At 41.9% G+C, this 144,179-nt stretch overlaps 1 protein-coding gene and 2 pseudogenes across 1 annotated transcript; 1 reads left to right on the top strand and 2 right to left on the bottom strand.

Annotated features, from left to right (window-relative positions):
• Positions 1 to 58,324: 58,324 nt before the first annotated feature.
• Positions 58,325 to 129,676, bottom strand: MSN (moesin). Its single transcript, XM_065914822.1, has 13 exons — positions 129,472 to 129,676; positions 81,793 to 81,876; positions 72,954 to 73,049; positions 71,540 to 71,814; positions 70,146 to 70,229; positions 69,301 to 69,447; positions 67,789 to 67,885; positions 65,959 to 66,122; positions 63,408 to 63,538; positions 62,987 to 63,147; positions 61,695 to 61,787; positions 61,125 to 61,349; positions 58,325 to 60,555 (listed from the first exon to the last, which is right to left on the bottom strand). Exons 1-13 carry the CDS (start codon positions 129,481 to 129,483, stop codon positions 60,391 to 60,393), a joined length of 1,734 nt encoding a protein of 577 aa, XP_065770894.1. The 5' UTR covers positions 129,484 to 129,676; the 3' UTR covers positions 58,325 to 60,390.
• On the top strand, positions 93,818 to 94,331 carry LOC136154797 (prefoldin subunit 4-like; annotated as a pseudogene).
• Positions 129,677 to 137,363: 7,687 nt separating the features above from the next.
• On the bottom strand, positions 137,364 to 141,663 carry LOC136154450 (small ribosomal subunit protein uS9-like; annotated as a pseudogene).
• Between the last annotated feature and the right edge of the window lie 2,516 nt (positions 141,664 to 144,179).

Genomic DNA, 144,179 nt, shown 5'->3' with positions numbered 1-144,179 from the left:
CTCCGAGGGAAAGGCAAATCATATGATGGCGAGAATGGGGTACCAACCAGGAAAAGGGTTAGTAAAGAATTTACAGGGAGATCCTTCTCCTTTACCTAGTCAGCCCAAATTGGACAGAAAAGGGCTAGGATATAAAAATTTTTAATGAGGGCCATTGACGTTTCTCTGCCACCACATGCCACACCTCTAACGTGGCTTACATCTAAACCTGTTTGGGTGGATCAATGGCCTCTAACAAAGGAGAAGCATTTGTATTTACAAGCCTTAGTAGAAGAACAATTTCAAGCAGGACACATAGAAGAGAGTACTAGTCCTTGGAATACTCCAGTTTTTACAGTCCCTAAAAAGTCAGGCAAATGGAGGCTGTGTCATGATCTTCGAGCTATTAATGCAGTTATGCAACCCTTGGGGGTCTTGCAGCCTGGACTCCCATCCCCTTCAGCCGTACCTCAAGATTGGCCAACTGTAGTTCTGTATCTTAAAGATTTTTTTTATACAATCCCCTTAGCCCCACAAGACAAAGAAAAATTTGCATTTTCAGTGTCCAGTGTTAACCAACAAGCTTCTACAAAATGGTACCAGTGGAAAATGTTGCCTCAAGGGATGATGAATAGTCCTATGCTATGCCAACAATACATGGGTAGCGCTCTGGAAGGAGCTCAATCCCTCTTTCTTCAAGCCTATATCATTCACTATATGGACAACATACTCTTAGCTGCCCCAGAGATATCTCTCCTAAATCAACTTTTTCACCAAGTTCAACATGACCTTATATGATGGGGACCACATGTAGCCTCTGAAAAAATTCAAAAAACAACTCCCTTTTCCTATTTAGGTTACCAGGTTTCAGAGCACACCATTACACCCCAAAAAGTATCCATTGGCTATGATAATCTCAAAACATTAAATGATTTTCAAAAGCTTTTAGGAGATCTTAATTGGTTGCCCCCTGCTTTGGGCATTCCTACCAGTTAACTTAAACACCTCTGAATCTTAAAGAGGGCTCAGCCCTTTCCTCCCCTTGGACTCTTACTCCACAAGCTAAAAATGAACTTATCGATATAGCAAATGTTGTCATTCAAAATGCTCAACTTAATCATATTCATTATGATTATCCTATGCTTCACATTGTCTTGGCTTCTCCAGAAGCCTCTGCAGGAGTTTTATTTCAGGGACAGCCTACATTTGACATCATAGAATGATTGCTTCCACATTCTCAGGAGAGCAAGACCCTGATGATGTACATTACCCTTGTGTCTAATTTAATTACGCAGGGAAGAAAACATACTCACCAGTTGACTGACTTTGATCCTCAGACTATTCATGTTCCATTTGACAAAATTCAACGACATCTTTGGAAAACTTGCTTATCATGACAGGTAGCCCTTGCTGATTTTGTGGGCATTTTAGACAATCACCCTCCTGTACATAAATTGTTACAATTTATTTCCCTAACTCCCTTCCTGTGGCCCAGAGTCACCAAGGCCGCACCTATTCCAGGTGCTCCTAACTTATTTTACAGATGACTCTAACAATGGCAAAGCAGGCATTACCGGTCCTGAGGAATGAGAAACTCTAGTTACTCCCTATACCTCAGCTCAGTGGGTGGAACTAGTAGCAGTAATTACAGTACTTGGTTCTAAAGATAAGGCTCCTATTGATATTGTTAGTGACTGCCTATGTTGTTGAATGACCAAGTCTATTGAGACTGCAAAAATTAAATATATTAATTCTGAGGAATTATTCCTCCTATTTCTCCAGCTTCAAAAGGCCATTCATTCCCATTCCTTTCCTTTCTTTATTACATATATTGGAGCTCACTCCCCCATCCCAGGGCCTCTCACCCTTGGAAATTTTCAGGCTGATCTTTTAATGATGCCCATTTTTAAACAGGCTTACCAGTCTCATCAACTTCTTCATCAATCTGCCCATTCCCTTAGACATCAGTTTAACATTACTAAATCCCAAGCAGCACAGATTGTTCAAGCCTGTCCTTCCTGTCAGATCAGTGCTTATCAACCTCCATGACCTGGAGTTAACCCCCATGGGCTTACTCCAAATGAAAGTTGGCAGATGGATGTAACCCATTTTCCTGAGTTTGGACATCTTAGCTACTTCCATGTTTCTATCGATACTTATTCTCACATGCTTTGGACTTCTGCTTATCCTGGTGAAACCACTATTCATGCCTGATGCCATTTATTAGCTGCTTTTATTCATATGGGCATTCCAAATAAACTTAAAACTGACAATGGACCTGTTTACACCAGTAAAGTTTTTAAAGCCTTTTGCTCCCTCTGGTCTATTAGTCACTCTACAGACATCCTTATAATCCAACTGGCCAAGCTATTATTGAACAAGCACATTATGCTCTTAAAAATCAAATTTTAAAACAAAACAGAGGAATAGCAGGGAATCTCCACCTGCATGCCTGCATTTAGCTCTCCTAACCTTAAATTTTTTCACAACAGATGACCAAAAATAAATCCCTTATGAGAAACACCATTCACATACTCATTCAGTGCAGCACCCACAGGTCTGGTGGAAGGCACCAGAAGGTGGTCCATGGGAAGGACCAACCCCCCTACTAACATGCAGACAAGGATATGGTTGTGTCTCAACAGGTCAAGGCCCTCGCTGGATACCAAGCAGGTGCATCAAGCCATACCATGAACCCCCCATTTGTGCCACAGGAGATGTGGGATCCCACGGTTAGCGTGGTGATGGTGACACAGAAAGTCCAGAGGCTATGCCTGGCAGATCTCCCCGAGCGAGAACCACGAACATGCACCCATCAGGCACCTCCTGTGACCAGGGGATGACTGAGGAGCTTCAGTCAGAAGAGCGAAAGGGGCTCCTGCCCACTCAAACATCTAAAACTCCTGAGACCATGATGCTGGTCATGGTGGCATCAGTATCCTGTGTGGCAACTGGGGAAGATGATGATTTGTATTGGGCTTATGTTCCAAACCCTCCATTAGCTAGACCCTTAACTTGGATTGACCCTTCCCATTCAATATGGACCAGCGATTCTCACTGTTGCCCTGATCCTAACAGGGCGCCTCCAGATTTAGGACAAGAAGGAGCCTTATATAATTATTCTGAATTAACCTCCTTTTTGCCACTTTGTATAGGCAATGACTCTAATTGCCTTAATGCCCATACTCAAACTTGGATAAATATTGTGCCCAAACATAATAACCAAACAACTCAAATATACATAATATTGGCTGGAAGTATTATAAAAGGCAGGACTACTTGACCTGTACTCTGTATCCTGGGATCCACCTGTAAGCAACACAAATTATGGGATCCATTTGAACAGGTTCTGCATTGGGAGGACTGTATGGTCCCTCATCCTCATCAGATTCGTATTGCCAATCTCACATTTTATGATTGGGGACCTCATGGTCGAGCCCTAGGATGCAACTCTATAACTTTGAAATGGCAGTCTATGTGTGTGCAAAACAAGACACAAGCATTTGTTCAAAATTCTGGTCCCATTGTTTGGCATGAAGGAGGAATGTCTGCTCCTAAGATACGATATATTGATACTATACTAAAAAGAAAAAAATTGGGTGCTTTACACATACATATATGGAAGATAGCTCTCCCCTTCTATCCAGTATTTCTACTGGCAATTACTCTAAAAACAAGGATAACAACACTCTTAAAGTGACTGAGAGTCAGACCTTAGAAGTCACTGTATGTGCCTTTCACCCACAAGTGTTCTTAGTAGGTAATCCTCATATTAAAAATGAAAATAATATATGGAATGTAACATGTATATTTTGCAGATTGTATCATTGCATAAATCATGCTGCAACATGACACGATTCTGTGCTTATCCTTCAATGCATGCCCGCTGCCTGGCTCCTGGTTAACTTAACTGAAACTTGGGAGACAACACCCGGCATGCATCTAATTATCCAGACACTTGATTCCCTGGTGCATGGCACTAAACACTTTCTAGGAATGTTGATTGCAGGAATTATATCCCTTGTAGTTCTATTCACTGCTACTGCTATTGCAACCACTGCCCTGGTGGAGATCATGCAAACACAACAATTTGTCAATGACTGGGTACAAAATGCTTCCCATATGTGAAATACTCAGTTAAGAATTGACACCCAATTTGAATCTGAGTTAGCTGCAACTAAGAACACACTGCTATGGATGGGAGAACAGATACAGGGCCTACAGTTATACCAACAGCTTGTTTGCCACTGAAATGTTACTCATTATTGTGTCACTCCTCTTAAATATAATCAGACTACACATGACTGGGATTTGGTAAAAAGTCACCTGCTAGGAGCTTGGGGCAATGTGTCACTAGACATTGCCCATCTCCAGGAACAGGTTACTTTTACCAATCAAGCCCACCTTCAGGCCACCCCAGCGTCAGAAGTTCTGACTAAAATTGGAGTTTCTTTCCAAAAACTTAACCCTTTGAATATAATCAAAGGCCCCAGAGGAAGTCTGTGGGGAACTTTAATACTAATGCTTCTTTGTGTTTTACTCCTTATTGTCTGCGGATTCAGCCTCAAATCAATGAGAGAATTCACTGAGACCTGCCCATTATTGACTATCATGGCCTTGCAATCAAAACAAAAAGAGGGAGATGTTGCAGTCTGGTGGAGCAGAGACCAGAACCTGCCCCATGACTCGAGGGTGCAGCAAACTGCACCCTCGTGACTGTCCTAGTAAGCATGCCAAACAAACATCTTGGGGCGGGATGTGCTCTCTGCTCCACTTCACTGCCTTCCCCTGCGTCCATCTCCATGGAAACAAAACAAGATATTCCTGATCAACAGCAGAGACTGCTGTAATCAAACTCACCAGTATAGCAATTCCCTAATGATCTCATGTGATGTCTACCAATAAAAGTGCAGGCTGAAAGAAACCATTTTGTCTTCTTGCCATGGAGAGCAGGAGGGCCACCTGACTCCCCACTTGCCAAATTATATGTGTTTGTCTTTTCATTATGCACTCGCCCCTGTTTCAAGTCTTTCTCACCTGCTGTGCTGGACATGGCACCCAGAGAGGTTAATATGCACGCCTTCATTAAATTGGTATTTAAGGACTAGATAACCTTAGAATCTATGCTTCATAAAGCTCATTCTTAGGTGCTTATATATGGGATGACAGATAGGGAGCATGAGTTCCCATGCCCATACCCAAGGCAGATATCACAAATCAGTGGTGGTACTATTTCCCTCTGAGTCTATACACGGCTTCAGAATCCTTGTCTATACAGCCTTCCAGGTAGTTGATATTCAGTTATCAGAGATGGCAAATGAAGGGAAATCTTTCAGCTGTATATTTAGAGAGAACTCTGCCATTCATGAATGTTTGAACTGAATAGAGGAGACACCAGAAAGGAAACAGTAGATAGTCAAGGACTGGGTACCCTAATGCTGGGGCAAAAGGTAAATATTTCTCCTTCCCTTCTAGGCCATGAGAGCCTGTACAGGATTTCTGAAATGAACCTGTACCACATTTCCTAGAATACCACCCCTTGGACCATTACAGACTCCATTGACCTCACATCTCTAAGTCTAATGCCATAAACAAGAAGTGGCAATTCATCTTAAGGCACAAGAGTGAACTACCTGGTGTACTGGAGAGAAATGAGAGTTGGACCCCTGGTGCCAAGCTCTGCGTGTCCCTTAGGAATACAGAGGCAATATCTGGGTCCTTTTCTCCAGCACCTCCCTCTCTTCTCTCTTTGATGTCCCCAGCTCTGCCCATGTTCCCACAGTGCTCCCCACTCCCCTACCCCAAGTATCCCAATGACGCCACCTACTCCTTCAACTTATTCTGTGGTAGTACCAATCCTTTGTGTCCCGATTGGCTTCTTGCCCACCTTTCTACCCGTAGAACTTAGAAGAAAAGCCTAAAGAAAAGGAAATTCCTCTTATACCAGGCCCTGTGAAAAACCCTAATCTAGCTTTACAAAATTTCATGGTACAATTACCAGAGGAACAGAATTATCACAATCCCCTTGACTTGTATCTGTCTTCATTGTACCCAACTGGCCACCAGCTCAAGTCCATCATGATAAGTCACATTTCATCAAAGCCATACAAGGAATAAAGGAGAAGCAAAATTCTGAGGTTTGGGTGTTTAGGATTAAAGAGTAAGTGTCTGTGGCTGTATCTGTCTTGAATATAAGTCTCAGTGAAGACCCTTCCTCTACTCCTAGTCCAGACACATGGCTCTGAACCATGTCAACCATAGATTTCTCAGAGCTACTAGTGTGGACAGACAGCCACACTCATCATTGCCTGAACTAAGCTTTAGATCCCCAGGTGGCAGAGGGTGGGGATGCTAGACAGTACTAAGGCAGGGGGGAAAGCATGGGCCCAAAGGACATCCATTTATCATTAGCTGTTCCCCTAATGTGTATGGACCTAAGTCCAAGAGATGTGAATTTCACTCAAGCATTTCTTCACAGTATTCCTAACAGTGTTTTGTCCTCAGGAGTCACAGCCAGTGGATGGCAGCCATGAAAGAACATAGAAGAAAGCCTAGTCTCTACAGAGCTAAAGTCATCATTTCAGACTCATGTCTGGGAGTTGGAAATGGGGCTATAAACTGTTCTACAGATGAAAAAATGGAAGAAATTGGGAGAGAAGATCCATTTTCAACATTTTAGATATTTTCCAGCCAAAGTCCTTCATGCATCATGATATTTCTATTTCAAGCTCTGTCCCAATCTGGCTGTGTGCCTTTGAATGAGTGCCTTTCTTCTTCTGAGCTTCAACGTCCTCCATCACTGTACACCAGTAGAGAATGAAGAGATGCTGTGGGTTTTCAGACAAAACTAGTGCTCTATCATGAGCCAAACACTAGGGGGAAGTGCCTTAGCTAGCTGTCTCTCACACCACTCCCCAAAGAGCTCCCAAAAACATACACATAAAACTGAACTTCCTCTTTCCTAGATCATCCTCCACCTTCTAGACTCCATTTCCCACTGACTGGCAAGACTGGTGGGTCAGCTGCCTAAAGGTCACCACATGTTACTTAAATACATCTTTGGCATTCTGAGTCATATTATGGCCAACTCTGAGGAGAACCATATGACAGCCTTCAACTTACCCAACACGCTGTGGTTGCCCAATCCCAAAAGGTCAGAGGAAAAGAGCTAGACCATGGGTAAGCTAAAGAGTCCATGGTTCCTCCTCCCACTGCATCCCACAAGACATCTTTCTTCTCTATTAGAGCCCCACAGACTATGTCATGAAAAGAGCACAAGCTGGCCCTAGGATCAATTCCAGCTTTGTCACCTCACTAGCTGTTGTGAATTCTGGTATATCCTGTGACCTCACTGAGCCTTCATTTCCTCACCTCTAAAATGGAACATATAACAAGACCTATTGGAAGGGGAAAAGATGTCAGATGTAAAAGGACATCTGTTTCTCAAGCTACAAAGCACAGACAAAGTATAAGGACAGGTGTATTTTTGTCTCCCTTACTGCACCATGAATCTCCTGAAGCCAGGGACCTTGTCTTACTCAGACTTTCACTTGGCACCAGACACAAAGCAGGTAATTCTTAATTTTCAACAGATAAAGGAATACATGTTATATAGCAATTTGATGTCTACAGTCACCATCTACAGTGATTTTGGAGCACAAGAAAATCAAGTCTGTCACTGTTTCCAATTTTCCCCCTTCTATTTGCTGTGAAGTGATGGGACTGGATGTCATGATCTTCATTTTTTGAATGTTGAGTTTTAAATCAGCTATTTCACTCTCCTCTTTCACCTTCATCAAGGGGCTCCTTCAGTTCAGTTCAGTCACTCAGTGATGTCTGACTCTTTGCGACCCCATGTACTGCAGTGCGCCAGGCTTCCCTGTCCATCACCAACTCTCAGAGCCTGCTCAAACTTATGTTCATTGAGTCCATGATGCCATCCAACAACCTCATCCTCTGTCATCCCTTTCGCCTCCTGCCTTCAATCTTTCCCAGCATCAGGGTCTTTTCAAATGACTCAGTTCTTCACATCAGGTGGCCAAAGTATTGTAGTTTCAGCTTCAGCATGTCCTTCCAATGAATATTCAGGACTGATTTCCTTTAGGATGGACTGGTTGGATCTCCTTGCAATTCAAGGGATTCTCAAGAGTCTTCTCAAACACCACAGTTCAAAAGCATCAATTCTTCAGTGCTCAGCTTTCTTTATAGTCCAACTCTCACATCCATACATGACTACTGGAAAAACCATAGCTTTGACTAGATGGACCTTTGTTGGCAAAGCAATGTCTCTGCTTTTTAATATGCTGTTTAGGTTGGTCATTGTTTTTCTTCCAAAGAGCAAGTGTTTTTTGTTTTGTTTTGTTTTGTTTTAATTTCATGGCTGTAGTCACCATCTGCAGTGATTTTGGAGCCCAATAAAATAAAGTTTGTCAGTGTTTCCATTGTTTCTCCACCTATTTGCTATGGAGTGATGGGACCAGATGCCATGATCTTAGTTTTCTGAACGTTGAGTTTTAAGCCAGCTTTCTCACTGTCCTCTTTCACTTTCATTAAGGGGCTCTTTAGTTCCTCTTCACTTTCTGCCATAAGGGTGGTGTCATCTTCCTATCTGAGGTTATTGATATTTCTCCTGGCAATCTTTATTCCAGCTTGTGCTTCATCCAGCCCAGCATTTCTCATGATGTACTCTGCATATAAGTTAAATAAGCAGAGTGACAATATACAGCCTTGACATACTCCTTTCCCAATTTGGAGACAGTCTGTTCTATGTCCAGTTCTAACTGTTGCTTCTTGACCTGCATACAGATTTCTTAGGAGGCAGATCAGATAGTCTGGAATTCCCATCTCTCGAAGAATTTTCCACAGTTTGTTGTTATCTACACAATTGCAGGCTTTGGCATAATCAATAAAGCAGAAATAGTTATTTTTTATGAATTATCTTGCTTTTTTGATGATCCAGTGGATGTTGGCAATTTGATCTCTGTTTCCCCTTCCATTTCTAAATACAGCTGAACATCTGGAAGTTCATGGTTTACATACTTTTGAAGCCTGGCTTGGAGAATTTCGAGGATTACTTTGCTAGTGTATGAAATGAGTGCAATTGTGGGGTATTTTGAACTCTTTAGTTATGATTTATATTTATCTAATAATCAGTAGTGGCCACAGGACTGAAAATTGTCTGTTTTCATTTGAATCCCCATAAAGGGCAATGCCAAAGAATGTTCAAACTACCATACAATTACTCTCATTTCACATACTAGTAAGGTTATGCTAAAAATCCTTCAAGCTAGGATTCAGTAGTATGTGAACTGAGAACTTCCAGATGTACAAGTTGGGTTCAGAAAAGACAGAGGACCCAGAGATCAAATTGCCAACATTCATTGAATCATAGAGAAAGCAAGGGAATTCCAGAAAAACATCTGTTTCATTGACTGTGCTAAAGCCTTTGACTGCATAGATCACAACAAACTGTGGAAAATTATTAAAGTGTTGGAAATACCAAACTACCTTACCTGTCTCCTGAGGAGCCTGTATGCGGGTCAAGAAAAAACAGTTAGAACCAGACAGGGAAAAAACTGACTGGCTCCAAATGGAGAAAACAGTGTGTGAGATTGTATATTATTATCCCGCTTATTTAACTTATATGCACGTAACTTATTTAACATCATGTGAAATGCCAGGCTGGATGACTCACAAGCTGGAATCAAGGTTGCTGGGAGAAATATTAACCACCTCAGATACACAGATGATACCATACTAATGCCAGAAATTGAGGAGGAGTAAAGAGCCTCTTGATGAGGGTGAAAGAGGAGAGTGAAAAAGCTGTTTTGAAACTCAACATTCCAAAAAATCTAAAATCATGGCATCCTGTCCCATCACTTTATAGCAAATAGATGGGGAAAATTTGGAAACAGTGACAAATTTTATTTGTTGGGCTGCAAAATCACTGTGGATAGTGACTGCAGACACAAAATTAAAAGACAATTGCTCCTTGGAAGAAAAGCTATGACAAACCTAGACAACATATTTAAAGGCAGTTTATTTTTGTGTGTGTTATTAGAGAATTTTGTGAGTTCATTCTTTCCCATGTAGCTGTCCAGTTTTCCTAGCATTGTTTATTGAAGAGACTGTTTTTTCTCCATTGTATATTCTTGTCTCTTTTGTCATACATTAGTTGACCATAGATGTGTGGGTTTATTTCTGGGCTTTCTATCCTGTTCCATTTATCTATAAGTCTGTATTTGTGCCAATCCTAACTGTTATGATGACTGTAGATTTGAAGTCAGGGAGCCTGATTCCTTCAGTTGCATTTTTCTTTCTCAAAATTCCTTTGGCCACTCAGGGTCTTTTGTGTTTCCATACAAATTTTGAGATTTTTTTGTTCTAGACCTGCAAAAATGTCATTGGTTATTTGGTAGTGATTGCACTGAATCTGTAGATTATCTTGTTTTGAAATTATATGGTCACTTTGAAAATATTACATTTTGAAAATTAGTCTTTTTAAAAAAAAAAAAACTTTTTTATTTTGTATTGGTATATAGCTGATTAACAAATAGCAAACAAACATCTGTCTAGTCAAAGCATGTTTTTTTTTTCAGTAGTCATGTATGGATGTGAGAGTTGGACTATAAAGAAAGCTGAGGGCCACAGAATTGATACTTTTTAACTGTGGTGTTGAAGAACCCTCTTGAGAGTCCCTTGGACAGCAAGGAGATCAAACCAGTCAGTCTTAAAGGAAATCAGTTTTAAATATTCGCTGGAAGGACTGATGCTGAAGCTGAAATTCCAATACTTTGGCTACCTGATGTGAAGAACTGACTCCTTGGAAAAGACCCTGATGCTAGGAAAGATTGAAGGCAGGAGGAGAAGCGGACGACAGAAGATGAGATGGTTGGATGGCATCACAGGCTCAATGAACATGAGTTTGAACAGGCTCTGAGAGTCGGTGATGAACAGGGAAACCTGGCATGCTGCAGTCCATGGGGTCGCAAAGGGTCAGACATGACTGAGTGACTGAACTGAACAAATAACGTTGTGATAGTTTTTAGTTGAGCAGCGAAGGGACTCGGCCATACGTATAGATGTATCCATTCTCCCCTAAACTCCCCTCTCATCCTGGTTGCCACATTACATTGAGCAGAATTCCATGTATTATACAGTAGATCCATGTTGATTATACATTTTAAATGTAGTGATATGTACACATGTCCACCCCAGACTCCCTAAATATCCCCTCCCCATCCTTTTTCCAGGCAACCATAAGCTTGTTTTTTAAGTCTATGAGTCTGTTTCTGTTTTGGAAATAAGTTTATTTGTATCATTTATTTTTCTGTTCCACATATAGGGGATGTCATACAATATTTCTCCTCTATCTGACTTACTTCACTCAGTGTGACACTCTCTAGGTTCATCCATGTTGCTGCAAATGGCATTATTTCATGCTTTTAAAAACTGGGTAGTATTCCACTGTATATATGTACCACTTCTTTTTTATCCAGTCCTCTGTAGATGGACATTTAGATTGCTTCCATATCTTGACTATTGTAAACAGAGCTACAATGAATATTCGGGTGCATGTATTCTTTCAGATCATGTTTTCTCCAGATATATGTCCTGGAGTGGGATTGCTGAATCATATGGTAGCTCTGTTTTTAGTTTTTTAAGGAACCTCCATATTGTTCTCCATAGTGGCTGTACCAATTTACATTCCCACCAAAAGTGTAGAAGGATTCCCTTCTCTCCACACCCTCTCCAGCATGTATTATTTGTGAATTCTTTGCTCATAGCCTTTCTGATGGGTGTGAAGTTATCTCACTGTAGTTCTGATTTGCATTTCCCTAATGATTAGCAATGTTAAACATCCTCTCATGTGCCTATTGCCCATCTATATGTTTTATTTGGAAAAACATCTATTTAGGTCTTCTGCCATTTTTGGAATGGGTTGCTTGTTTGGGTACTGTTGAGCATCATGAGCTGTTTGTAAATTGTGGAGAATAATCCCTTATCAGTCACATCATTTGCAAATATTTTCTCCCAATATCTGACTTCTCTTTTTTGTTTGTTTGTTGTTTCCTTTGCTGTGAAAAAGTTTTTGAGTTTAAGTAGGTCCCATTTATTTATTTTTGTATTTATTTCCATTATTCTGGGAGACAGATTGAAAAATATATTGCTCCAATTTATGTCAGAGATTGTTCTGCCTATGTTTTCCTCTAGGGATTTTATAGTGCCCAGTCTCACATTTAGGCCTTTAATTCATTTTGAACTTACTTTTGTGTGCAGAGTTAAAGAATGATCTAATTTCACTTTTTTACACATACCTGTCCAATTTTTCCAGCACTATTTGTTGAAGAGACTGTCTTTCCAACATTGTCTAGTCTTGCCTCCTTTGTCATAGATTAATTGACCATAGGTGCATGGACTTGTTTCTGTGTTTTCTATTCTGTTACATTGATCTATATTTCTATTTTTGACCCAGTACTACACTGTTTTGATGACTGTAGCTTTGTAGTATACTCTGAAGTTAGGAAGCCTGATTCTTCCAACTTCGCTTTTCTTTCTCAACATTCTTTTGGTTTTTCAAGGTCTTTTGTGTTCCCATATAAATTTTACATTTTTTTTCTAGACTTACCAAAACTGCCACTGGTAATTTGGTAGGGATTGCATTGAATCTGTAGATTATATTATCATTTTGAAGTTATATAGCCACTTTGAAAATATTACATTTTGAAAATTATATAGCAATTTTGAAAATAATTCATTTTATTCAACTCTAAAATGTAGTATATCTTTCTATATGTTTGTGTCATTTTCAGTTTCTTTCATCAGCTTCTTATAGTTTGGGTGGTACAGTTCTTTTCCTCCTTAGGTACATTTATATTCTTAGGTGTTTTATTTTATTTTTTGATGTGTTAGTAAATGGAATTGTTTACTCAGTTTCTCTTTCTGATCTTTTGTTGTTAATGTATAGAATTGGAACAGATTTCTGTGTGTTAATTCTGTGTTCTGCAGCTTTACCAGATTCACTGATGAGCTCTAGAAGTTTTCTGATAGCATCATTAGGATTTTCTATGCATAGTATCGTATAGTATCACGTCATCTGCAAACAGTGACAGTTTTTACTTCTTTACCAATTTGGATTTCTTTTTATCTTTTTCCTCTGATTGTCAGGGCCAGGACTTTCAAAATTATGTTGAATAAAAGTGGTGAGAGTTGACATCCTTGTCTTCTTCTTGATCTTAGAGGAGAAAGCTTTCAGGCTTTCACCATTGATAATGCTGTTTGCTGTGGGTTTGTCATCTATGGCCTTTTTCATGAGGTAGCTTCCCTCTATGCCCATTTTCTGGAGAGATTTTTTTTGTATCATAAATGGGTGTTGAGTTTTGTTAGAAGCTTTTTCGGCATCTATTGAGATGATCATACATTTTTTTACTGTTCAATGTGTTAATTTGCTTTAACACATGGATTGGAAAATCCTTACATCTCTGGAATATGCTGAACTTGATCATGATGTGTAAAATTTTCATTGCTGCATTCTGTTGCTAGTATTTTGCTGAGCATTTTTGTGTTTATGCTCATCAGTGACATTGGCCTGGCCTATAATTTTCTTTTTTTGTGTAGTATCTTTGTCTAGTTTTGGTGTCAGGGTGATGGAGGCCTCTTTGGAAGTGTTTCTTCTTCTGCAATTTTTTGAAATACTTTCATAAGTATAGGTGTCAACTCTTCTCTAAATACTAGGTAGAATACACCTGTGAAGCTATCTCATCCTGGACTTTTGTTATGGGAGAGTTTCTTAATCGTAATTTCAATTTCAATGTCTGTGATTGATCTGTTCATAATTTCCATTTCATCATGGTTCAGTTTTTCTTATTTTTCCATTTCTTCTAGGTTGTCCACCTTATTGACATATAGTTGCTTATAGTAATCTCTTGTGATCCTTTGTATTTCTGTGGTGTCAATTGTAGCTTCTCCTTTTTTGATTCTGATTTCATTGGTTTGAGCCCTCACTCATTTTCTTAAGGAGGCTGGCTAAAGGGTTATCAGTTTTGTTTATCTTCTAAAAGAACCAACTTTTAGTTTCATTGATCTTTGCTATTGTTGTCTTCATTTCTATTTTGCTTATGCTCTAATCTATGATTTCATTCCTTCTGCTAACTTTGGGTTTTGTTCATGATTCTTTCTCTGCGTACTTTAGGGGTAGGGTTAGATTGCTTATTTGGAATCATTTACTTCCTGAAGTAAAATTGCATTGCTATTAACTTCCCTCTTAAAACTTCTTTTGTATTGTCCCATATGTTTTGGATCATTGTGTTTTATTTTCATTTGTTTCTAGGTATTATTTGATTTCCTCTTTGATTTCTTCAGTGATCATTTTGTTGTCTAGTAGCATATTGGTTAGCCTCTATGTGTTTCTGTTATTTACAGCTTTTTTCTTGTAGTTGGTTACTAACCTTATAACAGTGTGGTCGAAAAAGATGCTTGATATGATTTCAATTTTTAAAAATTCACTGAGGCTTGCTTTATCACCCAGCATGTAATCTTCCCTGGAGGATGCTCCTTGTGGACTTGAAAAGAATGCATATTCTGCTACATTTTCATGGAATGCTCTATAAATATCAAGTAAATCCGCCCAGTCTAGTGTGACATTTAAGGCCTGTGTTACCTTGCTGATTTTCTATATGGATGACCTATCCATTGATGTAGTGGGGTATTAAAGCTCCCAACTATAATTGAGAGCCAGCATTTGCCTTATATATTGATGTACTTTTATGTTGGCTGCATTTATATTTGCAATTGTTCTATCTTCTTCTTAGATTAATCCCTTGATCATTAGGTAATGCCCTTCTTTGTTTCAACTGTCTTTACTTTAAATTCTATTGTGTCTAATATGAGTATTGCTACTCCAGTGTTGTTTTGATTTCCATTTGTATGCAATACATTTTCCATCCATTCACTTTCACTCTATATGTGTCCCTAGATCTGAAATGGATCTCTTGTAGACAGCACATATATGGATCTTGTTTTCCTATCCATTGAGCAAATATGTCCTTTGGATGGAGAACTTAATCCATTTACATTATCAATGTATGCTCTTACTGTCATTTTCTTAAGAGTTTTAGATTTGTTTTTGTAGATTTTTTTCTTTCCTTTCTTCTTTTACTCTTTCTTATTGTGATTTGATAACTCTCTGTAGTGTTATGTTTGGATTCCCTTTTATTTTTCTGTGTATGTTTGTTGTATATTTTTGTTTTGCATTTACTATGATGTTTTAATATAGCAGTCCATAAAAATACAATATTGTTTTGAGTTGCCTGTCTCAATCTCAAATGCATTTCCAATATCCTGCATTCATATTCTCCTCTTCTCATGATTGCTAGTTTTTATGTCATATTTGTGTGTGGATGACTTCCTACTTCATTCAATCTTTACCATTACCAGTGAGCTTTCCCATTCATAATTTTCTTCTTTCTAGTTGTGGCCTTTTCTTTTCTGCCTAGAGAATTTCCTTTAGCATTTTTTTTTTTTAATCTGGCTTGATGGTGCAGAATTCTCTTTGCTTTTGATTGTCTATAAAGCTTTTAATCTCTCTGTCGAATCTGAATGGGAGCCTTGCTAGGTAGAATGTGTATGTTTTTCCCCTTCATAACTAAATATATCGTGCTACTTCCTCTGGCCTGCAAAATTTCTGCTGAAAAATCAACTGACAACTTGTTGAGAACTCCCTTGTATGTTATTTGGTGTTTGTACCTTGTTGCTTTTAATATTTTCTCCTTGTTTTAATTTTTGTTAATTTAATTAACATATGCCTTGTCCTGTCTTTCCTCAGGTTTATCCTGTATGGTATTCTCTGTACTTCCAGTACTTGGGTGACTCTTTCTTTTCCCATGTTAGAGAAGTTTTCAGCTATAATCTCTTCAAATATTTTCTCAGGCCCTTTCTCTCTCTCTCTCTTCTCTTTCTGGAAACTTTATAATGTGAATGTTGGAATGTTTAATGTTGTCCCAAAAGACTCTTAATCTTTCTTCATTTCTTATTTGCCTTATTCTGTCCTATGGCAGTGATTTCCACCATTCTGTCTTCCAGTTAACTTATCCATTCTTTTGCCTTCTTTATTCTGCTATTGATTGCTTCTGGTATACCTTTCATTTCAGTTGTATTGTTCATCTCTGCTTTTTGTTTTTTAAATTTTCTAACTCTTCATTAAACATTTCTTGTATCTTCTCAGGCTATACTTCAATTATTTGTCTGAGATGTTGAATCATCTTTACTATCATTACTCTGAATTGTTTTTCAAGTAGATTGCCTATCTCCACTCCTGAGGTTTTATCTTTTTTCTTCATCTGAAACATATTCTTCTGTCATCTCATTTTGTTTAACTTTCTGTGACTTGGGTACTAAATCCTCTTTCCTCTGGTGTCTCCCCACTGGTGGGTTGGGGTTGATCTAAGAGGCCTGTACAAGCTTCTTGGTGGGAGGTACTGGTGCCTGTCCACTTGTGAAGTGAGTTTGGCCTTGTCCCTTTGGTGGGAATAGCCACATCTGGGGGTGTGTTTAGAAGCAGTTGAGGTCTAAGGAAAACTTTAAGCAGTCTGTCTGTTGATATGTGAGGACTATTTCTGCCCCATTAGCTGTTTGGTCTGATGCATCCCAGCACTAGAACCTATGTGTTGTTGAGTAGGGTCAGGCGTTTGTGTCTAAATGGCTGCCTCCAGGACAGCTCATGCCAATGAGTACTCCACAATGCCTCCATCATCAGTGTCTTTGTTCCTGCAGTGAGCCACAGTCACCACCTGCCACCCGAGGGAACCCTCCAAGTGCACCAGGTAAGTCTGGTTCAGGCTCCTATGAAGTCACTGCTTTTCTCTTGGATCAGAGAATACAAGACCTTATGTGTGTCCCTCAAAAGCAAAGTTTCTGTTTCCCCCAGTCCTGTGGCATTCTGGTGATCAAGTCCCGTTGGCCTTCAAAGCCAAATGCTCTTGGGGATCCTCCTCCCAATATCAGACCCCCATACTGGAGACCCTAACGTAGGTCTAAGTATGCTCTCTCCTATGGGAGAACCTCTACAAGGTAATTATTTCCTAGTTTGTGGGTCACCCACCCAGAGGTTACAGGATTTACTGTATCATGAATGTACTCCCTCCAGCCATCTTGCTGTGGTTTCTTCTTCTTCTTCTTCTTCTTCTTTTTATCATTCTAAAACATTTGACAAAACATATTCATTCATTTACTCACCTGTTTATCCATCCGCTTACTCAGTGTATTTAATTATGTCAATAAATATTTGTTAATCATCTACTATGTGTTTGGTGCTTTCTTTCATAAGTATGGCACAATGAAAGTACTTGAATCTTTCTTTGGTAAATCACAATCTTTCAGCACCTAATGCCGACCATCCTGGGGCTTCATTTCTTAGTTGTAGATACTAAAGGACTTAGGAGAAGACCTCAGAATTTATCTTGGAAGTTGTCTTCTGATTTGAATAAACCCCCACATGACATAAAATTCTTTTGTCGGGATTTTGCTTCCCCTTAACAAAGGGACTCGTTGTGGCTTCTTCCTTTTCTTTGGAAGTAGAATATTTTTGGGTAAGTTATAGTCTTTTCTGGCAATGGTTGTTCAGCATTTAGTTGTGATTTTGGTGTTTTTGTGAGAAGAGATGAGCTCAAGTCCTACTCTACCATCTTATCCTCAGACTTCAGTAGATACTCCTATGTTAAAAATATGTGACTTCTGGAATCCCCCACTAGGCAAATTTTCTCTGAAACTTTTAAAACAAGTATCTTGTGGATGATGTGTGCAGCCACCACATGCTGGGTGAACCCTGGTTCCATGGTTCCAGAAGTCTCACTCTGAAACATTCCTTTTCCTCCTGAGCATTACCAAAGTGCTGCTTCTCACAGAACTGGGTTCCAGAGTATGCTGAGCCCAGGCACTGGCTCCTTGGGCAACTTTTGTCAACGCAGTGCCCCAGGATTATGGTGAGATGAGGCTGGGAGTGCAGCATGTTGGACGGTAAGTGCCGCATTCTGCCAAACCTGGACAACTCAACTGGAAGACCTATGTGTCCATTTTCTTATCAGTCAAATAAGAATAATAAGAGTGTTTGAAACATCACTCTTTGCTGAAAAGAAAAAAATCTCTGACCTTTATTTTTCCTGGTATGCAATGCCTCCAGGCTGATAGGCTTGGATTTGGTCTGGTAGGAAGCAAGGAATTCTAGATCTTTGAATAGTCCTTCACAGTGGGGGGCTCTCCTACAGGCCCATCCTCTTACCACTGGCCTTGCTCTCAGGTTATACAACTTATTCAGTTCTTGATTGAAGATGCTTCTAAGATCTTTGGAGAGGATATCCTTGCATTGTTACTGAGAACCCAGGCTGAAAGTACCAAATGTGTTGAATATATTCCAGGTAAGAAGAATATAGGGGTGAGAGAACTTTGTCTTTAAAGTGCAGTGTGCTAGAAAAAGTGTCACACTTGGAGCCAGGAGAGCATAACTGAGTTCTAATTCCAGCTGTGCCACTTTGTGATCTTCAGAAAGTCCCTTCTTTTCTCTGAGACTTTGCTTTTCACATTTGGGCAATTAGGAAAAACCATACCAACTGCCACTCAAAATGAGACTGAATAGTTAATTGATGTATAAAGGTAATGCTTGCCTTAGAGAAAACATATTAGCCCCATTTATACTAGCTGTGTTTCTTTCTTCAGAAGAAAGTGGTGAGAAGTGGTATGATCCAGGTAAACTAAGGCACAGCTTTATAAAGGTCTCTAGCGCAAGACGCAGAGAGATTAAAAAAAAAAAAAAAACCCTATGTGTTTTCCACTGGGTACCACCAGCAGTAGCTGAAGGAGTAGTGGAGATATGGTATTAGCAGCTGGTGCTTGGCCCTGGTGCCTCAAGAATGGCTTTCACTGATACTTATGGTTAAAGTGGTACTGGGAGCAGGACAAGTTAAGGAACTCATCTTCTTTCACATAGATGGGCTCATACAGACACACACTAAGGCAAATGCAAATATCACAGGGTGAGGTCCTGAGCCACTAACTCCCATGACCATCTGACCCATGTCTAATATTAGGTTTGCAAACTTGCTTTCTCAACTCACCATCTCCCTTTGTGTTCTACATATTTACAATATGATGTCTACTCTTGATTCTTTGCCCTGATGGACAGCTTTTACCTTCCTTCCTGGCACATTATTCAGAACATGGCCTGGTTTTGAATCTCAGCTCTGAAACTTCTTAGCTATGCTAATTTGAGCCTTAGCATACTTGTCTAAGGCAAGGGGAGAATGAGATTTGTGCTAAGGTGTGGGTAAGGGTTTTTAATGGAATGAATATAAAGTATCTAGTGCAATGCTAGGCCACTGGAAAGGGCTTAGTAAAATGAGAGTTCTCTCCTTTCACTCTGCCTCCCTTTAAGAGATGACCCTGAGTAAAGAGAGAAGGGATATATTTTTTTGGTGGCATCCAACAGTCTCTTGCTTATGGTTGTTCAGCAGCAAGTTGCAATTTTGGAGTTTTTTCAGGAGAAGATGAGTGCACATCCTTCTGCTCCACCATCTGTTGAATCCCCCCCCCCAAAAAAAGATACTCGACATCCAAGGTCAAAGGAGAAGCCCCAGCATGATGACATGAGTGGCAAAATCGATTTAGAATCAAACCCCATATGTGCCAGAGATGCTCAGAGGGCTCAATAAAAACCTTGTGCACACCAGGAACCAGAGACCCCACAGAGTGAGTCAGACCTGTGTTTGAGTCTCCTGTGGAGGTATAGGTCAACATTGGTCTGCCTTAGTGACAGGGGCTCTGGGTGCAACTACTTGGGTCACACAGCCTGTGGCATAAGCCCTCTTGGAGGAAGCCCCATTAACCCCACTATAGGGCCACCGAGCAAATGACCCACAAAATGCAAAACAATTATACCAAAGAAGTTCTTACACTGTTAAGAAAATTCTAGGGCCCACAACAGATTTCCCAATGTGGAGGTTCAGCAAAGGGACTGAGAAGCTCCAGAGAATTTGACTTTGGAGGCCAGTGGAAGTTAATTACAGAACTTACACAGGACTGGGGAAACAGACTCTTGGAGGGCATTTAAAAAAAAAAAAAAAAAAACCTTGCATACCAGGATCCAGGAGAAAGGAGCAGTGACCCCACAAGAAACTAACCCAGACTTGGCTGTGAGTATCCAGGAGTCTCCAGCCAAGGCATGGGTCTGCAATGGGCTGCTGCAGCATTGGGGGCACTGAGTGTGGCAGTGTGTGCATGGGGCCTTTTGAAGGAGGTCGCCATTATCTTCATTAACTCCACCATAGTCTGGTCTCAGGTCAAACAACAGGGTGGGAACACAGCCCTGCCCATCAACAGAAAATTGGATTAAAGATTTACTGAGCATGGCCCTGCCCATCAGAACAAGACACAGTTTCCCCTTAGTCAGTCTCTCCCATCAGTAAGCATCCATAAGCCTCTGATCCTTATCCATCAGAGGGCACACAGAATGAAAATGACAGCCACATAAAACTATTCAAACTGATCACATGGACCACAGCCTTGTTTGGCTCAATGAAACTATGAGCCATGCCATGTAGGTCCACCCAAGATGGATGGGTCATGGTGGAGAGTTCTGACAAAATGTGGTCCACTGGAGAAGGGAATGGCAAACCACTTCAGTATTCTTGCCTTGAGAACCCCATGAAAAGGCAAAAAGATTGAACACTGAAAGATGAACTCCCAAGGTCAGTAGGTGCCCAATATACTGCTGGAGAAGAGTGGAGAGATAACTCCAGAAAGAATGAAGAGATGTAGCCAAAACAAAAACAACACCCAGTTGTGCATGTGACTGGTGATGGAAGTAAAGTCCAATACTATAAAGAACAATATTGCATAGGAACTTGGAATATTAGGTCCATGAATCAAGGTAGATCATAAGCAGTCAAATAGGAAATGGCAAGAGTGAGCATCAATATTTTAGGAATCAGTGAACTAAAATGGACGGGAATGGGTGAGTTTTATTCAGATGAGCATTATATCTACTACTGTGGGGGGAAAATCCCTTAGAAGAAGCGGAATACCCTTCATAGTCAACAATATAATCTGAAATGCAGTACGTGGGTGCAATCTCAAAAATAACAGAATGATCTCTCTTCATTTCCAAGACAAACCATTCAATATCATAGTAATACAAGTCTATGCCCGAACCGGTAATGCTGAAGTTAAATGGTTCTATGAAGACATACAAAACCTTCTAGAACTAACACCCCCCAAAAAGATGTTCTTTTCATTACTGGGACTGGAAAGCAAAAGTAGGAATTCACGAAATACCTGGAGTTACAGGCAAATTTGGCCTTGGAGTACAAAATGAAGCAGGGCAAAGGATAATAGAGTTTTGCCAAGAGAACACACTGGTCATAGCAAACACCCTCTTCCAACAACACAAGAGAAGACTCTACACATGGACATCACCAGATAGTCAATACTGAAATCGGATTGATCATATTCTTTGCACCCAAAGATAGAGAAGTTATATGCAGTCAGCAAAAACAAGACGAGGAGCTGACTGTGGCTCAGATTATGAACTCCTTATTGCAAAATTCAGACCTAAATTGAAGAACATAGGGAAAATCACTAGACCATTCAGGTATGACATAAATCAAATACCTTACAATTATACAGTGGCAGTGACAGATTCAAGGGATTAGAACTGACAGAGAGAGTGCCTGAAGAGCTATGGATGGAGGTTCATAACATTGTACAAGAGGCAGTGATCAAGACCAACCCCAAGGAAAAGAAATGCAGAGAGGCAAAATGGTTGTCTGAAGTGGCCTTACAAATAGCTCAGAAAAGAAGAGAAGTGAAAGACAAAGGAGTAAAGGAAAATATATATCCAACTGAATGCAGAGTTCCAAAGAAGAGCAAGGAGAGATAAGGAAACCTTTCCCAGTGATAAATGCAAAGAAATAGAGGAAAACAATAGAATGGGGAAGACTAGAGATATCTTCAAGAAAATTAGAAATACCAAGAGAACATTTCATGAAAACATGGGCACAATAAAGGACAGAAATGGTATGGACCTAACAGAAGCAGAAGCATTTAAGAAGAGGTGGCAAGAATACATGTAAGGACTATACAAAGGAGATCTTAATAACCTGGATAACCAGGATGGTGTGATCACTCACCTAGAGCTAGACGCTTGGAATGTATCAGTGGGTCTTAGGAAGCATCACTACAAGCAAAGGTAGTGGAGGTGATGGACTTCCAGTTGAGCTATTTCAAATCCTAAAAGATGATGCTGTGAAAGTGCTGCACTCAATATGTCAGCAAATTTGGAAAACTCAGCAGTGGCCAAAGGACTGCAAGCAGTCAGTTTTCATTCCATTCCCAAAAAGGGCAATGCCAAAGAATGTTCAAAGTACTGCACAATTGCCTTCATCTCACACACTAGCAAAGTAATGCTTGAAATTCTCCAAGCCAGGATTAAACAGTATGTGAACTGTGAACTTCCAGATGTTCAAACTGGTTTTAGAAAAGGCAGAGGAATCAGAGATCAAATTGCCAGCATCTGCTGAATCATCAAAAAAGCAAGAGAACTCCAGAAAAATGTCTATTTCTGCTTTACTTGTTACACCAAAGCTTTTGACTGTGGAGACTACAGCAAACTGCAGAAAATTCTTCAAGACATGGAAATACCAGACCATCTTACCTGCCTCCTGAGAAACCTGTATGCAGGTCAGGAAGCAACAGTTAGAACTAGACATGGAACAATAGACTGGTTCCAAATAGGAAAAGGAGTACATCAAGGCTGTATATTGTCACTCTGCTTATTTAACATATGCAGATTACATCATGAGAAATGCTGGACTAGATGAAGCACAAGCCGGAATCAAGATTGCCTGGAGAAATATCAATAACCTCAGCTATGAAGATGGCACAACCCTTATGGCAGAAAGTGAAGAGGAACTAACGAGCCTCTAGATGAAAATGAAAGAGGAAAGTGACAATGCTGGTATAAGCCTCAACATTCAGAAAACTAAGATCATGGCATCCTGTACCATCATTTCATGGCAAATATATTGGGAAACAATGGAAACAATGACAGATTTTATTTTGGGGGGCTTCAAAATCACTGCAGATGGTGACTGCAGTCATAAAATTAAAAGATATTTGCTCCTTGGAAGAAGAGCTATGACCAACCTAGACAGCATATTAAAAAGCAGAGACATCACTTTGCCAACAAAAAGGTCCTTCTAGTCAAGGCTATGGTTTTTCCAGTAGTCATGTATGGATGTGAGAGTTGGACTATAAATAAAGCTGAGCACCAAAGAATTGATGCTTTTGAACTGTGGTGTTGGAGAAGATGCTTGAGAATCCCTTGAACTGCAAGGAGATCCAACCAGTCCATCCTAAAGGAAATCAGTCCTGAATATTCATTGGAAGTACATGCTGAAGCTGAAACTCCAATACTTTGGTCACCTAATGTGAAAAACTGACTCGTTTGATAAGACCCTGATGCTGGGAAAGATTGAAGGTGGGAGGAGAAGGGGATGACAGAGGATGAGATGGTTGGATGCCATCACGGACTCGGTGGACATGAGTTTGAGCAGGTTCTGAGAGCTGGTGTTGGACAGGGATGCATGGTGTCCTGCAGTCCATGGGGTCACAAAGAGTCAAGCATGACTGAGCATTTGAACTGAACTGAACTGAAAGAGAAAAGGAGTACTTATAAGTTGGGATTCTGAGCCCTCATCCCCACTTCTGTTATTATCTCCTCTGTGTATTCTACCTTTGCGGAAGATTAAACAAAGGCTAGGACTAGTTTAAGAAAAGAGACATACACGGCTTTGTAACAAATGATGCCCTGCAAGGAATTAAAGCCTATACCTCAGCAATCTACTTTTCCAGAAAACCTCCAAGCTGGAAGGTTTACAGTTCCTAGTTGACCCTCCCCAAGTTACAGCTGGATCTCACATAAGGCAGATTTCTGCCTGAAATCACACAGAAAATCAATGGCAGAGCCAGTTCCAAGCCCAGAAATTACCATTCCATAACCTCCCTGTTCATGTCCCATAGCTTCCTGGGAAAAGATAACCCTCTTCCTTATGATGTTGATATTCCTTACCCATTCCATCCTTTCAAAGACCTGGACCATATCTTGTCTTAAGATGTATGGAATGCACTTGGGAGGGCATGCAGAGACAGAAAAAGTAATGGTACCTGGAGGTTTATTTACCAATCTGGACAGGATTTAAACCTACTTTAATCTAATCCTCCCCACTGTGTCACTGAGCCTAGAAAACCTGGTCCTAGAAAAATCTTGTGGTCTGCTCCACCAGCTCTAATGCCACTCTCACCTGCAGTCCACAGCTTCCATATGGTTGTTGCTGTGACTGTCACTGTAGTATCACAAACTCCTATGCAAGGGTCTAAAACCCTAACCTTTTCCAGAAAGTAGACCTCGCTACATCTCTGTGGACATCAGAGAGGTGTCAACACTCTCTGCTTGCATCTCCCAAATACTTCTCTGCTGGCTTATATTCTTTTACCTTCTTTATTAGTTCCCAAGAGAGCACTTTTTCCCAATGATTGGAGCCACATTACTTCATCCCTCTGGCTGTGTTGATCCTGCTCTTTGACTTGGACATGTACACCTGGCTTCATGCCTTATCCCCTTAATACTGCCAAGTGTGACATCTGAGAGGAGGCTCTGGCCACTATCATCCTCAGGACATGTCTGTTTATGAATCTGGAACTATATCAACAGGGAGTTGAAGATAGCAGCAATGGTGACAGAGAGAAGACCACAGCAGACTAGTCGATGCTAAGTATGCAAGAATATCCACTAAGAAGAGGCAATTATAGAACTAAAGAATGCCCTGAAATAAGCCTCTATAAACTGGTCACCTGACCAGAGTTGATTTTCCACCCCTCAAGCCAAGAAAACTTCCAGAAAGAAGAATAAAACTCCACTTGAAAATACCTGCAGCATGAATCAAAAGTGGACTGCTTGAAATGGATACCCAGGTAAAAGAAGCAGTTAACCACACTTATAGCATATGCTACCTGAACCCTGGGAAAGAGAAGCTTGGGACCAAGTCTCAGACTCCCTGAAAAAACAAATACTTGTTCATAAATGGTGTTCTATGGGGAGGACAGGCTTATGGAAGATACCATTCCTACATTAGACCTATAAGCTTCTGAGAAAATAGCATCCTGAGCGATTCTTAATGGTATTTTTCATACCATTGTCCACAGAAACAGGGTCAAGAGTGCCTCCAGTATGTGTGTCTTTTCTTATTTATGTCAATCCTTGCTCCCATCCCTGTCATGAAGAGCCAGTTGACACTTGATCCAGTCTAGCATGAGTGAGATCATAAGATATGAAGTGGACAAAATTTTTCATGGAACCTGAGGATCTTATCAAGGAAATTATCATCTTATAAGAAAGAGAAGGAGAATCATGGAAGATTCAGAGGTGATAGAGGGAAGAGGTGATAGAGTAAACAGGTCAGGAGCAGCAATACACTGGTATATGTTTCAATTGGGATGCTGCCTCCACTGGGATTTTTGCCCTAGAACTAAACCTTTCGGATATTTTAGAAGCTGCTGATATCTTACTGTTTCCTCTTTTTAGTTTCTGGGTTAGGATCAGATAATGCCAGCTAACGGGCTTTTTCCATAACAAAATTTCATACAGAAAGGGTGCTTGGTCTCTCTAGGGGAACTTGAACTTGACAAGATGGGGCAGGATAAAGACTTAACTTCTATTCAACTTGTAGAAGGGGAGGACATATGGATGTGTGTAGAAGCCAGAAGGAGCTACTAAGGAATTGGGTAAACAAAAGAGATGATAGAAGAGGTGATGCAAGAGACACACTTATAGTGGGAGAAGTAGCAGAAGAACAAACATAAGAACCATTGAATCTCCTTCTTCTAAAACCTTCCCATAAGGGGTACCATGGACCAAACCAAGTATGAGAGTACAAAGAAGAGGAATTGAGGAATCCAACTCTTTCACAGGAGCAAGGAGGCCAAACTATTGAGATATGGGATATTAGGTAAAATGTCAGTAGTTGGCAGGATAGCCAAAGAGAAGGTAGAAAGAACTGAATAGATTGAGAAAGTTTAGGAGACACATTATTCCCACATACCTCAGAATAATGAGTAGATGAACAAAATAGGCCAGAACTCTGGTCATTAGATGTTCTGGGCCTTCTGAATGCAAAGAACCCTGACCATTTCTCATCCCAACAAAAAGTAAGTAATCCCCTGATTCTTCCTCTTGTTCTCCCCAGTCAGTGGAAGTCATACCTGCATATGTTCTTAAAGAACAGTCAAGGATCACTGGTAGTGTAGACACAAACCCCCAGGCTTTCTGCACCTCCCTCTCCACACTGGTCTCCCCAAGGTAGGTATTCAACTAGGCCCAAGTCACCTACCTCCCTATATCTTTGGGTTATTAAAATAAAGTTAATAAAAAAAGGGGGGGACCAGTCTGGGCACTAGGTGGCCCTACATCTGCTGTCAGTGTGCTCTTGCTCTTTATCTTTTCTGGGACAAGCATGATCTTCAAGAGTCTGAGAACTACTACCAAGATGCCTACCCTATGATGAGAGACTGGCAATAGGCTATGAGGAGACATAGTGCAAACAGTCTCAGGTTCCAATACAAAGACTTCTCCCACTGTGCACATACTCCTTTCCCATACCCACACTCATACTCAAGGTGAGTTCCAACCTTATCCCTTAAAAGCTCCTTCACTTATGCACCTTCATAATTCTCTTTTCCCACTGATTTGTGACCCTGCCACCTGGATCTTAGAAAGCCCTCAGGCTTCGCTAGTATGCCTTGGGGAGGCCAGTATTAACAACATAGTGAACAATATGTCAGCAATATCCTTGACTTTTCATGTGACCTTAAGTCTCTTCCCCTTCTCTGAACTGAAGTTTCTTCTTTTGGAACCTGAGATTGTTCATCTCTGTCCTGCCCAGCACAGATAGCAGTGAGAGTTGTGTCCAAACCAAGAAAAATTTATTAAGACCCTTCTGTAATGTTTCAGATATTCGAGACTTAGAAATTAAACATTTTCCCTACACTTGGGAAGCTCACGTGTTAGTTGGAGAATTAAGTGAAAGAGAATCATAAAGGTAGAACACTGTGAAGGTTGGGTTGGTGAGGCTTCTAAAAGCCTCTGAAGTTTCTAAAGAGAAGGAAAAGAATAGAAGGAATAGAATCTGCAACTAGTAAGATTTCTTCTCCACATCCCACCTTGCCAACAGCTTGAAAGCAGTCTCCCCTGGCCCCAAGTTCTCTCATAGCTCAGGGGTTCGGAAGAGGTGAGCAGATACAGGTATACCCTGGGGTTTATTATATAAGTGTTAAAGCTTTAGTCTATCCATTGAGGATCTGGAAGATCAGGTTGTCCATAGCCTTGGTCATAACTAAGTGACAGTTCAAGTGCAATCTGTTGAGAAAAGGCAGCGAGGTTGAAGGGTGATACCACTGATTTGAGGGTATAGACACATGTACATTAGACTTAACTCTATCCCTACCATATGCAAATGTCTCTGGGCTCCAGGGATCCCTATCTGTATCATCAGCAGGGAGGGCAGGTTGATCTAGGGTTCTTGTTCTTTGTTTTGTTTTGTTTTTCATTTATTTTTTATTAGTTGGAGGCTAATTACTTTACAATCTTGTAGTTGTTTTTGTCATATATTGACATTAATCAGCCATGGATTTACATGTATTCCCCATCCCGATCCCCCCTCCCACCTCCCTCTCCACCTGATTCCTTTGGGTCTTCCCAGGTTCTTGGTTTTTAAACTGCTAGCACACTGGAGTTTTTCAGAGGTACCTTAGACAGGGTGAGTGGTAGAAAGGGAAGTAAGCAGATTAACTGTCTGGACTGGTGTCTTTAATCTTAGTAATTCTGCTTTGAGTTGCTTTCACAGGCATCCATGTGTGGTGTCATTGGAAGAAATTTCAGTTGCTGAGTCTATACATGTTGAAAATCATTGGGCTATGAATGACTTTTGAGGATGCTTGATTTTGGTTTTACTGTGCTATGGGTCTAATTCTCTTTGTGCAAATTTAAGCAGATTTCACAATTATTCTGGGTAGGTCTTGGTAGGCATCATTTCTTTATCACAAAGGAGAGGGATTGACCCATATGACCCCAACTTCTCCACTACCCAAGACCCTGATATCTTTTTTCTTCCACTGAGACTCACATGTGAGAAGATTTTGTCTTTCAAACATGCTAAATTTATTAATAATACAAGTTTCCACATCCTTATTAATCAAAGACATAATTGCAGTCAGAGTCTCTAACCTACATGAAATAACCTGTGCTTGTGAGCAAAAAAAAAAAAAAAAATGATATCTGGGTGAAGCTCATGGTGCAGCCTTGTTGTGGGTGAATATGCACTTTCCACTTGTCCTCTTACAACACTGGAAATTGTTCCTCACCTACCACTGCTCACTTAGAGGGTCTGAGTTGGGATCCACTAAGGAATAAGAGATGGCTTTTATGATATCTTTCCAGTTTTGCTGTGTTTAAGGGTGCTAAAAAATTAGCGCAAGGGAGTCTGAGGATAAGCATTTTTTGATACCTGCATGGGAACAAATGGTGGCAAAAGGAGAAACAATATGGAGGTTCAGGCAGAATCTGCCTTCAATTTATTTCATAGAGACCAGCTGAGCAATATGCTTCCTCTGTTCCTTTCCACCTAGTGCCTCCTTCCTACTTGCTCATCCTGTCTGAATCTCCATTTGTAGTGCCAAAGACCATCAGAGGATTTTATAATCTTCAGCTTGAATAGAATAAATACAAAAAAGTAGAAACCCAAAATGAGACACAACCTATCCAGGCAGAGGCACAGACAAAGGCCAAGGCAGTCCAGGAGAAAATCAGGGAGCAAGCCCACACAGAAATGATATAAACTGAACTTTCCCAGGAGCAGGCCAATATACAAGCTTAGTCTATTGAACCTCAGATTGAATCAACTGATGCAAAGGCCATCAGCTTGGCTTGGAGGCCAAGCTGGCCTTGAGAAGGTCCAGACAGCTAAGGCAAAGGACAAGGTAAAGGTTAAGATGACTCTCGCACCAGTTGAACCAGCTGAAGTACAGGCCAAACTGCCTAAAACAAAAATCAAGCTAGCTCCAGGACACCCTGAACTGCCTGAAACACAGGTCAAGTCACTCAAGGCAAAGGTAAAGCTGGCTTTGACACTGACTGAACCAGTTAAGATACAAACAAAACTACTCTAGGCAAAGGCCAAGATATCCCTGGCAATGACTAAACCAGCTAAGGCGCAAGAAAAACCTACCAAAGTGCAGGCTAAACCCACTGAGATATGGTTTCAACTATTGGAAGTATGGGCTGAATCATAGGTTAAGAGTCAAGGAGTTGTCCAAAGCGTAAGAGAAGCAAGTTTGCTAAGCCGCAGAACAGTCTAAGGCATAGCCAACAAACTGAATAGCTGGCCAAGTTGCAGGCTAGGGCACAGGTGGAACCTGCTAAGAAAGAAGCAGAACCTTCCAGGGAACTGACTAAACCAGCCAAGAGGCAGCAAAGGATTGTGCCACAGGTTGTGGCATAGGGTGAACCAGTTGAGGAGCATGCTTAACCAAGAAGCAGGCCAAATCAGCCAAGAAGCAGTCCAAAATTGCCAATTAATGGATTGAGGCACAAGCCAAGCCATTCAAAGTGTGAGCTAAGCCCACTGAGGCTGGAATGGTCTGTACCATCAAAGATGCAGGCTGACATGCTGGCTGAACCAAAGTACAGACTGAGGCCCAGATCAAACCAGCCAGGGAGCAGGCTGGGGCACAGGTCAAACCAGCTAAAGTCCAGAATCAACTAGCCAAGGAGCAGGGTGAGGCTGTTGAAGAACAGCCTGAGGCACAGGTTGAACCAGCCAGTACAGGTTTGGGGAGCCAAGGAGTGGGCTGAGCCAGGTAAAGAGCAAGGGAGCAGGCTGAGGCACAGGCCAAACCAGCTAAAGTACAGAATCAGCTGGCCAAGGAGCAGGGTGAGGATGCTGAAGAACAGCCCGAGGCACAGGTTGAACCAGCCAGTACAGGTTTGAGGAGACAAGGAGTGGGCTTAGCCAGGCAAAGAGCCAGGTAAAGAGCAGGCACCAACCAAACCAGCTCTGGAGCAGTCTCAACCATCCAAAATGGAAACTGGCTCAGATAAGGAGCAGGCAGAGGTGCTTGTCAAGCTGATTTAAGTATAAACAAAGGAGTAGACTGAATCAGATAAACTAGATGAGATACAGCCTGAGTTGGGCTAGACACATGCAAAATCAGTTGAAGAGCAGGTCAGAGAAATGATGAACTGTAGATCAAAGTAGAGAAGAAACAAGTTGAGTTGACTGAGACCCAGATCAAGTCAGCTGAGGGGCAGAATGAGGAAAGCCTGAACTGTGTAAGCCAACCAACATAATAGACCAAGGAATTGAAAAAGCAGCCTGAGGAACTGTCCTAAAATGGCAGAGGAATAGGACGGGGAGACCAGTTTCTCCCCCAGAAATTCATCAAAAGATCATTTGAATGCTGAGCAAATACCACAAAACAACTTCTGAACGCTGGTGAAGGACACCAGGTATCCAGAAAGGCACTCCATTGTCTTTGAAAGGAGGTAGGACAAAATATAAAAGATAAAAAGAGAGAAAAGAGTTAGGGATGGAGACCTGTCCCGGGGAGGGAGTCGTAAAAAAGAAGTTTCCAAACACCAGGAAACTCTCTAACTGGCAGGTCTGTGGGGAGTTTTGGAATCTCAGAGGACAAATATAGATAGGTAAAACCCACTGATTATGCACCTAACTGCAACTCCCAGTGGGGAAGTAGCCCAGACGCTCGCGTCCTCCACCAGCAAGTGAGGGCTGAACAGGGAGGTGCAGGCTGCTGCCTGAATGCCCTGAGGGCAATCTGAGGGAGCTAACATGAGATAGCAACCCAAACTGTGGGACAGCCAGAGAGAGAAAAAGAAAAAAGAAAAAAAGAGGAAAGAGAGAGAGAGAGAACTTTTCAGCAAAAAGGTCTAACCTAAGACACTACCAGCCCGCTCACAAAACAAGGGACTGAGCGAATACCAGAGGAGAGCTAGCTGGCAGCAGACCAGCACATCCCTGCTGGAGTCAGGGACACAGGTGGGCGACAGCCAGAGCTGGAAGGCAAGGGGTAAACTCGGCCCCAGAGACGGCATCCTCTACCAAACTGCGAGCAGGCTCCCAGTTGCTAACCAAGTCTTCCTAGGATCCTGGATGATTGACATCCGCCAGGAGGGTCACATCCAAAGATCAGCTCCCCAGAGGAGACACACTGCACACCTGAGACGGTGCTCCGACTGCGCACCCAGGAAACCAAACTGCTGGGACCGGGGAGGTGATAAGACACACCACACCACCTGGGAAGTGTGTGCTCACCAAACACCTGGTTGCCTGAGCTGCTCAGATCTGGGAAAGGCACAAAACATAGGCCAAACTGAGTCTATGCCTTTGTGGAGTACCAGAGAACCTAAACCTGAGTGGCTTAGACCTGGGAAGTGCACACAACCCAGGGCCCACCTTAGACAGTTCCCAGGCAGAGCAACCTGGAGCCTGAGCAGTGTAGACCAGGAAGCACACACACAGTGAGCAGGGGAAAACCCAGTGTGGTCCAGACACTGGGAACACTGCCCACAAATGCCAGTGATATTTGTTTGCAGTGTTCCTCCCTCCCTGCAGCACAATTGGACAAGTGAACCTAAATAAATGACCACCACCACTTGTGTCAGGGTGGAAGTTAGATACTGAAGAGACTTGCAAACAGAGGAAGCCAAAATAAATGAAGAGGAAACTGCTTTGGAAGTGACAGATGCAAAAGATTAAAACCCTGTAGTTAACATTGGCTACATTGGAAGGGACCTATAGACCTTGAGAAGTATAAGCTGGAACAGGGAACTATCTGAAACTGAACTGACCCTACACTGCCCTCAACAGCTCCAGAGAAATTCCTAGATATATTTTACTGTTATCATTTTCTAATTTTTTTTATTTTTAAGTTATTTATTGCTCCCTTAATTTTTTATTTTTAAAACCTACTATTACCTTGCAAAAAAAACCAGTTTTTAAAGCAAATTATATATATATATATATATATATATATTTTATAACTTTGGGATTTTTTTTTAATATTCTATTTTTGAGAGTCTAATCTCTATTCTAGATTTTTTTTCATCTTTGCTTTTTGGTATTTGTTATCAATTCTGTACCTTTAAGAATCCAATCTTCAGTAAACATTATTACTTAGGAGTGTGATTACTAACTTAATTGCTTTTTCCCCTTTTGACTCTACTTTTTCTCCCCCAGGACACCTCTTTCTCCTCCCTCTCCCTTCTCTTCTCTACTTAACTCTGTGAATCTCTTTGGGTGTACTGGGCTGTGGAGAACACATAGGGAACTGATCACAGGCTAGACTGGTCTCTCTCCTTTTGACTCCCCCTCCTCTCCTCCTGGTCACATCTATCTCCTTCCTCCCTCATCTCTCTGCTATGGAACTCCGTGAACCTCTGTGAATGTTCCAGACTGTGGAGACCAAATAGGGACTTGATTACTGGCTAGATTGCTCTCTCCCCTTTTAATTCCCCTTCTTCTCCTCCTGATCACCTCTATCTCCCTCCTCCCTCGTCTCTTCTCCATGTACCCCTGTGAACCTCTCTGGGCACCCCCTACTGTGGAGAATCTTATCTAGGTATGGATGGAGAAGTCTTGAGGCTACTGTAAGAATAAGACAGAAATACAGAGGCAAGAGGCTTAAATTCAAAACTTGAGAACACCAGAAAATTCTTGACTCCCGGGAACATTAATCGCCAAGAGCTTATCCAAAAGCCTCCACACCTACCAAGCTCCACCCAAAAGCCAACAAGTTTCAGAGCAAGACATACCAAGCTAATTCTCCAGCAATGCAGTAACATAACCCTGAGCACAAAAATACAGATGTCCAAAAGTCACACCAAACCCATAGACACCTCAAAATTCACTAATGGACACTTCATCGCACTCCAGAGAGAAGAGATCCAGCTCCACCCACCAGAACACCAACGCAAGCTTCCCTAACCAGGAAACTTTGACAAGCCACTCATCCAACCCCACACACAGGGAGGAACGTCCACAATAAAGTGGAACCACAAGCTTCCAGCATACAGAAAAACCACCCCAAATACAGCAACCTAAACAAGATGGAAAGGCAGAGAAATATCCAGCAGGTAAAGGCACATGGTTAAAGAACACAAAACCAAAGAAATGAGGAAATAGGGAGTCTACCTGGAAAAGAATTCAGAATAATAATAATAGGGATGATTCAAAATCTTGAAAACAAAATGGAATTAAAGATAAATAGTCTGGAGACAAGGATTGAGAAGATACAAGAAAAATTTAACAAGGACTTAGAAGAAATAAAAAAGAGTCAATCAATAATAAATGATGCAGTAACTGAGATAAAAAGCACTCTGGAGGGAACCAAGAGTAGAATAACTGAAGTAGCAGATAGGATAAGTGAGGTGGAAGATAGAATGGTGGAAATGAAGCAGAGAGGGGAAAAAAAAGAATTAAAAGAAATGAGGACAACCTCAGAGACCTCTGAGATGTTAAATGCCCCAAAATTCGAATCATAGGTGTCCCGGAGGAAGAAGACAGAAAGGGCATGAGAAAATACTTGAGGAGATAATAGTCCTAAACTTCCCTAAAATGAGGAAAGGAAACAGCTCTCCAAGTCCAAGAATCCCAGAGAGTCGTAAACAGGATAAACTCAAGGTGGAACACCTCAAGTCACATATTAATCAAAATAAAAATTAAATGCAAAGAGCAAATATTTTTTTCATTTATTTTTATTAGTTGGGGGACTAATTACTTTACAATATTGTAGTGGGTTTTGTCATACATTGACATGAATCAGCCATGGATTTACATGTGTTCTGCATCCCGATTCCCCCTCCCACCTCCCTCTCCACCCGATCCCTCTGGGTCTTCCCAGTGCACCAGGCCCGAGCACTTGTCTCATGCATCCAAGCTGGGCTGGTGATCTGTTTCACCCTAGATAATATACATGTTTTAATGCTGTTCTCTCGAAACATCCCACCCTTGCCTTCTCCCACAGGGTGCAAAATTCTGTTCTGTACATCTGTGTCTCTTTTTCTGTTTTGCATATAGGGTTATCATTACCATCTTTCTAAATTCCATATATATGTGTTAGTATACTGTATTGATCTTTATCTCTCTGGCTTACTTCACTCTGTATAATGGGCTCCAGTTTCATCCATCTCATTAGAACTGATTCAAATGAATTCTTTTTAATGACTGACTAATATTCCATGGTGTATATGTACCACAGCTTCCTTATCCATTTGTCTGCTGATGGACATCTAGGTTGCTTCCATGTACTGGCTATTATAAACAGTGCTGAGATGAACATTGGAGAACACGTGTCTCTTTCAGATCTGGTTTCCTCTATGTGTATGCCCAGAAGTGAGATTGCTGGGTCATATGGCATTTCTATTTCCAGTTTTTTAAGGAATCTCCACACTGTTCTCCATAGTGGCTGTACTAGTTTGCACTCCCACCAACAGTGTAAGAGGGTTCCCTTTTCTCCACACCCTCTCCAGCATTTATTGCTTGTAGACTTTTGGATAGCAGACACCCTGACTGGCACGCAATGATACCTCATTGTGGTTTTGATTTGCATTTCTCTGATAATGAGTGATGTTGAGCATCTTTTCATGTGTTTGTTAGCCATCTGTATGTCTTTGGAGAAATGTCTGTTTAGTTCTTTGGCCCATTTTTTGATTGGGTCATTTAATTTTCTGGAATTGAGCTGCAGGTGTTGCTTGTATATTTTTGAGATTAATCCTTTGTCTGTTGCTTCATTTGCTATTATTTTCTCCCAATATGGGGGCTGTCTTTTCACCTTGCTTATAGTTTCCTTTGTTGTACAAAAGCTTTTAAGTTTAATTAGGTCCCATTTGTTTTTGCTTTTATTACCAATATTCTGGGAGGTGGGTCATAGAGGATCCTGCTCTGATTTATTTCGAAGAGTGTTTTGCCTATGTTCTCCTCTAGAAGTTTTATAGTTTCTGCTCTTACATTTAGATCTTTAATCCATTTTGAGTTTATTTTTGTGTATGGTGTTAGAAAGTGTTCTAGTTTCATTGTTTTACAAGTGGTTGACCAGTTTTCCCAGCACCACTTGTTAAAGAGGTTGTCTTTTTTCCATTGTATATTCTTGCCTCCTTTGTTGAAGATAAGGTGTCCACAGGTTCGTGGATTTATCTCTGGGCTTTCTATTCTGTTCCATTGATCTATATTTCTATCTTTGTGCCAGTACCATACTGTCTTGATGACTGTGGCTTTGTAGTAGAGTCTGAAGTCAGGCAGGTTGATTCCTCCAGTTCCATTCTTCTTTCTCAAGATTACTTTGGCTATTCGAGGTATTTTGTATTTCCATACAAATTGTGCAATTATTTGCTCTAGTTCTGTGAAAAATACCGTTGGTAGCTTGATAGGGATTGCATTGAATCTATAGATTGCTTTGGGTAGTATAGTCATTTTGACAATATTGATTCTTCCAATTCATGAACATGGTATGTTTCTCCATCTGTTTTTGTCCTCTTTGATTTCTTTCATCAGTGTTTTATAGTTTTCTATGTATAGGTCTTTTGTTTCTTTACGTAGATATACTCCTAAGTTTTTTATTATTTTTTTGCAGTGGTGAATGGTATTGTTTCCTTAATTTCTGTTTCTGCTTTCTCATTGTTAATGTACAGGAATGCAAGGGATTTCTGTGTGTTAACTTTATATCCTGCAAGTTTACTATATTCGTTGATTAGCTCTCGTAATTTTCTGGTAGAATCTTCAAGGTTTTCTATGTAGAGGATCATGCCATCTGCAAACAGCGAGAGTTTCACTTCTTCTCTTCCTATCTGGATTCCTTTTACTTCTTTTTCTGCAAAGAGCAAATATTTAAAATCACCAAGGGAAAAGCAACAAATAACACACTAGCAGATCCTCATATGTATAACAGCTGATCTTTAGTAGAAACACTTCAGACAAGGAGGGAATGTCAGGACTTTCTTAAAGTGATGAAAGAGAAAAACCTACAACCAAGATTACTCTACCCACCAAGAATCTCATTCAGATACAAAGAAGAAATCAAAAGTATTACAGAGAAGCAAATGCTGAGAGAATTCAGCACCACCAAACCAGTTCTTCAACAAATGCTTAAGGATCTTCTCTAGACAGGAAACACAGAAAAGGTTTATAAAAACTAACCCAAACCAACAAAGTAAATGGTAATGAGATCATACTTATTAATAATTACCTTAAATGTAAATGGGTTAAATGGTCCAACCAAAAGACAAAGACTGGCCAAATAGATACAAAAACAAGACCCCTATATATGCTGTCTACAAGAGACCCACCTCAAACCTAGGGACACATACGGACTGAAAGTGAAGCCCTGGGAGAAGATATTTCATGGAAATGAAGGCCAAAAGAAAGCAGGAGTAGCAACACTCGTGTCAGATAAAATAGACTTTGAAATAAAGACCATGAAAAGAGAAAAAGAAGGATACTACATAATGATCCAAGGATCAATCCAAGAAGAAGATATGACAATCATATATATATATATCATGATTGTTATATATCACATATATATATATGATTGTTATATATATAATCATATATATATATGATTGTTATATATATATATATGATTGTGTGTGTGTATATATATATACATATATATATATACATATATATATATATATATACATCCAACATAGGAGCACCTGAATATGTAAGGCAAATGCTAACAAGTATGAAAGGAGGAATAAGCAGTAACACAATAACAGTGGGGGACTTTAATACTCCTCTCATACCTATGGATAGATCAACCAAACAGAAAATTAGCAAGAAAACACAAGCTTTAAGTGACACGATGGACCAGTTAGACTTCATTGATATCTATAGGGCCTTACACCCCCAAAAAAAGGATTTCAGCTTTTTCTCAAGTGCACACAGAACATTCTCCAGGATAGATTACATCTTGAGCCATAAATCTAGCCCTAGTGAATTTTTAAAAATTTAAACCATTTCAGGCATCTTTTCCGATCACAATGTGGTAAGATTAGATGTCAACTACAGGAAAAAATATTTTTAAAAATATGGAGGTTAAACAACACACTTCTGTATAACCAACAGATCATGGAAGAAGTCAAATGGGAAATAAAAATATGCAAAGACACAAATGAAAATGAAAACACAGTAACCCAAAACCTATGATATAAGTAAAAGCAGTGCTAAGAGGGAGGATTATAGCAATTCAAGCCTACCTCAAGAAACAAGAGAAACATCAAATAAATAACCTAACTTTACACCTAAAGCAACTAGATAAAGAAGAAGAGAAGAACCCCATAGTTAGTAGAAGGAAAGAAATAATAAAATTTAGAGCAGAAATAAGTAAAAATGAAATGAAGGAAACTATAGAAAGCATCATCAAAACTAAAAGCTGGTTCTTTGAGAAGATAAATACAGTAGACAAATCAGTAGTCAGTTTCATCAAGAAAAAAATGGGAGCAGAAAAAAATCAATAAAATTAGAAATGAAAGTGGAGAAATAAAAACAAACACAGAAATACAAAAGACCATAAGAGACTACTATGAAAAAAAAAAGAGGCTACTATGAGCAGTTATATGCCAATAAAATGAACAACTTGGAAGAAATAGACAAATTCTTAGAAAAGTATAAGCTTCCAAAACTGAACCAAGAACAAAAAGAAAATCTTAAGAGATCCATAACAAGCATAGAAATCGAAACTAACCAAAAATCTTCCAACAACAACAACAACAACAAAAAAAGCCCAGAATCAGATGGCTTCACAAGTGAATTCGTTCAAAAATTTAGACAAGAGTTAACACCTAGCTAATCTACTCAAACTCTTTCAAAAAATTGCAGAGGAAAGTAAACCCCCAAACTCATTCTGTAAGACCAATATCACCTTCATTCTAAAACCAGAAAAGGATGCCACAAAAAAAGAAAACCACAGGCCAATATCACTGATGGACATAGATATAAAAATTCTCAACAAAACTCTAGCAAACAGAATCCAATAACATAGTGAAAAGGTTGTACATCATGACCAAGTGGGCTCTATCCCAGAGGTGCAAGGTTTATTCAATATTTGCAAATCAATTAATATTAACAAACTGAAAGATAAAAACCATGTGATTATCTCAATAGATGCAGAGAAAGTCTTTGACAGAATTCAACATCCATTTATTATACGAACTTTCCAGAAAGCAGGCATAGAAGAAACATACCTCAACATAATAAAACCCATATATTACAAATCCACAGCAAACATTATCCTCAATGGTGAAAAATTTAAAGCATTTCCTCTAAAATAAGGAACAAGACAAGGATGCCAACTCTCACCCACTATTATTCAACATAGTTTTGGAAGTTTTAGCCACGGCAATCAGAGGAAAAAGGAAGAAATGAAAGGAATCCAGATTGGAAAAGACAAAATAAAGCTCACACTGTTTGCAGATGACATGATCTTCTACATAGAATACCAGAAAGATACCAGCAAAAATTTCTAGAGCTAATCAAGGAATATAGTAAAATTGCAGGATATAAAATTAACACACAGAAATCCCTTGCATTCCTACACATTAACAATGAAAAAACAAAAAGAGAAATTAAGGAAACAATGCTATTCACCATTGCAACAAGAAGAATAAAATACTTAGGAATAAATTTACCTAAATAAACAAAAGACCTATTATAGAAAACTATAAAACACTGATGAATGAAATTAAAGATGACTCAAATAGATGGAGAAATATATCATGTCCATGGACTGGAAGAATCCATATAGTGAAAATGAGTATACTACCCAAAGCAATCTATAGATTCAATGCAATTCCTATCAAGCTACCAATGGTATTTTTCACAGAACTAGAACAAATAATTTCACAATTTGTATGGAAATACAAAAACCCTCAAATAGCCAAAGCAATCTTGAGAAAGAAGAATGGAACTGGAGGAATCAACCTGCCTGACTTCAGACCATACTACAAAACTACCATCATCAAGACGGTATGGTACTGGCACAAAGACAGAAATATAGATCAATCGAACAAAATAGAAAGCCCAGAAGTTAATCCACAGACCTATGGACACCTTATCTTCGACAAAGGAGGCAAGAATATACAATGGAGAAAAAACAATCTCTTTAACAAGTGGTGCTGGGAAAACTGGTCAACCACCTGCAAAAGAATGAAACTAGAACACTTTCTAACACCATATACAAAAATAAACTCAAAATGGATGAAATATCTAAATGTAAGACCAGAAACAATAAAGCTCCTAGAGGAAAACATAGGCAGAACACTCTCTGACATAAATCACAACAACATCCTCTATAACCCACCTCCCAGAGTAATGGAAATAAAAACAGAAATAAACAAATGGTAAAAGCTGTTGCACAACGAAGGAAACTCTAAGCAAGGTGAAAAGGCAGACTTCAGAATGGGAGAAAATAATAGCAAATGAAACAACTGACAAAGAACTAATCTCCAAAATAAACAAGCAGTGCATTCAGCCCAATACCAGAAAAATGGGCCAAAGAACTAAACAGACATTTCTCCAAAGACCTGCAGATGGCTAACAAATATATGAAAAGATGCTCAACATCCCTCATTATCAGAGAAATGCAAGTCAAAACCACAGTGAGGTATCATCTCATACCAGTCAGAATTGCTGCCATCAAAAATTTACAAATAATAAATGCTGGAGAGGGTGTGAAGAAAACGTAACCCTCTTACACTCTTGGTGGGAATGCAAAGTAATACAGCCACTATGGACAGCAGTGTGGAGATTCCTTAAAAAAACTGGAAAAAGGACTGCCATATGACCCAGCAATCCCACTTCTGGGCATACACACCAAGGAAACCAGAATTGAAAAAGACACATGTATCCCAATTTTCATTGCAACACTGTTTACAGTGCTAGGTCATGAAAGCAACATAGATGCACATCAGCAGACAAAGGATAAGAAAGCTGTGGTACGTATACATAATGGAATACTACTCAGCTGTGAAAAAAAGAATGCATTAAATCAGTTCTAATGCAGTGGATGAAACTGGAGCCTAATATACAGAGTGAAGTAAGTCAGAAAGAGAAATACCAAGACAGTATATTAACACATATATATGTGATTTAGAAAGATAGTAATGATGATCCTATATGCAAGAAAGCAAAAGAGACAGAGATGTAACGAACAGACTTTTGGACTCTGTGGGAGAAGGCAAGGGTGGGATGATTTGAGAGACTAGCATTAAAACATGCATATTACCATATGAAAAATAGCTGACCAGTGCAAAGTTTGATGTATGAAGCATGGAACTCAAAGCTTGTGCTCTAGGACAACCCAGAGGGATGGGGTGGAAAGGGAAATGGGAGAGAGTTTCAGGATTGGGGGACACATGTGCACCCATGGATGATTCATGTCGATGTATAGCAAAAACCACCACAATATTGTAAAGTTATTAGCTTCCAATTAAAAGGAATTAATCAATTTTTAATGGGAAAAAAGGAATTGAAAAACATATACACAAAATATCAGTTTTCTTTGAAAAACTGCAAACACCTAACATATAAATAACTGAAATTCTCAAAAGTACGATAGGATAAATAGAAAATAGAAAGAGAATATAAAATACTATTTAAAGAAATAATGGCCACATTTTCCACAAATGTAATAGTGTTAGACACTCAGTTGTTTCTAACTCTTTGAAACCCCATGGACTGTGGCCCCCTAGCCTCCTCAGTCCATGGAATTCTCCAGGCAAGAATACTAGAGCGGGTAACTGCTTCTTTCTCCACAGGATCTTCCCAACCCAGGGAATGAACATGTGTTTCTTGCATTGCAGGCAGATTCTTTGCCTTTTAAGTCACCAGGAAAGCCCCAAATTTAATAAGGACTACACAACTCCACAGATTCAAAAATCCAATAAGTCTCAAACACACAAATAATGGAGAAAATAACGAAAGCTACATTATGATTCATTTTTCAAAAGCAGTGATAAAGAGAAAATATGAACAGCAGTCAAAGAGAAAAAAGAAATTGTTATGTACAGAGGACTAAAGATAAACCTCACAGTGGATTTCTCAATAGAAACAATGTAAGCCAGAAGACAGTGTAGCAACATCTTTAAAGGATTTAAAAAAATGTACACCTAGATTTCAATACTCCTAAAAAATATCTTCCAAATGAAATGTGAAGTAAACACTCAGATATTCAAAAGTCAAAGAATTCCTCAACACCAGACTTCACTACAAGAAACAGTAAGGAAGTTTTTCTGTCAGAAGATAAACAGTGCCAAAGGGAAATACACATCTCCTAAAAGGAATGAAGGGCCCCAGAAATGGTCAATATATGTATGCATTGTGTTTGTGTAGACTCAGTCATGTTTGACTCTTTGGGATCACATGAACTGTGCCCCAGCAGGCTCCTCTGTCCATGGAATTTTTCAGGGAACAATACTGGAGTGAGTTGTCATTGCCCACTCCAGGTGTTCTTCCCAACTCAGGGATTGAACCTGCATCTCCTGCACTGTAGGTCAATCCTTTACCACTAATGCCACCTGGGAAGCCAAATACATGTATAAATACAAGTATTTATTTGTAAATAAAAAGAGTCTTCTCCAACACCACAGTTCAAAAGCATCAGTTCTTCAGTGCTCAGCTTTCTTTATGGTCCAACGAAAAAACATAGTTTTGACTAGACAGACCTTTGTTGGTAAAGTAACGTCTTTGCTTTTTAATATGCTGTCTAGGTTAGTTATAGGTTTTTTTTCCCAAGGAGCAAGTGTCTTTTAATTTCATGGCTACAGTCAGCATCTACAGTGATTTTGGAGCCCAAGAAAATAAAGTCTGTCACTGTTTCCACTGTTTCTCCATCTATTTGCCATGAAATGATGGGACAGGATGCCATGATCTTCATTTTCTGAATGTTGAGTTTTAAGCCAACGTTTTCATTCTCCTCTTTCACTTTCATCAAGAGGCTCTTTAGTTCCTCTTCACTTTCTGCCATAATGGTGATGTCATCTGCATATCTGAGGTTACTGTTATTTCTCCCTGAAATCTTGATTCCAGCTTGTGCTTCATCCAGCCCAACATTTCACATAATGTACTCTGCATATAAGTTAAATAATCAAGCTGAGAATATACAGCCTTGACATACTCCTTTCCTAATTTGGAACCAGCCCATTGTTCCACATCTGGTTCTAACTGTTGCTTCTTGACCTGCATACAGATTTTATAGGAAGCAGGTAAGGTTGTCTTTTGAAGACTTTCCCACAGTTTGTTGTGATCCACACAGTCAAAGGCACAAGCATAGTTGATGAAGCAGAAGTAGATGTTTTTTCCGGAATTCTCTTGCTTTTTCTATGACTCAACTAGGTTGCTGTTACCCCTACCATAGTATGACCTCAGGCCAAACTACAGGGAGGAAACACAGCACCACCCAACAGCCTAAAGTTGGATTAAAGATTTAATGAGCATGGCCCCACCCATCAGATCAAGACCCAGATTCCCCACAGCAAGTTCCTCCCATCAGAAAGCTTCCACAGGCCTCATTCTTATCCATCAGAGGGCAGACAGAATGGAAACCATAATTATAGAAAACTAACCAAACTGATCACTTGAATCACAGCCTTGTCTAAGTCAGTGAAACTATGAGCCATGTCATGTAGGGCCACCCAAGACGGAGGGTCATGGTGGAGAGTTTTGACAAAATGTGTCCACTGGAGAAGGGAATGGCAAACCACTTCAGTATTCTTGCCTCGACAACCCCATGAACACTATGAACAATATGTAATTTGTTGCATTTACCTCATGGTTTTTAATATTCTTTCCTTAATTTTTTCCATTTTAAAGACAATGTCTTGGTGTTAATTCTGCTTGGGAACCTTTGTGTTTCCTGGATGATCTGGGTGTCTGTTTCCTTTCCCAAGTCAAGAAAGTTTTCAGCTATTATACCTTCAAATATGTTCTCTGTACAGTTCTCTCACTTTTCTCCTTCTAAGACACTTTTGAGATGCATGTTAATATGCCTTATGTTTTCCCAGTGGTCTATTGAACAGTTCTCATGTCTTTTCCTTTATTTTTTTTTTTTTTTCTATTCAGCTTCAGTGATTTCCACTACTTTGTCTTCAAGTTTGGTTATCTGCTCCTCTGTATCATCTAATCTGCATACCTTTTATTTCAACTATTCAGTTATATACCTTCAACTGTGGTTATTTTCTGACTCTTTATTAAAAAGTTCAATTGCTCACTCTTCATTAAATCTTCTCCAAAGGTCTTTGAACGTCTTTACAATCATTACTTTAAACTCTTTTTTGGTTAAATTGCTTATCTCTACTTAAATTAGTTATCCTAGGGTTTTATCTTCTTCCTTCATTTTAAATACATTCCTCTATCACTTTATTTTTTCCTAATTTACTGGTTTTATTCTACGTATTTGATAGGTTGGTTATGCTTTCTTACCGTAGACAAGTGTTATTTAAAAAAAATATATAAGCCCAAACTTTTTATTATTAGATTCAACAGACAAAATGACATTTCAGTAAACAATAACGAACATAGCATAGAGGGAAAAAAGAAGAAAATTACAAAAATTACAGGGCTGATGACACATTACTCATAAGGCATAATGTCTACCCAAAGTGTTTTAGGTTTTGATTTGGTAACACTCATAGTAGAGAAATCATTCTTGCAGAGGCTATGTCAATAGGAAAGGAAGAATAGTTTTTTAAAGCAGTTTTAGCAAGCTCAGGATATTTATTTAAACCTTTTATCCAAAGTGAAGCAAGTCATCCTATTATTTTCAAACTAATCTTCCATCTTTTATCAGTCACTGATTTCAACAATTCTCTAGTATATAATTTGCCTCTTGAAGAAAGAAATGATTTCTGAGTTTTATACACTGTTGGGTTATAACTGATTACAAGCATGAAAGTGTTAATATGTTGTGGTGCAGACCTAGTGTGTATTCCTGGCATGCAACTTGTGCCACACGTGACCCTGTCCATTAGTTTGATGGTACCCTAACTGGTTTATGACTTGTCCAACGAGAAAAGTCCACTGACTACAAGCTTGGATGTCAGGGCAGTGTCAAGATGCTAGAAAAGTTCCTAACTGCTTACTTCTATTTCTGTACTTATCTCTCAGACAAGTAGCAAACCACTGGCCAATAGTCTTCAAGTATTATTCTTGAATAATATATGTTCTTCAAGTATTATTCTATCTCTCTGTTGTATGATTTATTTTTTCTCTTCTTCTGTGCCTATACAAATCTTCCTTGGTAAGCCAGTCTCTCAGAATCTCATTTTTGTGACTTCCTACGATGTTGATTTGTTCTATAGATAAACAAGTGTTTTTTTTTGTTGTTGTTTTTTTGTTTTTTGTTTTTTGTTTTTTTGTAGGAGACCACCTATACATCCCAGCAGCATACCCCCCGCTCCCCGGTCACCAGAACTATGTTCTCTAGGAGAGTCCCCTATTTGGTCTTCATGAGTTCTTCTGTTGTAGTGAGTAGACTACTGTGAGTAGTTTGGTGGGCATGGCTGCTCTGGTTGGTTGCTAAGCCTCACCTTAGCAAAGGCTGCTCATCACTTGTGTGGGGTGAAGGGTGTCACAAAGCCACTGGATGCAGAGCCCTAGAGGCTCCTGAAGCTAGTGCTGGTCCACTGGTGGGTGATCCAATTTCTGGATTGGGCATTTGTGGGGATAGGGGTCCATGATCTACTGCCAGCCTGTCACAACTGGCTGCAGGATGTGGGGTGTCCCAAAGCTGGTGTAAGTTCCCTGGTGGGGCTGGATCCCAGAGTGATTGGCTGAGGGCCCCATGGTGTGCCAGAGTTTGTGTTGGGCTGCAATAATGAAGGACCAGGGCCCAAGGGTAGCTTGGAAATGGTGCCCACCTAATGGTGGGTGGGTTGTGTCCTGAGACTACTGCTGGCTATATGGTGAATGGAGCCAGGCCATGAGGTCTCTGGTTTCAGGGCCCAGGAGTCCCAGAACTGATGTAAACTCATTGGTGGGTGGAGCTGAATCCCAGGTGATCTAGATGCTGGTGCCCACCCAGTGGTGCATGAGGCCAGATCCTAGGACTAATGCCAGCTCATTGGTAGGCAGATCTGCGTCCAAGGATCTCCAACTCTTGGGCCCTGAGTGTCCCAGGGCTACTGCTGGTGCACTGGTATTCACATCTTGGTTCTGACCCTTATGGTGGATAAGGCTGTGGTCCAGGGATGTTGTGAATACAGATGGTACAAAGGTATCAGGCCTCCTAGTGGGTGAAACTGCGTCTCCACTCAGTGCTTGGTCTGAGCATACCAGTCCTGGTGAAGAAAGACTGATGGGTGAAGTCAGGCCCTGGCACTAATAAATAAATGGAGGATTCTAAAACAGTGCCTGCCAGCACCAGAATACACATGGAGGAGCAAGCTCTCAAAAATTACTGCCACCAGTGTCTATGTTCCCAGCGTGAACTCTAATTATATCCTGCCTCCAGGAGGCTCTCCAAGATCAGCAAGTGGGTCTGACTGAGGCTTCTTTCAAGTTACTGCTTCTTCTCTGAGTCCTGGAGTGTGTGGCATTCTATTTGCACTCTTTAAGAACGGAGTCTCTCTTTTCCACAGCCCTCTCACTATCCCCAAAGTAAGTTCCATTGACCTTCAAAGCAAAACCTACTAGAGATTCATCTTTCTGGGGCAAAACACCTGGACTGGGGACCCCAATGAGGGACTCAGACCATTCATTCCCTGGGGAGAACCTGAGATTGTAATTATCCTCCCAATTGTGAGTTGCCCACCCTAAGGTATGTGTCTTGACTTTGTCACATCTCAGTCCCTCTTACCCATCTCATTATGATTCCTTCTTTATATTTTTAGTTGTAAAAGACCTTTCCTGCTCATCTTTCTGCTTTTCTGGTCAATAGTTTCTCTGTAAACAGTTGTAATTTTGGTATGACCATGTGAGGAGGTGAGCTCAGGGTTTCCCTACTCTACAATCTTGGCCACTCTCCCCCCATTCTTCTTTAAAACGTCCTTTTGTCATACATTGATATGAATCAGCCATAGAGTTACACGTATTCCCCATCCCAATCTCCCCTCCCACCTCCCTCTCCACCCGATTCCTCTGGGTCTTCCCAGCCCACCAGGCCCGAGCACTTGACTCATGCATCCCACCTGGGCTGGTGATCTGTTTCACCATAGATAATATACATGCTATATCAATGTATGACAAAACCCACTGAAAAATAAAAAAAGAAAAAAAAAGAAAATCCAAAAAAAAAATAAAACGTCCTTTTATTGTGATAAATTATGTATAGTATAAAATATAATATAAATTTTACCATTGTGACCATTACTAAATATTAAAATCAAGTACATTCACAATGTGTATAACAATCACTACTGTCCATTACCCCAAACTGAAACCCTATAATTAGGCAATAATTCTTCATTCTCCTTTACCCTCAGCCTCTGAGGTAAACTATTCTCCTTTACCCTCAGCCTCTGAGGTAAACTCTATTCTACTTTTTTGTCTGTATTAATTTACCTGTTTTAAATATGTCATATAAGTGGAATCATATGCTTCCTTTTCTGTTTGACTTTTATCACCACAATTCATATCATCACAATTCATATTCAAGGTTCATTCATATTGTAGCACATATCAGAACTTCATTTGTTTTTATGACTGAATAATATTCTATTCTAAGTATGTATACATCACATTTTGTTTACCCATTCATCTGTTGATGGATCCTTAGCCTGTTTTCACCTTTTAGCTATTGCAAACAATGTTGCTATGAACATTGGTGTACATGTTCTGTTCTTAAGCAAATTCCAGCTGGGACTGAAGGTGTTGAATCAATGACCTCAGATATTATTGGGACTGTGACTTAGCCTTAGCATGTTATTAGAGTGAATTATGAGAAACTTGGACATATCTGAATCCCAGTTACCTTCCCTCCATTGGGCCACACTGGACTCCTGCCTCAATGTCCCTACTTGGCTTGTCCTCAGATTTGGAGGATGGTTATTGTATAATTAGAAATTGTAAAGGGTGAAGGCAGCAACCTATCAGAAATCAAACTGATCATAGAACTGGAGCAGGGTTATGAAAACTCGCCTGCTACTCTAGGTGTAAATCTTTTAGTTGCTGATTGTGGGAAAGTATAGGAAGTTCTGAAAGAGAGACTAGAGTGGCCAAGGCAGTGTTAGGAAGAATAAAGACCATAACCATTTACTTACTGGCATCAAAGCGTTTCAATATTTAAACAGTTAATGTGGATTTACTAGTAAATTGTGCCTGTCAATCTTGTACATCCTGGAGTCCTAGATTTCTAAACCTGGTGCCATTCACAAGCTCTTCCAAAAAACTAAGGAGGCCACAGTCCCCCAACTCATTCTATGAAGCCAGCATTACAATGACAGCAAAATCAAACAAACAAACAAAAAAAAAAATCACAAGGAAAGAAAGCTAGGGATCAATGTCCTTTCTGATTATAAATTTAAAAAATTCTCAACAAAATACTAGCAAACAGAACCATCAACATGTAAAAAGAATTTACATACTACAAATAAGTGAGATTTATCTCAGTAATACAAGTCTGACTCACTATATGAAAATCAATCAATGTAATGCACAGTATTAATAGAACAAAGAAACAAATCACATGATCATCTTAATAGATTCAAATATAACATTTTTCAAAATTCCTTTCATGATAAATAAAAAACCATGCAACACACTAGGAATAGAAGGGGACGTCCTCAGGCATCTACAAAAGAAAATAACAATAACAGCTAATACCATACTTCATCATGAAACTGAAAGCATTCACACTAAAATTAGTAACAAGACAAGGAAGTCAGCTCTTGTCACTTCAGTTTAGCATTTTGCTGGAGGTTCTAGCCAGAGAAATTAGGCAATTAAAATGAATAAAATTTATTCAGTTTAAATAGTAAGAAGTAAAACTATTTCTGCCTGCAAATGATTTAATCTTGCATATGGAAAATTATGAGGAATTCTCCTCAAAATGTAAACATGCCATATGATCCAGAAATTCCACTCCAAGAGAAATAAAAATATATGTCCATACAAAATTTTGTACATGAATAGTGATAGCAGCATTATTTATAATATCAAAAAGTATTTAAAAACTCAAATTTCCATTAATTAATGATTAGATAAATAAATTGTAGTATACCAATAAAATGGACTATTCATTCATCCAAAGAGTAAAATAGGATTCATGCAAAAATATGTATGAACCTGGAAAAGATTGTCCTAAATGAATGAAGCCAGATGCAAAACATCATATATTATATGATTTCATTTATGTAAAATATCTAGAATAGGCAAATCTATAAAGACAGAAAACAGGTTAGCGGTTGCAAGGATTTGTGGGAGCAGAAGGAGAGAAGTGGAGAGTGACTGCTATACCGGTCTGAGGTTTCCTTTGGGGATTATGAAAATGTTCCAGAATTAGATAGTGGTAATGTTTGTATCACCTTGTGAATATAATAAAAGCCATTGAATTATGCATCTTAAAAGGATGACATTTATGGTAAGTGAATTTTATCACAGTAAGAAAAGTTACAATAAAAATGAAGAAAAAAAAATAATGACAATGTCTCATCAAACACAGAACATCAATAAAATGAAATGAAAAATGAAAATTCTAAGCTTAAAATAACAGTAACTTACAGGTTCTGTGAAAAACAGTAGTGGCTCCTCAAAAAAGTAAACATACATTACCATACAATATGCCAGATTCATCTCTGAGTATATAACCAAAAGAGTTGAAAGCAGAGATTTGAACAGATATTTATGTGCTCATCTTCACAACATTATTCACAAAAGCCAAAAGGTGGAAACAATACAAATGTTACTCAGTATATAAACGAGTAAACAAGATGTGGTATATGCATGCAATGAAATCTTATTTAACCTTAAAAGAAATGAAATTCTGATACATGGTACAACATGGATGAACCTTGAAGACATGCTAAGAGAAATAAGCCAACACAAAAATACAAATATTGCATGATTCCACTCATATGAGTTACCTAGAAAAGTCAAACTCATAAAAATAGAGGGTAGAACAGGGGTTACTAGGGTTAAGAGGAGAGGATACTGGGGAGCTATTGCTTAATGGTTATGGGGTTTCAGTTTGAGATGATGAAAAATTTCTAGAGATATATAGTGGTGATGGATTTACCACAGTGTGCATGTACTTGATACAAGTAAGCTGTATGCTAAAAATTGCTAAATAGTTAAGCTTTATGTTATGTACACTTTCCCAAAATTTTAAAGTGTGTGTGTGTGTATGTGTGTGTGTGTGTGTGTGTGTATAATGAAAACTTCATTAGAGATGCATATAATAGAGGTGAACTGGCAATGAAGAGAAAGTAAACTTGAAAATAAACAGATGTTATGCAATCCAAAGAACAGAGAGAAATAATGAAGAAAAAGTCTCAGAAAAATGTTGGACACCATTAAACCACCAAACTACACTAATGGAAGTACCAAATGAAGGGAGAGAAAAGAGAATGAAAAGTATTTTAAGAAATAATTATTGAAATTTGTCAAATTTGATAATAAAGCATTAACCTATCCATCCAACAATCTCAATCAACTAGGTCCATCCATGTTGCTGCAAATGGCATTATTTCATTCCTTTTACTGGTTGAGTAATATTCTATTGTATATATGTACCACACCTTCTTTATCCATTCCCCTGTTGATGGACATTTATGTTGCTTCCATGTCCTGGCTATTATAAATAGTGCTGCAATGAACACAGGAGTGCATGTATCTTTTCAGATTATGGTTTTCTCCAGAAATAAGTCCAGCAGTGATATTGCTAGATCAGATGGTAACTCTATTTTTATTTTTTAAGAAACTTCCATACTGTTCTCAATAATGGCTGTACCAATTACATTCCCACCAACACTATAAAAGGGTTCCCTTTCCCCACACTCTGTTCAGCATGTGTTGTTTATAGATTTTTGATGATAGTCTGACCAGTGTGAGATGATAGCTCATTGTAGTTTTGACTTGCATTTCTCTCATAATGCATGATGATAATCTTTTCATGTGCTTATTGGCCATCTGTATGTCATCTTTGGTGAAACGTCTATTTAGAACTTCTGTGAATTTTTTGATTGGGTTGTTTATTTTTTTATATTGGGCTGCATAAGCTGTTTGTATATTTTGGAAATTAATCAATTGTCAGTTGCTTTCTTTCCAAACATTTTGTCCCATTCTGAAGCTTGTCTTTTCATTTTTTATGGTTTGCTTTGCTATGCAAAAGACTTTAATTTTAATTAAGTCCCATTTATTTATTTTCTTTATTACTCTACAGGGTGGATCAAAAATGATCTGGCTTCAATTTATGTCAGACAGCGTTCTCCCTATATTTTCCTCGAAGAGTTTTATAGTATCCAGACTTATATTTAGTACTTCATCTTGAGTTTGTTTTTGTGCATGGTGTTAGAGTGTGTTCTAATTTCATTCTTTTACATATAACTGTCCAGTTTTCCCAGCAACACTTATTGAAGAGACAGTCCATTGTTTATTCCTGCCTCCTTTGTCGTATATTAGGTGACCATAAGTGTGGGGGCCTGTCTCTGGGCTTTCTATCCTGTTCCATTGATCTATATTTCTGCTTTTGTTCCAGTACCATACTGTCTTAATGACTGCAGCTTTGTAGTATAGTCTGATGTCAGGAAGCCTGATTTCTTCAGCTCTACTTTTCTTTTTCAACCTTGCTCTATTTGTGGTCTTTTCTGTTTCCACACAAACTGTAAAATTTTTGAGGAGAAGTTTCAAAATGGCTAGGTAGAAGGACATGGACTCATCTCCTGCAAGATCAGGAATCTCAAACACACAATCTCAAAATCACAACAAACTGTTGAAAAACCATCAATAGGAGGATGCTAGAACCAACTAAAAAAAGATACACCACAATCCAAGGACAAAGGAGAAGCCACAATGAGATGGTAGGAAGGGCGTACTCATGATAAAATCAAATCCCATACCAACTGAGTGGGATACTCACAAACTGGAGACCAATAATACCAAAGAAGTCCTTGCACTATTGTAAAGTTTCTAGGCCCTACATCAGGCTTCCTAGGATGGGAATCTGACAAAGGGACTGGGAATCCCCAAGGAATCTGACTTTGAAGGCCAGTGGAATTTGATTACGACTTCCACATGATTAGAGGAAACAGAGACTTCACACTTGGAGGGCACAGACAAAACTTTGTGCACACTAGGAACCAAAGGAAAGAAGCAGTGACCCCACAGGAGACTTAACCAGGCCTTCCTGTGTGTTTGAGGGTCTTCTGCAGAGGCATGGGGTAGCAGTGGCCTGGCTCGGGGACAGGAGCACTGGCAGCAGCAGTGCAGGGAAGCACATGTTGGCATAAAACCTTTTGGAGGACATTATAGATGGGGAAACAGTGGAAACAGTGGCTGACTTTATTTTTCTGGGCTCCAAAATCACTGCAGATGGTGATTGCAGCCATGAAATTAAAAGATGCTTACTCCTTGGAAGGAAAGTTATGACCAACCTAGACAGCATATTAAAAAGCAGAGACATTACTTTGCCAACAAAGGTCCATCTAGTCAAGGCTATGGTTTTTCCAGTGGTCATGTATGGATGTGAGAGTTAGACTATAAAGAAAGCTGAATGCTGAATAACTGATGCTTTTGAACTGTGGTTTCAGAGAAGACTCTTGAGAGTCCCTTGGACTGCAAGTAGATCCAACCAGTCCATCCTAAAGGAGATCAGTCCTGGGTGTTCATTGGAAGGACTGATGTTGAAGCTGAAACTCCAACACTTTGGCCACCGGATGCAAAGAGCTGACTCATTTGAGAAGACCCTGATGCTGGGAATGATTGAGGGCAGGAGGAGAAGAGGCGACAGAGGATGAGATAGTTGGATGGCATCACTGACTCGATGGACATGGGTTTGGGTGGACTCCGGGGGTTGGTGATGGACAGGGAGGCCTGGAGTGCTGCGGTTCACGGGGTCATAAAGAGTCAGGCATGACTGAGCGACTGAGCTGAACTGAACTGAGCCCTACCTGGGTTTCGCTGGTGGCTCAGTTGGTAAAGAATCTGCCTGCAATGCGAGAAACCTGGGTTCGATCCCTGGGTTGGGAAGATCCCCTGGACGAGGGCATGGCAATCCACTCCAGTATTCTTGCCTGTAGAATCCCCATGGACAGAGGAGCCTGGTAGGCTACAGTCCATGAGGTTGCAAAGAGTGACTAAGCACATACATTAGGCTCCAGGACTAGGTTGCCTCGGGTCAAACAACTAGCAGGGAGGGAGCACAGCCCCAAATCATCAGCAGAAAATTGTATTGAAGACTTACTGAGCATGACTGATAGTCCCTTGGACAGCAAGGAAATGAAACCAGTCAATAGTCAAGGAAATCAGTCCTGAATCATTGGAAGGACTGATGCTGAAGCTGAAGCTCCAATACTTTGGCCACCTGATACAAAGAACTGACTCATTGGAAAAGACCCTGATGCTGGGAAAGATTGAAGGCAGAAGGGGATGGCAGAGGGTGAGATGGTTGGATGGCATCACTGACTTGATGGCCATGAGTTTGAGTAACCTCCAGGAGTTGCTGATGGATAGGGAAGTCTGGCATGCTGCAGTCCATGGGGCCACAAAGAGTTGGACACAACTGAGTGATTGAACTGAACTGAAATGAGCGTGGCCCTGCCCACCAGAGCAAGACTCAGTTTTCCTGACAGCCATTCCCTCCCATCAGGAAGTTTACACAACCTCTTATCCTCATCCACCAGAGGGCAGACAAGCTGTAAAATTTTTCTTCTAATTCTGGGGAAAATGCCATTCTTAATTTGATAGGGATTGCATTGAATCTGTAGACTGCTTTGGATAGTATAAGCATTTTGTTAATATTGATTCCTCCCATCAAAGAACATATTATATCTCTCCATCTGTTTGTGTCATCTTTGATTTCTTTCATCAATATCTTATAGTTTTTGGAGTACAGGACTTTGATCTCCATATGTAGGTTTATTCCTAGATATTTTATTCTTTTTTTGATGTGACGATAAATGGGATTGTTTCCTTAGCTTGTCTTTCTGATCTGTCATTGCTAGTGTATAGGAATTCAAGAAATTTCTGTCTTTTAATTTTGTGTGCTATGACTTTACTAAGTTCATTGATGAGCTCTAGTAGTTTGCAGGTGGCATGTCTGGATTTTCTAAATATAGTATCATGTCATCTGCAAACAGCAACAATTTAGCTTCTTTTCCAGTTTGGATTCTTTTTATTTCTTTTTCTTCTCTGATTTCCATGGCTAGGACTTCAAAAACTAGGTTGAAAAAAGTGGCAAGGGTGACAAAAAAAAAGTGGCAAGAGTGGACATGCTTATCTCATTCCTGACCTTACAGGAAATGCTTTCAATTTTTTATCATAGAGAAAAATGGTATCTGTGGGTTTATCATGTGTATGTATATCCTCACTTGAATCTGACTCTTTGCAACCGTATGGACTGTAGCCTGCTAGGCTCCTCTGTCCATGGAATTTTCCAGGCAAGAATACTGGAGTGGGCCATTTGCTTCTCCAGGGGATCGTCCCAACCCAGGGATCAAACTTGAGTCTCTTGCATCTCCTGCATTGACAGGTGGATTCATTACCACTGCACCGCCTGGGAAGACCAAAGATTTGTCATATATAGCCTTTATCATGTTGAGGTAGACTCCTTCTATGTGCCTACTTTCTGGAGAGTTTTTATCATAAATTGATGTTGAATTTTCTCAAAAGTATTTTTCTACACCTATTGAGATAATCACATGGTCTTTAAATTTGATAAGGTAGTGCATCACATTGATTTGAGTATATTGAAGAATCCTTGCATCCCTGGGATAATTCTCACTTGATCATGGAGTATGATCCTTCTTTAATGGCTTGTTGGACTAGGATTACCAGTATTTTGCTGAGGATGGCCGCACCTATATTCATCAGTGATATTGACCTGTATTTTTTTTTTTTTTTTTAATATCCGGGTCTGGTTTTCATATCCGGGTGAGGTAGCCTCATAGAATAAGCTTGGGGGGTGTTCCTTTTTCTGCAATTATTTGGAAGAGTTTCAGAAGGGTTGGAGTTAATCCTTCTCTAAATATTTGATAGAATTCACTTGTGAAGCCATCTACTCCTGGACTTTTGTTAGTTGGAAGTTTTGTCCTCACACTTTCAATTTCAGTGCTTGTGAATGATCTGTTTTATATATTCAATTTTTTCTGGTTCAGTCTTGGAAGTTTGTACCTTTCTAAGAATTTCTCCATTTCTTCTAGGTTGTTTGGCCTATAGTTCCTCTTAGTAGTCTTGTGATCTTTTGATTTCTGTGGTGTCAGCTGTAACTTTTTCATTTTAATTTTACTCATTTGAGTTTTCTCCCTTTTTTTCTTGATGAGTCTGGTCTGAAGGTTTATCGATTTTGTTTAACTTATCAAAGAGTCAGCTTTTAGTTTCATCTATCTTAGCTTTTGTTCTGTCTCTGCTTTCTTTGTTTCTGCTCTGATATGTATGTTTTCTTTTCTTCTACTAACTTTGGGTTTGTTTGTTTCTCTATATCCAGTTGCTTTAGGTGTAAAGTTAGCTTTTTTATTTGAGATTTTTCTTTTTTCCTGAGGTAAGATTGTATTGCTACAAACTTCTCTCTTAGAATTGCTTTTGTTGTTTCCCATGTTTTGGATCATAATGTTTTGGTTGTCATATGTCTCTAGGTATTTTTAGATTTCCTCTTTGATTTCTTCAGTGATCCATTGGTTGTTCAATAACCTATTGTTTAGCCTCCTTGATCTTTCTTTTTAACCTCTTTTTTTTCCTGTAATTGATTACTAATCCCAGAAGACACTAGTCAGAAAAAAATGCTTGATATGATTCCAATTTCCTAACATTTACCAGTGTTTCAACTTCCCTGTTGGTTCAGTGGTTAAGAATCCACCTGCCAATGCAGGGGATACAGGTTTTTTCCCTGGTCCATGAAGATCCCACATGCCATAGAGCAACTAAACCCATGCACCACCAAAATTACTAAGCCTGCTTGCCTAGAACTTGTACTCTGTGATAAAAGAAGTCACTGCAACGAGAAGCCCACACACTGAAACTAGAGGACCTGCTGCTTGCCACAACTAGAGCAAACCCATGTACAGCAAAGAAGCACTAGCACAGCCAAAAGTAAATTAATTAATTAACTTACCAAGGCATGATATGTTACCCAAGATGAGACCTATCCTGGAGAACGTTCCATGTGCACTTCCGTGGAGAAGTGTATTCTGCTGCTTTCAGATGGAATTTCTTTCCGGTCTAATGTGTCATATAAGGCTGTATTTCCTTATTAATTTTCTGTCTGGATGATCTGTTCATTGGTGTCAGTGGGGTGTTAAAATGTCCCATTATTGTTGTATTACTACCAATTTCCCCTATTATGGCTGCTAGGATTTGCCTTATATAGGTGCTCCTATGTTGGATATATATTTATTATTCTTATGCCTTCTTCTTTCATTGATATCTTGATCACTACATACTTTGTCTCTTGTTAACAGTCTTTATCTTAAAGTCTATTTTGTCTGATATGAATATTGCTACTCCAGCTTTCTTTTGATTTCTATTTGCACAGGATATCTTTTCGCATTCTTTCACTTTCAGAGTGTATGTGTTCCTAGATCTGAAGTGGGTGTCTTGTGGACACCATATATACAGGTCTTGTTTTTTATATATATTCTGCCAATCTGTGTCTTTTTGGAGCATGAAATTCATTTAAATTTAGCATAAATATCAATATGTGTGTTAATTTCAAATCAATATCTATTTTCATTTCCTTAACTGTTTAGGGTTTGTTTTTGTAGGTCCTTTATTCTTCTCTTCCTGTTTTGTTCTCTTTTGGCTCATCTTTGGTGTTCTATTTGTGTTACTTTTTCTTTTATGTGTGTGTATCTATTGTAGTCTTTGGGGAGGTTCCATTTCCTATGAAGTTTTGATATAGCAGTCTCTTATACAGTTGCTTTGAGTTGCTGGTCTCTTCATTTCAAATACAGTTCCTATTTCCTGCGTTTGTACTCTCCTCCTCACATGGTTCCTGGTTTTGGTATCATATTCATGTATGGATGATTTCCATCTTTTACTGTATGCTTGTTTTAATTGGGTTTCATTGAGCTTAAGAGTTAGCAGGACTGTGTTCCTTCTGGAGGTTCTGGGGGGAGAATCTGCTTCCTTGCCTTTCCCAGTTTTTAGAGGTCACCTGTATTCCTTGGTTTGTGTCCTCTTCATCTGCAAAGCCATCAACATTGCATTTTCAATTGTTTCTCTGACCCTCTTCGACCTTTTAAAGACCCTTGTGATTACATTGGGCCTACCTGGATAATCTAGAATCATCTCCCAAACTTAAACTCCTTAACTTAATCACATCATCATCCCCAAGTCCCTTTTTGCCACATAAGATAATATATCCACCTTTGCAAGGGGCCATTATCTTGCCTGCCACATCCATCTTCCTAGAAGTGTAAGAGCACTTGTCTCCCACATTTGCACATATACAGCCCAACATACCCAGCATACAGAAATGGGCACCCTCTGGTTGAAGCTGGAGGGGACCTAGGACTCCTTAACTCCCTAAGGTAACAACATTTGTGAATATCATTAGCAGTTATACCTAAAGCCCCTTAGCACACTGATGTTTTAGGGCCCTATTTGCTGCCTTAGAACTAAAGCTGTGCAAGTACAGTCATCCCTCAGTATCCACAGGGGATTGGTTACAAGTACCTTGCAGATATCAAAACCAGTGCATGCTCAAGTCCCTCTTATAAAATGGTGCAGTATTTGCATATAATCTACACACATCCTCCTGTATACTTTAAATTATCTCTAGATTATTTGTAATGCTTAATACAGTGTAAATGCTATGTAAATAGTTGCCAGGATGCAGCAAATTCAAGGTTAGCTTTTTGGAACTTTCAGAATTTTTTCAAATATTTTCGATCCACAGTTGATTGAATCAGAGGATGTAGACTCCATAGGTACAGAAAATCAAATGTATTTCCTCTTCCCATTGCATGTGTGTCCTCCCTCAGGCCCCTGGTGGAAATAGCAGGGAAAAGATATAGTGCAGTGATTAAGAGCACAGGCTCATGAACTAGATTGCCTATGTTCATATCCTGGCTCTATTACTTCTATCTGCAACCTTATAGAAATTAACTCATTCTATTGGGCCTCCATTTCTTTATCTGTAAAACAGGATAAAACAGTATATTCTCAGAGCATTGGTTCCCAAATTTGTCTGTATTTTGGAATAATCAAATATATAGATGTCTGTGTTCCACTACTAGAGATTATAATTTGATCTGAGGAAGTGGTCTAGGCTTTGAAATCTTTAAGATTCTAATATGCAAACAAGTATGAGAGCCACTGCCTCAAAGGGTTGTTGTAAGGATTTAAAACTCACAGAATACATAACTTGCTTTTCCTTGTACATGTTGGCTCACCAAGAAGGGAGCTGGTAAGTGAGAGTACGCCAGGTCCAAGACAACCTAAAAGGCATATCTGAGTCTCAGTTTCCTCATCTGTAAAACTGGGACAACCATAGCAAGGCTACAAAATTGACATGTTTTATAAACCATAAAGTACTGCCCAACAGCTTTTGTACATACACATATTCTCCACTCTCACTTCATACTCCACTTCCCACTATCTTCTGCAACAGGGTTCAACTCAAGGTGATTTCTCTGACCTTCACTGACACTACAAGAAGTGAGGGTAGTAGGAGGTGAGCAAACTTGGAGGCATTCCTGACAAGGAGGCAGGAAAGGGCCTGACTATCCCAGGAGGAGTCCAGAGATATAAACCACTCCTTACAAGCAGACCCAGAGCCAAACAAACCCAGGAGCATTACATGGTCAATGCAGGGCCCATCTACATCGGAAAAATTGGCCTAGGACTATGGAAAGGGCACAGGCTACTAATTAATACAGTCCTGTGTCCTTGGGCAGCTATTCTACTCTTCTATTTTTTCAAGTTCGTTCCTTCCTCTATAAAACGAGGATGGATAGTCATATCCACTCCCAATAGGACTGAAGTGAGAATGAAGAGACCAGTGATAGAAAAGTGGTTCACAGAGTGGAAATTACATTAAAGTATCTTACAGTCATCCACTGATGCCACAAAGAAAGATTAAGTCATAGTCAAGTCTTCCTAAATTTTATTGGCACTGAAATAGAACATGGGTTAAGCATAAACCCCTCCAAAAACAAATTTAAAAAACCCCCAAAAGATGCACAAAAAAAACCTGAATATAAAATCTAATCTTTCTCCCCAGCTTCCCCTGGCGGGGAGTGGGGTGGTGGTGGGGTGGATACTACCTTTAAGGCAGCTGGATTGCCCCATAATTCCAGGTTTGAATTTAGCAAATATAGGGCACATCACCAACAGAGTGTCAATATAATACACAGCAATGCACATAAGACTTCCCAAGGTCAAGCAAAAGGCAAGGGGATGGAGGGATCAAAGCCATGGGCTCTGGGCTAGGGGCGCTGCATGGAAGAACAGTAGGGCCCCTCTGTGGAATGAACTTTGAGAATGAGGCAAGAATAAAAAGGGGAACAATAAAACCAAATACCAAGTACTTTAAAAAAGGATTGTATGACCTACAGTGACAGATAATATCACTAATACTGAAAGCTTCTTACATTAATTTTTCTGGCAAAATATGCTTCCTAGGTGTAGGGGTGGTAAAAGAATGAGGCCAAAATGACCCTGTCCCAAGACTAGTATCTTCTAAGGGTGCATTAGCAAGAAATGCAGAAATCAATGTTGAGTTAGATGTCGCTAAAGTATGTAACACTGGTAGAAAGAAAAAGAGCACACATGAGACAGAGAGGAAGAGGATGCTGCTCCTGGGTTGAGAGAAAGAGGTGGGGGCGTGAAAGGGACCAGACCAGAACCCCTAACAGCTCTCTGGTTTACAGCTCCAAGGGATAGCATATCTGGTGGCAAGATCTGGGTTAAAGGTTTATTAAACAGAGGCAGGACCCAATCATCACCTTAGAGAGGGGTGATGGGAAGGGGCTGTTAGGCACCTTGTAGGCTCAAAGTAAACTGTAGGATCTGGGCCACGAGCTTCTCTCACCACACTTGGCTTCTTCCACACACTCACCAATTGAGCCAACTGACATCAAGATCCAGGACTCACCAAACCAAGGCCTTAATGACCCTAAAGCAGAAGTTGTGGCCCAACTAGCCCTGAAGGGAGAAGTGGTTTGGGACCCCTAGAGGTGAAAATACTGAAGCCACATGTGAATATTTCCTCCTCTTGGCAAGAGTCCTAGATGTGGCTGGCTGGGTTTGGAAATAACCATCCCTATTCTTCTACCTGAGGGGATTTGTGGATTGGAGTGGGGAAGGGCAGGTCCCAAGAAGGGAAGCGGAACACAGAATAATAAGTAAGAGATATTTCTGCCCATAGAGCTCAACTAAAATAAGCCTAGGCTCCCATAAAACATAGAGGCATATTCTCTACCCAATCATGTCTGAACAGAAGGGCTAACAATCTTCCAGGATGTTGGGGAAGCCTCTTGAAGGTATATTCTCCCCCATATCACACTGAAGAGAAGAATGAGTGTCTGAACTCAGGGACAAGACTTATTGGGACTGAGTTTGTAACAAGCCCAATCTGGGAGGTAGAGAGAAGAATGACTGCACATCTTTTTAGCCTCCAATCATTAAAAAACCTAAGTAACTCTAGAAGGAATGGACATTAGGAGGCCTAATCCTAGGGCAGTTGACATTCTAGAGCATGTAGCCAGGGCCCTGCCTTCATCTCTAAACCTGTGATGCTTCAGTTCTGCAAATCACAAGACCATGACGATGAAGGCTGTGGTGGGGCAGGGGTGAGGGCCAGTTTTCAACCTACTCCACACTTGACTCCTGCAGAGCAGCATTAAATGTGAGGGTATTTCCCAAACCAAGCGGGAAGTGCCTCTGAGCTGGGAAAGTGTTCTCTTCTAGCAAGCCAGATCATTCAGGACAGAGGAAAAAGAGGATCTCAATGGCACCAAAGTGACCATCTCTCTGCCTAGGGAAGGGAGTAAGGATTGAGGGGCTAGGTTTGGTCCCATGGCTGCACTGAATGCTTGGCGTGACTTCAGGGCTGCTCTAGTTAATGGCTCCAGCACAGTGTGAGTTAGGCAAGAGTATAAGAGTGTGAGAGCAAGGAAGAAGGGAGGAGGGGTCCCTAGGGGCTAGGTGCCCTTTACATAGACTCAAACTCATCAATGCGCTGCTTAGTATTGCCCTGCCGGATCTGGCGCAGGGTCTTGTATTTGTCTCGACCCAGTCGCATGTTCTCAGCATGAATCATGTCATTAGCAGTCTTCTTGGACTCATCACGGGCATTGGCCAGCTCTGAACTGAGGGCCTGTGAAGGTGCAAGGGGATAAAGGGTTAATGGCTTCCTCTAATTTTACCTCCCCTTATTAACCAAATGTATTTCCTGATTTATCCCATCCCACCCCTCTCCCTCACCTTTCTCTCTCCCCTCCCACTCCACTTCTGCTGCCCCCATCCTTTATACACACACACACACATACATACATATTTTTTGAGAGCCATTTCCAGCCCTGTTAGAATTGCAATGGGGCAAGAATAAAACAAAAGACACCAACTGAGTGGATCAACTGATGACAGGTATTCTCTGTGAGCAGAGCAATACATCAAAAATTCAGATAGGAATTGTGTCAACTAAATATTTTCTGAATATAAGAGGTAAATGGAATATGGATGGAGGACAGAGCAAAAAGAAAAAAAAAGGAGGGGGAAGAGGTAGTTCAGAGTCTGATTTATAAGTGAGAGATCCCTCCATTAAAGCCCTCACACAGCACTGAGACAGGTTCTTCTCCTTCTCCCCTACCCCAATGATCTAGTGAAGGCCATGGCTACTAAGTCAATACACATGGTCTCCATGACCCCTTGGGTCTGCCTGGATACCTTCAGGTGCTTCTGCACACGCTCATTCTTTTCCGCCTCAGTGGTGCGTTCCTCTTCACTGCGATCCTTGGCCATGGCATCAGCTCGCAGTTCGGCACTGGCCTCTGCCCCATTCTCATCCTGCTCATCCTGCTCATTTTCAGCAGGCTCTGCCACATGAGGCGTGCTCATGGCAGTCTTCAGCTCTGCACGGGTCTTCTCCAAGTCTTCTTGTACCATCTGAGCCTGTTCAGTAATAGAGGAAGAGAAAGGATGGCAGCCAAACCAGGTTAACCTGCAGCATCCCTACATGTGCCTAGAATGGCCCAGAAGAAAGCAGGCACCAGGTAGTTCAAGCCACTTTGCCTAACTGATCCTGAGTTTCTTCAGCTGTATAACAGGAGTAATTGTACCAAATTTCCTGGGGGTACTGGAGAATTCTGGGAAGTATTTGAGAGAGCCTTGAGTTCCTCCCATGATAAACACTGTCAAAGAAGGATGGAAAAGTGAAGAAACCCAAACCTAAGGAATCCAAGAACTTAGGCATGATATCCCATCCCACACCACTTAGTCCTGGGCACTATGTCTTACCTTCTGCTGCCATTCCACAGCCTCGCTCTCCTTCTTTTGTCGGGCCATCTCCAGCTGGGAGATCCGAGCTGTCAGCTCTGCCATTTCCAAGGCCTATGGATCAATTGTAAGCTTATGAGAAGTGGGCCTTTCAGTCCCTAGGACCCAAGTGTCTTCAACCCCAGATCCTCTGAGAACTAACAGGGAACTTCCTGTTTCACTTGCATGCTGCTCTGAAGACTCTTTTTACCACATCTCCTCCAGGAAGCCCAGAGGGAACACTCTCATTCCCAGATCTACTACAGCACCTTATTAACTCCCTGCCTAGATTAGACTATAAACTTGAAGGCAAATAATGTGTCACCTCTGGTTCTTCTTTATGTCACTCTCTGCCCTCTTTTCTCTCTCCCACTGCAGAGTTAGGGCCTCAGTAAAGCTTTGGAAATCACTGTGTCACTGCCTGAACTGGCAGACCCTTTCCTGTTATCCTACAATGCTCAGGCCTCCACTAAGATCTTCTCAGGACAAGTACAGGAACAACACCCAAGTGTCACAGAGTTATATGACCAAGGAAATAAAGCTTATGCATACCCTCACATCTTGGACAAACCTCCTGGAGGACGTTTTCCCCTGAAAATTAGGTTTTACTCTCCTGTACTCCCACTCCAAACAGTACAGGATAAGAGCATATGTTAAGGAATCTGGGCCACAGGTTCTTAAATTCTGAGTTACAGAACCCTTGGAAATTGTGATGAAAATACAGATGCTCATCCTCCTCTCCTATAAATAATGTATAGACATACAACTTTACACATGATTTTAGGGAGCAAACCCTTAAAAGAGAAATGACTTCTCATTCTTAGTCACAATTGTGTGACCTATGCAAGTCTCTTCAACCTTTCTGAGCCCTAATTTCATTACCTGGGCATATTATCCCACATGAATTAATCCCATAGGATTATTCGGAAGAGGAAATAAGAAAGTAAGGAAAAGTGAAAAGTTGCTCGTATAGTTTGTAACACACATAGCTAGTCAATCAGATGTGAATCCCTTTACTTCTTTCCTCCCTCTCTACTTTGTCAGGTCATCAACTCAAGTCCCCACTTGCTAAGAAAAGAATAAAAGTAAAGGTTAGGGAAGACTATTTGCAAAGTTAATTCTCAGCTTGCTTCTGAAGGAGCTATCTACTGGAAGCCTGCAGAGAGGTACTCTGCTAAAAAGAGCCAGATGTGCTAACAGAGTTAGCTGTGAATAGGTACGTAGACAGAGAGAAAATTCAGATCCCATGATCCCATTCCATTTTGTAGCTCTACCAATTGTTCCTGGGTCTTCTTCTGGTCCTGGGAGGCCTGCAACAGGGCCTCCTTGGCCTCTTCAGCTTCTTGACGCTCTTTGGCCAGTTTTTCAGCCTCACTCTGGGCACGCTTTCGCTCCTGTTCAAGTTCCAGAGCCCTGCGGGTCTGTTCTTCCAGTTCTGGGAAGAGAAGGAAGGGGAAAGGTGGTAAAGAGTGCAGAGATTAAGAAGAGACACCTAACTTCCTTCCTTGAAATGCTTTACCCCAGGCACAGATGGCAAAAAGCTCTAGGCACTCTTCCTTTTGCCTCATCATTTCTCTATTCTTTTAGCCACATCTTGAATATATGTCCCGAGTCTGCAGCTCAGACAGAAGGCTTTCTAGCTCACAGAGTCAGACTGTGAGAAAATCCAGTCTCCAAGATGACTCCAAGCCTCACCTTGTTGAGCCTTCTTAGTCTGTTCCTCGATTTGCTTCAGCTTCTCCATCAGTTCCTCCTTTTCCCGTTCAATCTTCTCTTTCTCCTTTTCTGCCATCTCACGTTTCTTCTTTTCATTTTCCAGCAGAGCACTAGAAAAGGAGAAAGAAGGAATGGAACAGGATAGCAAGGCCACATGGAAGCCTTGTGATCCCCAAGACTTTCTGGCCCTGATCCCTCAGTCCCCACCCATCTAACACTCTGGGCTTGTGAGGCAAGATCACTCTCCCTTCTCCCTATATTCTCATCCTCACATCATAGCCCCACATGGGCTGATATGCTCAGAGCCCTGCCAGTTTGTCCCAGTATCAGGAGATCCAATCTGGACTCTCAGCTCATCCACTACCCAGTGAGTAACCAGAGGGTGACCTCAGTTGCATCATTTCTTTGCTCTTGTTCTTAGTAATCCTATGTGTAAGATGGCCAAATAAGTCTTGCCCTGTCTACCTTATGGAGTTACAGAGAAAAAAGTTTTGACTCTTTGCTGATACACTGGGCTTCAAGTCTGGTGATCTCTATGGCTAGAGCATTACTCCTCTGCCCTGTGAAGTTCAGCTTTAGGCTCCTTTCTCTCAAAATTTGCTGTAAATCTAAAATAAGTATTGACTTTTTCTTGCCCCAGCACCTCTCCCAGTGGTCTTTCTTTTCTCCCTTTGTTAGATGTCTTTCTTTCAAAATAGTTGGCCCTATCCTCCATATCCCTCCACCCTGTTATTTTTCTCCATAGTACTTATCATGTCACAGACTATATAATATGCTTATTTGATCTGCCTGTCTCGTCCCACAAGAATGACAGCTTCATGGGAGCAGGGCAGAGATTTTTGTCTTTTGTTCACTGCTCAATAAATATATATTGAGTGAATGAAAGACACAGCATTGTGCCCTGAATAGTTATGCATATACTGCTTTTCCCCTTTCTTCTACTAGACTGTGAGCTCCTGGAGGGCTGGTTCCTGCCAAAACCAGTTCTGTAAACTGCCCCTCATACCACTTTTTTTTTTTTTTTCAGAATAAATGTGAATCTTGTCATCTAACCTCTCATACATGGAGTCATTTTCCAGTCTACTAGATTAGAAGCTTCCTGAGGTTCCAAACTCTTTACGATAGAGTATCTATTAGAGCAGTACTATCAAACCTTAACGTGTACAGGAATCACCTGGGGTCTTATTTTTTTAATAAATTACTGAGGTGATAATCATATTAATAACATAAAATTAATCATTTAAAGCAAATAATTCAGTGGCATTTAATACATGCACAATATTTCATCATGCCAAAGTAAAACCTCATACCTGGTGTTAAGAAGTTTCTCCACATCTACCTTCCCTCCAGCCCTTGATAATCATCAATCTGTCGTATGTCTCAGTAGGTTTATCTATTCTGTATATTTCATATAAATGGAATAATACAATATAGGACCTTTTGTGTCTGGTTTCTTTCACTTAGCATAATGTTTTAGAGATTCATCCACATTACAGTATGTATCAGTATTTTGTTCTTCTTAATGACTGAATAATATTTCATTGGATAGCTGAATAATTTGTTTATCCATTCATTCAGTGATGGACATTTGGACTGTTTTCACCTTTTGGCAACTATTAATTTCACAGCTATGAACATGTGTGTGCATATACATGTTTGAACATCTGTTTTCAATTTTTGTTTTTCAGTGTATACCTAGGAGGGGAATTGTGGAGTTATACGGTAATTCTACATTTAACTTTTTGAGGAACCATCAATTGTTTTCTACAGCAGTTGAACCATTTTACATTCCCAATAGTGAAGAACATGAGTTTCAATCTCTCCACACCCTTGCCAACAGCTGTTATTTTCTGTTTTTCATTTATTATATCCCTATTTGTGAGTATAAAGTAGTACCTCACTGATGTTTCAATTTGCATTTCCCTAATAACTAAGGGTATTTTCATGTGCCTGCTGGCCATTTGCACATTTTCTTTGAAGAAATGGTTAACTAGGATCTTAAAAAGCAGATTTTGAATCAGCACATTTGGGGTAGGTCTCAGATATTGCCTTCCTAAACAGTTTCAAGTTGATGCTGATGCTGCTAAGCCTTGATGCACTTTGAGTAGGAAAGGGGCCATAGGGCAAAAGAGCTTTGGAAGGAAAAATCTGGTAGCTCTAATTCCACTCAAAAGATCCTATAGAGTCCAGGTTTAAATGTGCATGGAGCCTTTTGCTACTACCACTATACTGGTCAGATAGCCCAGAGCAACCCAAAGTCCACTTAAAAGAGCAATGACATGAGGGTCATAGATAATGGGGAACTATAAAATGCCCCTCTCTCCTATGAATCTCTGAAATCCTAGGGTTCTAAATACCTGATTCCTGGGGATGAGGATGTCTGAGACTTAAAGGAAGAGGTATCATCCCTGTACAGCTCCCTTTCCCCCAGTACCAGGATGACTTCATGTCCTGACTTTAGCAGGCTTGGCACCTTTGAAAAGCTTCTTTGTCATAGCCCCAGCCCCCATTTCAGTGCCACACCACCTACCGCTCCATCTGCTTCTGATGCTTCTCCTCCCGAGCCTGTGCCTTCATCTGCTGTACTTCAATGGTGTCGGGCTTGCGACGGCGCATGTATAGCTCATGGTTCCCCATGCACAGAGCCAAGATCCGTTTGTTAATCCGCAGCCGGGGAGCATAGAAAACAAAGTCCTGGTAGAAAACCAGCAGTCAGAAAGGGTGTGGAGGGAAAGATGAAGGTGGGCTTCTGCCTTCTGAAAAGCTAAGTTAAAAAGCACTGAAACAATCATATTACAGATGGGAAGACCAATTATCAGAGTGGTGAAGTGACTTGCCCAGGGTCAGATGGCAAGTTAGTGACAGACCCAGGTCTAGAACCCAGACTTCTTGACTCCAAAACTAGTGCTCTTCCTACCAAGCCACAATTTCTTTCAATATTTGCTTATGAAAATCATCTTAAGATACCCTCAATCCAGTTGAAAGATAGAAACTGACTTCATCTGCTAATTAAATATCCTGCTAGGTGTCAGGAACCTCTCTTAGAGGTACAATAATCTTTAGATAATACCCTGGTGAGTGTAGTATGAGTGGGCTGGACTTGTTCTATATCTTCTAAAAGCATATCTTAGAGCCATTCCCTTCAATCCTATTTGGAATAAGGCAGTGTACTTATAAATACATACATGAATATGTAAGTCTCCTGAACATCAATTATTCTGGTTGTTGTGTTTTAAGTAAGCCCTTGGTCTCAGCTGACTGTGTTACTTACCTTTTTCTGATGAAAGTTGAGTACAACAGCAGTTAAAAAAACACACACACGCAAGAAAACCCAGTGAGCTGGAGTTTGTTACTACAAATACCACTGGACCAAGGTCACCAGCTAATGGGCTAACCACCAGCTCTTCTGCCACTGAACCCAAACTGCTACTATCTCATATAGCTTGGGGTACAATAGAAGCAGCACAGGCTCTAGAGGTCAAACAACCTAGGTATAAATCCCAGCTCTACCATTTTAGCTGTATGATCTTGGGCAAATCACTCCATCCCTCTGAAACTCAATTTCATCACTTATAAAATAGGAAGGACATTACCTACCCGACAATACCCTTGAGGGTTTAAGGAGACAACATATATAAAGTTCTTAGCAGGGAAAGTTCAGAAACCTCAAAGCTAGAAGAAGGTTGAGACCTCATGAGAAGGGTCTGGTTCAGCATGGCCACTGGCCCTTGCTGGACATGAGGCACATCAAAGAGGAGACTCTCATCACAGTTTTCTATCTTATTCCCAATCCCCAGTTTTTCAGTCTTGTCAGCCACAGGCAACTGCAGGTGACAGGTATGGCAATCGCATTCTTTTGTATTTGGATTGCTCTGGAGAGAAGTCTTAAGAGGACAGCAGCAAAGGTATAACAAAAAGAACAACATTTGGATCGGGACTTCTTCTGGCTCTCTCCTTTCTCCACATATTAGAGATAAATCAAGTATATGAACAATTTCCACTTTTTAAGCCTAGAGGCTTTAAAAGATAAGATGTACTCTGTTTCTACCCCAGAGCCTTGGGGAAGTAAAAAACAGAGGCTAACAAGCAGAACTTAGACTGCCTGTGGTTCTCCCTAATCCATGCTTTTCCTGAGACACAGTTAGCAGGGTAGCACCAGTTACAGAAGGCCTCCTGACCATTTACTGGCATCAGCATCCTTTTTCATTGTCTACTTTTTTTGCCTCCTGTTCCCATCCACATACACAAAAAGACAGAGAAAGGAGAGAAATATGCGATGACATGATTGCTTCTAGCATTATGTAGGCCTTGGCCTGTGTGACCATTACCTAGGTCTTGGCCAATGGGAGGAGTCACTTACCGGGGCTTTTTTGTCAATGGGCTTGATGACAAATTTCTTGTCATTGAAAGAGATGTTCCTGATTTCACTCCAGGGGAATCCTATCTTGGGAGTCAGCCTGTAAAAATGAATACCAAGAGCATTAGGACAAATGCAAGGCAAGAAGGACACAGAGGGTTGGTGCCTTGCCTTCCCCACCACCAACTTCTCCCTTAAGGAGATAGATTCTTTGCCAGCTCAGCCAGTATCATCACATGCCACCAGGTCAGCTGCCAGCACTGAGAGTTCACAAAGGACTTTCTGATACTACAATCAACATATCCCTTGTCCCAACAACTAAGGTTTGCTTTATTTTTTGTTGAGGCATGGACCTTGTAACAATCTCTCAAAGAATCACCAGCCTTACTTCACTGGATCTCTTCTACTCAAGGTTGTAAAATCTGAGAGGACAGTAAATAATGAGTTCCAAGACTCAGAAGTTACACAAAACAATAATATATTGACCTTAATATTCATCAAGAGCAAACTAAGAGAAAATAAGCTAGTGAGATAAGGCTGTAGCAAGAGGGATTATAGGTCAAAAAATACTGAATCATCATATGAAGTGAGATTAATTACAAATCCTGACAAGGTGGCTTTTAAACCAGTGCTATACAACAGAAATATAAATTATCACACATGCAATTTAAAATTTTCTAGTAGCCACATGTAAGTAAAAAGAAACAGGGTGGAATTAACTATAACAGTTCACTTAACCCAGTATATGCAAAATACTATCATGTATTTTGAACATGTAAATGTTCATGAAGATGCAAATGAATATTTAAAATACATTAATGAGACATTTTATATTGCTTTTCACACTAAGTCTTCAGTGTAGTTTATACTTGTAGCACATCTCAATTCAGACCAGCCACATTTCAAGTGCTCAACAGCAACATGTGACCAGAAGCTACCACAGTGGACAGTGAAAGTCTAGTCAATGCAAGATTTAGAGGCCTGAGGGAGGTTGTGTGATCATCTGGGCTGGTCTAATCTAGGTAGGAAAAGAATGATACAGGTGGGACCCAGGAAGTATAATCATACTTTGTCAAGTCCTAGGTGTCAAAGTAGCCCAAAAAAGTAAGCAAGCTGAGCAATATCATATGATGTCTTTTATATGTGGAATCTAAAGAGAAATGACACAAATGAACTTACTTACAAAACAGAAACAGATTCACAGACTTAGAAAAGGAACTTATGGTTCTTAGAGTGGAAGGACGGGGAGAAGGATAGTTAGGGAGTTTGGCATGGACACATACATGCTGCTATGTTTGAAATGGATAACCAACAAGGACCTACTGTATAGAACATGGAACTCTGCTCAATGTTATGTGGTATCCTGGATAGGAAAGGAGTTTGGGAGAGAATAAATATATGTATATATATGGCTGAGTCCCTTCACTGCTCACCTGAAAGTATCACAACATTGTTTGTTAATTGGTTATACCCTAATACAAAATAATAAGTTAAAAAGCGAGCTCTGAACTATACCTGTCATTCTGCTCATAGATGTTGAGACCCAGGGCATCCACCCCCAGCCATAGCTCTGAGCCTTTCTTGTTCTTGATGTTGAAGTAGTTCACACCATACATCTCCAGATCCTGGGCAATCTTCAGATACTCCAGGACAGCATCCTCCCTAAACAACAGAGTGGAGGTAAGTGGTAGGGGGAGGGTGGAAGGGGCAAGTAATAAAGGGGAGGGAGCCTATGAATCAGACCCAGGGAGATAGAAAGCCTACTTGCTCTCCACTTCTGACAAGAATCTTGCCATAATGGGTTGGAAAAAGGATGGAAAGTGAGCAGATGATGATTAACACAGCAAAACATGACTTTTGCCAAAACATGCTCACAGGAGCCTAAGGTCTGAGATTCCCAAGGGGAATAAAGGTGGGCTGACTCTTGCTGACCTCTGGCATATTAGCTATCACAGAAGCCTCTTACACAGGAACATTATTAGCAGAGCCCAAATGAGATGGTGATGACAAAATGAAAAGATTAGTTCTTCAATTAGACATCTCCCAAATCGTATTCCATGTTCATAAAGATCCTTCCTCATTTCATTCTTGGAGAGGGGACCCTGGTGGCTCAGAAACTCCCTAGGGGAGGGAATCTCAGGATCCCCTGATCTGGGCTATCAGCTCCCATCATCCACAAAAAGCACAGTTTTATAATGGCGCTGATTTGCCTTCCATTTCTAATTTCCTCTTGTAAACTGTATTTCTGTCTCTCTCCAACACCCTCCAGTGTTCCTAGCCTCTGCCTCTTCTTCCCTGCTGAACCAACTCTTATTCTCCTTGCAAGGGCATAGAGTCCACAGTTCCTAGGGTAGGCTTACCTGAGCATGCCCCGGTGTTCCTCATGCCACACCTGGATCCTTTCCTCCCACTGGTCCTTGTTAAGCTTGTGCTGCTCCAGGACCCTGGAAAGATGATGTGGGGTCAGTTACACCAGAAGCAGACTGAAATTATAGCAGGAAGTAGTAACTAGACACGGGGGCCTGAGGGGTATGAGACATACAGAATGGGTGACCAAGAAAGACAATGGGAACACCTTCCTTTGTACCTTTAACCAGAAAATCTAATAATGTGCTGTGGTCACCAAGCAAAGCAGTAACATATTAACAGTCTGTGCCGATTTATGAGACTAAGAGGAGGAATGGGCCTCATGGAGGCATGCATACTCTCTCCTAGATCTCTGTGGGGCCAATAGTTTGCATTTGTGAGACTACTGCTCAGGGATAAGATTATATAGCCTGTGGCTATGGAAGAGAGAACTGAGTCCAAATGGTTTAGGGAAAAAACTAACAGGTTCAACTGCTATTATCTGTAAAATGGGCCCATTTGTAATTATATCATAACAATAACTACCAGATCTACTAGATCATAAACAAGGCTTGCTTTAAATATGCTATTTCAGACATTATAGCAGTGACTGACTCATGTAGAGTCCCAGGGCACAACCACTATCCCTAATACCTTCAGGTGAGCTGTACATTTGTCATAGCTCCACTGGGACTGAGGTTACTGGAATGAAGCATAATTTTCCTTCTAATTTAAAAGCCTATATAAAATAGTGACTGGATGCAGTGGGGTTAAAAAAAATCAAGAGACTAGGGTTCCAGGTTGCCACAAATGAGCTGTGGGAGATTCAGCAGGTCAGAGTGAGTACCTCGGCATCTCCTATTTCCTTAGCCAGGAAATAAGGATTATGCCTGCCTTATTCATTCTGTGTGTTGTCGCAATGCTAAAATAAAAATAATTAGAGTTTGAGAATGTTCAGTTTTGAAGTTTACAAAAGGAGAAATCTCTGTATACTAGGTATCAATATTAAAAGACTGTTTTGAGCTTCCCATGTCCCTGGTTTAAGTATTTCTCACTCCAATGAACCTCTGATATAAGAGGTCTAAATCAGTGAAAAGGATCAAGAAAATGGAACTAGGCCAAGAAGAAGCAATCCATCTCTGGTTCTCAATATAAGCACCTGTTTCCAGGGTAATGAAGTTCTGTAATAGGCAGAGGAGGGGAAAAAAAGTGTTTTATTTTGAGAACCAGAGAAATAAGAACAGAGTATGGTGCCATACCAAGTATGTCTGTCTGAGCACCATAACATAGTCTTCAGACAGACCCTAGTGGAGAGGGACAGATCTGGCACCCCCCGTATAAGAGGAATCAATCAGCTTTGGGCCACAGCTCACTCTGACCAGGGCAGATCGCCAGGACACCACCTCACCTCTGTGGCAGCAACTTGTCCCCAGCCAAGTAGCCAGACTTGTGGACTTCCTTATTGAAGTCACCATACTTGGACTGGACAGCATAGGAGGCCAGCAACACAGCAGTCTCAGGTGGGCAGTAAATATCATCATTGAGAATGCCCTCCTTCACTTGCAGGAAGAACAGTCGCTGTGTGATGTCCTGGATCAACTCTTCAGATACATCCTCAGGGTAGAACTTGGCCCGGAACTTGAAAAGCAGAGGGCTTTCCTTCCGCACATCCTGGGCAGTCACCTAGGAGCAGCAAGGGGTTATGTGCTCTCAAAAAAATAGATTTTAGGGGTAGGGAAGTGGCTGTAGGGTGGGGAGAAGACACTGGAAAGTCATCAATTTGGATAATCCCAAAGAGTTGGGTAACAATTCTGGTAATTCAGAAAAGAGACATATTACTTTCATTGGGGACCCAAGCCCACATCCATAATTGCCTCCTATTGGGAATTTCTTCTTAAAATAACCTAACTACTAACTACTAACTACTGATAGTCATGAGCCCTTAAGCCATCATCAGACAATATATCCAACTGCCCCTACATTCTGAGGGTAGGTTTAAGAAACTCCTCGTTTAAGACTCTCCCCCAACTCCATAAATCAATAAAGACTAGGATGTATGACTGAGGTCTGGGAATTGACTAGACAAGAGCACAAATCAGATTGTCTTTTGAAGCCTGAAATTGGCTACTAATGGCTCCACATTTTCCCAGCAAAAGTCTCCACTCTTTGGGAAAAGAAGACTCTGCCAGCAAAAGGTGGGGCACTCACCCCCTAGACACAATCGGGAAAATAAGTCATAGGACTGTATGGAGATTTCCAAGGACAAAGTCAGACAGTTTGAGGATGATGAGATGGAGAACTGCCATGTTCCTACAGAGATGCTGCTGAGATGTGGAGAGTTTGAATGGACCTATACTTAAACCATCTCACTTGGGGTTCAACTGAGAAAATTAAGAAAGAAGGACACATCTTTATGGAGTGCAGGCATAAGTTGATAGGCAAGAAAATAGACAAGATAAGATTATGAGACTTTCAAGATTCTTTCCAGTTCAACAATCTGTGACTCTCTGTTTAACAAATGTCCTAAAGTCCTTGAGTTTGGAAAGGAAAAAAGGATACCAATCTCCTCTAGAAGAACTACTGATAGTTATGGTCCATAAGTGGGTCCCATCCTCCTTGGACACTGGCCATTCTTGCTGTTACAAATCCAAATGGAGACAGAGCAAGAGATCTGGCCTTATTCTGATCTAGCAGTTGAGAGACCACCCAGTGAAAAATGGAGCCCTATATGCCCTAGATTTGCCAGCTTGCACATATTACACTCCTGAGCAAAGTCTAGTAGAAGAGTAAATTCCAAATGTGGCAGTGGAGCAAGCAATTACCTTCTTATTGAGTTTCAACCAAGTAGAGAAACCCTTAGTGTCCTGGTACTGCAGACCAAAAAACCAAACTTCCCTCAGGCCGATAGTTTTCACCACCTGAAAAGCAAAACAGAAAACAACCATTGATTGAATGCCTACCCTGTGCCAGGCACAGAGGATACAAATGTGGAGCCCATGTGGTCCCTGAACTTAAAGGATATAAGGCACCCAGCTCTGGAAATAAAATACACTTGGGCAGTAGCTAAGAAATAATGTCAACATCTCTCTGCACCAAATACTTCTGCTGAGGTAGGGACTAGATCAATTATAAGCAGTACCACACACCAATAACTTGGTAACCATTATCTCCTTGAATTTTCACAATAGCCCTATGATATAATTACAACTGGGCCCATTTTATAGATAATAAAAGCAAGGTTCAGTTAGTGAGTAGCAGAGTCAGGACTGTTTGACTCCAAACCCATTCAAATTCAGTGCCTTCTGCCACCACCATCCCACTCAGTTATACCATGCAGCTCCATACTTCCAGGATAAAGTAAAGGCTGAAGGTAGAAACTGTTGGTTTAACTCCTGAATCTTGTTCTCCTGGACTCCTTCTCTATGTTTAGCAACTAGGAATAATGCCCATACCCTTCAGGCTAAGTCCTACTTACAATGCCCAAAGAAAAAATGTACTGTGGTATCTACAGACCCCGAACCTGTGTTGTGCTTAGAGGCTAAGATGCTTATTTTCAGTCCTGATTAGAGCTCAGTCATGATTCTCCTTTACCACTCACACAGGTTGACAGTGGGAATGAGTATAGTGGCTGAAGGGCCCCATGGTGTTCAGCTACTGGGCATTTTGGCTGAGCAGTGGGCAGGAAAGGAAAGACAGCCAGGAAAAGATAGACAGGGTCTGTTTTCCAGTCCCTGATATTAGCATGTAAATAGTTCTGGCTGGTGGCTCAACCCTAGCATGCCCACCACTGGGGATAGAGGTAATAAACCCATATCTTAATGAGGTCATGGTGGCGTCAGGGAGTCTTCTTTATATTTTCTTCTACTGGGGTGGGATAGGGGATTTGAGGTGAAGAAATTTACCTGGAGTTAGAAACAGGTAGCAGGGACCCAGCATTGCTAATGTCTTTCCCTGTAGATGAATCATTATCTCCCCTTCAAAAAACACATACATGTGCATGCACAAACACACACTGCACTGTATCCACAAAGTTTCTACTATGCATCCAAGGCCAGGCCAGACCCATAGTCACTCCCAGAGCTTACAATCTAGAGCTTCAGAAGCCTCAAGGAAAAAGTAGACCATGTTTATTAAGTACCTATTATGTGCCAGGTACCAAACACTGAACAATCATGAGATAGTTTATCCATTTTTTATTATCTCCATTTTATAAATGAGGAAAATAAGGCTTAGAGATCAATCTGTCTAAAACCATAGAGTCTAGACTAGAATCCTAATTATATGACTCTAAAACCTATACCCTTTTTCTCGTTTGCTATCTCCTAAGGCCAAGGGTTCAAAGGAGCTTAGAAGCTCTGGGGTTCCCAAGTGACTAACTGCCTTGTCTCCTTTTTGGCCCAGATATCCCAGCCAGACAATGAACTTTGACTACCTCTGCATCTACATATAGCTCCTGACTTTCCCAGTCAACAATCACTTTGGAGAGAAGCCATATTGCCAAGTCATTAAACTTCATTGCTCACCAGGGCGTTCATGATGATTACTCTCCCCTTTCATAGCTTGAATCAGGTATCAAGAAACCTGACTGGAAGTCTCACTTCTGTCTCCCACTTGCTGTGTGATGTTAAGGCAATACATTTCCTTCTCTGAGGCTCAGTTACCTCATCCATCCAGCTTCCCCATTTACTATGAGTGGTATGGCTTAAATGACTTCTTTATGCTCTCAAGTTTTACCAATCTACTAATTAGGTTATTTGTAAACGACCAAGAAATACAGCCCCATTTCCCACATACCTCTTGACAACTTGGGTAACTGGGAACATACTTAGAAAAAAATAAATGAGGGAAGGTATACTATATGAGGAAAGATCAAGACTTCCAGGATTTGATGGAAAGGTGAGTCTCTAAGTCAATAGGCATTACCATCAAGTTTTAGATGGAGAATGCAAAGTAATCATATTGAAATGTGATAGTGACTTTTTGTTTTGCAGAGGATAAAGGGAGAGGTTGTGGATAGGAAAGATTTTTTAAGTGCCTCTTAAATCCTATATCTAAGATAAGGCTTAATTAATGGTTTTCCACAAGGCTACAGAACATAGTGTGTACAGGTGCAATTGGTGTAAAGAAATAAGTTCCAAGAAACAATGCAGCCCCAGGATAGAAAAAGACCCACTGAAGATGTTGAAAATGGATCATTGGACCATTGGACCATTAGGACAGGATGCTAGGTCATGGCAAGGCAGACTGGGAACAGAACTAGTAGAGTAGCAACTGGTTTTTGCCTGTACCAACGGCCCAGGTGTAGAAACTCAAGAAACACCAGAATTAAAAGGAAGTGAGGCAGGCATAGTCTACACAGTCAGTTCCACAGGTCCCAGGAGTGAGTTCCTTAGCCTCTATTTACACCATGTTGTCTGCTTCACTAGTGGGATGGTTAGGAGTATGATGAGAGGAGGATCATGAGAGCTAAAATAATTCCAGGATCTAGAGTATCTCTGAGGATAAAGTAATAGCTAAAGTGATATCAAAAAAAAAGAAAAAGATATCAGGATCAGCAGAGCATTTTGATCTCTCTGAGCACTGCCTCGTCCCTATGAACACAAAGAAATCAGATGCATGTAAATGCTCTACTTCCTTAGACTGTAGGCTTGGAGAGAGAGCGATGTCTCTTAGCCTCCATTGAAGTACCAAAGTAAGGAAGTGAATATGTTGGGTGAAGGAAATATGGTCTGAAGTCAGAACTGAGACTGAAAAAAAAACAAAGGATAAAACAGATGACTCGTGGACCCCAGGCTGTAAGGAAATCTCCAATTAAGGTCCACAGGGTGCTGGGAATCATTTGACCAGGCAACTCTTGGCCCCATTTTCAAATCCTGAAATATGGAATGAGGCCAAGCTTAGCTTGCTTCAAGCTTTGCCTCCAGCTGAGAACTTACTTTAGAGGAAAGAGAAACCTCGTTTTCTAGTGGGAAGGAGTATCTAGGTACCGGTTCCAGGAAAATGTCTGTGGCTCCAATGAGCAGGTTCTTTACCATTCCACTCTGAGAAGTGGCTGCATCTCTAAGAAAAAAAAAAATTCTTTCTTTGCTCCCTTTGTTTTCAGACAGCAAGTTCATCTGGCCTGAGCTAGTATTTCTCAAAGCTGCCATGGAAGACATTTTTAAGCTACAGAAGATAATTAATGCATATCCCCAGGGGATGGGGGTGGGGATGTGGGGTTGGAAGTGTCAGAATACAAGGAGATGGCTGGCTGTAAGTCATAATTTCTTTGAAGCCTGAAGGTTTAATCTTAATCATTTGTGCAAAATTTACTGTTTACTCCTTAAATATCTACATTTTAATAATAAAATAGATATCTACAAGTACAACTGATGCTCCAAGATACTAAAGCACATCCAACCCACAGGTCTGTGAACCTCTTGGAACCTGGCACATTCACCTAGAGGGGGCTAGGACTTCAGTTTGCAAAACACTGGCTGTGGATGCTATTCAGCCACATAATACTAACCCCCCAAACAGACTGGAGCATTACAGGATCCAAGCAGCATAAACTAGAAAACTGGGGTTCAGTGAGGCAAAGAGACTTGCCTCTCAGAAAATTGTCACTAATTACCAGGAGCATCGTAAGTAAGAAAGAACTCCTGTTTGACTCTTTTTTTGCATGTGAAGGCTATTTATATCTGAGATCTGGGGAGGGCAGAGGAGATTAGGCCAATTCCAGAACCCAAAGCCCCCTCCCCATATCCTCTATGCATCTATCTGAATAAATAAACTAGTGACATAATCAATCACTTCAGAAGCCAAGAGCAGGATTGGGAAGCAAGACTTGAGCCTTAAGTACATGAGAAATTATTTGCAAAACTGCACCAATGCCCAAATACTCGAGGCCATTATAGGCTTGGCAGCAGCTGCATCAATCACCTACCTGAAAGCAATCAGTGCACAACTGGAAAGTTCCAGGAGGGGCTGTCACCATCTCTGCTTCTGTTACCCTACACTGACTATGCCCAAGTGGCCAGCTACTCTATAACACAGAGCACATTCATCTAGGGTTCTAAGTATAGGGACCAAACTTTGCTTTTAGAATGGAAACAGGCAAAGAAAGGGGAAGTCACAGAGGACACAGCTGACATAAGGTACTGGGAAAATTGCAAATGCTATGTGCCTTGATTCAAACCACTATACTATGTTCTAGCTATCTGACCTTAAACAGGTCTGTTCCTCTGTCCAAGCCTCAGTTCTTCATCTATAAGACGGAGCTACAACTATTACAATAATGGATATTAGGTATTTTATAAAATAAAAATGGAAAAAGGAAAAGGATTGCTGTCTTCAATGCAGAGTCTACAAATCCTAAGAACTTCACTGAGCCAGAAAAGCCTCTTGATTTCATGGCTCCATTATCTCAACTCCCAGGGGAAATTCCACCCACTTATTTAGCTCTTAATAAGAACAAGCAACATTAGAATGCCTGCTATGCACCAGGCACTTTATTTATTCAAGGATTAAATGAGACTACAAAATCTCTAAAATTGTGTGATTACTATTTTACTGAGAAAAGTAAATTCCTAAGAGGCTAAATGAGCCATCCAAGGTCACACAGCTAAACAGCTAGAGAGAATTTGAACCCAAGGCTGACTCTAAATCCCATGCTTTATATACCACCTCTATGTACAACTTGAGTCTCAAGGATGTTTTTTCATTCAACGTGAGAGGAGAGTTCCATGTATTTTTCTCTGTTTCCAAAGGTGAATAACTCCAAGTTCCTTAAGGACAGAGATGGTGTCTGATAGGTCTAGAGATCCTTCTCAAGACACGGTAGACCTTCAGTCAATACTGAATCACTCAATGAATAGATGAATGAATGGATGGATGCTCTGAGATTTCACCTCTTTACCACAGCTCAAAACCTTAAGTGGAGGGGACAGAGGGTAGAGCGAGACTAGAGCTAGAGCTTAGAGACCATGGCTGAGGAGGAGACAAGTAGAGGGTTCTTAAAGTGGAACTTATGGCACCTAAGTAATCACAAGCCCTTGGAAGAACCTCAGGTTTTAGAAGTGGGGCTAAGTGACAAAAATTGCTATAGAAAAATGTTCTCTCTCTCCTCCCTAGCTGTTCTCACTCCTCCACACTCACAAGAGACAAAGGCAAGTGGGAAGAACTATGGGCCCCATTTCCCTTTCCCACCATGCCTTGGTCCTCTTCAAGCTATGGAGCCCCATTGTTGCCTGTTATTTATCGCTGGTACCAAGGAGGGTGCTTCCTCTCCAGTCAGCTTCCTCTCTGGTCATCAGTCAGACAACTGCTGGATTCCAGGATGGGCCCAAAGCTTTTGTCAGTCCCTCCCAAGGAGTCCAGCTCCTTCCTCCTAGGTCCCTGATCTCCCTGAAAGAAGGTCAAACATAATGGACTTCCTCCCTTATGCCTCATCAAGTTGAAGAGAGGGAAAAGATCACACACCCCAGTGGCCTGTGAACATACACTGGTCTGAGGATTCCCATCCAGACTTGCCTTGGCCCTGAGAGTGCCAGATGCTCAATTCTGTGTCAGAGTTCAAATCTTTTTGTCCTGTACTTTTCACATATGGGGTCCCCGCTCTGTTCGTTCTGACATAACAGAACATTATTGCCTCTTCCTTCCAATGATAGCCCCTCTGAGCCAAACAGGCTCATTCACCCCAGAGTAGCACAGTAGGGAAAAGTATTGTTTTATTTACAGTCAGAGCTATAATTTAAACTCCATATCACAATTTACTAACTATATAACCTAGAGTGTGTTCTTTTACTTCTTATAGGCAGGGTCACTGCAAGGTTTAAAACACCGAGCCAAAGTTAGTCCATAGTAGGTACTCACTAAATGATTTTTCTCAAAACACTGATCTTCCTGGTTGGGAAATCATGAACTTCACAGTTTCCTCCCTTTCCTCTCTCCAACCATACGAAAGATTCAAGTTTCTCAAGGGCTTTTCTGGGGAAGCAATAGCTTTCAGAACCAGTACACCAATCCAGCCAAGGACCCCTACCATATGGGCTTCCCTCAGAACCACATCCACAGTACGCAAACCAAACAAACACTAACAAAGAATTATCTGGCCTTGTGGCTTTTTGAAGTTAATAAACTTCTTTGTTCAAGGATTGTTCTGCCCTAGTCTCTAAATTATAACTTCTTCACCCTCCACAGTTACCCCATCCAATGCAAATGGACAAAGCCCCCAGTGTTGAAGGCAGGGGATAGTGTCATTTACTTGAGAGAGATTAGGCATAGAATCAGAGCTCTGGGAATGAGTCTGGGCAGAGATCAAGGGAACCTCTGGTTCCCAGCTGGACTATAAAATTCACATTGGCTCATACTCTCCTCTCTACAGCTGCTGCCCAGAATGATATTGCTGTCTGAAGAAAAGGGCCCAACAGCCTGCATATGGAATGGACACCTTCTCTTTTTTGTCCCAGGGACAGTAAGAAGCCTATCCAGGAAGAGTCGTCCCTGCTGTCAGATAGCTCTGCCCTCCCCACTCCCTGGTATATGCCAACTGCAAATTACACTCAAGTGAAGCATTTCCCTCCTTTTTACAGAAAGGGGTCATCCAAAATCCAAATAGTGTGGTTAGGAATGGGAAAGAACAAATATGGAGAGTTAGTGGTAGAGTCAGCCATAGGCCCAAAATTTCTAACTTTCTATCTAGTGCCCTTTCTAGTTTACTAGGCTATCCCTTTATAGGCTTTCCAACATAAAACCTGCATGCAAAGGAAGAAGGCAAAACCTTAATGTAATCAAAATGCAATGTCACATTCAAGATTAGCATTGTAATCACTTGTGAACTATATGAATGCTAGCACATTAATTGTAGTAAATGTGTGTTTAAATGTTCCTATAATTTGTACTTTCTCAAATTAAGTATCAGTGACTACCTTTCAACATTAGATACAAAACAAACTCCAGAGAAGAAGCAAGTTCCAGCTAAATCCAAAGTTACATACGCTGAGGATTTTCAAGCCAATCTCTCAATTCTATCTGATTAATGAGACAAGAAGTGTCATGGAGTTTGACAGCTATCATTTATTACATCTTTACTATATGCCAGATACTTCACATAACACTCAATTCTCTATATGCATATATATCCTTTTGAATTTTACATATCCTTACAAGCCACTGGGTACCATGTGAGATACAAATAATAGACCCTATCATAATCTCACAAAAAGCCTGTGAGGCAGACATTAGATGCACTTTGGGGGTGGGGGCAGTGGCGGGGTGGGGGGGAATGAGACTACTAACCCAAAACCGTTCAATAACTTTCCCAAGGCCTAGCTAAGAATATGAAGATTTTTGTTTCCTCATCTGTAAAATGGGGCCAATACTAATCCCCACACTCATAGGGCCTTGTGATAGTCAAGTGATGTGGTATACAAAATGCCTGGCATAGTACCTGACATACAGTAAGCCCTGGACAAAATGTTAACTTTCATCTGTATTAGCCATAGACAGCAATTTTCCTACTCTACCACATGACATCAAGGAGACATGCCCAGACTGTCTCACATTTCTAGCCATACTTTCCTTCTTTTTACATAGAGATCTGAACGGAAAACAGCCCTGTACCATCCCCATATCCATCCTCTCCCCTCACCAGTCAGAAGTATTCATAGTAATAGAATGGTCTTATCTGAATATAATATCTTTCCTCCTTTCCATTTCCAAGTATGGATAAGCTCTCAGACAGCAGAAGTACACAGAGAGCAAAGGAGAAAGGGAAGCAGGAGGGCATGGAAAATCCATTAAGGGGACATGTGGTCCCAACGTCCAGGACAATGGCAGACTCTCACCTTACCAGAGGCTGGTGTGGAAATAGGAAAATGGCCTGTCTGGAGGGATTCCAGTCTCTGAAAACGAGAGCCCCACTTTTACTCCTGGAAGTCTGGTCACAGAAGGCACATTCCTTTGGCCCCTGGAGAACCTTTGAATGCTGACAGATCCTATGGCCCCCACCTGGCTGCTATATAGCACATCCTTTCTGACAATGGTGATTCACAATGAAGGGACATTCTTTGGATTGTAGATGGGGATGACTACTTCAGTATTATCTCCATGTCAGGATTATAGGAGCTGAGGTATCCTCTTATTGCATTCCTCACCCACTGTGGTATCTTAAGTCCCAATATTCCTTGAGGGAAATGTACATAGAGAACACTACTACAGGGAGAATATGTTGCTTTCCTTCTCCTGGGAAGAAAAACCAAGTGACAGAGGCCATGTTGTACAGTGACAAGAATGTGGGATTCAAATTCCAGCCAGACACCAGCTGAGTGCAATAAAATTATTTAATTTCTGAGCCTCATCATTAAAATAGAGAAGAGATCACTTATATTTTTCAGAGTTGACAGAAGGGCTCTGCTTGCTGACATTTTTAAAGTATCTAGTACAGTCATACCCCACTCGCTTCTCTTTTCTCCCATGTTTAGCCCCAAGGATAGGACTGATCAGGGCCATCCAAGATATAGGCTGCCAGAGTTAAAATTTGCCTACTTCATTAAGGCTGAGGTCAGCCTTTGTTTTGACCTCTCCTGGAGGAGTGAGTAGAGGAGATTCCTCAAATGTGGGCATTATAGTGGAAGCTATTGGGAGAAGTGGGAGGCTAAGAAGCAATAAGTCCTCCCTTACCTGGTCAAACAGCTGCTTGCCGGTGGTGTTGGGCTGGATGGCAAACTCCAGCTCAGCGTCCATGGTGGTCACACGCACATTGATCTAGGATGAGATCAAAGGAGATAAGTTAGTTGTTTGGCTCAATGCTCAACAGAGCCTGGGATAAGTCTCTGTCCAACTAGAGGAGAAGAAACTAAGGTGCAGGAACCTATGGAATTTAGATACTGGTGTGAAGGAAGGGAGACTGTTGAAACAAACAGTAACCTAGCCCTCTGCTCCCAACCAGTTTACTGAAGACAACCTCCCCTCCACAGTTACAAGGCAGTGCTTATAAAGGGGTAAACAAATGAATGCAAATAAACCTACTATCAAAAGGAAACAAATGTTGGCTATACTTCCAGGAAGTCTTCTCCACCTACATCAGCCAGCTCCAAGCCCACAGCATTCTCTCCCCACCTCTGATCTATAGCCTGGATTATCTACAGTACTGGTCTTCATAGAGGCAAGTTAAGGGCAGGATGAAGAACACTGGATTCCAAACCTAGTGCCATAACTAGCTTACTCTACAACCTTGAATAAATCTATCCCATTATCCCGTTCCTGAGCCTTAGTTCCCTTCACCTGTGCAAGGGCAGGAGTGCGGGAGATGGAGTTTGTCAATTATACTAGGCAATCTCCAACAGCTGTTTCAGTGTTGATGTCTATGGTTCTATATACTTGCATCGTTAACACTTCCTGTATTTATGTCTCATTGGTCTCCCAAGGCACAAGAGAGGAAAGGGGTCTCAACAGAGATAGGTGTGAGCAGGACAGAGGTGCTACCAAAGCCAAGTAAGTAGAGGGAAAAGGGACAGGGATAGGCCCAGATGGAAACACATAGTATTTCATAGGTACTAGAAAAATTACCCTCTACTCTTAGGAATATATAACCTAGCCAAAGTCAATGATAGCTGATATTTCATCAGTAGAGATAGGATTCTTTGGCTGAAAAGTTGGTAGCAGTGGTAATAGTATTAACAGCATCATTAAGCAGCAGCTTTCATGTATGAAGACTTACTACTCACTAGGCACTTTATATGTACTATCCCAATAATCATAATCATCCTGTGAAGCAGGATTATCTCCACCTTGGGCATGAAGACTTAGATATTTGTCTAAAGTTACATTGCTAGTAAGTGGGGAAGACAGGGTTTGAATTCAGATCTAAGTCCAAGTCTCATAATTTAAGCCAACATGTCAAACCTCTCTTATATCAAAGTGTAAAATGTCTATTAAAAGAAACCAAAGATTAAGTTTTTTTATTTATTTATTTTTTAACTGAAGGATAATTGCTTTACAGAATTTTGTTGTTTTCTGTCAAACCTCAACATGAATCAGCCATAGGTATACATATATCCCCTCCCTTTCAAATCTCCAAAGATTAAGTTTTTTATTTGTCGGAAATTTTGCTTAGGTAACCTATATGATATAGCCACATGATGGCTTGTTACATGGTCAAATAAAATATTCATAATGACTATTTCATGTCCACATAAAACATTAATATTAAGAAAGAGTAAGCAACAAGATTTCATGAGCTCAATTTTGTAAAAAGTATTCAAAGAGAGGTTATTAGAACCATACCCAAGTGTTAGTCAGTCTTGGTTTTTGGGTAGTGATCTTATAAGTGCATTCTCCCTTCTTTAAATTAAAAAGAAAACTAATCTACATTTCTAGGATGCTCACATATTACTTATTCTATTTGGGGGGGTATAAAAGTAGAATTTTCAAAGATACAAATCCCCATGGGGTAGCTAAAACATTAAGCCTTATCAGTCTTTAATACCTATGGGCTTTTCCTGAGCATAGGGGTCAGCTAGTGGGGAAGAGGGAGCCAGACAGCAATTTTGCCAGCTAAACAATTCTGATGAGGACCAGGCCTGGGGAACAATTTTGTAAATAAATCTCACCAGGGAGCCAAGGAGGAAATCTATTTCAGGATTGACAATGGGACAGGAAAGGCCATGAAGGCAGGAACAAGTAAGGCAAGTACCCCAGTGGGAGACAGCAGGCAAGATTAGCCATTGTGACTCAGTGTTACCTAGGCTCCCTGACAATCCAGTGACCTCCATAGAATGGGCCCTCATAAGGTAGGGAGAATGAGGCCCAATGGACTAGAATTTGGCTTCAGTTCAGTTCAGTCCAGTTCAGTCAGTTGTGTCCAACTCTTTGCAACCCCATAAACTGCAGCACGCCAGGCCTCCGTGTCCATCACCAACTCCCGGAATCTACCCAAACTCATGCCCATTGAGTCGGTGATGCCATCTAACCATCTCATCCTCTGTCGTCCCCTTCTCCTCCTGCCTTCAATCTTTCCCAACATCAGGGTCTTTTCAAATGAGTCAGCTCTTCACATTAGGTGGCCAAAACATTGGAGTTTCAGCTTCAACATCAGTCCTTCCAATGAACACCCAGGATTGATTTCCTTTAGGATGGACTGGTTGGATCTCCTTGCAGTCCAAGGGACTCTCAAGAGTTTTCTCCAACATCACAGTTCAAAAGCATTAATTCTTCTGCACTCAGCTTTCTTTATAGTCCAACTCTCACATCCATACATCCATACTCTCACATCCATATTGGCTTCAATATCTAGCCTTAAATCACACTTGAGCTGAGTCAGGGAAGCCCTCAAAACACCAATGACTTGGCAGATAAGAAATAGAAAAGGGACAATAGCCCTTTTAGTATATTGAGAAATTTCATTTTCACTTTGAGGCTTCTGTCTTAATTAGAGTTACCTCTCTAGTATCTAAGAGTCAGTGGGTACTCACAAGATATTGGCTAAATGAACAGTACTAAGCAAGGAGATACAAGAGATAGATATAGCATAGTATACAGACTCAGAGGTGGGAACATTTTACATCTTGACTTTTTTGTGCCACGGACCTTTCTGAGCAGTATGGTGAGGTCTATGGATTGCCTTCTCAGAAATTTGTAAATGCATGAAATAAAGTAGATACAAAGAGACCAATTATATTGAAATAGTTATCAAAATTTAATATGTACTTCTTCACTATTATATTATATAATTACCTAACACTGGGTCTTATTAGTTATTACTACTGTAATTTCAACTTTGTTTTCAGCATAAATGATATTCTGAAAAATCTATAGTAACTAAACTGTAATGTAAAAGTATCTTAGATTTCCAATGGTGACAAAGTCACAGGTACTGCCTTTTTTTGGCCTAAATTCATAACTGAAAGAAGGTTTAAATTTTAGTGAGAAGTCAGTGAAAACAAATATGTAAATTTTCCTCCATCCATCTTCATAGATCCTTCCCACTTCAAATTACACCCACGGATTTCATGGAGGCCCAAGGACTCCAGGTTAAGGAGCTTTCTATAAATTTATTTCAGTTTACCCAATATTAGTGGAATACTATGTTTAGGCAACTATGGCTGCAGTAGAGCTGTAGAGCCAGTACCCCAAGGTACTTACTTAGTAACAGGAAAATTATAACATACAAGGGAAACCCTGAGAATTACCATACCAGAACAGAAGAAACTTTTTTGTGGAAATACAGAATCACAGTTCAAAGTGGTATTTGCAGGGTCTCTAAAGATAAGGATTTTGAAAAATGGAGAATATGGGAGTTGGGGGGAAGAGCACCCAAATGTCCCAGGTAAACGAAGAGACACAGTGCAATGGCCCAAAAGGAGACAGAGATGCAAGAATGCAGAGTTCCTCCAGGGTAAATGAGGCCTGCAAGGTGAAGAGTGGGCAAAGAGAACAGGAAAGTAGGTAGAAAGGAGTCATACCAATCTACCATCTTCAGGGGCTGGCCCATAACTCCAAATATTTAACTGAAATATTTGTTTATAAATGTTTCTTAAATAAATCAACTGGTAGGAAAGAACTCAGTCTGGGTTAGGAATAAGTATGTCAGAGAGGCTAGAACTGTTCATGCTTCCTGTATCATATACAGAGCATTACCCCAGAACAAGAAAGAGCTCTCCTTCAATCTGAAGCTGTCCAGCTGAAACTAAACTGGAACCTATGTCTCCAGAATCCCTGCTCAGAGTTTCTGTCATTCCACTATGGTTGCATCTCAAGGGAAAGCAGCCTGTGGTTCCCTGAACTTCACTGTGGAGACAAATAATCTTAGGTTTAAAAAATTAGGAAGAAAAGCAAACACAACACAAAGGGACTTCTATTCTTTCCACCACTCAACTCAGAATAAAATGTGAGTCTTGAAGATAGGGTCATGGGTCTGTGTTCTTTTGATTTTCAGTGTGTTGGCGGTATGGGTAGCAAGGATAATAGCATGACCAGGGCTGAAGATGATAGGTATAGGGCAGGAGTGGTGATCAAAGAAAATCTCTCATTTTCCTTAACAGTAATCTGGGATCCAAATGTGTACAAGGAGCTGCAGGCCCAGATCCACTGCCACACAGGATGCTCACCCAAGTGGGCACCCACTGCCTTCCTTTTGGGCCTGGCCTCTTCAATGTCAGTGAAGAGATGAGGGTAGTCTAGTTTGAAAGGCAAGAACCTGAAAATAAAGCCTCCAAAGTCAGCAGAAAGTTCCCAGGCAGCCCCACAGCGCAGCGGGAACGAAGGAGCTGGCCTGGGTGAGATAGCATTTCAAGATGTGGTCCCCAGCAAAGAAATAAAGCCCTGTCTAAGCCTGTCCTTGAAAAACGTGTCTCTAGAAAACATTTAGGGTTTAAGGAACAAAAAGAGTTTGGATGTGGTAGGTGGGGGGGTGTCACTCATATGCACTAGCCCATCCATCCCTAGCCCAAGAACAATAAATCCACTGTTATTTATTGAAAAACGGAATACAGACAATTCCCAAGCAAGCCCTTCATTGGTCTATAGCCCATCTCAGTAGTCTGTCATCCAAAGCCCCCAACAAACTGGATCTCTCCTGTGTCCACAGTTGGCTGGCCTAAAAAGGAAAATAACCACCTATCTCTGCCTTGACAGCAACAGCTTGGGGAACTTTGCCTTCTAGACCTGGCCAACTTCAAATAAGGGACTCTCTCATTTCCTAGGGCCAAGAGTACCCAGATGAGCAGTAGTTGGGCCACAGAGAGGAGATAGGGGCAAAGTTTCCTCTCATTTGCCCCATGTTACTGAGATACAATATGGCTCTTTATTGGAGAGGAATTTGGAGGATGGCTTCCCAGGTGGTGCAGTGATAAAGAATCCGCCTACCAATGCAGGAGATGCAACAGATGTGGGTTCAATTCCTGGGTTGGGAAGATCCCCTGAAGGAGGAAATGGCAACCCACTCCAATATTCTTGCCTGGAAAATTCCATGGACAATAGAGCCTGGTGGGCTACAGTCCATGGGGTCGCAACGAGTCAAAACACAACTGAGCATGCACAAATGCAGAGGACAAAGCAGAGACAGAGTCAAATAATCACAACTGACTTATCTGAACCATGGACCTATATGCCAGAAGGAACTGGCATTACCAGCCCCACATCATGAATAAGGAAAATGATGAGCAAAGAGGCAGGTAACATAAAGATGGAAATGAACAAACTGTGTTAACAACAATGTGCCAAGCCCCTTCACTCAGTCTCACTTAACATCACTGAAACCACATTTACTCAGCCAGCAAGTGGTGAAGACAGGCCTTCTGGACATTCCAGAGCACCATCCTTGGCTCCACCTACCTCTCTGGTCATGGTGATTTCACTGCTGACTTCAGACAATGCCTTGGCAACTATTTTGGCTAAGGCCCAAACACTCTGGCATAACGGCACCTGGGCACATCAGGGAAGCATTACTTGGGAAAGCCCCCCTTGCCAGGGCAGAGCTTGTGAGTCAGCCCAATTGGGTCTGAGTTCAGTGACATCACCTCTCACCTGCCACCTCCCCATTCTTCAAAGGCCCAAGTCCTCTGGGCTTTCAGTGGCACTGCTGCTATGGAGAAGGCAAAGGTAAGTGCATAAGGGTGGCCAGAGGAAGGATGAGCCCTACTAGGGAAACATCAGAACTTCAGTCTCTTCCAAGGACAGAGGGCAGTCACTACATTGTCACTCAGACTGCCTTTCCCCATTATTTAGGCTCTGCTGCTAAGTGCTGCTAAGTCACTTCAGTCATGTCCGACTGTGTGTGACCCCATAGATGGCAGCCCACCAGGCTCCCCCATCTCTGGGATTCTCCAGGCAAGAACACTGGAGTGGGTTGCCATTTCCTTCTCCAATGTGTGAAAGTGAAAAGTGAAAGTGAAGTCACCCAGTCATGTCCGACTCTTCACAACCCCATGGACTGCAGCCCACCAGGCTCCTCTGCCCATGGGATTTTCCAGGCAAGAGTACTGGATTGGGGTGCCATTGCCTTCTCCTATTTAGGTTCTAGCATCCACCATTTCCCGCTGCCAGAACTAGAGCCAGAGCAGGGCATGGCCGGGTCTGTCTTGGCTCTTGAGATGACAGCACTGACTCAAGCAGCTGTTTTCCATAAGGGGTAAAACAAGGGTTGCTTTGAATCTCTAGCCTAGGAGGCATTCTCCCCCTCTCCCTTCCCCTCCTCCTTCTCCACTGACTCACTCACTTCCCAGCAACTCATCCTCTTCCCGTGGACTTTTAAGTGGGACCTGGTACAGTTATCTGTTCTGACCTCTTCTTGCCCATTTCCAGACCCTTACTTAACACAGACAACAAGACCTGCCTAGGTTTAACCCTTCCTATGCCGTGCTTTTCCCCAGTAGGTTCTAGAAAGGAGACCACCTGGACCCCATGCACACCCATACCTTTAATGGGTCAGCAGTAATTCTTTAGTCACTCCAACTGCTGCAAAGGGCATGGGAGACAATGGTCCCCTTTAACTTGCTTTGACCCAGTAGCCTTCCCTAAGAATCACTTCAACTGGGAGACAAGGGCATATTGGAGCTTGGGTGTTACTTGCCCAGTTATATTTGGAGTAACCTCAAATAAAACTAACCTTTGTTAATAATGATAAAATAATTACATTGTCACTATGTGAGGAGAGCTCAGGACAGAGACCAAAGCTAAAAAGGAGAAGAACAAAAAAAAAAAAAAAAAAAAAAAAAGGAGAGGAACAATCAGAAACCTTAGCAAGCTACAGCTTTCCCATTAATCCAGCCTTAATTGCACAGTTTTTTGCTTAACCTGAGACTGAGGTAGAGTCCCCCTCTGCCTCTCAACACATTAAGATCAGGAAGGAAACTAGCTCCTCACCATTTATACCTAACTCCAGGACTTATTTTCAAAATCAGCTCAGCCAAACCATACCCCAGGAGCAAACACCACCCATTCCCCTACCCCCTACCCCCTACCCTAACTCATCTCTCCTCCTACGCACAGGGTTCTACCCCATGAGCTCCTTAGCATGGCCATTCCTCTTTAAATTTCCTCAAGATTTCAGTCTACTCATCCTAGAACCTCATCTGGCTCATTCAGAATAAACCCTTCTGAACATCTCATCCCTATTCTCCAAGAGAATAAATAATCCAGAATCCCCAACTATCAGACCTGAAAGGAACCTCAGAGATCACTTGATTCAAATTCTACAATATACAGCTGGGGAAACTGAGGTCCAAGGAAGGGGAAGCATTGGCCTAGGGTCACACAGCTGCTGGACAGTGTGAGAGCAAGGATTAAAAGCCTTGCTCTTGATCCACTGGCCATAATAAGCAATAGAAACACCCTAGCACTTAGAAAACAGTAGACAAATCAGGATGTTGAGCTGAAAAGACTATGTGGAGAAGTCAGAACCAGCTTGCTTCCATTAAAAACGCTAAGCGGACAATGAATGGAAGTCTAGTTTATGACAGAGGGCAAGCCTAACTTTTAGGCTCTGATACAACCACCACCACTCATTCTAGGGATACTAAACCTTTTATAACCACAAGGAAGGAAACTAAAAGGTCTCCTGTTTTAGGACAGTTTCTTTTCAAAACTTAAATAGCAACTAATTGGGAAGGTCTCTGGCAGCAGATACAGTCAAGACCCAAGCTGGAGGTGGCGACAGAGCAGGGAGGTAAAGAGGGTGAAGACGGCACAGCAGGAAAAGAGGCAGGGAATTTGAGGAATGGATTTATATCCAGGTAGCCAAGAACAACAGATTCTTCAATTCTCATGAAACTTTGAAGCCGCTGAATTAAAAGGAAAGAGGGCCTATCATTAATAAAATAAGTCTCTCACATGGATTAAGCCTCTCTCTGGGGCCACACCCAGCAGGGCTTCAGTCACTAGCATCAGTTTCCTGCTTGACCCAGCTTCCTGCCTACAAGTTTCACAAGAAGTATTTATAGACTGGAAACACAGACCGTTTGCAGCTGCCTGGAGACACTAGTTACGCAGAGCACCAGAAGAGGGCTCTATTCTCTCTGCTCAGAAACACACCACAGCAACCTCCAGCATCCCAGCTCTGAAGGGCACTGGAGCTGACCTAAGCAGCAGCTTGGATTCCATCCATTACTCATGGGATTTCTGCCCTGTCCTGTGTTAAAACTGCTGAAGCCAGGATCAGTCAACTATGTAGGGGCAAGAGGAGACTTCCAGCTAAATAAAAAAACTCTATTTTCCAAATTCATGGTTATTAGGAAGGGGTAGAGATAAATTGAGAGATTGGAATTAACATATATACATTACTTATATGGGCTTCCCAGGTGGTGCAGTGGTAAAGAATCCACCAGTCAATGCAGGAGATGGAGGAGATTCGGGTTCAATCCCTGGGTTGGGAAGATCCCTTGGAGGAGAGCATGGCAACCCACTCCAGTATTCTTCCCTGAAGAATCCTATGGACAGAGGAGTCTGGCGGGCTACAATCCATGGGGTCACAAAGAGACACAACTGAGTGCAGGCGCACATACTCACACTACTATATTTAAAATAGATAATAAATAAGGACCTACTGTATAGCACTCAATACTCTGTAACGACGTATATGGGGAAATAATCTAAAAGAGTCGATATAAGTGATTCACTTTGCTGTACACCTGAAACTAGCACACTTATCTATTTTATATATAGTAGTCAACTATACTCCAATATTAGAAAAAGAAAAAAAAAAAAGCTCTGTTTTTGGTCCCAGAGTCAAGCTACAGTTGACTTCCTGTCAACCTTGCTGGCATGCCAAGAGTCAAATCTGGCATCTAGGGCACTCACAAAACTGGAGTCCTCATCCTAGAAATAATGATCTCAGTTCTTTGAGAAATAAATCTTGGTATAGCTGAAAGATGTTTTAGAGTCTCTCTTACCTTCCTGTTTCTAAAACTCAGTTTTCTAATATATAAAATGAATCTAATAATATCAACCTCACAACAGGGTTATTGGGAGATTTAAGTTAAAATAACAGACAAGAAAGTACTTGGCATATCATAAGTAGAATGTGATGATTACTAGCTCCTCCATTTTTAGTCATGTTATTGCAAATATTCAATCTCTCCAGCATAATTTGAACTAAAACCCGGTTTGACTACACCGAAGGGCTACGGGTTGCCAGGGAAGACCTGCAGAGGGCCCTTCTAGCCTAAGGGACCTTTAATTTTGGGGGGAAACTCTAAAATATGATTAGATTTCTACTTGGTTAGACAATTTGAAGCCATGCATATAAGGCAGAAACACATACATCCTTGCATTATTTTAAATGTTTTCTCTCTTGGGAGGGATAGAGATTTCCCCCCAAGAAGCAGAGCCCTGAAGTGAGGCAGAATACAACAGAGCACCTAGGCTACCTTGTCCTTTTAAAGGACACCTGCTCTTCTTTCCTCATCCTAGGCTCTGCCTTGCCATTTTCTCTAATTGTGTCCCATTAATATACACAGGTTCCCAGCCATCCAGCACAACCCACCAAAACATCCAAACTCCTTCAGCTGGTATCCAGAAAAATCACAAACTGGGTCTGTAGATAGGCTAATCAGCAACAATTGGGAAAAAAATTAAAGACAGATTTCCTGGCCTCACCCACAGAGATCATGATTTATTATTATATAAGAAGCAGGGCCCAGGCATCAGAATTTAAGAGCTTCAGATAATTCTAAGGCCCAGCCAAATTTGGGAACCTCTGGCATGGAATACAGCCTCTCAAGGGCTGGTGTCAACAGTCAATATCGGCAGAGGGATGCTCAGTTGAAGGGAAACAAAGCCAAGTAGATAGCAGTAACTACAGGGTCATGTAGGCCAGTGGGACTAGTGAATGGTTCTCCAGATTTAAAAGCAGCTTACCTCCACAAAAGATCAGGGGCTAAAGTAATTTTTCTACATACTAAAGCAATTTCTCTATATACTAAAGTAATTCCTCTCTTGTAGAAGGAACATAGCTATGTACTCTAAAAACCTGAGGGCAGGATTGAGCTCTGCCAAAAACAAGCCATGATCTCTTAATCTTCCTACCTGTAAAATGGACAAAATGACACCCACGTGGTAGAGGATTGTGCAGTGGCAATGTGGTATTTCCCAAACTTAACTGTTGGGAATCATTAGAGATACTAGTTTAAAAACCTAGATTCCTGAACCCCACTCCAAGCTTACTGAAAATGACACTTCAGAGGAGGAGCTTGGAAAGCAGTAGTTTTGTCCCAGGTGATTCTTATCCTCTGGGAAGTTTAAAGAAACATCACCTGGCATAGATGCGATTGAGATAAGATGAGAGGCCAGACCAGATCTCTGGTCCTCCAAAATACTTTCTAGCCCAGAGATCCTCATAGTTGGGATCTTCAGGTTAGAACCCAGCAAAGCAGGCTCTACAGGCAGGAGAGGGAGGAGAGGCTTTGGGATTTCAAACAGAAAGCTAAGTGCTTTCTGGAATGATCAAACCCTCAGGCCATTTTCCAGAGCCTTCCACTATCTTCCCATCTAGTTAAGAATTAGACAGTGGAAGGAAACAACAGGTACAAATACCTCAGCAGCCCAACAACACTGATCAAAAATACTCTAACTAGAGCCTCAATCATAATCTTCTCAAGTTCTATGCCCCTTTAAACACTCTCTCGGGAGAACTTTCAGGCAAGGAGCAGACCTTAAATGATACTCTCCTTTTCCTAGATGCTCTGGGAACTAGGGAGCAAGCCTTTATTTGCATACAGATGTGAACAGGTTGAAGTTGGGGACAGGCTGGGGACTCTAAGATAGGTGCAATCAATAACAGTGCACTGGAACCAACTTACACTAGAGCTGATCTCTGTACAACTCCTTCAAGGACCCTGTGTTGGTAGTTTGAAATTGGCCATCGTGAGAGTTGGACACGACTGAGTGACTGAACAACAATGAATGGTGAGAGTATTTATACCATTGGGATTGGTAAACAATACAAATCGTGGCTTCACCAGACAGTTTGTTGTGAAACATTTATCACCACATATAAAGGAAGCATCTTTAGGCACATTTTAAAAATGAGAAAACTGAGTCTCAATGAAGGGAAGCAACTACCATCTTTTAGTTGCATGACCTTGGACAAGAGTCAGTTCTAATTAGCAACACATCCTAGGCCCTTCCTACCAGCTCCCCAGGGGAGTAAGAAGCCCCTCTTGTCAACAAAAAGGTTGCTGACCCAAAGGGCTCCTCCATCAACTAACGGCCAAACAAGGGCGCCTAAGTACACTAAGTGTACCACCAAGGAAAGCAAGGAATACAGAGCCCAGGGCTGTGACATGAAGCCAACAAGAGAGGAGAGACACTGGAGTAGAGCAGGGAATGGGTTGGAAAGTCACAAAGGAAACCACAACACTTTCTTAAGATCTCTTTACAAAATATATGATGGACAGTGTGGGCTCTAGAGGGAGTCCCTTGGTGCACTGCAAGTCCCTCAAACTCTTGAAGCATCAATTTTCCTCCAAGTAAAATGGGAGTAACAATGCCTACCTCACAAGATAGTTGTGAGGAACAGCATTATCTAGTTTTATTTATACAAAACAACCTGGCTCGGCACCTAGCATGTATTAGATATTTGATACATTTTGGTACCTTTCTCCTGCAACCTCATTATCAAATGCAGGACTTCTGACTCACCCTTGTACAATAAAAACCCTAACCCCATGTGCACAGTGCTTTACAGTTTAAAACACACTCATGGCCCAAGATGGCAGCCACCATGAAGAAGGCGGTTGCAGATGTCAGTCTTACAATACACAAATTAGCATGGAATACAAGTAGAATCACAGAACTAAAGGAAGAAATAGAAGTAAAAAAGAAATAACTCCAAAATTTAGAAGATGTTTGTGAGGATATCATGCTTGGAGATGACTGTTTAATGATACCTTATCAGACTGGTAATGTTTTCATTAGCCATGCTCAAGAAGAAACACAAGAAATGTTAGCAGAAGCAAAGAAAAATTTGCAAGAAGAAACTGACACCTTAGAATCCCGAGTGGAATCAATTCAGTAGGCGTTGGTGCTGCTGCTGCTGCTAAGTCACTTCAGTCGTGTCCGACTCTGTGTGACCCCATAGACGGCAGCCCACCAGGCTCCCCCGTCTCTGGGATTCTCCAGGCAAGAACACTGGAGTGGGTTTCACTAGGTGTTAGCAGATTTGAAAAGTTCAGTTATATGCAAAATTTGGGAGTAACATAAACCTTGAAGGTGATGAAAGTTAAACATTTCATAAAACTTTTAAAAGTCTGTTTAATAAACTTGAATATTGTTTAAATAAAATGATAATTTCCCTTCTTCAAATGATATGGAAAGCAAAACTTTTTTAAAAATTTTCATTCATTTAATGGAAACTTGCTTATTTTCACATCTTATTTATTTATTTTGTATTTTTAAAAGAAGACAGTATTCATCTATGTATTTTGCATAACAATTATATCAAGTGTAAGGGCTTTATGTCATGTTATCAAAATCAGTTAAGTAATAAAAAAAAAGACATTTGTCCACATGCATTCTCTTGCTGAACTCAAGTCTGTACAAAAGACAGAGTACAGATCAGCACTATTTTATAGACAGGAGAAATCGAGGTTCAGTGAGGTAAATGGCAGTTTGTCCAAGTGTGAAGGAGACAGAAATAGAACCCAGGTCCCCCCAACTTGGAACTTTGCCCTCCCAATTTTCTCTTATTTTAAGGTTGCAAGAAGGTCCTTCTAAAGGCTTACTTGCTATCATTTATTTCATCCAATAAATTTAATGGCCTCTAGCTCTTGCCTCAGGGTGCTACAAGAGGGGCTCTCTTTGGGATGGGAGAAGATCAAGGCAACACAGGGTGGGACCAATCTTTCCTATAGTCAAGGGAGCCACACTATTAGCTAGAAGTAATCAGCCAAGAACAGTGACCTTGAGACAGTCCCTTCCTCTTAGGTCAGAGTGTGCCCAATTGTACTGGGTAGGTCTTGATCAGTTGTTTTCAATTTTATTGCTTTTTTCAGCAGCTTCCTGCCTCTTCACTTTCCCAAACAGAAAATCACACGAAATTTCAAGATATAATGTACATAAAAGTAGAACTGTTCTGGTCAAAGGAAGGCTACCCCAAGCAGCTTGGCCAAATATAGTTTGCCAACCACTGGACCAGCAGCTTGGGGGAGGGAGGGAGCTTCAGTTCTAACCTTGTAAAATTCTACTCAACTCTGCCACTGATTTCTTAGAGGACTTAAGACTCCCTTGGGCTCAGTTTCCCTATCTTTGGTATGAGATGGTTAGACCAGTTGGTGCCTAAAAGTACTTTTTTGCCTTGTGGTTCTAGGAAAAGGGAGCCCAGCAATCCCTGTTGGTGGAGAACTGTAAAGAGAGACCAAGAAGAACCAAGCCTCATCCTTATGCCCCAGAGAGCCCCCATGCCTCTGATGACTCTGAACTTAACTCTACAGTCAGTTCCTCAAGCACTGGCAGCTGGGAGGGTGGGCAGACAGGCAGGAAGGCGGGCGCCCCACCCTCCCTTGCACAGGAAGCTAGCTACATCCTCTTTTCCCCACCCCAGGCAGCACATCTCCAAAGGTCCCCAGCAGAAGTAGTGGGGGCAGGGAAAAGAAGAGGATGGGGCCAAAAGGAAACTGAACATTCAAATCACCTCAGTGTGCTAGGGAGCCATCTGTAGGGAGGGGACTGACCAGGGCCTGGGAAGAAGCAACAAAGCAATCACATTCTCTACTGGAGCCCAGCTCCCTCGACAAAGCCTTGCCCAAATGGCCTATGGCTACAGAGTCACAAGGCATGGGCTGGTACAGCAGGCGCCTGAGCCCACCCACTCCTTGCCACTGGGTTTCTCCAGCCTGAAGAGCTGGTCCTCACCCATAGGTGTTTACAGTTCTTTCTTAGAGTAAGAACACGGACATGTCACGGGTGGGTGGGTGGGTGTACACATGAATTAACACTTGAGAACAGAAGGGCTCTTCATGCCTCTCAAAGCCAAGGAGGCAGGCATCAACCCACATGGCCACACTACCAGCCCACTTTCCCGCGCCCACCCCCATACCCTGTGACTGGGGCCCAGCCCTCCCCACATCCTGTTCTCAGAGAACATGTGGCTGCCTGGGGAAAGATAATGTCATTACCACACTTCCCCTCCCTGGAGGAGGCTTTGGTTGACTAGGGAGGGAGCTGGAGTAATCTGCTTGATCAAGCTGAAAAATCTGCCATAACCTCCCACTTTCACAGAAAAGGACAGGAAGGGTAACCAGCTATCCACGGGGGTATCTTCCACAATGGAGGATCCATGTGTACAGAAAGATGGTGATGGTCCAAAGTACTTCTGGAAAAATGAATTTTCTGAAGAAACACAAATTGGCAACTTCTATATTTGGAAACAAAGAAAACATGCCAATGTTCTTCCTTGATCAATGAACCAGGAGGTGCAAAACTACAGTAAATTTTTTAAAAGGCTCCCAAATATCGCTGAAGTTTCACTACACACGGATTTTAGATGCCAGTATCAACATTTCCGCTAAAGCAACGTGATTTGCACAGGGTCTTAATGGGCCTAGAGTGCTTTGGCTACTGGGTAAAAGAAAATGACTTCAGGCCAATAGGAACAGCTCTCCCAAAAAGATCAGAGGAAGAAATGGAGAGAGGATGCCAGTCTGAGCCCACTCATTGTTCAGTTTCCCTTCACTCCTCTCTAACCAGCTGACACCCTGACTCCTCCTTGTCTTCCCTTCCCAGACTATAAGTAGCAAAGAATGTGGCTGAACATTCCATCTGAATGTTCAGGGAGGGCCTCCTCATTCATACAGGGTGAGAAATCAGAAGGCAGATGCCATTCCACAGCATCGCCTCACTAAGTGCAGACCTTCAGTGAGTATAATCCTAGACTTAGGTTTATATGGGAGAACTTGGTCAATTACCCCTAAACAAATCATCCCCAGTTGCAACCAACCTGCTGCTTTCTTACACCTAATCTTGCAGCCCAATCTAACTCTAGCACTCATCAAGGAACAAGATTTATCATGTAGGCCTTATGGAAACACCAACTCTTAGCACCCATTTCCAGTGGAAGTGTTAAAAGCTGAAAAGTGGCATCTGGTGTCATACCTGCCCTAGGGTACCTCTGTTTGTAGCCAGTCTTCACTTTTGTTATAGTCACCTTCCTGAAAGCAGAGTTATAGAGAGCCCAAGTAATGTCCTTGAGTTCTGTGCATCTATGACTGTTTTAGAAAAGTTTTAGGGAACAGTGAGGGGAACAGTCAGTAAGAGAACAGAGGCATGACATCCAGCTTATTAGTTATGGTTCCTACACAGTTAACATAACTTCTCTAAAAGGTGGCTTTGTATTTTTTGAGTTGATAAAGCCACATCTTGCCCTCCAAACCACAAACTCAGCTACTAATTTACTAAGACCAGTAGAAACTGTTTAACTTTATCCAACCAACAATACCAGGGTTTTTAGCACCCCTACCACCAGAAACTTACAAATTTTGTATCCCCTAATGCTAAGGTGAGTATGCATGAAATCACTTACTCCAAACACATACATCCATCAGAGTTCTTCAGGTAGAGTAAGAAGCATCCCTACCCTAACTTTGGTTTACTTTCTTTAGATAGCAGCAGGAAAAAGATCCACTACAGTCTCTACAGAAATTACCCAGCAGCCTCACAGGCAATAGATGATGCTCCATAATCCAAACTGAGCCCAAAACTTTACCTATAATTCAAATAAGGCCTAGAAAAGCAAATAGGGCCAACCTTTACCTACCTCAGGTGTTTCAGAAAGGACCTCCACTCACATATATACACATGCTTGTTCCACACACCACTAAGTTATAAGACACCTAGCATGGACCAGGCCATGAGATGATGATTCTAAAGTTTGCACATGTACACATGTGAAAGTAAATAAGCAAGCATGTGAGAGTATTTCTTGCAGGGGAGGGGTTGTAAGTAAATGTTGGACAGGGCTTCTCAGGTGGCTCAGTGGTAAAGAATCCACCTGCCAATGCAGGAGACCACAGGAGATGTGAGTTCAATGCCTGGGTTGGGAAGATGGGCTAGAGGAGGAAATGGCAACCCACTCCAGTATTCTTGCCTGGAAAATCCCATGGACAGAGAAGCTTGGCGGGCTACACTCCATGGCATCACAAAGAGTCAGACATGACAGTGACTGAGTATGAGTATGTACCACATACTCTTGTACAGCAAGAGCAGTGATAGAGGTAATCAGAGGGAACTGTGGAAACATAAAGGGGACCCAGGCTATAACGGAGAAGGCAGGAGAGCAGTTTTCTAGAGAAAGAGCAGACCTGTCCTGAATGATAAAAATATTTTCACAGGGAAAATATGTTAAAGGGAAAGGGAAGCTCAAAGTATTCCAGATAGACAAATAGCCTGTACAAAGACACAGAGGAAAGAAACACGATGTAGGCCCTTCAAATGCCACAGGAAAATTTACAATTCATGAAATCCCTCCCAAAAGTACAAAGTTAAGGGTCAAGGCCTCCTTGCCCAGCTCCCTGACCTTCTTGCCAGAAACTATCAGAAGACAATACACTGGAGACCTTTCCAGCACCACAGTATTGAACAGCAGTTCATCAGATGTGGGGAGGGGTGTGCCACAAGCAGAGACAGAAACCCGTGAAGACAAAGCCAGCCAAGGTGGCCTAATATACAAGATATATGTTGGAAGCTGGCTTTTTTCCCCGCACAGTACCACTGAGGTACCAGCTTAGCTTAATGAGGACTCCCTACCCTAACTTCCACAAACCTTGGGGGAACCACTCTCCAGATCTTGAAAGATCCCACTACAACCCACTTTCAGTCCATATAGAAAGCCTGTCTACTCACAGGCATATCTGGAAGGGTGACCAGACTAAGACCCCCCTGTACCTTACCACACACACACACACACACACACACACACACACACACACACACAAAGGAAGTAAAAGCTACCAGCACAGCAAGGGCTGGGGATGGGCCTCAGCTATGGCTGCCTGGCTTCTGCAAAGGGGCAGGGACCCAATGAATTCACAAACTGTTTTGCCTTCTTGAGTAAGGGTTCCTCTAACCATTTTCCCCTCTGCACATTCTATCTTTTACCCATCCCACAACCATCCTATCTAACTTGGGTCTCATAACACCTCTTCTCCTTTACCCTACTCCCTCATATTGGGAGTTTCAAGGCTCCCCACAGCTGGGGTTCTTTGCAGAGCAAAAGATATACCCACATAAATTCTTATATCGTTTCCCCTCAACAGGCTGCAGTGAAAGATAGTACAGTGCAGGGAGCACATTTACAAATTAGAGGAAAAGCCTAAACTAGGGTCCTAAAATTATTTTATCTCAAATATTTAAAGAGAGCAAAATACAATGAAATACATTAAGAGAAACAGGGCTTTTATCAAGCACCTTCAATATGCCAGACATGCTGCATGAGCTCTTTTCTCTCTCCTAAATTCCAAGGAAGTAGGTATCATTTTTATCTTCATTTTAAAGATGAAAGACTTCCCTGGTGGTACAGTGAATAAGAATGCAAGGGACATGGGTTTGATCCCAGGTCCAGGAAGATTTCACTTGCCACAGAGCAACTAAGCCCATGGGCCACAACTACTGACCCTGGGCTCTAGAGCCCACGTGCTGCAACTACTGAAGCCTGCATACCTAGAGTCTGTGCTCCACAACAACAGAAGCCACTGCAATGAGATACCCATGCACCCCATTTGTCCCAACAAGAGAAAACCTCTGAACAGCAATGAAGACCCATCACAACCAAAAATAAATAAATAAATAATAAAATGAATAAAGTATTTAAAAAATAAAGATGGAAAATTAAAATTCAGAAGACTAACTACCTTACTCAAGGTCATGCAGCTATAAATAATGGCTGAAAATATTTCTACACAATTGGCCCACTTAATTTATCTTATGGCTACCATCCTCCTTTTTCAAGTCACCTTGAACAATACTGACCAGACACCCTCCCAAAGAAGTCATGAGAAAAACATGAGGCAACTCTACTTAGAATGCTCAGCATTAACTGTCACCTTAAAACCATTTAAGCTAACCTCATTCACTGACTATTCACAAATATGCTTTAGTCCCTAAGAGTCATAACATCTTTACACATTCCACAAGTCTTCTATACTGTTGGGTAGAGGTGTAGGGCTTTGGGGACAGAATGGAAGGAGAGAGGAGGAGCAGCCCTGGTTACCCTCAGGAAGTTCAATGGTTGAGCTGCCCAGGTCTAAAGAAGCATAGACAGGGGAACTACAATCCTAGGTGTGTTTGGAGAAGGGTGGGGCAGCAAAAGAGAGAAGAGAAAACATTCTAAAGCAGATCTGGTGCAACACCTCTTATAATCCTGACTTTTCCAGGAGAATGACTCAGCCTTGGCACCATACTCTCTCCATTCCCAGGCACTTGGCAAGAATAGGCATGGGTGCCTAAACAGGCATGTACCCACATAAACACACAACAGTTAACAAAATGCAAACCTCCAGGATGCTGGATATAAGGGCTCCAGATGGAGCTTAGAATGCCTCCCTGTCTGGATAAGAGCTACACTCTGATATCGCCCCTACAACAGGTAGTCTTAGTAGCTTGCTCTAAAAGTACCCAGGATTCCTTCTGTTCAGGCATAATCTGGAAAGAACACAAAGGAGGCACCTTCTTAAAAAGTTATGCTTGATTGTAGGAGGCTAAATAGCCAGGGATGAAGTGTGGGGGGAAGGAGCAGGAAGAGTTAGCCCCAGCTCCTAATCCCCTGTCATATTCAACTTTGGACTTTTGTGATTTTGTTTTCAAATCTCTGTAATTACCATCAACAGGAGCTGCTTACTTATAAGATTTAGGGCCATCTGAGATGAAAAGCTAAGTCTTACACAGGAAGGGAGAGGTTGAGGAGAGCATCATGTGTCAGGTTCTTTCTCCTCCAAGAATACAATCCTAACTCTAACCCCTAGTGACTAAGACACCAAGTATACACCAGGAGATACAGTGGTTTTGTTAATTAGTGTCCAACACAGAAGGGGCTAGCTACAAACATCTCAGTCATAAATCAAGAGAGCCAAAGACCTACCATGTGCTTGGCTCAAGAAAGAGAAACTATGAATTTATAAGAAATTGGTGTATGATAAATTGGTAGTATAAAGTACCACAGGTTGGCAAACTGTTTCTATGGGCCACATATGGTCTCTGTTGCATAGTCCTCTTTTTTTCTCTTTAACAATGCTTTTAAAATGTGAAGCCTATTCTTAAAAAATCAGGTCTCACGGACAAGTTTGCTAATTGCTAGACTAGACTAGTAACACCATTCACTATCTGCAAGACCTCAAACCTGAACCAATAGCTCCTTCACATTCTACTTTCCATAGAAGATGGGCAGCAAGAGTCTTATCTGAAACTTAACCAAAGAAAACTGGACCAGATCATCATACACAGTAGCCCATTCCCTTCCTATGTAAGGACATTGGAGGGAGGGAAGATAATAAGCTTAGACCACTAACCATCTATTTCTGAAAGGCTCATTTACATATCAGAAGGGCCCTGTGCCAAGTTGAACCCCCTCAATAACAGGCCCCAGACAAGGGGCTGAGTCAGTGATAGCTTGATCCCTAGGCCTCTGGCTCAAACATCTGGTCTTGAAGAGCAAGAGGCATGTATGAAGAAGAACGAAGAAGGAGACCCTCCCAGCCAGCCTATTAAGGGCTCAAGAAACAAAGGGACATATGTGGCTTACTTCCCTCCCTATCCCCTTAGAAAACATTTGGAGAATAAAAGGAAATCAAGTTGGAGCTGCCAAACTCAGTGGGAGGGAGAGCTAAGAATGAAACTAATGCCAACCACAAAACTGCAAGGATAAAGATCCCCATTAGTGGTCAACATTGCACACAAGCCTTTCTCCTCTGGACGTCTAGGAACTTCAGGGTCCAGTTAGCATTTCTCTCACAAGGAAGTAGTAAAAAGAAACAACCATTCAGGAATGTCCACCTTCTAACCTCCCACTCCATGCCCTGACTCCTCATATTTGCCCTCCAGTAGGAAAACAAACAAACATATATTTGAAAGCATGTGTACCCTAAAAGTCAACTAATACTAAGAACTGTGGGCTTCTGGATACAAGGGATGCCACTGACAATCAATGTTCAGATACAGCCCTTTCCTCTTCACTAGGTTTCAGATTCTTCCCCCAGGAAATAGAAGGTTTCCAGAGAAACTAGCCTGACTCAAGGGAGGGAACAGGAGAAGGAATGCCTTCAAATCAATTTAGCAGCTATTGAGCACCTGCAAAGTGTGGGGCAGGGTACTACAGAATATGGAGATTAAGAGAATACAGAGATTCCAACAATCTTTGAGAATACACAGAATACAGAGCTTATAACAAGCCCTTATTTCAAAGGGTTCCTCATCTAGTAGTGAAAAAATGTACTGAGTAGATCTCACAGAATACAGTGTGTGCTATATTTACCCAAAAGCTCCCAGTCACCATTCTCTTCAAATCAAAAGTTCCTTTGGAGGCTGGGGCAGGGAGAAAAGAAACCAAGATATCCTCCAAGTGCTGCCTCGTTCTCCACTAAGTACCTTCATGTGCTCCTGGAGAGTCTAGGAACAAAGTCCTAGTTCCTATCATAAAAGGAATTTATTCTTTAATTGAGGTACCACATACAAAACAATGGAAAATAATAAAAGACCAGACTGTGATATGGTGCCAGGGCTTATGACAGAGCTTGGTGTACTCTGAAAGTATAGGAGCAGCAGGGACTGGGACCTAGTCAGATGTAAAGGCTATCCACCTTAAGCAGGAAGTAGAGAATCAGCAGTCTTCAGATCCAAAGCACCTTACCGTGGACACAGGGCAGGGTCCCAGCCCAGCGCTTCTATTTGTAACTGAGGAATGAGGTCACCACGTCCTTGGGCTCTTACTCACCAACTCTCTGTAATGTTCCCACTAACTGAATGTCTTGGTGCCCACAGCATTACTCACTTTCCATCCTGCCCTATCTTTTCTCCCACCACCAGTATGCACATGCCCAGACACTGAATTTGAGCTCTAAAGAGAGCTGCTTACCTCCCTGGGGTCCAGTTAGTTTTTTGAACCTCACCCCTTCCTCTAGTACTTGGGACAGGTGGCATGGTGCATAATTCCCATCTCATCCAGGCCCCAAAACCAAGTTTAGAGGATTCCTGAATGAGCTGTCTGGGTCACCTTTACTTCCAGCTACAAATGGAGTGGAAAGAGCCCTAGACAGTCTCAGCTCAGCTCAGCTATATTCATGCTGTGTGGGCACCAGTATGGACCTCCATTTCTTAGGCTCAGTTTTCTCAGGTGTAACATGGAGAGGCTTCAAAATTAGAATATCCTAGGGGAGCTCTTAAAAAAATACTGGTGCCCAAAGCCCTAAGCCAAGACCTGAGTTTACAACATGGTTCCACAAGCTGGACAAGACCAACTAACTGTATAGGCAAGCTGGACTTTCCCACTGGATCAGAAGGCTGGTCCCATGAAGAACTCAACACTCTACTATAAGGAAGGCAGACCTAACAGTTAAACTCCACCTTCATTCTAGCCCTTAGGGCCACTAGGGTCTTGAGTTCAAATTTCCTACTTTTCCTAACCTTGTTTCAAATCCACAAGGGGAAAAAAAAAAACTAAAATGTGTCAGCACTAGTAAATTCAATCTCACATGCTTCGACATTAAGCAAGCATTATAAATTTTCCTTCTTTTGAAGGATCAGGCCTATCTGCTGTTACAAAACGTGTTTTTCTATTTGCCGCCAAGAACCTCACACTACACAATGGGGATGGTGACAAAGGAAAGCTGTTTCCACAGCCTTTGACTGCTCTAGTGACATATTTCCTAGTGACAGTGTCACATTCCTGAGGGTTTACCAACTACTTGTGACCAGGGCTTACACAAAACTGTCTACCTCATGATATCATCCTACTGCCTGTTTCTGGTGGGCTCCCCAAGAACTACCTTTCCAGAGCACCTCTTCCCTCCTTACCCAGATCAGGCCATGTCTGATTAACCCTCCACCCAATTATACTCCATAACATTTCCAAAGCCTTTCTATGACGGTTTCTCCTCTAAAGCCAGGTAGAGCTGATCACTCTCAACCTCTCAGAGCTAGTAGAATTGCCATTTGGCCCAGTATCACACAGAATGAGAGCATATCTGAGATGTGTGCCACAAACCCCCTACCCAAGGTGGGGCAGACCAAGCATAGTTACTGAGGGGATGCAACATCTCTGAATAAATTACAGCCTTTCAGAGCAGGAATGGCCCTGACATTAGCCAAACCAATTCTTTGTAGAATATACCATAGTCCCAAAAGGGCAAAGGCCTGGCCAAGATTGCTCTGAGAAGCTAGCATCAGAGCTCAGACTAAACTCCAGTTCTTCAACTCCAGAAGAAGGCTCTTTTCACAATTCCCCAATAACTCTTCCACTCAACAAGTTGAACCAATCCTCATATTCCCACCAAGGTCCAAACAAGACCCTATGTTAGCTAGGCCTAAGCAATCCTCAAAGAATTCTCATTTCCTAACAAGCAACATCTATGCGTCCAAGAGCAAAGCAAAGTCATGTAAATTATTGGCCCAATCAGCTGGAAAGCTCGACCAGCCATGAAGACAGTGGTCTGACATCAGAAAGGTCTGACATAAGCAGCTGACAGAAAGCCAACTGCAAAACAAGTGTCAGGCGAGGCCCCCAAGCAGGCAGAACATGAACAATATGTCAGGTGGACATCCACTCAGAGACCCCAACTACTGTAATTCTCTCTAATTTTTTTTCTTTACTCATGATATTTTGTTGTTGTTGTTTAGTCACTAAGTCATGCCTGACTCCTTTGCAACCCCATGGACTGTAGCCCGCCAGGCTCCTCTGTCCATGGGATTCTCCAGACAAGAATACTGGAGTGGATTGCCATTTCCTCCTTCAGGGTATCTTCCCGACTCAGGAATCGAACCCACATCTCTTGTGTCTCCTGCATTAGCAGGCAGATTCTTTACCACTGAGCCACCAAGGAAGCCCCATGATATTTTAGGAGAGACTAAAGGGAGGTTTAGCAACTATTAGAACAGGGAAAGGGCCTAATGTTTAAAGCTGCAACTTCTTTTCTAGCCTCATAACTTTGGCTTAATCATGACTACAGCTTAAGTCCAGGCCTTTATGAAACAATACTCATTTCCCCATTCTACGCCCTCTACACCATGCAGTCTAAAGTCAAAGTCTTCTCTCTCCCACTCAAGTCCTGTTTCCCTTATTCATTAGCTGAGTGCTTTCTGCAGTCACTTAACCTCTCTGAGCCTCAGTTTCCTCATACAAAAAGCAGGGTTAATCATTCCTAACTTAATAACTGAAGAGAGTTAATGAGTATCAGATGACATAATAATTATAGGTAAAAAGGGTTTTGGCAACAACAATGCATATCACAAATGTAAAGTATTATCAGTATTTGGGTTAAGGGCTTTCATTCTTTTGGTCCATACATGGACTTAGTATAGCTAGGAACATTGAAAAGTAATTTCAGAACAATGCCAGCCAACCTATAAAGGAATTCCTTCAATTCATATCTGATAAGGCTGTTTTAAACAGGGAACTACTTGGAAAGCAGACAGCTACTCCCTGAAATCAGCAGTAGCGATCTAACCACTTTAAGAATTTTTTTGGAAATATTTACATAACTATGTCTTGTTTGGACTATTACAAGAGCCAAGGGAGTTTGCATTCCCTGGGCTCATATGGCTTAGGTCAGGCAGTCCACACATAGCTAGGAGAAGAATGTTTTTGTTATGGATAGTTGAGAGGTAGTTATATGGCAATACATCATTGGTCCCAAATGGTCTATAAATGATCTATTCTATAGAAGTAAAGTTTTCCTGATAACTGAGGCTTACTCTTTTAAGGATCAGAACCATTCTTAATGGTGAAGTGAAAGTCTTTTATCCATTGATCACGTTTTACTGCCTTTGTCAACAGAGGGTGTAAAAATATGATTTATGCTTCTCTGAACACCTGAATCCTATATGCTTGCTTTTCTATTGAACTAACATTCATGGGCTTTTTAATGTTATCCAAGTTTTCCATCAACACTGAGGATTATCATCTCTACTCTATCAGTGAAGAATGGTAGGTTCAAAGAGGTTAAGGGACTTCCAAACGGTCACATAACCAATAAATGTTGAAAACACAGATCTTCCTACAAACCTGGAGTACAATAAATGCCTAAAGATACTTTGGATCCAAGCCTTCTCAAGTAGCCCAAGAAATTCTTTAAAATGTCATTTCCTTCCCCTTTTTAGAATATGACCTCAGACCCTTGCTCTCCCTGCCCCACGAGGATTCAGAAAGCTCCAATCACTCAACTTGCAGGCAGCTTCCTGTTTGTCTAAAGAGGAAGACAATAAGGCCTGCAGTGGCCTGTAGTAGGCCTGGTCTAGTCAAGGTCAACCTCTAATGGCAGAGCATCCAGGATTGAAAGCTCGGCAAGCATAAGCTTTGCTCAACCCACTGTGAAAGTCTGGGAACTAAGAAGAAAAGAGAAGGGTGGGGCATGTTATGACTGGGCAGAAAAGAGCCTACAATTCTGGTACTCCTGCTTCTCCTTGCCTGATCTGGCTTCTTCAACATGATCAATTCTCTCAAACCAGCAAGCTTCTAAGAACAGGAATAGTTACTAGGCTAGACTTTTTTTTTATATATACTATGTACAGATCACTCACCTAGAGCCAGACATCCTGGAATGTGAAGTCAAGTGGGCCGTAGGAAGCATCACTACAAACAAAGCTAGTGAAGGTGATGGAAATCCAGTTGAGCTATTTCAAATCATGAAAGATGATGCTGTGAACGTGCTGCACTCAATATGCCAGCACATTTGGAAAACACAGCAGTGGCCACAGGACTAGAAAAGGTCAGTTTTCATTCCAATCCCAAAGAAAGGCAATGCCAAAGAATATTCAAACTACCGCACAATTGCACTCATCTCACACGCTAGTAAAGTGATGCTTAAAATTCTCGAAGCCAGGCTTCAGCAATACATGAACCATGAACTTCCAGATGTTCAAGCTGGTTTTAGAAAAGGCAGAGGAACCAGACGTAAAATTGGCAACATCTGATGGATCACCGAAAAAGCAAGAGAGTTCCAGAAAAACATCTATTTCTGCTTTATTGATTGACTATGCCAAAGCCTTTGACTGTGTGGATCACAATAAACTGTGGAAAATTCTGAGAGATGGGAATACCAGACCACCTGACCTGCCTCTTGAGAAACCTGTATGCAGGTCAGGAAGCAACAATTAGAACTGGACATGGAACAACAGACTGGTTCCAAATAGGAAAAGGAGTATGTCAAGGCTGTATATTGACACCCTGCTTATTTAACTTATATGCAGAGTACATCATGAGACACACTGGGCTGGAGGAAGCACAAGCTGGAATCAACATTGCTGGGAGAAATATCAATAACCTCAGATAGGCAGATGACACCACCCTTATGGCAGAAAGTGAAGAAGAAATAAAGAGCCTCTTGATGAAAGTCAAAGAGGAGAGTGAAAAAGTTGGCTTAAACCTCAACATTCAGAAAACTAAGATCATGGCATCCGGTCCTATCACTTCATGGCAAACAGATGGGCAACAGTGCAAACAGTGGCTGACTTTATTTTTCTGGGCTCCAAAATCACTGCAGATGGTGATTGCAGTCATGAAATTAAAAGACGCTTGCTCCTTGGAAGGAAAGTCATGACCAACCTAGACAGCATATTAAAAAGCACAGACATTACTCTGTCAACAAAGGTCCATCTAGTCAACACTATGGTTTTTCCAGTGGTCATGTATGGATGTGAGGGTTGGACTATAAAGAAAGCTGAGCGCTGAAGAATTGATGCTTTTGAACTGTGGTGTTGGAGAAGACTCTTGAGAGTCCCTTGGACTGCAAGGAGATCCAACCAGTCCATTCTAAAGGAGATCAGTCCTGGTTTTTCATTGGAAGGACTGATGCTGAAGCTGAAACTCCAATACTTTGGCCACCTGATGCGAGGAGCTGACTCATTGGAAAAGACCCTGATGCTGGGATTGAGGGCAGGAGGAGAAGGGGACGACAGAGGATAAGATGATTGGATGGCATCACCGACTCAATGGACATGGGTTTTGGTGTACTCTGGGAGTTGGTGATGGACAGGGAGGCCTGGCATGCTGCGGTTCATGGGGTCACAAAGAGTCAGACACAACTGAGCGACTGAACTGAACTGAACAGTTGACCCTGAACAACATGGTTTTGAACTGTGCTGGTCCACTTAATAAGCATATTTTTTTTTTCAATAAATACATACTACAGTACCATACAGTCTGTGGTTGGCTGAACCTGTGGTTGATTGGTTGAATATAACCAAGGATACTGAGGGTCAACTGTAATACAGAATACTAACGCATATATATGGAATTTAAAGAGATGGTAACGATAGCACTATATGCAAAACAAAAAGAGACACAGATGTACAGAACAGACTTTTCAACTCTGTGGGAGAAGGCGAGGGTGGGATGCTCTGAGAGACCAGCATTGAAACAAGTATACTATCAAGGGTGAAACAGATCACCAGCCCAGGTTGGATGCATGAGACAAGTGCTCAGGGCTGGTGCACTAGGAAGACCCAGAGGGATGGGATGGAGAGGGAAGTGGGAGGGGGGATTGGGATGGGGAAGACATGTAAATCCATGGCTGATTCATGTCAATGTATGGTTAAAAACCACTAAAAAAAAAATAAAATAAAATAAAGTTATACAGAGAATTTCAACTGGCAGTACATGGGTGGGGGAGTGGGGTGCCTTGAACTCCCTATTGTTCAAAGGTCAACTGTATTTATTTGCATTTCAAAAATCACTCTTTCTCAACTCTTCAATTAGATGCCTCAGCTATAGCGGAACACTCTGCAAAATTCCAATGTGCTGCCACCTGGATAAGATCCCTGGTAAGTATGGGATGAGCAGATTCTAATCCAACTTCACTATTCTTCTCTGGGGAAGGCTGGAAAGGCATGTGCACACCAACAAAGTGCGCACACACACATACACACACACAGCTTGTTTCCTCAACCCCAGATAGCTACCGCAGCCCAGAGGTGGTCTGAGGAACAGGGTTCTCAGTCATGTACTGTTTGGAATCAAACTACTTCAAATTGGCAAAACCACAGAAAAGGGAGGGGGGCTACTTTAAGCACAGGGAAGTGGTTTACCCTACTATTCCTGGCAAATCTGAGGTTCCTGATATCATATCACAGAAAGAATTCAGTGACAAAGTTATAGATAAGAAGTGGATTTATTTAAAGAAAAACAACTCCACAAAGAATGAGCCATCTCAGAAAGCAAGAGAGCCCTGAAATATGGCAGTTAGCTTTTATGAATTGGGTAATTTCTTAGGCTACTGAGTCAGAGGATTATCCCAATTATTTTGGGGATGGGGTGGGGATTTCCAGGAACTGGGCCACTGCTGACTTTTTGACCTTTCATGCTTAGCCTTAGAACTGTCAGACTTTATTTTCTTGGGCCCCCAAAAATCAGTGTGTGACTGCAGCCATGAAAGTAAAAGGCACTTGCTCCTTGGAAGAAAAGCTATGACAAACATAGATAGCATATTAAAAAGCAGACACATTACTTTGCCATCAAATGTTTGTATAGTCAAAGCTATGATTTTCCAGTAGTCATGTATGGATGTGAGAGTTGGACCATAAAGAAGGCTGAATGCTGAAGAATTGATGCTTTTGAGCTATAGTGTTGGAGAAGACTCTTGGACTACAAGGAGACCAAACCAGTCAATCCTAAAGGAAATCATCCCTGAATATTCATTAGAAAGACTGATGCTGAAGCTCCAATACTTTGTCCACCTGATGGGAAGAGCAAACTCATTAGAAAAGAGCCTGATGCTGGGAAAGATTGAGGGCAGGAGGAGAAGGGGACAACAGAGGACAAGATGGTTGGATGGCATATCACTAACTCAATGTACATGAGTTTGAGCAAGCTCTGGGAGATGGTGAAGGACAGGGAAACCTGGCATGCTGCTGTCCATGGGGTCACAAGAGTTGGACAAAACTGAGACTGAACAACAACAACAGAAATGTCATGTTGTTGGTAGATGTGTCATTTAGCATGCTAATGTATTACAATGAGTAATGATGACACTCAAGATCTACTGGAAAGCAAATCTTCCACCATCCTGGACCTAGTTGGTTCTAACCAGCTTTGGTCCTATCCTACGGCTATATCATTATTTTATAGGTTGTGCCCTTCCACCTTCCCTCTTGTTTCACTACCACCAATCACTCCACTAAGATAACTTAAGCATGGATAAAATCACAGCAATCTCTAAAAGTGGAGCCTACAGAGCTTGAAAAGGGGAACCACTATCATCATCTTATACTTTATCCCAACAAAAACATCCACAACTCCTACCTTCTCCAGAAATCCTTCTCTCTCAGGTCTCAGGTAGGCAAACCCTTACAGCTCTCTGTTTATTTTTCATTCAATGAAGTATATGAGCCCTTTTCATTTGTGAAAAAACTTTTAAATGCTTTTAAGTGTTCTACTCACTTAATAAACTGATTATTAATGAGCCCATACAGATGCTAAAATCTGATTTGCTATGAAAAGATGCATACCACGTAGTAAGTTTAAAAAACAAGTAGTTGAACAGTATGGATTTGTATTATGTTTGTATTTAAAGTTCTATCTGTATAAATGTAACTAAGTTCACATTAACTAACTAGTTCACACAAATGTTCACATTTATTTCTGCTTTATTGACTATGCCAAAGCCTTTGACTTGTGTGGATCACAATAAACTGTGGAAAATTCTGAAAGAGATGGGAATACCAGACCACCTGACCTGCCTCTTGAGAAATCTGTATGCAGGTCAGGAAGCAACTATTAGAACTGGACATGGAACAACAGACTGGTTCCAAATAGGAAAAGGAGTACGTCAAGGCTGTATATTGTCACCCTGCTTATTTAACTTATATGCAGAGTACATCATGAGAAATGCTAGGCTGGATGAAGCACAAGCTGGAATCAAGATTGCCAGGAGAAATATCAAAAACCTCAGATATGCAGATGACACGACCCTTATGGCAGAAAGTGAAGAAGAACTAAAGAGCCTCTTGATGAAAGTCAAAGAGGAGAGTGAAAAAGTTGGCTTAAACCTCAACATTCAGAAAACTAAGATCATGGCATCTGGTCCCATCACTTCATTTCAAATAGATGGGGAAACAGTGGAAAAAGTGGCTGACTTTATTTTTCTGGGCTCCAAAATCATTGCAGATGGTGATTGCAGCCATGAAATTAAAAGACACTTGCTCCTTGGAAGGAAAGTCATGACCAACCTAGATAGCTTGTTAAAAAGCAGAGACATTACTTTGCCAACAAAGGTCCATCTAGTCAAGGCTATGGTTTTTCCAGTGGTCATGTATGGCTGTGAGAGTTGGACTATAAAGAAAGCTGAGTGGTGAAGAACTGATGCTTTTGAACTGTGGTTTCAGAGAAGACTCTTGAGAGTCCCTTGGACTGCAAGGAGATCCAACCAGTCCATCCTAAAGAAGATCAGTCCTGGTTGTTCATTGGAGGGACTGATGTTGAAGCTGAAACTCCAATACTTTGGCCACCTGATGCGAGGAGCTGACTCATTGGAAAAGACCCTGATGCTGGGAAAGATTGAGGGCAGGAGGAGAAGGGAACGACAGAGGATGAGATGGGTGGATGGCATCACCAACTCAATGGACATGGGTTTGGGTGTACTCTGGGAGTTGGTGATGGACAAGGGAGGCCTGGCGTGCTGCAGTTCATGGGGTCACAAAGAGTCGGACATGACTGAACAACTGAACTGAACTGAATTGCTCCTCAAATTAGCCTACCTTTATTAAAACAGAAAAGCCTACCTTTATCAAATCTGCAAAGATGGGCAGTCTGGGACCTAAGGCAGCCTGGATGATGGTGGCAGTAGTGGTAACAACAGGAACAACAGCAGAATACAGTTGCTAGGTACCCCAACATAATGATCTATAGGATTTCCCTGCTCTCCTCCTGGAACTATGTCTGGCCCTACCCATCTCTTAGCAGAGAAACCAACTCAATCCTTAAACCACAGGAGCACAAACTTCTCAGGATTAGATTACGCAGTGCAGTCCTGCCTACTGGCCATGCCAAAATGAGTAGCTGTTGTTGTTCAGTTGCTCAGTCATGTCTAACTCTTTGCAACCCCATGATTGCAACCTTCACCATCTCCCAGAGCTTGCCCAAACTCATGTTCATCGAGTCGGTGATGCCATGCAACCATCTTGCCCTCTGTCGTCCACTTCTGTCTTCAAACTTTCCCAGCATCAGGGTCTTTTCTAATGAGTCAGCTCTTTCCAGAGAGAGCGTGGCCACCACTTTCAACAGGTGGCGAAAATATTGGAGCTTCAGCTTTAGCATCAGTCCTTCCGAAGAACATTCAGGATTGATTTCCTTTAGGATTGACTGGTTTGATCTCCTTGTAGTCCAAGGGACTCTCAAGAGTCTTCTCCAACACCACAGCCCAAAAGCATCAATTCTTTGGCACTCAGCCATCTTTATGGTCCAACTCTCACATCCATACATGACTACTAGAAAAACCATAGCTTTGACCATATCGATCACTGCTGGCAAAGTAATGTCTCTGCTTTTTAATATGCTATCTATGTTTGCCATAGCTTTTCTTCCAAGGAGCAAGCATCTTTTAATTTCATTGCTGCAGTTACCATCTGCAGTGATTTTGGATGCCAAGAAAATAAAGTCTGTCACTGTTTCCATTGTTTCCCCACCTATTTGAAATGAAGTGATGGGACCAGATGTCATGATCTTAGTTTTTTGAATGCTGAGTTTTAATCCAGCTTTTTCACTCTCCTCTTTCACTTTCATCAAGAAGCTCTTTAGTTCCTCTTCGGCTTCTGCTATAAGGGTGGTGTCATGAGCAGTACACATACAAAAAAGCAAAAAATTTAAAAAGCTGGGTAATTCTTGGTACTCCAGGGCCAAATTCTGGGTTGCTTCACAAAGACATGTAAAAATGCTTACATAGCTACCTGTTAGACTCCACTAAAAACTTTGATTTAAATATTCTCCCTTGTTGTGAACACTTTTGTATTGTGTGGAGACATGGCAAAAGGGAATGGAAATTAGTTATGAACAAGCTAGCCACTCACAGGTAAACAGGTTCTTCAAGGTACAAAAAAGGGAAAAATTCCTCCCCATTTCTAGGCACTATTTAGCTCCATTCTGCCAGGGCCCAGCTAGGTTTGCATTAGGTAATTTCCAGTGGGCCCCTGAAACTGTTGTTTGTCTTTCTAGTAGACCTAAACAAAGGAGTCTGTGCAAGACAATTCCAATTTGACAACAGTAGCTATTAATGTATTTATTGAACAAATTATCAGTGAGCTAAGCTGATAGATGGCTGGATAGCATCACTGACTCGATAGACATGAGTTTGAGTAAACTCCGGGAGTTGGTGATGGACAGGGAGGCCTGGAGTGCTGTGATTCATGGGGTTGCAAAGAGTCAGACATGACTGAGTGACTGAACTGAACTGAACTGAAGCTGATAGAAGGGGGAGACAGAGGATGAGGCAATTGCATAGCATCACTGACTCAATGGACATGAGTTTAAGCTAATTGCAGGAGATAGTGAAGGACAGGGAAGCTGGACATGCTGCAGTTCATGGGATCACAAAGAGTCAGATTCAACTTAGCAACAACAAGCTTATAGAATGAAAAGAATACACTCCTGAGAGTCTTGACTTAAAGACTGGCTTCTGCCCCTGACTCACTGCATGACCTTGAGCAAGTCTCTTCCCCTTTTTGTGTTTTATAGTTGACCAGCAGATCTTCCACAGGTTCAGGTAATTTGCTTCCTTTATAAAACATACAATTCTGCAGTGGATTCAGGGTTTTCAGATGGCCAGGACAGCAGGAAGGAGTCGTGGGTAGTATGTGGAGAAAACAAAAACCACACTAGGTGGAGGAGAATCTCTATCCAAAGACCTTAAAGCTCTCCATGAGCTGTTTGCACAAGACAGGTGGGATGGGCAGGCCTCTGAAGAACATATGAGGACATGAGTTCTGTCCTTCTAACAGTGCTTGGCTGATTTGAGGCCAGAAGGCCTGAAAGATGACCAGTTTTGGTATAGCTTCTATAAATACTTACACCTCCAGCTGAAGAGATGTTAGAAGACCCTCTACACCAGTACCACTCATTTGTTGCTGAAGAGAAGATGGTACCTCCCTCCCTGGCCACTTGTGGCCATTTTTGAGTAGGGTTGTACTGGGTGATTTGAAGCCATGTTGCCCAGGTAGGTGGGGAGATGAGACTTCCCTACATATATCCCACTAAAAGCATCAGGCTGTGGGGCACCTATGGGAATGCTTGATCAGGGAAATTATAGCACCTGACATTATGGACTCAGAAGCTTGTGAATAACTACACAGAGAGAACATACACAGAGGCCAACTGGAACAAAAATTATGGGGTGCCCTAGCTCTACTCTTCCTCCCCTGTGCCCCATACCTCACAGAGCACCTCCAGATGCATTGGTGCCTGAATATTCACACATAACCCTAAGGAGTAGGGTGCTATTACTCTTTCCATTTTACAGATGGGAAACTGAGAACTGAAATGGTTTGAGAAGTTTGCACTGGTGTGTCAAGGTCAGACAGACTCTCTCTCAGGCCTCTCTTCCCTAAAGGTGCTAATGTACCCTATCCTTCTCCAAGGTGTATTTTCTCTATTATTGGTGCCTATAGTATGTCCTACCAGGTGCTCATCCAACACTGGATCCCTTGTATATATTATTGTTGCATATATTACCCTTCTCCATGTCTGTCACTGACTCACTCTGTGCTCTCCAAAGGCCTGCCCACCCCTAACCATCTCTACCTGAACAACAGCCCCTTCTTGAGGCAAGAAAAGTTAGAAACTTTCAAATCAACAGTTTTGCTAAAGGAGAAAGAATGGGAGCCCAGATGGCTGCAATACCACATGGTAAGTATCGTAACAGAAATTCTTACAAAGTACAGTGGGCACACAGAAGATACTGCAACTAATACTACAGGGAGTATTAAAGCATCCAGTGGAGGTGTCACAGAGTAGGTGGAGGTGAGGAAGATACACTTGACATTTCAAGTTGAAAGAAAAAACATATACTAAAGGTGAAAGATATAAAAGGTATGGCTTACTTGGGGAAATGATCCCACAAAGCTATAGCATAGTTAGTGTACATGTGGGGACAAGTGGGACCTGAGTCTAGAGAGAGAGCTATGATATAGCCAGGTATCAAAGGGCTCTCCATATATACCACACTAAGGGTTTTAGATTTTCTCTTATTCACGTTCACTGCAATGTTATAAATACTGGCAAATGCTGGGAGTAATTTAAATGCCCACCAAAAGCGGAATGGTTAGTACATTATGACATAGTCATTGGATGAAATTTTGTAAAGGTATTAAAAATGTTCATTTTTAAAAACTAAAGTGCATTTACCTAAGCTTTCAGTGATTTTTTATGTACAATATGATTATACCATAGAAAACTAAGGTACATATGTGAGATGTGATGAGAAAACACATAAATAACAATTGCTATGTTAAAATGGTGGATTTATGGAAGATGTCTCCCTCTATTTGCTAAACTCTGTCATATGCCATGTTGGGTTTTATAAAAACAGGAAGTATAAAAATAACCACTCTTCTTCTATCTGATTCCTCTTGCCTTCTCCCCATCTCTATCCTCTACCAGCTTTCCTGCTCTCCCTCACAAACAGTGTTTCTAATCTACCACCTGAAACTGGAATCCTTAACACATGGAAGGCTCCTAAGAAGGAAAGGCTGCCAGCAAGGTGGCTTCTCCAAGCAGCAAGCTCCTGCATGGGCCAGAGGCCATTCCAGCTTAATGCTGGAGAAGAATCTTCCACCCAAAAGCATTGCCCAGTTTTACCCAACTAAGCCTTCTCTGCTCTAAGAACTTGTTCCCAAAGGAAAGAAGACAGACACAAAGAAGACTTCTATCTTGCCCTCACTTCAGAAGGTTCAGAGCAGGTGAAGAGTACGTTCATGGCCAACTCCTAGGTGGCTGAGATACAGCCTGGGATCCCTGATTTACAAGTAAGTCCTGTACAAAATAGGGCTTCCCCGGTTGCTCAGTGGTAAAGAATCTGCCTGCAATTCAGGAGATGAACGAGGCATGGGTTCAATCCCTGGGTCAGGAAGATGCCCTGAAGGAGGGCACAGCAACCTACTCCAGTATTCTTGTCTGGAGAATCCCACAGACATAGGAGCCTGACGGGCTACAGTCCATGGGTCGCAAAGACTGAAGCGACTGAGCATGCATGTCCACACTGTACAACATGTCAGTAAGGGGAAGAAAGGTAAAAGCAGATCCAGCCAAGGGTATACCATCTCCAGTGAACCTCTTATGCCTCAAAAGCCCATCATTCCCTCACAGGAAATTCAGAGACCTCTCCCCTTTCATCTATAGATCTAAGACCACCAGGAGCCATATTCACAAAATGCAGGATAAGTTGAAGGCTGAACATTAGGGCTGTGGCAATCTCTCTCACTAGAAATTTCTCCCCTTCACTCCAACCAAGACCACATCACCTAGCTCTCCTGATCCAAGGAAAACAAAGGCATCAATGACTCAGACAGAAGAAGGGGAAGGGGAGCTTAGCAATTTAAGATGTAGCCAAAAGCAATTTCATAATCCTAAGGAGAGGGATGTTGTAGGGGAAGGGAGGAGAGGAAGTCAAATTTCATTTGCATTTCAGTTTTGGTTTGTTTCTTGGTCTTCCCCTTCCCTACTGGAACAATGACCAATTCAAGGGTCTTCTATTCTTCTTGGAGTCACCAAGGACCCAAAATAGCCAGCGACTGTACTTTGCAGGCTGAACTCCAAGGCCCCACACCCATGGCTCTCAGTTAACAGTCATCTCTCCAAGTCAGGATATTCAAGGCAAGCTCTGTCATAGGATGATCCAATACATTTAAGCAGAGCTCAGTGAAATAGAGAGAACTACTTACACAATGATAGCTTGGAGCAAGGTTGGGGGGAATGACATTCCCAATATCATTCTAAATAAGAAAGAGCAGCTTCACCAAATAGTTTTTGTTCTTTGTTTTGTTACACTCTTTCCGTGAACTTCTTATCATCTTCTTAAAGACTAGGCACAAGTAACCAGAATGTCAGAAAAAGTCAATGTTCTCATCCTACAGATGGGAAAACTAAGGCCCGTAAAAGTGACTTATCCAAGGTCACACAGATTGAGACTAAAAACCATAAATTCTGATTCAGTCTGTTAGTCTTTTCAATGTACCTTTTCTACTCAAAAGCATTAAGAAAAAACAAAAACAGACAAGTGCTTGAAGCTGTGTCAAAAGCTCAGCTCTTCTAAGCTGGGGTGAGACAGCTCAGGACTGGAGATAAGACTAAGAAGGATGTTGGACCCAGCCCATTCAGAAAAGCCAAGTGAGAAGCCTAAGCATACAAAAGGCACATATGAAGAATTTAGCAACTGGATGGTGTGATCACTCACCTAGAGTCAGACACCCTGGAATGCGGAGTCAAGTGGGCCTTGGGAAGCATCACTACGAACAAAGCTAGTGGAGGTGATAGAATTACAGTTGAGATATTTCAAATCCTAAAAGATGATGTTGTGAAAGTGCTGCACTCAATATGTCAGCAAATTTGGAAGACTCAGCAATGGCCACAAGACTGGAAAAGGTCAGTTTTCATTCAAATCCCAAAGAAAGGCAATGCCAAAGAATATTCAAACTACCGCACAATTGCACTCATCTCATATGCTTGTAAAGTAATGAATGCTCAAAATTCTCCAAGTAAGGCTTCAACAGTACATGAACCATGAACTTCCAGATGTTCAGGCTGGATTTAGAAAAGGCAGAGGAACCAGTGATCAAATTGCCAGCATCCATTGGATCATCGAAAAAGCGAGAGAGTTCCAGAAAAACATCTATTTCTGCTTTATTAACTATGCTTTATTGACTATTGACTGTGTGGATCACAACAAACTCTGGAAAATTCTGAAAGAGATGGGAATACCAGACCACCTGACCTGCCTCTTGAGAAACCTGTATGCAGGTCAGGAAGCAACAGTTACAACTGAGCATGGTACAACAGACTGGTTCGAAATCAGAAAAGGAGTACATCAAGGCTGTATATTGTCACCCTGCTTATTTAACTTATATGCAGAGTACATCATGAGAAATGCTGGGCTGGATGAAGCACAAACTGGAATCAAGACTGCTGGGAGAAATATCAAAAACCTCAGATATGCAGATGACACCACCCTTATGGCAGAGAGTGAAGAGGAACTAAAAAGCCTCTTGAAGAAAGTGAGAGAACAGAGTGAAAAAGTTGGCTTAAAGCTTAACATTCAGAAAACTAAGATCATGGCATCTGGTCCCATTACCTCATGGAAAATAGATGGGGAGACAGTGGAAACAGTGTCAGACTTTATTTTTTGGGGCTCCAAAATCATTGCAGATGGTGATTGCAGCCATGAAATTAAAAGACGTTTGCTCCTTGGAAGAAAAGTTATGACCAACCTAGACAGCTTATTAAAAAGCAGAGATATTACTTTGCCAACAAAGGTCCATCTAGTCAAAGCTGTGGTTTTTCCAATAGTCACGTATGGATGTGAGAGTTGGATTATAAAGAAAGCTGAGCACCGAAGAATTGATGCTTTTGAACTGTGGTGTTGGAAAAGACTCGAGAGTCCCTTGGACTGCAAGGAGATCCGCCCAGTCCATCCTAAATAATCAGTCCTGAATATTCATTGGAAGGACTTATGCTGAAGCTGAAACTCCAATATTCTGGCCACCTGATGTGAAGAACTGACTCATCTGAAAAGACCCTGACACTGGGAAAGACTGAAGGTGAGAGGAGAAGGGGATGACAGAGGATGAGATGATTGGATGGCATCACCGACTCAATGGACATGAGTTTGAGTAAACTCTGGGAGTTGGTGATGAACAGAGAGGCCTGGCATGCTGCAGTCCATGGGGTTGCAAAGAGTCAGACACAACTGAGCAAGTGAACTGAACTTAACTGAAGGCTTTAGCTACTCCAAAGAAGTGGTTTCAGATGCTGAGAGCCCAACCTGGCCCCACCCTACCCCCACACCCTGAGCCTTTTCAGGCCATGCAAGACTACTCTTAGACTATCAGAGATCTAGGTAAAAAGCTAGAGAGAGGAGATCAGGCAGGGGTGAGAAGGACAAGAAAAGATAAGAAAGCAAGGTGGAGAAATCAATCATTCCCAGTGTTCTCTCATCTTCCTCTCTCCTTTCTCACTAGTCCCCACCCTGGCCCCAACAAAGGGGCCACCTCCTGCTCTAAAAAAGCTCTAAACAAGAAGAAAAGTTTGTAGGTGGCACTATACAAACATGAGGAAGGTATTCCCTGTACCGAAGAAGAACAAGACACTAGTTGAGGTGGCAAAGGCATTTCGGGGGGAAAATATAGCCAAATAAGGCATACTTGACTGGTAGGGAATCATCAGGAAAGATTCCAGAAGCTGACGTCGCAGGGAGGAAGCCTTTAGTCATTGGTTTCCTCTGGCAACTGGCCTAAGGCCAGGCAGCAAACTCCCAACCTTAGGAAAATGCCCGGGTTATGGCAAAGAGAAAGGCAACTAAACCTAAATTTTCCCTAGGCCCTCTTCAGGTCCTGCTGGAGCACCTCTCCAAGTATCAGCAAAGAGGTATAGTGTAACTCTGAAGTAAAGTGGCAAATGTTCTCACCAATTATATGTTAGAATCACCATGGCCCTGGTGCCAAGAAGAGTAAGGAACCTGAAGAAAAGGGCTATATTTCAGTTATATATTTCTGTTATTGTTGATACTTTCAAGATAAAGAAAAATTAAAAGGTAAAAGTGACTTTTGCTCTCAACAAGGGAACTTCTGTGGATTAGTCAACCTCCCAGGAATATCTGCAAGTATATTTGGAGAGAAGATTAGCTCACTTAAAACCTTTGAAAATACCAAAGGTTTGTACAGCTTAACTAATGACACCCAAATGGGCTATTACTTTGACCCTCACCCTCCAACTCCATACCACAGATTAATCAACCACAGTCAGAGTTTACAACAGTTTAGAACATCTGTGTATACTTATCTAACCTTCAGGTTGAGATTTCTGAAAAAGGACAGGGAGGTGGGAGGAGTAAGAGGCAGATTACACCAAGACAGTAAGATTAGGAACCTTATCTATACATACTTCACTGGAGGAAAATGAGCCTTAACCTTTCCCAGGTATTTAAGGGAGGCCAAGACTAAAGATAGGAAAGAAATGCTGACCAAACCTGATATGTATGCCTTATTCCCCCTCCTATCTGCCAAATAAAGATCCAGAAAAAGATTTCTCAGGATTATACTTTGTTATTGTTACATTCGATCAAATGTCCACACCTCAATGTTTCACTCATTAGACTCTGATTGATATCCTGGCCATACAAAGTATCTATCAAATTCCCACAAAGTAGAAGGGTCACCAGGCACAGGAACAAACTTCAACCTTTGAAGTCACCAATCACAGTAGCTACCTGGCAAAACATTACTACTAAACTAACACAGTGGTAGGTCACCATACCATTGGCCTAGGAACTATGTCAACACTAACCTTATACCACAACAAGCCCATTGATAGGAGCATGCAATCTGCTTCTATCATCAGGCACAGGCAAAGAGCTATTTTTTGAAAGTCACTCAAAAGATCCTTTCTCCAAGTTTAAAGGCCCAGATACTACAGCCGAGTCCTCGCCAGAAAATGACACACTTTTCAATCTACCACAGTCGCAACACAAGGGAATCCTCCCCTCACTTCTATCCTTTCTCAAATACCTATCTCATAGCAAAGCCACTGAGAGAATTAAAAACTGACTTTAGGCTGTTGACCTTAAGAGTAATCACTAAGCTCTATTCCTTGGTTTAGCTCACCTGGAAACATGAAGGAAGGAGCCACTCACATTCCCACTTAGGCAACAAAGACAACAAAATTTGTCTTAGTTAATTCACCCAATGCTGGAAAACCCAAGGTACAGTCTCCCAGAACAGATCCCTTCAGATGGTGTTTGCCAATTGAAACAGGACTGTTTGTTGTCTCCAGATGAGACAACAAAGAGCAACTTGGTCTATGCTTACAGGTACTCTGTGGCTCCTCTTGAAACAATCAGCACATCAAGCCTTCTTTATTTCAGGCAAACTCATTTTCAAGAGAACAGTGTGGCCTATAGCCACTTGGTTTACACCCACATATGGAAACTGTCACTGTCCCACTCAGAACAGCCACTGCCCCCGAGGGTACACACCCTTCAAGGCCCTGTTTATGTCCCAATAAACTCCCTTCTCAAAATCTATAGAAAATGCCACGCATACATTTTTTTTCAAATTGTGTTTTAGTGAGTTTGCCCTAAATCTCCAGTTAAATAGACCTATGAAGGTAGCAACTGTATCCTCCATTCATTTATTTGTATCCCTTATAGTAAATAGTACATAGTAACCACTCAATAAATGGTGAGAATTCAAGCTGCCTGCCTTCATTCTTACCATCTTACCTAGCAGAGGGTTAGTTCCACAAATAATAATATTTGCATAGCACTGATTAGATACTAGTCACAGTTCTAAGCCCTTTAATAGAAACTTACCCCCATTTAATCCTTAAACAACCCTACCGGATTGGTATCTTCAACTTTACAGTTGAGGAAAATGAAGCACAGAAGCTAAACAACTTGCCCAAGGCTACAAAACTATTAACAGTTGGTCACAGAGCTGGGATCTGAATCCAAGCAATCTGGTTCCAGAGTTTGTGTTTTTCAACAATACTCTATATTCCCCTATCTATAAAGGCCTGAAAAGTCCTTTTTTGGCTAGCTACTTTCACTGGGGGGCTTCCTAGGTGGTGTAGCAGTAAAGAATTTGCCTGCCAATGTAGGAGATGCAAGAGATAGGGGTTTGATCCCTGGGTCAGGAAGATCTCCTAGAGTAGGAAATGGAAATTCATTCTAGTATTCTTGCCTGGAAAATTCTATGGACAGAGGAGCCTGGCAGGCTACAGTCCACAGGGTCACAAAGAGTTAGACGTGACTGAGCACACACGCACCTTCATTGGGTCTGGCCTACAAAACCTAGAGGTAAGTGGTGAGAGTTGAGGTCCGGAGACTCCAGTTTGTATTCAAATATTGTCATCAAAGTGGAAGAAAGTACCATAATATTCTCCTAACTCAAGGAACATGTCAAGCTGGACCACTGAGTCAGAATACAAAGAGGTCAGATATCAAAATTTTAAATAGCGAAGAGAAAGCGGGAAATTTGGGTGAGGAGCAGGCAGGAAGAGGAAAAAGTCATTTTGATGCCCCAGAAGAACTGAGTCACCCACTGACTGAAACCTGCTGCAGCAGAAGCTATTTAGGGGAACTCCATTGTGGCATTGTGGCCATATTGTTAATATAATCACCACAGAGCCAATTCTCTGGATGTCGGTGTCCCATGAGTGAAAAGAGTCATCATCCTTTCAAGTCAGGCAAGTCCAGTGAGAGACCACTAACTTGGGAATCAGGAAAGTCAAGTTCTCCTTTCAATACTGTTACAAACTTCATGTGACCCTGAACAAACTGGCTAACCTTTTCAGCTATGAATATGGAAAAGAAATAACTCCATTCAGTAAAGACTCTTAGGACAGTGAAGCCTAGTCACAAGCAGGAAAACATAGCTAGTCTCCTCTCCTTACCTCCTTTCTGTGCAGGTATCTACTTTCTACCACACTTCACCATCAAAGCAAAACACTTACCATCCTGGGAAGTGCTACAAAGAATCCCAAAAGCAAGGTCAGAGCCTGAACCATCTGGATTATCTCCATACAAAGTAACCTTTGAGATAAGCACTACATACACAGAAGGACTTGCTCAGGAGCATTTTAACACTATAGTCAAGTCACTCCTCACCTGTAGCATAAAAGAAGAAAATGCTGAGTATATTGCAGTGAGTGCCATTTAAAAGGCAGACATTCAATATTTCCCCCCTATCTGGGGTCAGACAAGTTGAATTTTAGTCCACAGCTCTATTACCAATTCATTCAAATCACTTCTCTTTCCTGGGCTTTGGTATCCCCATCTAAAATATAAACTAAACTTAAACTAAAAAGTTTTAAGGCCAGCTCATTTACTCTGTGATTCGAAACACTTCTGTGAGAAACTCAGACCACTCAGAACAATTAGCTAAAAGGGAAACAACTTAAGGCTAAGGAAGCTCTGGGTCATCCTAAGTACAGACGTATTTGAAATGCTGCACCTCACAATAGCCAGCCCTCAGTGCACTGGTGGTAGATACCTTAAGAGGTTGGTTTATGCCCACCACCTCCTCACTGTCTACCAGAATATCTAACTACCACACCCGAGGTTAAAGTAAACTTGAAACATAACTCAGTAGCTTCCTAGCCTCTCAGCAGAACTGGGGGTGTGGGGGCAGGGCAGGAGAGAGGCAGGGAGGAGCTATGCTTCCGGCAGGCAGTGAAAAGAAAAGAGGGGAAATCCATCAAGTTTTCAGTGTTTGAGGCTCCTCAGTCAACCCCAGTCTTTACAATATACTCTCAGTTGGTTTCTTTCTTGTTCCCTACATAGATATAGCCCTTTCCCCTTCATAGAATCAAGAAGAAATGGCCCAGAACACTCATGCTAGTGTTCATGTCAAAGCTACTAATGAGACAAACCAACTCCAACGCTAGAAGCTCTCTATTCTGAAGCCAATACCCAGGAAGAAACAACACTCCAGAGGTGTTGAGGGACAAGAAGATACCTTTTAGCATCTGCTCTTTAACTGTATTCTCAGAATAGCCTAGCACACTTCTTGGTACAAAGAAGGCACTCAAATTTTAAGGAAAGAATGTCTGAAGGAAGAAGACACAAAAATGGGAGGCCTGAAAGTTGTACCATCAAGGCTTTCAAGAACATCAGTAGGGGCTTCCCTGGTGGTTCAGGTGGTAAAGAATCTGTCTGCAATGTAGCAGACCTGGGTTCAATCCCTGGATCAGAAAGATCCCCTGGAGAAGGGAATGGCTACCCACTTCAGTGTTCTTGCCTGGAGAATTCCATGGACAGATGTACTTACAAAAAGAAAGTAAGATCAAACTGAGGGAGTTACTTAATTTATGATAAATATTTCCCTAAAATAAATGACAATATCCAAAGAAAATCTCAACTTATAAAAGAACATCAGTACTAGAAGGGTCCCTAGAGTGTATCTATTACTATACAGTTCTCTCATGACAAGTTGGAGAGACTGAGGGCCTGAAAGAACTTGCATAAAGGCCCACTTCATTTGGATCACTTAACTAAGGTCAGGGAAGATGTCCTTCTTACATGGAAAAGGAAGGAAAACTATCAAATCAGTGTTACCTGCCATTTCCCAACACTCACCTTCCAAATTAATGCAATCCTAAGCTAATCCACCAAGTGACTGCTCCTATAACACAAATCAGAACCTAGAACTGAAAACTTTTTCAGCTCTATCAAGTATTAAATAGGAAGAAAATAAATAAATAAATAAATAGGAGGGAGGATGAACAGCAAAACCAGACAATGATAATAAGACTACCTCTTTCACTTGACCAACAGACTGCCCCAAAAGAAACTACCTTTATACCGTTTTTTCTTTGGGGGCAGAAGAATAGAGTGGGGTAGCAGGGAGAAAATATCCCGAGTTGGGAAAGATACACATGATAAACTCAGTTCTGTCTTTGAAATATCAGAAACAGACTGCTCCCAATCTATAATGATGCCAATTGTTACCAGCTTAAACAGGAAAGATCCAATCCAAGTAGTGTGGGTAGCCAGATATTCTCCCTTCCAAGAACCTTAAGTCTTGGAATTCCAGTGAGAGGGACTCCCAGAAGACACAAAGGGACCTAGATATACTGTTGCCAGGTAACACTGTTAGAATAATTTCAGAGTAAATCTAGCTGTCAACTGATCCTATCCAGAGAGAATTGGAATTGGAGTCAGAGAAATAGAACAAATGACCTCTAAATGTCCCTTCCAGCTCTATCATTCAGTACAGCAATCTCCTGAGAGGAGAAAGAAAGAGAAAAGTGAAAACACCCTTAAAACAAGCTACTGTTACAGGCAGCTAGATAATAATGAACAGTTACTAGACCTGTGATCCATACCATCTCTGTCACCCACTCACAGAGCAGCCTTCCCTTCCCCAAGCCTAAGATGATAGAATATAGATTGATATAGAATATATAGAATATAGATTGATACCTTTGAGGGTCCCACAAAGGCTCCCTTGGCCCACTAGCCCATCTTTGTCCAGAGAGCTATTCAAGAAAAAGCCTAAAGGAAATCTCCAAGATGGTTTCTGCTCTACCACTTAAACTTTCACAGAGGGCTAAGTGAACTGGAGAACCAAAGAAGTGGACAGATAGATGCAGGATCCAAGGAGTCAGTCTCTCACACAACCTCCATTCCTGATCCCTTGTCCATCCCTGAAGTCTACAGGCAGGGCTGATTCAAGGGTTAAAAGACTGATATTCTGCCTTCTATTCACCAAGTACCACTTTAGTGCCACTCGAGTGGCTCAAGCAATGCCAGGAATGGCCGGAGAATAAACAGTCCACATGCCCCTGTTAAAGTTTAGCTGAATGCAGACCCTGAAGCTCTCAAATACTTTAAGGAGGTGGTTTCTTTGCATCTGCTCACATAGATGGTCCCATCAATGACCATTTGATCACCTTTCCCTTGACCTGTTGAGCAAGAGCTAAAAACTCAACAAACTGAAGAAGTTTTACCAAGAATGATCCTGTAACTAAGTCACAGATTTAAATTTTAACCTCTCTACTGCATCAGTCTAGGTCAGTCTGTCTTATTTGTGGGTCTCACTTTTGCCATGAGAACAATAAATCAAAAACTAAGGAACACCTTGAAAATTCAAAACAATCACTTTTTAGGGAATACAGAGTCCCAAAGACTTTGTGATCTAAGAAAAAGTTAAAGAAAGTAGAGGGGGAGAAAACCTTTTTTTTTTTTTTACAACTGTCTTATCATCACCAAAGTATAGATGGCAGTTAATAAGCTTCTGTATTCTGGCTACTTAAAGTAGACTCAGGAAACTGGCAAGTAGAGGCACAGAATACTAGAGTTGGTTGGGGGCAGGGATGCAGAAAGGCATGTTTTAACAGATTTAAAGGGAGCTAGGTGACTAAGGGAGAAAATGGGCTGTAAAAGTGAAACCAAGCCTGAACAGACTGTAGACATGGTTCATATGAATGAATGAATTGATTTTTCCACTATCTTCCTTATCTGTCATGCTCCAGAAGTAGCCTAAAGCACACTAGTGAAGTAGGCTTCCCAGATGGCTCAGTGGTAAAAGAAGCTTCCTGCCAATGAGGGAGACGGAGGAGATGTGGGTTTGATCTCTGGGTTGGGAAGATCCCCTAGAGGAGGAAATGACAACCTACTTCAGTATTCTTGCCTGAAAAACTCCATGGACAGAGGAGTCTTGAAGGCTATAGTCCATGGAGTTGTAAAGAGTTGGACATGACTTAGTGACCGAGTATGCACACACACACTAGTAAAGAAGGAATGGAAAATAAGGAATTTTCTCCCTTCATTAAAGTTACTAACTGTCCCAAAGTCTGTTCTGTTGGGACTCTGTGGGAGAAGGCGAGGGTGGGATGTTCTGAGAGAATAGCATTGAAACAAGTATACTATCATGGGTGAAACAGATCACCAGTCCAGGTTGGATGCATGAGACCAGTGCTCAGGGCTGGTGCACTGGGAAGACCCAGAGGGATCGGATAGGGAGGGAGGCGGGAGGGGGGATTGGGATGTGGAACACATGTAAATCCATGGCTGATTCATGTCAATGTATGGCAAAAACCACTACAATATTGTAAAGCAATTAGCCTCCAACTAATAAAAATAAATGGAAAAAAAATATTTTTAAATAAATAAAGTTACTAACTGGTATGCAGTGAACTAGAAGTGTGCCCCTGAACACCTCAACACTGGGATAAGGAATGAGAAAAGTAACAGGAGGCACCTTGTGACACCTGGAACTCTCACTAAGAGACCACACAAATGCCAACGTTAGTTACTCTAGCCAAATCATCCACTTCCTTTTGTCTAAGGACCAGAAAGTCCTGAAAAAATAAAGGTCAATTTGCTTTGAGCAAGAGAAGGGGCTCAACTTCAAGAATACTTCATTGAGTGAGAATACAGGGTCAATGGGATGAGCATCAAGAAGCATGGACCCATCTTGGCTCTGTCATCATGTGCCCTTAGGTGGTAGGTCCTTTCCTGTTAGGCCTAAATATCCTCATTATTTGAGAGAGAGAGAGAGAGAGAGAGAGAGAGAGAGAGAGAGAGAGAGAGAGAGATATCTACTACATAGTGTGTGAGATCCTTTCCGGTTAAGATTCCATGGTCTTAAGAGGCATAATATAGTTGCTTCTCCTAAGTTAACCTTTCTTTGAAGCAAAAAGCATGGGAAATTCTCCAAAGCTTCCAGTCTATCAAAATTTAGCCCTCTCTTTCCATCATGATTCAAGTTTCAGTCAGTCTGCATAAAAATACTTTCACTACCCTAGGCCTGACCTGCAACAGTATGAACTGTTGCTCATACTCCAATCTCTCTCCACAACAGGAAAAAGATCACCATGCTGTTTTCTTTGCCACTTTTCACTGAGATATGGTGGTTTAGATAACTTTGAAATCATTTCCAGGCCCATTAAAGTTGCATTTAAATGAGAGATATTTCAGAACTGAGGGTGAGAGATGCCACATGTGTTGCAGTGCATAGTCAGTTCCCAGAGATCCACATACCTATTTAGGCAAAGACACACCTGAAGAAGAGTCAAGGAGTCAACCACAGAGATAAAACCAAAGAGAGGGTCCTGGAAGGATTTTTATAATCCTCTGTGAGGCAGAGACTGTTCCCCAACTCCCTCTTTTTTTCAAAACCATTCTCTCTCACTTTGTGTGTATGTGGGATGGGGGTGGGGAGTGTGTGGAAAAGCCCCATGTCATAAAACCATGAGCAATGAAAATATAAAAATGGTGGGAGTATACACTTGTTGAAAACTTGCTGTTTCTGAAGGACAGGGTTCTGGAAAGGAAAGAATCACTCGGCAGTAAGGCTGGAACACAGCAACGTGGCAACCAAAGCTCAGCACACACCCAAAGTACTGCCCCCCACCCCTTTCTTTCAGGGACCCTCAGTCCTTCCCACTGCTGCTAGTCACTATCTCAGTTCTACAAGGCTCAGGCTGTCCTCAGAAGAAGGGTCGGGCAGAACTGCATAGCCTAAGTCAGTGCAACAAGCTGCTCGGCCTAAGAGACTCAAGCCAGGGTGGTCACCCAGCCTTCCAGAGCAAGGGAAGGGCCTCAGCAGCCATTTGGCATGACTTGCACAAAAGCAAGCAGGGCTCATTATTCAGGCACATCCCTCCCCCCTCCCTCCTGGGCATCCGGCCCCCCTAGGCCCCACTCCCAGGAGGCTTCTTCTCTTCTCAAAACAGTGGGGTGGAGACCAGATCCTAGAAGCTACCACCACTCTAGAAAGGTGTGGCCCCACAGAAGAGTCCACACCTCACAGAACAGTCTGGAGTAGACAGGAGGAAATAGCCAGTGAGTAATGGGAAAGGCAGGGATTTGGCGAGTGAAGTGAAGGAAAAAACCAGTCTTCTTCTCAAAGTCTTCTTCCCTCCCTTCAGACTGGTGTCGAGTGAAGTGTTAGTGCTTCTGGGCAAGAGTAAGCGGCCTCAATGAGTCCGTTCACAACTCTCCTCTTCTAGTGGGAAACAGCTGAAGCTGCCTGGGGAGGCTGTGGGAAAGGTGAGTGGGGGTGCGGGATCCGCCCTGAGCGGCTCCCATCCTCCTACTTGCTTCTGGGTTCCCATGGCCCATCCTGGTCTGAGGCAGCCTGGCCCCATAAAATCGCCAATTCCTGGACTGAGGTAACTGTTTTCCTCCGGATCAGAATTCTCTCCCCTGCGCCCAGGGCCCATCGGGGGTAAAAAGAGACCTTGAGCCCTTAAGGAAACCTTCCCTACTGTGGCATTCCAGACACAAGGAACTAGACTCTGAGAAAGAGGCCGGCCCCGCCCGGCCCACACTTCTACCCCGGGACCCCTCTACACTCCAGGACGCCCCAGAGCCGGACTCCGCCCCTAGCCCTCCCTGCTCCAGGCCTCGGCCGAGGGCGCGGCGGCGCGACCCGACGCGTGGCTGGCCAAGTCCCCGGCCATCAGCGAAGCGCTCCGAGGGTCAGCAAGAGCCCCCACGGCCGGCAGCGCCCACCCCAGACACTCACCGTCTTGGGCATGGTGGCGACAAAGGCAGCAGAGTTGGCGAAGTTTGGCCAGGAGCTGTCGGACGGCGCTGAGCACGCAGTACACACGGCTGACTCCGGGGACTGGGGGCTCGGATTGGGTCTCTCTCTAGCGTCGGGACGACTGCTCGGCTTCCTGCTAACGGGCCACGACTTCACAAACCCCACCCAGGAAAGAGCCGCCCCCGTCGCACCGCCCGCTCCTTTATGTGGCCTGGCTTCCGCGCCGCTCCCCGCCCTCGCGCCCGCCTTCTAGCCGGCCGCCAGCCTCGCCCCGCCCAGACCAGCCCAGCCCGGCCACACCAACTACTTGGGGGGGCCTGGCTGGGCCTGGGCGCCTCAGATCCCAGTCCTCACCCAGGCCTGTCTGCCCCCTCTCCCACTCCTTTCACAGACCTTGGCCCTTCGCATCCGGGCCAGCCGGCCCCACCCCCCAAGTAGGGCTGGGCCCTAGGCCGCACCCTGGAAAGAGGCTTACAACCCCGACTGCAACTTTACACTAATGGGAGTTCACTACCTGTCAAAACGGCTCTGACTCTCTGAAAGTTCTTCCTGCGTGTATCTGAACTCTTCTGTGGTTCCGCCTATGGATCTCAACTGAGGCCACACAAATCTACTACTCTCCCAAACAACTCCTGAGAGATCTGAGATCCCATGTCCCCCTGAAACTTCTCTTCTCTTGGCTAATCTGCCTCAGCTTCTCCAATGCTTCATCAGTTCTCTTCTGTAGAATTCTGTGTTACTTTTCCCATCATAGTTTGTCCCCATCTTGCTCAATCCTCATTTTTATCAAAAATGGGCTCCTTTTTCCTATATCTGCCCTCTATTCACTTTCCTTCCTTCAAATCCCAGTATCCAACTTTTTGAAATCCTGATCCTGTAGCCCCACTGCAACACATTTACTCATATCTGATTCACTTTCTGATAACTCCACCAGGTTAGATGCACTCCAGTCCATTGCTTTGAGATATGTCTGCCAGAACCCTTCCTGCTTCTTGTCAAGGTCACAGAATCCCAGCATAGAGGTGTTCTAGACTGTAACAGTCATCTAGTTAAGTCTGAGCTTTAGTTTGAAAGTGACAGGCCATAGTTATCCTTTCTCATATCCACTGGTAACTCTGTGGAGGCATGGTCTGAGTATTTTTTGTGAGGTAGGCCTATGTATACCTCAGGGATGATGAGCCAGCTTGGGGCAGTGAAAAAGATATTTGGGAGGGATGGTCACGACCCCTGGATTTTAGTCATAGCTTTGCCATTAACTCCCTCTCTGACCACTATGTAGCCTTGGGTAAGCCCCCTCCGCTCTCTGGGCTTGAGGTTCCCCTTCTGTAACAAGAAAGGGCTGAACTCTTGGGCTTCCAAGGTCCTTTCCCAGTCTGACGTTATAAAAGGATGAGAAAGGAAGTAAACTTCCTAGGACAATAGATGAGTCTAGCAGTGTTGCATAAGGACTGGTTTTGCATTGCTCTCAGGAGTCAACAGCCCTATTCTCTACTCCTCTGCTTTCCCAGCTCAACGGGGTCCGTGTCTCAATGTGCCTCAGCTTCTCCCACTGCCATCAAGATTCATCGATAAGTGTTAGGGTAAGCAAAGTTCCCTGCCCAAACCATTTTCTGGAGCTGAGCAGTTTACCCAAGGAAGAGCAGCACACCCCAGAAAGCCTCAGCAGCATGGGTAGCAATGACATCAATCACATTCCTTGACATTGCAGTGACCCTTTTCCTCCAGGAGATCAAGGAACTCACTGATTCCTTCATTCATATTCTAGAGCCTGCAGGGGCCTAGGCTAAGTGCTTAAAAGGGAAGGGGAAGTTGATTGGAAACTCCAACTTTCATTATCCATCCTGGAAAGTGGAAAGTCCCTGTGTGTCATTCCCCACATGCCATGCCCCAAACACACACACACACACACACACACACACACACACACACACACACATGAGAGAGAGAGAGAGAGAGAGAGAGAGAGAGAGAGAGAGAGACCTGGTTAGGGAATGTCAAGCATCTGAACACAGTATTAAAAGGGAAAAAGAGACTCAGGAGTTCAAGTGAGGGGAAAGAAGTCAAAGGATTCGGACGTTAAGGAGGTTGATGGAAAGAGAGGCTGAGAGAGGAAGAGGTGGTTGTCCCCCTGGAGAGGAGAAGGGTGGGGAATGGGAGGAAAACAGGCTATCAGTGAGTGTTTAGTCTAGCCCCCATTCAGGTCAAGGGAACTGAGGATCCAAAAGAGGAAAGAACTTACTCAAGATCTGGCAACCAGTGTGGAGAATGGATTCAGAAGTAATAGAGAAGACGAAGAACTCAGTTAAGCTGTTTCCAAATACAAGCAAGAATTCTTGAAGACTAGAATCCAGAAGAGTAGTGCTGCCCCTACTTTATCAGATAGAAATTTGGTATGGTGATTACAGTCAAGCAACTGAACATTGTTTGAAGGTTAGACTTGAAACCTCCTGGCTAGGAGAGACCTATATTTGATATCTCCATGTCTCCAAAGCAGAGCAGAGGAAGCTGAGGTGCTCTCTTGTTCTTCAGGATGGCCATCGAAACACACCTTTGTTTTTACCTCTTTGTAAAATATGTCATGCCTGTATGGCCAGAACTTCTGATCCCTCCCACCCACCCTGCACCCTACCATGATCCCATGTGAATTGAGTTAGCTCAGTCTTCTTGGGGCCAAAGTAATCTCAACAATTAGGTTCAGATATGACGAGGTTTATGCCAGTGTTTGTAGAGAGGAGACATGAAAATAAGGGCTAAACATCCCCTCATATGTTGGCTGGCTAAGGGAAGTAAGAGGTATGAAGACACCTGGGTTTTTAGAAGAGCTAGATTCAAAGTTCAAGGAGGAACAGGGAATTTTTTTCAAGCAGTAAAACTAGATGAAAGGCAGTACAGGGACATTCTGAAAGTGGAATCCAATGAAGCTGGGTGGAGGTGTCTGAATCAGGAGTAGGAGATACAAAAGGAGAAATTTGACCTGAGCTCTAGGTCCATACATGGAGTCTAGTGGAAAGGCTCGGTATTCCTAGGGGACTGGGACTGTTCCAGAGCTACAGCAAGTCTGGATGTGAGAGTTAAGAAACGGCAAGCAGGAACTGCATAAGGCTGATTTATGTGAAAGCCTATGTCAAGCTTAAGAGAGAAATGAGATTGAACTTGTAATCACCTCCCACTCAAGATATAAGCTCACTGCAGTAAACAAGCTTCTGCATTCTAAATTGCATTCCTCTTTCAGAGGACACAATAGTGCAGGAGAGGCAATATCAGAGAGTCACTAGGTAGGGAGCAGTCCTGAATGCCAGGAGTACCTTGAATAAAGAAGCCCTCCCCCTCCTCCACCCAGTCCATTGGATGGTAAACAGTTGAAAGTTTCCCATCATTCAGAGGGTTGCTTTTCATTTTCATCACTGTTAGAAAGTCCTCTTTACATCTAAATTTAATTTCTTCAGCTTAACTCTACACAATTGCTCTTGGCTGATGCCTGAGTAAGGAATTAACTGAGCCTCTGAATTGCTCTTCTCCTTCATTCATAGAAGAGATATGTATCAGAGAGATGAGGACAAACATAAGCTTGAGGCTACACACTCCAAGTTCTTCTCTCTCTCTTAATTCCCTTGGATCAGCAGCCCAAGCATTAGGCTAGCTGTGCCCTTTACACAAACCAAAAAGTAACAGAAAAATATATTCTTGTCTCCCCAAAGGGAAGAAGTCCTCTTGGTATAATATGGCTGAGATTAAAAACTGAGCAGTAGAGAAATCTTGCTTTTAACCATCTTACACCTACTTCTTGGAAACAAAAACTAGAGTTAGGGTTGAATATTTATTATTAATCATACTAATGGACCACAATGAGAGGGAATAAAATTTCTCTCTGGCTCTGCTTCTTAGTAGTAAGGCTGGAAACTTTTTTGAGAGCTTTCCCTCCCCACCCCCAGCCAGCCAATATCAATTCAATTTGAGCCAGTGCCATCTTAGAATATGAAATTACCCCTGCAGAGAGGGTCTCCCAGTCTCCCAGTGGAGTCACTAGCTCCCAGCCCTGTCCCCAGCAGTCAGTGACCAGCAACCACACCTATGTGGCCGGTCTGCCTATGGGCCCCAGAGAGAAAACAGCCCACTGAGCACATGGCCTTCCTTCCATGAACAACCTACAATTCAAACGTGATACACTCAGAAGGAAACTATCCATCTGTGCATCTTTCCCACGCCTCCAGCACTGATCAGGTGTGTGCTGAGTGCCTGGTTCTCTGTGAGGCTCTGCAAGGGATACTCACCCTGTACCTCCCCAGGAACTCTCCTTCCCAGTGGCTCTGTATCTGTTGGTGGTTTTGCTGTTAGCACTGTCCTTTGTGCGCACGATGTCATCATCTTTAACTTTCCTCTGCCTGCCCCTACCATCTGGTCACCAAGCCCTGCTGTCTGTCTGTCTGTTCTTCACAGCTTCTCTCTCCCCATCTCCACTGCCAGTGCCCTGTGTCAGTCCTCACTGACTCCCTGGTCTCCCTGACTTCAGGCTGCAGTACCAGGCTATCCTCCACATGGTCACTCTGGCAATCTTCAGAAAGGCAGCCTTCACCTGTGCTCAGAAATATCTGATGACCCCTCCACCCAATATAAACACACCCTAACCTTTGCAGGCTTCTCTTGCTCCCACAGCTCCTCAGCAAAGCTCTACTCCTCGAGCCAGGCTAGTCTCACTGCATACACACAGCCCTGTGTGCTTGCTCTTGTCTCTGCACAAAGCTCTCCATTGATCTTTCCTGCCCACCTTGTGCTCTCTGCATCCCCCCAGCTCTTGTAGTGCCTGAGTCTGCAGTGCTTATGTGGCCTCCATCCCACACCAAGCTTTGTCTTGTCAGCTTCTGCTTTTTCTCTTTTTTTCCTCCATTCCAGGCTTGCCTGTAGTTGTCCCCAGAAAGGGATCACACTTTGTGTTCCATGAGGAAGGATCACAGCATATTTCCAAGATATCTTTGAAGCTCAGGATAGATTGCCTAGCTAAAGAGAGAGATCTGCTATTCTGTTTCCAGTCCTACCGGCCTATCAACTGCTCTTATGCTCAGATTCTCTAAAGGCCCAAGTTTTCCCTTATATTACCTCAAGTTCTCCTGTTAGGAGACAAGACCAATGAATAGAGCCTCCTATTCCTATATTGTTACTCCTTCTCCACTCATTCACAGCTCTGTGTGTGTGGAGGAGGTGTGCATGCTTTACTACCACTCTATCTTAGGGAAACACTATTGTTCACAAAAAGGCATCTATAAGGACATTTACTGTAATACTATAATAATCCATCACTGTGGGGCTGATTATAGACATGGTACATCTGTACAACAAGATGTTATTCAGCATTTAAAAGCAGGAACTACTCTGAAAAGAGGTTTTATTATTATTATTAGTAGTAGTAGTAGTAGTAGTATTTACTCTGAAATCACAGAAAGATATGAATAGTATGATACCATTTATGAATTAAAATATCTGTATATTTCTAGATATGTCACCCTGCTTAGTTAACATATGCAGAGTACATCATGCAAAATGCCAGGCTGGATGGAGCACAAGTTGGAGTCAAGATTGCCGGGAGAAATATCAATAACCTCAGATAGGCAGATGATACCACTCTTATGGCAGAAAGCAAAGAGGAACTAAAGAGCCTCTTAATGAAAGTGAAAGAGGTGAGTGAAAAAGTTGACTTAAAACTCAACATTCAAAAACACTAAGATCATGGCACCTGGTCTTATCACTTCATTTCAAATAGATGGGGAAACAATGGAAACAGTGACAGACTTTATTTTCTTGGGATCCAAAATCACTGCAGATGGGGACTGCAGTCAAGAAATTAAAAAGACACTTGCTCCTTGGAAGAAAAGCTATAACAAACCTAGATAGCATATTAAAAAGCAGAGACATCACTTTACCGACAAAGGTCCATATAGTCAAAGCTATGGATGGATGTGAGAGCTGGATATAAGGAAGGCTGAGTGCCGAAAAATTGATGCTTTTGAATTGTGGTGTTGGAGAAGACTCTTGAGAGTCCTTTGGACAGCAAGGAGATCCAACCAGTCCATCCTGAAGGAAATCAATCCTGAATATTCATTGGAAGGACTGATGCTGAAGCTCCAATACTTTGGCTACCTGATACAAAGAGCTGATTGGTTGGAAAAGACCCTGATCCTGGGAAAGATTGAAGGCAGGAGGAGAAGGGGATGACAGGATGAGATGGTTGGATGGCATCACCAACTCAATGGACATGAGTTTGATCAAGCTCCAGGAGATGGTGAAGGACAGGGAAGCCTGGCGTGCTGCAGTCCATGGGGTCACAAAGAGTCTGACACAACTGAGCAACTGAAAAACAACAACAAATATGTTTATATTTGTAAGTTCCCAGAAAGGGGGAAAGATGTATAACAAATTTATACTGGTTGCTACCTCTGGAACAGGGACTGGGATTAGAGTGGAGAGCAAAAGAAGAATTTTTACTTCTTAATGTATATATTACTATATTAGGAATTCCCTTGTAGCTCAGCTGGTAAAGAATCTGCCTCCAATGCAGGAGACCCCAGTTCAATTCCTGGGGCAGGGAGATCCTCTAGAGAAGGGATGGGCTACCCACTACAGTATTCTTGGGCTTTCCTGGTGGCTCAGACGGTAAAGAATCCACCTGCATTGCGGGAGACCTGAAGAGTCTGACAGGCTACAGTCCATGGGGTCACAAAAAGTTGGACATGACTGAGTGACTTTCACTTTTTCTATATTATTTAATTTTCTCAATGAGCATGAATCAAATGGCAGAAAAGAAAGAAAGATGAGTAGGAGGAGGAAGAGTAGAAAGAACAGAAAAATCTGGGAGAAAATGTGGATAGGTTGGATAGTCAGGATGCAAAAAGTTTATGACAAGCCCGACTGATGGTAAAGATTAAAAGGAAAACAGATATAAAGCTTGTGTGTGTGTGTTAGTCACTCAGTCTTGCCTGACTCTATGCAAACCCATTGACTGCAGCCTGCTAGGCTCCTCTGTTCATGGGATTCTCCAGGCAAGAATACTGGAGTAGGTAGCCATTCCCTTCTCCAGGGGATGTTAACGACTCAGGGGTTGAACCTGGGTCCCCTGCATTGCAGGCAGATTCTTTTACCATCTGAGCCACCAGGGAAGCCCTGTAAAAGTTGACAGTTCAGTTCAGTCCCTCAGTCTTCTCCGACTCTTTACAACCCCATGGACTGTAGCACACCAGGCCTCCCTGTCCATCACCAACTCCCAGAGTTTACACAAACTCATGTCCTTTGAGTCAGTGATGCCATTCAACCATCTCATCCTCTGTCATTCCCTCCTCCTCCCTCCTTCAATCTTTCCCAGCATCAGAGTCTTTTCAAATGAGTCAGTTTTTCGCATCAGGTAGCCAAAGTATTGGAGTTTCAGCATCAGCATCAGTCCTTCCAATGAATATTCAGGTCTGATTTCCTTTAGGATGGACTGGTTGGATCTCCTTGCTGTCCAAGGGACTCTCAAGAGTCTTCTCCAACACCACAATTCAAAAGGATCATTTCTTCAGCACTCGGCTTTCTTTATAGTCTGACTCTCACAATCTACGTGAATACTGGAAAAACCTATGCTTTGACTAGACAGACCTTTGTTGGCAGTGTAACTTATCTGCTTTTTAATAAGCTGTCTAGGTTGGTCATAACTTTTCTTCCAAGGGATAAGTATCTTTTAATTTCATGGCTGCAGTCACCATCTGCAATGATTTTGGAGCCCCAAGAAATAAAGTCTGACACTGTTTCCCTATCCATTTGCCATGAAGTGATGGGACCAGATGTCATGATCTTAGTTTCTGAATGTTGAGTTTTAAGCCAACTTTTTCACTCTCCTCTTTCACTTTCTTTTTTTTTTTTTTTTTTAATATCCCACAACATTTATTATAAAGGTGCTATACAGGGAAACCCTGATCTTCATGATGGGTTTATCGGTAGGATTTCTGGTAGCGGGCACGGGCACCAGGACCTCCAAACTTTTTGGATTCACAGCGACGGGGATCGGCTACCAGCAGGGTCCGGTCGTACTGGATGAGGATGTCTTTGATCTCCTTCTTGGAAGCCTCATCCACATATTTCTGGTAATAGGCCACCAAGGCTTTGGAGATGGACTGGCGGATGGCGTAAATCTGGGTTACGTGACCACCACCCTTCACTCAGACGCGGATGTCCACGCCAGCAAATCGCTCCTTGCCCAGGAGCAGAACAGGTTCCAGTAACTTGTATTGCAGTGTGCGCGGTTCGATCATCTCCAGGGGTCGTCCGTTCACCTTGATGAGCCCGTTACCTCGTTTGCAGTGCGCCACCGCGGTGGCCATCTTCTTGCGTCTGAAGACTTGCACTGACTGCAGAGGGCCCTTGGACGGCACGGCTGCAGAGGCTGAAAAGAGATCCTCACCTCGCGGCGCCGCAACCGGAAAAAAAAAGCTCCTCTTTCACTTTCATCAAGAACCTCTTTAGTTCTTCTTCACTTTCTACCATAAGGGTGGTGTCATCTGCATATCTGAGGTTTTTGATATTTCTCCCGGCAATCTTGATTCCATTTTGTGCTTCTTCCAGCCCAGCGTTTCTCATGATGTACTCTGCATATAAGTTAAATAAGCAGGGTGACAATATACAGCCTTGATGTACTCCTTTCCTGATTTGGAGCCAGTCTGTTGTTCCATGCTCAGTTCTAACTGTTGCTCTTGACCTGCATATAGATTTCTCAGGAGGCAGGTCAGTTGGTCTGGTATTCCCATCTCTTTAAGAATTTTCCACAGATTGTTGTGCTTGGGTCCAAATAATCAACCTCATGAGGAAAAGATGGTAAAGATGTGACTTAGTAACAGTGTGGCTAAAAAGACCTCTGAGGTTTTACTTTTAATAAACTACATGAATGTTAGCAGTGAGCAGTAGTTACCAGGAGACTTAATTCAAACTCATAAGGCTAATGTTTAGGGGGAAAGGGACAGTCCTGCGTTTTGCTTCTCTGGCCAGAACCCATCTGAGGAGAGTATGCTTCCATGCACCCCTATTTAAGGGGGAGACACACACACACTCGGTTATGTATATCCATGTGAACTAGCTGGGGAGGGAGCTGGGACCAGGACACATGAAGAATAGTTGGAGGATGTGAGGTTGATGGACCTTGGGAAGATTCAGGAGGATGTTATCTATGTCTTTGGGCTGCTAAATGCCCATCTTAAGAAATAAGGAACAGATGGGCCCCTTATGGCCCCAAAGGGCAGAACTTGGAGAAAGCTATGATGTGATGCAATGAAGAAGATTCTTATGGTTATGTCTATCTAAAACTGTTGAGGGCCACTCAGTGAGTACTGAAGTCATATTTGGGAATGTGTGAGCAAAGGTTGGATGACCTCACACTCCGCGAGGTTAAAGAGGAGATTCATATACTCTGAAAGCCTATGAAACCAGTATGTTAAGGTGGCTCAGATGGTAAAGAATCCACCTGTGATGTGGGAGACCTGGGTTTGATCCCTAGGTTGGGAAGATCCCCTGGAGGAGGACATCACAACCCACTCCAGTGATCTAGCCTAGAGAATCCCCATGGACAGAGGACCCTGGTGGGCTACAGTCAATGAGGTTGTAAAAAGAGTCAGACACGACTGAGCAACTAAGCACAGCACAGAACACACACACACACACACACACACACACAAAAAAAAAAAAAAAAACTCAAGTGAAAATGGGGTTATTTTCAAATCATTTTATTCATGCCTAAGAAAAACTTATGTAGACTTAGGTAGACAAAGTAGATATCAATCATTATTTGACAGAAAAGGTAATGGAAATTCAAAGAAATTTACAGCACTTGACCATGATCACATTACAAATAAAGACTTGAAATTAAGTCATTTGATTTTATTATTCATCTAATCCATTTTTTAAAATTCATTCATTAAACGTGTGTGTGTGCTTACTACACCCAAGGCACTGTACTAGGCCCCAGGGATATAGCCATGAAAAGGTGAAAGAAGTCCCCACTCTCACAGAGCTCATTGCCTGGTGGGAGAGACAGAGAAGAAATCTATTATAGAATTAATGTGTTCTTTCCACTAGTTCCCACATCCTAAGTGTTGAGGTATGAAAATCAAAGTTTTCATCTCAGCCGGGCCAATTGAAACCACTGGCCCATCATGGAAAGCTTATTTGCTCTGAAAAAGGAGCCCATAGGTGAATGAAAAAGGAACAGAGGGAAGGATGACTCAGGGATTTGAACAGACTCTTCCCCTCATTACTGACTGAGACATCCATAACAGTGCTGCTCAACACCTTCTGCTGATGGCTTTATGCATTTATATATGCATTAAGCCATTTAATATTATTATTCATTCATTCATTTTATTCATTCAGAAAATGTGAACGCATATCTGCAGCATATAGAGATATGTACATGTACAGCAACATAGCAGCATGATTTTTTTGTATGTATATAGAAGAGAGAAAGAAAGTGCCACTTGGAATGCAGCATGAGATAGTGTAAAAGAGCACTGAATCTGAAGTTAGAAGACCCGGTTTTAGCCTCAGTTTTATCATTTACTAGTTTGATAAATTTAGGCAAATTAATTGGTTAACCCCAAGCCTCAGTTTCCTCATCTGTAAAAACTGAGATAATATCAATTGATACCATCCAGGATTGTTGTCAAGAAGCTATATAATGTTGAATATAAGAAGTGTTTTTGCAAACCATAAGGTGCTTGCATATGGAAAAAAGATTATCATAGCTATGTATATTTGGGGTAGAGATGTAGGTTCCAGGGTTTTCCTGGGCCCAGATGTTCCTCTGCTTGGTCATATGTGTATTGTCTGTATGTTCCCATACTTGCCTGTTTATATGTCTATTTGCATGTATGTGTGTGTATTTCCAAGTCAGTGACATGTAGATTCACTTTTTCTTATTCCTTAATCCATAGTCTCAGACCAGAAAACATTTTAACCTTCTTTTATCTGAGAAATGCAAGTCTCAAGCATCCCTAACTATATTTTGAGAGTGCTTCCCCTTCTTCCCACTCCTCCCCACAAGGCACTTTACTTATGTTCAACCCAGCCATGTGTATACATGCTGATGAGAGCCTTATGCAGATATTTCTAAGTGAAGAAAATGCAGGGCTTGCCTTCCACTGGGTTGAACATGCCTCTCAGAACCAGACATGTCATATGTTCCTGGACCCCCCCCCCACCTCAAGTGGCACCAGAGGATGTGCTGCTGTTGGGTGTAATGCCTCAGGGGAAAAGGAGGAGCTATTTTCCACTTCCCCTCACATACATATCACTCACCAACCCTTTCAGCCTCTCCTCTCCAAAGTTTTGGAATTAGGGGCTTGAAAGGTCTGGCCCTACTTTCCTCAGATCTGCAAAGCTTCAAATGTGCTTCCAGATGTCCCAAGACCTCCAGTCAATTATTCTGAGTTTCAGAGTGTTTGGGAGAAGCGAGAGAATCCTGTGTTTAGCGCACAGAAATACTAAATCTTAGAACTGGCTTGATCCTTCATCACTGCCTAATGCCACCTCTCTCAGATCCTTGTGAAAGGATGAAAGCAAGTCAGAATCCTGAAATATCACACCTTTAACATCATCTAGGCTACATGTCCCCATTTTATATGTGAGAACATAAAGCCCAAGAGAAGTGAATGAACTTGCTCAAGGAAAAATCTAGCTCTCCTGACTCTCAGGCCAGTGTTCTTTCTGCTGGATCTCCAAACTCAAGAGCAATAAGGATCAAACAAGTCAGTAAAAAAGAGGAAAGATCCTATGGTTCTGTTGCTTTGGGGACATCTCCTGGAAATAGAAGCTGAGTGGTTCTTGGGGAGGGGAGTAAAGGTACAGAAGCAGGCTTATGAGTCTCTCTGCAGAGAGTAAACCTGGACAAAGTACCTACTATGGCTCAGGGCAGTATCTGAAACCCAGGAAAAATGTGGGCTCTCTTGTCTAGCAGCTGATCTGGAAACTGAGTAGGTCTTATTCCTCCCAGTATATGAATTCCAGATCTGCATCCAAAACTCCTGAGGTCAAAGATTATGACTTGGATTCTCTCCTGATCTTCCAGAAACTTGCCCAGCTCTAGGCCTTCTGATTGATAATGCTTGCCGTAGAGATGAGATCATCCTGGCTTCCTGGGCAAAGACCTTTGTCTGGATCCATCCTTGAGCTGCAAGTACATTGCCCCTCGGGTGCTCCACATTCTCATTGTCCCCACCTTCAAGGGGGTTGAATCAGCAGGGCTCATGGGGTGGTCTGCTGGACTAGGGGGTCTGCTTCTCATCCCTGTGACTCTTACCTTATAGACCACATGGAGAATGGAGATGGAGGTAATGAAACCCCTTCACCTCATTGCTTTTATTTGATTACTTCTATGAGGTTCTCTGCTCCTACTTGAGCTCTCCCACTCTAGAAAAGGCTGGACTTGGGCTACTTCCACTTACCATTCAGGGTCATACTTTTTCCACTTTGGGGCCTTTGCACACGCTGTTCTTTCTGCCTTGCAAACTCTTCTTGGAACACTCTTCCTCTAGCTCATAACTGTCTCCTTCCTTTACTTTAGGTCTCAGCTTAAATATAATTTCTTCCTTTTGTCCATTATTTCTAAAATAGAATGACCTCTGCCCTCGTCTGCCCCAAAATCTTTTCTTCTCAATCTCAGAGATTTGTTTCCTTAGCACTTATTATAGTCTGCAATAATACATTTTATCTATATATTTATTTTTTTAAATGTCTACCTCTCTCTGCAGTAGGAAGAATAACAGAATAATGCCCCCCAAAGATGTCCACATCCTAATCACCTGTGAATATTTTATGTTTGTGCTAAGTTGCTTCAGTCGTGTCTGACTCTGCTACCCAATGGACCATATCCTACCAGGTTCCTCTGTTCATGGGATTCTCCAGGCAAGAATACTGGAGTGGGTTGCCGTGCTCACCTCCAGGAGATCTTCCCAACCCAGGGATTGAACCTGTGTCTCTTACATCTCCTGCATTGGCAGGTGGGTTCTTTATCACTAGCACCACCTGGGAAACCCATGAATATGTTATATTTTATGAGAAAGAGGAATTAAGGTTGCAGATAGAATTAAAGTTGCTAATCAGCTGACACTGAGATGAGGAGATTACCCTGGATTATTCAAGTGAGCCCTGTGTCATCACAAGGGTCCTTGTAAATGGAAGAGTGAAAGAGGAAAGCATGAGAGATATCATGAATGATTTGATAATGATTCAACCTGCCACTACTGGCTTTGGAGACAGAGAAAGGGATCACAACTCAAGGAATGCAAGCAATCTCAAGAAATTGGAGAAGGCAAGGAAATGGATTCTCCTCCAGAGTCTCAAGAGGAATGTAGTCTTGCTGACCCATTTTAGATTTCTGACCTCCAGAACTGCAAGAGAATAAACTAGTGTTGTTTTAAGTAATTAAATTTGTACTAATTTGTTATAGTAGCCACAGAAAACTCTTACACTCCCCATTAGACCATAATTTTGATGAGGACAGAAACTAGGTTCTGTTTACCATCATAGCCCCAGCATGCAGTATAGTGCCTGGCACAGAGTAAGATCTCAATTAATATTGGTTGGTTTAGATAAATGAATGGAGCCTGAGCATGCCTTATGCTCTACACACCCTCCCTCTCTAATGGCCCTCAGTGTGGGGTGGCATTCCATCCAAGGGGCTGAACCGAAAAGAGGCCAATAACTTCCCAGCCAATATTTACTAGGAAAAAGAAGCTAGAAGCCTGGGAACACTTACATCTTTTAGTTCTCAGAAAAGGAGTCCTGTATATCAGCCACCTGTCTATCCACACATGAATATACAGATGTTCTTTTTCATTGTTTCATGTATACAGATGTTGATTTTCTTTTAAGAACCTCTTCTGGAGCACCTGCTCTGTGCCATGTTCAGTGTTAGCAATGTTGCTCATTGCTATTTGTGGATGGTGGTGGTGATGGTCTGTTTTCCCACATGCCAATCTTGTTATCTCATTTACTCCTTGTTTTGACAAGAGATTCCCAGCCCTACTGTGAAAAGGCTCAGAAGATACGAGCCCTGCACAAAACCACACAACCAGTGAGTATGAGCTGAAATTAGAATCCAGCTCAACAGACACTATACTGCCTACCTCCACCATTCCTTTATATGCTGCACCTATATATGCTGCACATATATCTTATATGCTGCACCTGTCTTATTTCTTCCCTTAGACCACATCCTGAACATTCCACCATCTCCCTGCTGAAATGATATACCCTGACTTTTAACAACCACTTCCCCCCCCCCCCATTTTCCTTCTAGTGAAAGAAAGCATTAGATTGAATAGAAAGGTCATAGAATTTGGGATCCTGGCATAGGTGTGAGTACTCACTTGGCAACTAATAAAGAGTGTGATTATTGGCACCGTCTGCCTGTCCATAGCAAGACCCTGTACCTTTCATTTCCAAACTCATCTCTTCCTTTAAATGCAGCTGTATTTCTATATCAGGCTGGTGTTTTCTTTTCCCATGCCCACCCCAACACCCCACCACACACGAACAGACACCCAACAACAAATAAGATCAATCTTAATTTCTTATTATTTATCAGATGCCTTGCTAAGTGATAGATATGCATTAATATCTCATTTAATTATCACAACAACTACAAGTCATGTTTTATTATCTTTGGGTTATAGACA

Source organism: Muntiacus reevesi, chromosome X, assembly GCF_963930625.1.
Source record: "Muntiacus reevesi chromosome X, mMunRee1.1, whole genome shotgun sequence".
NCBI lineage: Eukaryota > Metazoa > Chordata > Mammalia > Artiodactyla > Cervidae > Muntiacus > Muntiacus reevesi.
The sequence above is the reverse complement of the archived record's forward strand: the minus strand, read 5'-3'. Positions and strand labels throughout refer to the sequence as shown.

What these genes read in the sequence shown, in the direction of transcription:
- MSN (XM_065914822.1), bottom strand. An exon ending in GCAAGCAGCTGTTTGACCAG is followed by an intron (nt 73,050 to 81,792) that starts GTAAGGGAGGAC and finishes TTTGCTTTTCAG; the next exon opens with GTGGTGAAAACTATCGGCCT. An exon ending in AGAAGACCCAGGAACAATTG is followed by an intron (nt 61,788 to 62,986) that starts GTAGAGCTACAA and finishes ATTGATCCATAG; the next exon opens with GCCTTGGAAATGGCAGAGCT.